This window comes from Stenella coeruleoalba (assembly GCF_951394435.1).
Source record: "Stenella coeruleoalba genome assembly, chromosome: 2".
NCBI lineage: Eukaryota > Metazoa > Chordata > Mammalia > Artiodactyla > Delphinidae > Stenella > Stenella coeruleoalba.
Window position 1 is genome coordinate 154709904 of NC_137147.1, and position 144179 is coordinate 154854082.

Genomic DNA, 144179 nt, shown 5'->3' on the forward strand with positions numbered 1-144179 from the left:
GGTGAAAGAGTATTTCATACCTATTTGCTAAAGCTATGCTTACGTATCTTAATGCTGTCTTCTTTTTATGAAGATGACACCACTGATCTTCAACCAGTAGGGCATGTGCATTTAGTGATTTTTCTGGAACTAAGGGAGAATTTGTGTTAAGTTGGTCACATTTTTTCACCCAGTGAAAGATTGGCAATACTAACTTCGTATGTGGTCAGCAGAACACTTCTGATGTATTTAGCCTAACTCAAAGCTATGCATGTAAACAGAGATAGGCCTCTATCTTAATCACAGTTACAAACACATTTATATACTAAGTTCCTTTCCTTTAAAAAAAAAAAGTTCATGTAAGAAAGCAAGACCACCCAATATGAAAGTCACTAAACCATTTTCAATTGTCACCCACTAAAATCTGCATAAGTCCATTGGTGCAAGTTGCCAGAGGTGCCCATGAGCAAATAAAACAATCATATATGTTTAAAAATCCAAGACAAATACGTAGTGCTAAAAAAGAATAACAATTAAATTATTAGTTGTGTGGTTAACGGAAATGAACAACCTTTGATAAAATGGTCCCAATGGAGAAGGAGAAGAGCTTTTGTTTTGAAATTGCCACCATGGTGAAATTGCCACTTCCTCTTGTTGTGGAAGTTTATCTTCGGTCTCCTTCAACTCGCTTTTTACGAACTAGGTGAGAAAGAAAGGTTTAAAAAGACAAAATGAAGGCATATTCCTTGAACTTCAGACAAACAACAATAATCACACAGAATAGCAATCTCACACATTTGAGAACACAGTTATCAAAAATTTCAACATTTAATTACCCGTGGCAATAAATGGAAATGACAGACTAGTCCAGGGCCTTTTGTAATTTACTTTCAAATAAAGCTAAGTCTGATAGTTGGGGACTTGAATGTTAGAGCTCTCCCATTTCTATGGAGTAGAAGGTCCAGAACAAACCCACGAAACAGTGAACTTCTAAATATTTTCATGTTTACTTATCCACAACACATCTTCTCAGCTTCTGTGTAACTCAGTCACCAACTGGCTATAACTAACTCCCCAGGATGACACATTCACAATTCTGACTTTGGATTGAAAACCAAGAGGAGCTGCAAACAGAAATTTAAAGTTTCTAAATCTGTTTTAAATGGAAACTTCGAAGTATCAACCTCCAAGGAAGGTAGGATTCAGATGGCTAGCAAACTCAAGAGATTAAGCGTCCTTTAATCTGGTACTTAGTATCAAAGAAGCTGCCCTGACTGCCTTCCCAGTTTCTGCAACCCTCTTCTTCCCCCTTTCACCTCCCCACCTGCAGGCTCTTCTGGTGGATAGGAAGAGGGCTGCTCCAATCTTCCTGGATTTGGCAAAAAAAAAAAAAGGTGCCCTGGCTATGGCCGTGCCTCAACTTCCCACTTTAAATAGCCCAGCCTGCTCCTGCTCGGCTGCAGAAAATTCAACAAAAGCTGTTGTCCACAGCTGCCGCTCCTGGCCTCAGGACTGCCTCTCCATTTCCTTCAGACCTCTTGTTTTGCCTTTTTTCTTTGCTCTCCGTGTTGTTCAGATGAGGACCCATGTGTTTTCCCAGGAATCTTCCAACTGCTGCTCTAATCATTCCCCAAAGCCCTGTTTGCTGGGCTGCCCCCTGAGCCTCACTCTTTGCACCTTGGAGGCAAGCATTGTCATATGCCTGGCCAGCCTCTGGGTGCCATACACTGCACCTTTGCTGGGCCTCAGGGTCTTGGGCAGCAAACTGGACACTAACATGTACCTGCCCCCTTCCGGTTCTAACCCTTAACTTCCATCTTGTCCACCATCTGAACCCTCTCCATGGCCAGCACTATACTTGGTGGGACACCTTGTCCAGTTTCCCTGTCCAAGGTCTGGCATTCTGTCCCTGAACCTCAAACTGGGGACTGAGCTCTGTTATTGGTAGACTGCTTGCCAACTGGACTATCTGCACCTGGATGGTCTTGCTCCACACTGCTTCAGGTGGCTGGGACGTCCCCAGAACAAGCCTTCCCAATCAGTCCCATTCTTCTTTGCTGTGGTCGACCAGGACATGCCCCACCTCATTCTAACAGAAGTCCTCAGCAAAGAGTGGGTAGCAGGAAAGATTCAACAGAGGCTAACTGAAAAAGCTACTTCTGAGCTTAACCTTTAAAAAACATAGCTCTGTTAGGTCATTTCACATGTAAATCACCAATAACCATATTTAAACCCAAGTACAAAAGCACAGTCAGGAGTCAAACATAAGTGAATTAGGAATTTCCATGTCACTGTGTCCATCTTGTGGTGTAGATAACAGAGGGTGATTACATGTAAGAAGTAAGTAAAGGAGAAGTAAATGCACAAAGGAAATCAAGCAAAAATCAAAGCCTGTCTGGAAAAAAAAAGAACAAACAGTTCCTCTTGAAAGAATGCTACAACAAAACTTAAACACTGTGAAGATGATGAGGATTCCTATGACCATGTAATAATGTGCTTCTGATGAAGGGCTGACACCAAAGGCCAGTGGAAAGGTATCTGTGAGATGTTATATCTGAAGTGGAGAAATGAATGGTCATCCTGCTCTTCTAATTGCTAACAGCACATATTGTGGCTGCATTACCCAGGTCATTATTCTTTGTGATGGCGGCTGCCACTCTTGTTCGTGGTCCTTGCTTGGTAAACTGATATCCAAACTTGAGGATCCTTGAATTCTCCTCGAGCATCTGGGCAATTTCCATCTCTACGGCTGTTCCCAACTGCTGTCTCTGATTGCACGTGTGGACACATACAGAGAATGGCCAAGAAGGAAGAGGAAACAGTTACTCGCATGGGAAAGATGCATGGCTATTTGTTGGACAAAAAGGCAAAAGTCTCAAATTGAAAGGGACAAAATCACTTGATTTTCTCTCATACAGTTATTTGAGACCTGTTCCTTGTGGAGAAGCAAAATCTAACAGACAGCTGAATCTGCTGGCATGTTAAACTGAAAAGACTAAGCAAATTATTTATGAAGGAAAAGGCAATTCCAGATGTAAAATTAAAGCAAAACTAATACTTGGTGTTTCCAATTACCCCAGTATCTGCTGTTTGAACAAAGGGTATTATTTTTTAATAGTGACACTGTCTTATAGCAATCAATTCAATTACAGAATTTTCTACTCTGGGGTCCATATCCAAAAATAACTGAAGATGGGCCATTCTCTCCCAACAGTCTCACTAGGAGATCCTCAAGAGGCTTTATTAAAGTGGTTTGAACTGTAGCTAGTTGAATTATCGAACACTGAAGGGGTTATTGGACTACAGGAAAATCCCCTAAGTTTTTTGAGTTGGTGGAAAGAGGTTTTTGTCTGTTTGCTTTTTAAGTTGAGACATAGAATAATAATTTAAAAAGTAGAGTTAAAAAATGGGGCATGTACATTTAGGATTTTACAGTTAAATTTAAGGAACATAGTATATTGTTTCATACTATATTCATTAATTTTTTTAGAAAGTATAAAGAAAAGACAAACAGAAAAAGTATATAAAATATAAAAGCTCCCTTTCCCCAGTATTCCCACTCCCCATACAGAAAGCCAGTTCGGCATGTAGTCTTTGAAACATTTTCTGTGCATTCATACGTCTACATGATCACATGTACATCTACGCTTTTTTTCACATAAATGGGTCACACTAGCATATTGTTCTGAAACATGTTTTTATTCTTCATTTAACATTAAGAACATCTTTTCATGTAGGTAAGTATGTTTCCCTCATCCTTGTAAACAATTGTGCAGCACTGTATTGTAGTAAGTGATCATAATTTATTTAGCTTTGCTCTACTGACTGCTACATTCCTTTCCATTCTTATTCCAAACTATGCTATGGTGAACTTCCCTTGCACACAAAGTATGTCCTGGGGCATTTCTGCCAGTGTGCCTGTAGGGCAAATTATAGCTGGGCCCAAGAGGAAGCATGTTTCAAATTTTGATAAATTACTGACTTACCCTCAAAGGTTGTGACAATTTTTACTCCTGCTGATAGTGTTGGAGAGCTAGTGTTCCCTACTTTAGCCAACATGGGATATTATGAATCTTTTTCACCTTTTTCAATCTAAGGGGTAAAAATTTATTTCACTTGTATTTATTTAATTAATTTGCATTTCTCAAATTATGACTAAGAACAATTAATTTTCTTTTGCATTTGTATTTCTTTGTTTGGAAACTACCAACCTCTATCATTTGTATATTTTTCTACCAGCTTGTGGTCCCTGTTTTTAAAATTTATATATTAGGAAATTAGCCCTTTGTCAAACATGCTAAAAAGACTTTGCTCAGTTTGTCTTTTGACTTTCTGATTAAGACCTTTTTTCATTTTCATACAGTCAAATTTATTAGTCTCTTAGATTTTATGTCCTGTTGAGGAAGCCTCTCTACTTCTCATTTCTTCCATTTGTTTTATGATTTCTTTTATTTTAGTATTTAAATCTTCATTTTACCTGGAATGAATTCTAGTAGAAGAATTAAGATACAGCCCCAACCTAATTTTGTTCCAAAATGCTAGTGAGTCACAACATTGTAAATCAACTATTCGCCAATAGAAATTTTAAAAAAAATGCTAGTGAGTAGACCCACCATCTTTTACTTCATTCTTTCCCCGCTGAGTTGAAATACTACCTTGCTGCAAAATTCTCAGGTGTACCTGGGTGTGTTTCTGGACCCTATAGCTTTGCCAAGTCTATGTCTGTGCCTGAATCATGCAATTTTGATTAAATATATTAAATATATATATACACACACCTTTTAAATATATTAAAATGTGTAATACATTAAAAGATATATTTAAATACATATATTTTAAATTTGGGAAATTTAAGTATTGGGCAGATGAAGAAGAAAAGTTAATGGAGGCATTTTTGTGTTCTAGGCAAGTTCTAAGGTTTAACTCTGTTCCTCTTCTTTCTTTTCATCCAGCAACCTGTCAAACGAGTCTCTCCCCAAGAAATGAACAAAATGTGACATTTCAAGTCAGAAAATAACAATTCTGGGTATCCAAAGTATAGAGGTTACTGTTCTCAGCAGTGTAGGGCCATGGGAGCGAGAGGCAGCAAAAAGGTAAGTGATACTGACCTCAAAGTTTCATGAGCAACTTTAGTTCATGACACACTTTCAAACAACAGGGCTGTATTAGAGATTGAGACTTGAGCTAAGGTCGGGGCTGCCATAGTTATGGCTTACGCCCCCGGGGTGGGCCAAAGGTGCTATCCAAGGGCAGAAGGAGCTCAAGATGGATGTAGCTGACTGAAGGGGATGACATAACACCCCTCTATTTCCCCTCACAAATCTTAGGCATTTGGAGTCTTAGATTTGCGTAATATACAGCTTGAGCATGCTGTGGTGATAAAAGGATATAAGAGCCAAAGAAAATTATATTGGGAGGAGGGCATATAAAAGAAGGGGAGAAAGTAATATAGCATGGAGCATCTTTCTTTCTTAGCCTGAGTCTTTTTTTTTTTTTGATTTGAGATCTTTTGTGTTGTATAAACCCAGGGCAACAAATGGGCACCAAAATTTCTTATAATTTGGATGTTTCTCTTTTTAATTTTAGGTCACTAAATACAAAGAAAAAGAAACAAAAGTTAAGCACATAGTCCTTCAGATCACCTTTTTTGTGACCTTTTTTCTCTACTCAAATTTATTTAGCAGTTACCCATTTCATTAATATGCATCACTGATTGCTCTTCTCACAGGGGCACCTGATTAAATCATCACTTGTTTACCTGGAGCTTAGTTATGGCAGCTCATGCCAGTGCTGGATTCTCAGCAGGCCTTCATTTTGGTGCAGCTGCCTGCTGCAATGATGCTAAATTGGTCTCAGCTGCTGGCCCTTCCGGAGGAAACTGTCTTAGAGATTATTTTATTTCAAACCCTTCACTGTACAGATAAGGAAACTGAGGTCTACTTCTAACAGTCTACGAGTCAATGAAGAAAATATGGATGGAAGAGAAGTTTTGAGTCTGAATTTCCTTTATTGGAATAAAGCAAATAATTTTTCCAGTTGCTTTAGAACTTAACACTCTTTCTTATCATAAGTAAAGAGAAGCCATTTCAGAGGCATATTGCGAGTTGAAAAATTACACAAATCCACCCCTAGATGACTGAGGACGGGAGATGAGGTTTGATCCTTCAGAGGGATTCAAGAGGGCAGATTTTATATTTCAGGGTCTTCTTCACATGCATTCTAAAAAGCTACTCTATTCTAAATTTTCAGGACTTCAGCTCATTTAATAGGTATAAGGTTGCTAGATTTAGTAAATAAAAATACAGGACACACAACTAAATTTGAATTTCAATAAATAACAAATAATTTTTTAGTATAAGTATGTCACAAATGTTTCATGGGACATACTTGTACTAAAAATAATTCACTGTTTATCTGAAATTCAAATTTAACTGTATTTTATCTGGCAACCCTAACTAGGTAGTATCTTACAAGGAACTGGTAACAAATTACCTGGAACATTATTTCAGATATGGGGTTTCACAATGGCCTGAACCAACACAGAAAGTTAAACATACTTTGGAATGAGGTATCCAATTCTGTCTTAGCACTCCCGGAAATATTTACGAAGAGTCCTCATAACTTCCTCCTGACACTAGCCTATTTGATATATATCCCTGAGCTATCACTTCTTTTCACTCACTTAATATTTCCCTCTCTTGTTTTCCTACTCTCCCACTCCCTAATTTACTAGCAGCTGGACACATTAGGATACACAGGAGCAAGCTTCCTAAGTGTGTACAGCCACATGTGCACATTCCCAGGGATTCACTCCACATCTCTGCAAGGGAAAGCTATTTTGATAATGCATCCCTTCTAGGGAGGGTGAGAGTGAGGGAGTACCTGTCTCCTGGTGGGATTCCCCTGCTCCCCCGGCAACAAGGCTCAGGAGGAGTCTAGGGACAGAGGACCTGCACTGAAACAGCCCACTTGTTCTGGTTAGAAAAAAAAAAGGAGAGTAGAGGGCTTCCCTGGTGGCGCAATGGTTGAGAGTCCGCCTGCCGATGCAGGGGACACGGGTTCGTGCCCCAGTCCGGGAAGATCCCACATGCCGCAGAGCGGCTGGGCTCGTGAGCCATGGCTGCTGAGCCTGCGCGTCCGGAGCCTGTGCTCCGCAATGGGAGAGGCCACAACAGTGAGAGGCCCGCGTACTGCAGGAAAAAAAAAAAAAAAAAAAAAAAAAGGAGAGTAGAACTATTCATGTGATCTTCTGGGGGTCTCCAGGCTTAGGCAATAGTCTTGGGTGGGACCCTGGGGCTTCATTACATCTTGGAGGGTCTAGACCAGGGATTTTCCTAGACATGCAGGGGTCACTCACTTCCCCTACTGCCCGTCCCGTCACCCCACAGGAGAATGCTCACAGCACAAGTCTCCTTGCTTTCTCCTCTTTCTGGTCCATTCCAAGGCCCTTTATTCCAACTATACAGTGTCTAGACCTCGCAGATTCACTGAATCCCACTGCAGACACGTCCCTGTAGCCAAAGGGGAAGGGCACAGCATCATGCTGAGAACTGAGAGTTGCTGTCTGAGAGCAGCAACCAGCTGAAACCAGTAGAGCGACTACAGCAACACTGTAGGCTGATGCTGGGAAAAAGAGGTCTTCGGGGTTACAGGAGGGGGTGGCTCCAGGGAAAAGCGGCTTGCTTTGGTTGTTGGTGGGACCTGGAGCAATGCTGCAGCAGAGCCGGGATTGTGATCACACTGTGCATGTGTCCTACTACTCTAAGCCAGGCCATCTACTAGAACCCCGAGTCCCTGAAACAAGGCTCTGTGTCCAGCACCAGACAGCAGGAGCTTGGCTCTGGCAGCCTCCAACCAAGGACAAGGAGTCTGTTTCTGGGTGTGGCCATTCTGCTTTTCTCATAGTCCCAGTGAGAGGCAAGAGCAAGGCTGGGGCAGGACTGCGCTGAAGTTTCTGCTAAGAGGCAAGGATGATGAAGGCTGAACAAAGCAGCTGTCAACACCTCTGCCCCCATCTCCTCTTTTTCCTCCTCTGGTTCCTGACTAGCGCAGGGCTGGGGAGAGCTTTCTGTCTCAGGCTTCCCCACTGTGCACCGTTTAATTATTAACATGCTCTCCCACACACCCTCCACACGCCGGAAGCTGTCAAAATTTACCAGAAAGCCAGAATATCAAGTTAAGTCACAGAACTTTGTCTTTTAACTCCCTCCATTGTGGTATTCCTCCCTTTCACATGTACCCTGTGCATTAACTCACCTGGTTGTCGATCTTGATCTCTGTCAAGGTGTCATTTTCTTTGAGTGCCTCTACAAGGGCCAGGATCCCAGTACCAGTGATAAAATTGGATTCTATGTTTAGACTTTTCAAGGTCTTATTTACTTTTAGCATATCTGCAAAAGCCTTATTATGTGAAAAAGAAAATAACCATTAGGGTTTCTGAAGATTTATTTACTAAGCTTCCCACTCCCACATTAAATACATATTTTTTACAGTACTTAAAGAAAACCTTAGTTAAATCATACTTTCACCTCCAAGTAACAAAGATAATAATTAAAAAATGCAATAAAGATAGTTCAGTTCAGCAGTCCAGGCTTATGAATTTCACATACATGCAATACTAAAAAAAAAAGGATACTGACATAGAATTAACAACTTTGTTTTATTAAGTAAGGACATTAAAAAAAAACTCACTACCATCTGTTATCACTGTCAATTTTTTTTTGAGAAAAGGCATTTTAACATTAGGAAAAGTGTAGAAAGGACATCATCTCAGAATTATTTCATTTTTTCCCTTTTACTATGAATGGATAAAAAATTTTTATCATTGACTAGCATTTGGGCACTACTTCAGGTGGTCACAAATCAGGATTTTTCAAAGATAACTTTTGGAACAAAATCAACACTCAGAGTGGTAGAACCGCTGAAGACTCGTCCCAGTTCAAGACAGCAGACTGCACACATGAACCTGTCTGCTCCCTTTATTCCCAAAGTTTCCCACTGTCATGAAGAAAAGATATAATTTTTAAGTGGCTGGAACTCTCACAGTGCAAGAAAACAAAAAAAGAGGGCCATTATCTTGAAGAATTGCTAAAACACAGAAAACAGAAAGATTGGTGGAGAAATTAGCATAAAATTGCCTGAGATGCCAGAGGTAAGAGCTGATTAGGGCGCCTCATTAAAGAGCTGCCTTAGGAACAGGTGGATCAGCTAGAGCAGGTGGTGAGCACACCATCCCTCCCTGTCGCTTCCCTGAAAAAGAGCAACTGCCTGCATAACCATCAGTGAGATATCTCCCAGGAAGAGGTTCTAGTGAAGGTGCTAGGTCCCAAGAGAGATGCAGTGCAGAAACTGAGGCACCTCCAGATCTTCCACCAGATACTGTGTCGGAGAAGGGAGAGGAGAGGCGGCCATTGCCCAGGAAGGAAATATACTGAAATGTATCCCTTGCACAGTGAAGCCCTACAACCTGGAGCACTTGCAGAGTACTACCTGGTCGCCTGCCAGCTTCTCATGCACACACTGCAGAGAAGTCCACCTATCAATTCACCTGCCTGCTTATAAAAGCACTCACTCATTCATTCATTCATTCAACCAGAAAAGACTATTTATCAGGCTTCTACTGTGTGCAAGCAGTAGAGAAAACAAAAATCCCTGTTCTAGGGAGCTTATAGCTGAGTAGGAGGGGCAGAGTCAGTAATTAATAAATAAAATATATGGCCTGTCAGTTGGTAACAAATAGAGAAACATAAAGGGGCTTCCCTTATAAAGGAGAGAGCTGTTGGTGAACCAGATTGACATAACAGGAGAGGAAATAGTCCTAGTTTACACAAATCCGTTTTGTTCTCTAACTGAAAATATGACCAGGCACCCAATGATTACTAGACATATTAGGAAAACCAACACCATGAAAGAGAAAAGCCAAGTTGACCAAAAAGGAGAACATGCCATACAGGGAACAGAGATTATTCAGAAAACATAAATATGTAAAACTTCTAATTGCTATAGTCTCTCTCCACCCTGCCCTACTTCAAAAAAAAAAGAAAAGAAAAAGGAGAAAAAAAAACATTGTAGCCATAAAATAAATAAATGGGGCTTCCCTGGTAGCGCAGTGGTTGAGAGTCCGTCTGCCGATGCAGGGGACACGGGTTCGTGCCCCGGTCCGGGAAGATCCCACATGCCGCGGAGCGGCTAGGCCCGTGAGCCATGGCCGCTGAGCCTGCGCGTCCGGAGCCTGCGCTCCGCAACAGGAGAGGCCAAAACAGTGAGAGGCCCGCATACCGCAAAATAAGTAAATAAAAATAAATAAATAAATACTGGCTATTACATATATTTTAAAACAGAGGACAACAAATAAGAAAAACTTTTGAAAATCTGTACTACATTGAAATGTTAAAAAGCAATGGGCATTTAGAATTATAAAACGATCATGGCTGAAGAGCAAGTTGGTGATCTAGAATACGGAACTGAGGATGTTTTAAAAAATGTAGAGTAAAAGACAAAGAGAAAATACAAGAGAAATGTTAGGAGGTGCGGAGGGACAGATCCAGAAGCTCAACATTCATCTTATTGGAGTTTCAGAAGGACCATTAAAAAAAAAAGACAACAGCAAGGAAGAAACTATAAAATAATAGGGAAAAATTTCCCAGAGTTGAAGAAAGCTTCAAGTTTTTATCTGAAAGAACCTGCTGGATGCTCAGCAGACTAAATAAAAGACTATGTGGGCACATACAGATGAAATTTCAGAACTCCAGGAGAAAAGAGAGTCCTAAAAATTTTTCGCAAGAAGAATTTACTCACAAAGGAACAAGAATCAGGCTGCCATTAGTCACCAGATTTTAAGACCCATGAGAACAGAGATTCATATATTTATACAGCCAGATAATTGTAAATGCTGGTGATGTTTTAATGTTTTTGGAGTCAATCTATATACATAACAGAATATAATGACATAAAATGTATAAAGCTCAAATGCGTAAAATGATAGAATAACTACAATTCAGAGGTAGAAAGGAAGGAGGAATAGAAGGTAGAGTGGGTACAGAACTGCCCTCATCTTTTCTAATGGAGAATCAAAAATTGTCTAAGATAATTGATCAAAAATATAAGTGCAGGGCTTCCCTGGTGGCACAGTGGTTGAGAGTCCGCCGGCCGATGCAGGGGACACCGGTTCGTGCCCCGGTCCGGGAAGATCCCACATGCTGCGGAGCGGCTGGGCCCGTGAGCCATGGCCGCTGGGCCTGCGCGTCCGGAGCCTGTGCTCCGCAATGGGAGAGGCCACAACAGTGAGAGGCCAGCGTACCAAAAAATAAAAAATAAATAAGTGCATGTATATTAGTGCTTTTCTACCCTGGTTGCATATTAGAATGACCTGGAAGCTTTAAAAAATGTAGCAGTGCTTGGGCCCCACCCCAGAAGAATTAAATCAGAATCTCAGGCTGTGGCCTGGACAGTTGCTTTTTTTGTTTGCTTTGTTTTTTGTTATGGAAGTGTAGTTGATTTATAACTGCATTTTTGAAAAGCTCTCCAGGTAACTAATGTTCAGCAAGGATTGAAAACCACTTTAATTAAAGTCATACAATGAGAAGAATGAAAAATAAACTGCTAACAGTGATTGCTCTGGGGAGTAGAACGAGGAACTTCTGAACTATTTTAACTGCTTTTATGGCAGAAAAGACAAGAAGAAGGAATCCAACTTGGGACAAGAACAGGGTTTCCAACCTCGGGTCTACTGACATGAAGCTGGATAATCCTTTGTTGTGGGAGGTTGTCCCGTGTATCGTAGGAGGTTTAGCAGTCTCTGAGACCCACGAAATGCCAACAGTACCCCTCCCAGTCATGACAACCCAAAATATCTCCAGACACTGCCAAATGTTCCTAGAGGGCACAATCACCCTGAGTTGACAATCACTGGACTAGAAGAACAATCCTGTGTATTAGTCAAGCAGCTGCTTGAACTACCAGGAAGCTCAAGGATTTGGACTGATGCTATTGTACACCATGTAAATTAAAGTGCATTTATTCAGTGCTAGGTCTTTAGTTAGAATTAAGTGTATGCATTTTAATTAGAGCCCCAGAAGGGAATGCATCAAGCCTTTCCTTATGGACGCTGCAAGCTTTGGGATTTACTTCTATTACTAGAATAACAAAATGTCAGAGCAATTAGGCCTTTGTAAAAAAGTTGCAGGACCTCCTGGCAAGTAGCCACGATCCTGCCAATTTCTTTTAAACTTGAGAAAACACTTTTCACATACTGAACAAAACAGGGAAGAGAGATCCAGCCAAACATAACCCCGGGCTGTACGCCCAGGTTCACCACAGTTCAGCAAATATTTGAGCATCTACTACATGTGCTGGGGATAATAACATTAGTAAAACGAAGACTAGATTTCTTAAAGGTTACATAAATAATTAGAGTAGAAATACATTTTTAAAGAGAAGGTTTTGCTTTCAGCACTTTATAGAATTGCCCGGAAAAGCAGTTTCATGCACTGTCCAAACCTGTACTATTCCAGTGGTAGCCACAGGACACAGGTGGCTATGAAGCCCTTAAATAGCACCTGTTCTGAATCAAGATGTGCTTGAATTTTAAATGTTTTTAAACGTAAAACATGCATTGGATTTCAAAGATGTAGTATGGAAAAAATACTGTAAAAGACCTCATTACATCTTCACATTTTGAAATGATGATATTTTGGATATGGTGGTTTGAATAAAATACATTATTAAGTTTAATTTCACCATTTTTTTTTAATGTGGTTACTGGAAAATTTAGTTACACATGTGGCTTACATTTGTGGTTCTCATTTTATTCCTATTGGACAGTGCTGTCCGAAACTTCTGATTTTTATGTGGCATACCTGTTAATAATATGTAATAGCATTTTTTTTACATATTTGGGCCTTTTCTCTACATTGGCATTCATTACTATGGCAAGTTTCATTAATACTCCCTGCTATAGGTGTGGTTATATGGAAGTGCTTGGAGCATGGCAAACTGAATTTGATTACAGGTCACTTAAGTTTGCTTCCTGGCTTGGCCACATGCTGTGTAATCTTAAATTACTCAAACTCTGAGCCTTAGTTGCCACATCTGTAAAATGGGGATAATGTCATCTCACATACACATAGCTGGCCTACATTCACAATAATCCCACAAGTACTTTGTTGAATCTGTTTCTGAACCTTACATAGAAAAGTCTTGAAGTTCTTGCTTTAATGCTGATTTGTAATTCTCAACAGCAAGTTGTTCAGCCATAATAACAGTCTGAATATCTCTGTTGCCTGTGGGGTAATCAACCAAATTACAACCTATAGAAAAGTTCTTTCCTGACTATAGCATAGCTGAAAGGGGAACCACCTGGGGTCAGCCAGGTGAGGGCTGGACCATGTGAAGCCATCCAGGCATAAGGCTGAAGGAGGCTTTTCTTTTCACACCCTCAAGGATAACAGTTTTTCCTTGAAGTTGTATGGTTTGCTTGTCACATGACATACATACAATACATAGTTGTTGGATTAAAAACAGTAACAAAGAGATTATTATATTTGAAATTTATTTAGTCCATTTAGCAAGTTATCTATTTGACTTAGAGTAGAAGTGAGACTGCTTACTAGTAGTGCTGACAATGAACTATACACTATTTGCATCCCTGCCATTTTACTGTAAATAATATATTAAACAGAAATGACAAATCATTTCTTTATTTATCCCTTTAGTTACTTACTTACAAAATGTATTGTGAATATTTTTGCTTTATTGAAAACAAACCTACTAAAGGGCAGAGATTATACACAAAATCATACACAGATAAGAACCCTTAAATTGCTAACTTCACCTTACCAATAATCTAGCTCTGCTTTTTCTATTTTAATGATAGGTTTCAAATTCAAAACTGCTTTCAACCTACAAATTTAGATATGTAAGAATTACTGGTGAAAACATCAGTTCTGTAGCTTAGCCCCTCTTTTACATGAGTGCTTAATTCAAATTTGCTGTAGTCATCATGGAAATATTGTCTAATGCTGAGAGGTTGGAGGGCAGGTTCATTCATTCATTTAACAAGTATTTTTCAAATATCTACTCTGTGCCAACACTGTGATGAGTAGTCATTACTTTCATGTTGTCCGTTTTTAATGCTATTTTTTTTTAACTTATTTTTGGCTGTGTTGGGTCTTCATTGCAGCACACGGGCTTTTCTCTAGTTGCGGCGAGCAGGGTCTACTCTTTGTTGCGGTGCGCAGGCTTCTCATTGCGGTGGCTTCTCTTGCTGCGAAGCATCAGCTCTAGGCGCGCAGCCTTCAGTAGATGTGGCACGCGGGCTCAGTAGTTGTGGCTCGCGGGCTCTAGAGCACAGGCTCAGTAGTTGTTGCACACAGGGTTAGTTGCTCCACAGCATATGGGATCTTCCCGGACCAGGGATCGAACCTGTGTCCCCTGCGTTGGCAGGCGGATTCTTAACCACTGCGCCACCAGGGAAGTCCCTAATGCTCTTTTAGATCTTCCAAAAGACATGTTACTTTAAATCGCATCATCAAGTCAAGAAAACTTTCTTTTTTCTGGCTTAATTCAAGTGCTGAGAATCAGATGCTGTAGAACCACTGATGTAGCCTGATGCTCAGGCTTCTGACAACTGCCATAGTTTAGCAAATGTACGACAGTGAGGCACAGTATGTAAATATAGCATAGCTTGGTGGTTAGGCATCCTGGTTGTGGAACAAGAAAGACCTGGTGGTGAATCCTGGCTCTGCCACTTGCTGGTTGTGTTACTTTGGAAAAGTTACTTAACCTTTCTGAGCCTCAAATTGCTCATCTGTTAGAGTGGGAACTAATAATAGTACACACCTCACTGTATTATAGTGAGGATTAGGTGAGATGACGTGAGTAAAGCACAGAGATCAGCAGTGGCATTTACTAATTGTTCAAGAAATGTGAGCTATTAATAGGAGGGTTAATGCTGATAATGGTAATGGCAGTAGTATTTCCTTGGGTTCAGGGGCTTCCTTATTTACCTGAATTAACTGAAGTGCACAGAAGGAATAGGGCTTTTGGTTGTTTTTTATTTTTTTCATATTCTGGTTAACAGTATCAAACAAAAATTGTTTCAAGATTCGGTTGTTTAAAATATTTTTGAGACACATTAATCCATTTCATTTTTTTAACATCTTATTGGAGTATAATTGCTTTACAATGGTGTGTTAGTTTCTGCTTTACAACAAAATGAATCAGTTATATATATATATACATATGTTCCCATATCTCTTCCCTCTTGCGTCTCCCTCCCTCCCACCTTCCCTATCCCACCCCTCCAGGCGGTCACAAAGCACCGAGCTGATCTCCCTGTGCTATGTGGCTGCTTCCCACTAGCTATCTATCTTACGTTTGGTAGTGTATATATGTCCATGCCTCTCTCTCGCTTTGTCACAGCTTACCCTTCCCCCTCCCCATATCCTCAAGTCCATTCTCTAGTAGGTCTGTGTCTTTATTCCTGTCTTACCCCTAGGTTCTTCATGACATTTTTTTCTTAAATTCCATATATATGTGTTAGCATATGGTATTTGTCTTTCTCTTTCTGAGTTACTTCACTCTGTATGACAGACTCTAGGTCTATCCACCTCATTACAAATAGTTCAATTTCATTTCTTTTTATGGCTGAGTAATATTCCATTGTATATATGTGCCACATCTTCTTTATCCATTCATCCGATGGTGGACACTTAGGTTGTTTCCATCTCCGGGCTATTGTAAATAGAGCTGCAATGAACATTTTGGTACATGACTCTTTTTGAATTTTGGTTTTCTCAGGGTATATGCCCAGTAGTGGGATTGCTGGGTCATATGGTAGTTCTATTTGTAGTTTTTTAAGGAACCTCCATACTGTTCTCCATAGTGGCTGAACCAATTCACATTCCCACCAGCAGTGCAAGAGTGTTCTCTTTTCTCCACACCCTCTCCAGCATTTATTGTTTCTAGATTTTTTGATGATGGCCATTCTGACTGGTTTGAGATGATATCTCATTGTAGTTTTGATTTGCATTTCTCTAATGATTAATGATGTTGAGCATTCTTTCATGTGTTTGTTGGCAATCTGTATATCTTCTTTGGAGAAATGTCTATTTAGGTCTTTGCCCATTTTTGGATTGGGTTGTTTTTTTGTTATTGAGCTGCATGAGCTGCTTGTAAATTTTGGAAATTAATCCTTTGTCAGTTGCTTCATTTGCAAATATTTTCTCCCATTCTGAGGGTTGTCTTTTAGTCTTGTTTATGGTTTCCTTTGCTGTGCAAAAGCTTTTAAGTTTCATTAGGTCCCATTTGTTTATTTTTGTTTTTATTTCCATTTCTCTAGGAGGTGGGTCAAAAAGGATCTTGCTGTGAATTATGATAAATAGAGTATTCTGCCTATGTTTTCCTCTAAGAGTTTGATAGTTTCTGGCCTTACATTTAGGTCTTTAATCCATTTTGAGCTTATTTTTGTGTATGGTGTTAGGGAGTGATCTAATCTCATACTTTTACATGTACCCGTCCAGTTTTGCCAGGACCACTTATTGAAGAGGCTGTCCTTTCTCCACTGTACATTCCTGCCTCCTTTATCATAGATAAGGTGACCACATGTGCGTGGGTTTATCTCTGGGCTTTCTATCCTGTTCCATTGATCTATCTTTCTGTTTTTGTGTAATCCATTTCAAAGATTAAAATGAAATATATGTTAACATTTTTTATATGGGCCGAGTTCCTGTAGGCTTTGGCCGGGGGGGTCTCATAATATCCATTTACTGGGACAGAATGTTACTGTAGATACAAACATTTCAGAAAATTTGTACTAAGCACAGAACAAAATCTAAATATTTACTTAGCTAAATACCAAATCTAATCTTGTCTCTTTCTCCAAAAAGTGTAGTGCTAACAAAATTCTAGTGAATTCAAAGTGCCTGACAGTTGGGTTCTTGTTTTACTGTCTCATTATAACTAATTTTGTTTATTAACTATACAGAAAATAAATTTACCTGATCTGAACATTGTTAATTGATAAAACAAATTTAAAATAGCTTCTAATGAATTAAATATTTTCACGTTATAGTTGTAAGAATTTTACTCACAATCGCCACAGGGTCATTGCTGCGGGTTGCGGCCAGGCTGAACTTTTTCACGTGAGTATTGGTCTCCAGAGCCTTTGCAAATTCCTTCAGGGTTGGAATTGGAATGTTCTAAGATGAGGAAGACACAGATCCTTGATGAATCATTCTGCAGCACCTTCACCCCAAGCTAACGACCAACAGCTTTTAAATACCTTGTATGTTTAGATGTTACCCTTTCTAAAAGACTTTCATCACCCATTCTCTAGCAACCAACCTATCCTAAGCCAAATAGCACCACTTAGTGTCCAATAAGGGAATCTAACACAATGTGACATTCTGGTATCACTTCTGTTTACCCTACTGTCCAAATTATGCATAGAGCACACTTTCCTCTTTCTTTCTTTCATTGTCTATATTTTAGCCAGACTGACCTGCTTGCCATTCTTTTACTATCCCATGGTCTTTCTTTCGTCCATACCTTTAGATATGCTTTTCCTTTTGCCTAGAAATTCCTTTATCCTTTGCTCTAATTCCTACTCAGCCTTCAAGACCCAGCAGAAATATCACCTCCTTGGTTTATTGGCTCTCCTAGGCAGGATCAAAATTTTCCTTACCCACAATTCCACATGTGGGGGCTGACCACATCATGTAATTATTCGCTTAGTGTTTTTCTCGTAATTTAAGTTCTTCAGAATGAATACCGCGTGACTCTTACTTCCTCTTCCACGGCACTTAGCCTAGTACTGGGCACTGGGGAGGCAGACAATATAGGGCACAGCTAGAGACTAATGTGAGTTTACAGAGTACTACAGGCCAGCTCTGTGACTGTGTGCAACTGAACCTCTTTAAGTCCCACTAAGGATTCAGTGAGATAATGAATTTCAAGTATTTAGCAAAGGATATGGCACATAGCGAGTACTTAATAAAAATTAGTTAATATTATTAAATGCTAGAAACTGGCCCAAAAAGAATGAACAAAAAAGATGTCAGGCAGTGCTCTCTCTCTCGCTCTCTCTCTCTCTCTCTCTCTCTCTCACACACACACACACACACACACACACACACACACACACACACACACACACACATCTTACCCTCCCTTTGAGAGTGACATGACTTATGGTCAAAGCAGAAGTGACAATGTGTGACTTCAGAGAATAGGTCATAAAAGGCACTGTGGCTTCCAGCTTAGTCTCTCTTTTTTTCTCTTGGATCACTTGCTCTGAGGGAAGCCAGTTGTCATGATGTGAGGACACTCAGGCATTCCTACTGAGAGATCCACGTTCTGAGAAACTGAGGCCTCCTGCCAACAGACACATGACTGCGCCATCTTGGAAATGGATTTCTGTGCCCTCGTCAAGCCTTCACACAAGTGCAGCTCTGGCTGACAGCTTTACTATAGCCTCATTTGAGACCCTGAGCCACAGCAACCCCGCCCAGTCACTCCCATATTCCTGACACTCAGAAATTATGTGAAATAATAACTGTTTGTTGTTTTGGAGTAATTTGTTACTCAGCAATAGCTAGCTAATACACTGTGTATAACACAAGTACTGTGATTCTTTTCAAAGAATTCTAGGAATCACTTTTTTTTAAAAACCCACTTCTTTCAAATAGGATATTGTGCCTCAAAATCCAGTGAGTACAAAGGATTTTAAACAGGCAATCAGTCATCTCCAGTAAGTTTTCTGACCTCAACGGATAACAATTGTAATGAAATACCTTAATGTTGTTGAGGTTGACCTCTTGCAGGCTGGGGTCATTGGCTTTCATCTGCTGCAGACTTACTTCCACATTTGTGGGATTGGGTGGTTCCTCAAATACTGGCTTGACCTTTTCACCTTTGACCACATCTAAGACACAAGTTTCAATTTTAAAAATAAAACGTAAGGGCTCTCCCATAAAAATCAGAGATGACGTCCCCCAAAATGACCTTCCTTTCATATGCTCTGATTCCAATAATACTCCGATATCAATGACAGTAAGCTTACTCTCAACTAAGCAAGCACAGGAATGGTATGATTCTGAGTTACCATCTGAGGCTAACTTTGAGTTAGCCTCAAAGGTGGGTGTTTTTCACCTGCAATGAGAAGTCTCAGCGGCTGATGCTCCATGGGGCCAAAAGTGCAGGAGGCCCTACAGCAAACTCCAACACCCAAAAGAATATCCGTGGGTAGTTACTGCTGCTCCACATGGACCTCTTTCAGACTATAATAACCAAACCAAAGAATCTAAGATGCAAAAATATGAGTCTCTTTTTTTTTTTTTTTGCGGTACGCGGGCCTCTCACTGCTGTGGCCTCTCCCGTTGCGGAGCACAGGCTCCGGACACGCAGGCTCAGCGGCCATGGCTCACGGGCCCAGCCGCTCCGTGGCATGTGGGATCTTCCCGGACTGGGGCACCATCCCGTGTCCCCTGCATCGGCAGGCGGACTCTCAACCACTGCGCCACCAGGGAAGCCCAAAAATGAGTCTCTTTATTTCCCAAACCTTAATCCTCCCCTGGCCCACCGTCCTCTGAGTTCCACTTTGGAGCTTTAATTTTGAGGATGGTATGGGAAGAGAAAGGAATAAAAAAGAAGAATGGAAGAATTCTCAAAAGCAGTTAACAGAAAATGTTTGCAATATGTGTAACATACAAAGGGTTCATATCCCAAGATACATAGAGCTCCTTCAAGTCAATAATACAACCCAATCGAAAATGAACAACTAATGATCAGAGGAATCGCTATCAGTCAACCAAAAAAGATAATAAGTAATTAAACTCTGAAATTTAAAAATGAGATACCATTTGATTAGCCAAGAAATGTAAAAAGGGAATATTCAGAGTTGGCAACAATGTGGAGGAAAAAGCATCCTCATACATTGTTGGTGGGAATGTAAACTGGTACAAATTTTCTGGAAAAATAATTTGGCATTATCTATTTTTTTTTAATTTATTTAATTTATTTTTATTTTTGGTTGCGTTGGGTCTCGTTGCGGTGCGCGGGCTTCTCATTGCAGTGGCTTCTCTTATTAAGAAGCACGGCGCGCGGGCTTCAGTAGTTGTGGCGCACAGGCTTAGCTGCTCCGTGGCATGTGGGATCTGCCTGGGCCAGGGCTCAAACCCGTGTCCCCTGCATAGGCAGGAGGATTCTTAACCACTGCACCACCAGGGAAGCCCGGCATTATCTATTAAAATATAAAATGTGGATACTTTACGACCCAGCAATTCTATATCTAAAAGTCTAATCTACAGAAAAAGTAGCATGAATATATGAAGATGTATATTTATGGATGTTCACTGATACGTTACTCATGACAGCAAAACATGATAAACAAAATGTCCATCAAGGGCTTCCCTGGTGGCGCAGTGGTTGAGAATCTGCCTGCCAATGCAGGGGACACGGGTTCGAGCCCTGGCCTGGGAAGATCCCACATGCCGCGGAGCAACTAGGCCCGTGAGCCACAACCACTGAGCCTGCACGTCTGGAGCCTGTGCTCCACAACAAGAGAGGCCGCGATAGTGAGAGGTCCGCGCACCGCGATGAAGAGTGGCCCCCGCTCGCAGCAAGTGGAGAAAGCCCTCACACAGAAACGAAGACCCAACACAGCCAAAAATACATAAAAAAATAAAATAAAATAAATTTTTTAAAAAGTCCATCAATGCAAAAATGGTAAACAAGTTATAGCATAATCACATAATACAAGGCTATCTATTCATTAGAAGAATGAGGTAAACCTACAGGTATTTATAAGAGAAGAGAATCACAACTTGAAAAAAATGTTAATGAAAAATGAAATACTTAGGTATAAATCTAACTACAAATATGTATATATATACATATATATGTGTGTGTATGTATGTATATATATATATATATATAAAATCTGCATGAAGAAAACTACAAACCTGTACTGAAAGAAATAAAAGAAGAACTAAATGGAGAGATATTCCATGGACAGATTCAATATTGTCAAGATGTCAGTTCTTCCCATATTGACCTATAGATTCAATGGAATCCCAATCAAAATTCCAGAATTTTGTAGATATCAAAAAACTGATTCTAAAGTTTATATAGAGACGCAAAATACTCAGAATAGCCAACACAATACTGAAAGAGAAGAACAAAATTAGAGAACTGACACTATCCAAATTCAAGACTTAAAGCTACAGAAAGCAAGACAGTGTGATATTGGTGAAAGTATACAAATAGATCAATGGAACAGAATAGAGAATCCATAAAGAGACCCACATAAATATAGTCAAGTGATCTTTGACAAATGAGCAAAGGTAATACAGTGGAGAAAAGAATAGTCTTTCAACAAATGGTGCTGGAACAACTGGACATCCACATGAAAAAAAAAAGTGAATCTAGGCACAGACCTTACACCCTTCACAAAAATTAACTCAAAATGGATCACAGACCTAAATATAAAATGCAAAACTATGAGATAGATAACATAGGATAAAATCTAGATGACCTTGGGTTTGGAGATGAATTTTTAGACACAGCCCCAAAGGCATAATCCATGAAAGGAAGAACTGATAACCTGGATTGCATTAAAATAAAAAATTTCCGCCCTGCGAAAAATACTCTCAAGAGAATGAGGAGATGAACCACAGACTGGGAGAAAATGTTTGCAAAAGACGTATCTGATAGGGCTTCCCTTGTGGCGCAGTGGTTGAGAGTCCACCTGCCGATGCAGGGGACACGGGTTCGTGCCCCGGTCTGGGAAGATCCCACATGCCGCGGAGCGGATGGGCCCGTGAGCCACGGCCGCTGAGCGTGCGCGTCCAGAGCCTGTGCTCCGCAACGGGAGAGGCCACAACAGTGAGAGGCCCGCGTACCGCAAAGAAAAAAAAAAAAAGACATATCTGATAGACTCACAAAACGACTAGCGAACAGACTAGTGGTTACAAGTAGGGAGAGGGAAGAGGGGAGGGGCAATATAGGGGTAGAGGGGAAAAAAAGGGTTATTATGGGATTATTTGAAATCGTGTGTACAAAACTTCTGAAATTTGTAAAGCACTATAGAATTTTTAAAAATCTTTCATTCATTAAAAAAAAATCAGAAAAAAAGACACATCTGATAAAGGACTTATCCAATATATACAAAGAACTCTTGAAACTCAACAATAAGAAAACAACCTGATTTTTAAAATGGGCCAAAGAACTTAACAGATATCTTACCAAAGAAGATATACAAATGACAAATATGCATATGAAAAGATGTTCCACATCATATTTGTCAGGGAAATGCAAATTAAAGTAATGAGATACCACTACACATCTATTAGAATGCCCAAAGTCTGGAACCCTGGCAAAACCAAATGCTGGTGAGGGTGTGGAGCAACAGGAACTCTCATTCTTTGCTAGTGGGAATCCAAAATGGTACAGCCATTTTGGAAGACAGTTTTGTGGTTTCTCACAAAACCAAACGCCTTGCCGTAAGATCCAGCAATCAGGGTCCTTGATATTTACCCAAAGGAGCTGAAAATTTATGTCTAAAACCTGAACACAGATATTTATAGCAGCTTTATTCATAATTTCCAAAATTTGGAAGCAACCAAGATGTCCTTCAGTAGGTGAACTGATAAATAAACTGTGGTATATCCAGATAACAGAATATTATTCAGCATTAAAAAGAAATGATCTATCTCTACCATATGACTCAGCAATTCCAATACTCGGTATATGTCTGAAAAAAACAAAAACACTAACTTAAAAAGATACATGCACCCCAATGTTCATAGCAGCATTATTTACAATTGCCCAGATATGGAAGCAACCTAAGTGTACATCAACAGATGAATGGATAATATATATGGAATACTACTCAGTCATAATAAAGAATGAAATTTTACCATTTACAACAACATGGATGAACTTGGAGGGTATTATGTTAAGTGAAATAAGTCAGACAGAGAAAGACAAATCCTGTATGATGTCACTTATGTGTGGAATCTAAAAAATAAAACAAATTAGTGAGTATAACAAAAAGACAGACTCACAGATACATAGAACAAACTAGTGGTTACCAGTGGGGAGAGGGAAGAGGGGAGGGGCAAGATGGGGGAGGGGATTAAGAAGTACAAATAAATAAACTACAGGGATATATTATACAACACAGGGAATATAGCCAATATTTTATAACTATAAATGGAGTATAACCTTTAAAAATTGTGAATCACTAAGTTGTATACCTGTAACATGTAATATTGTACATCAACTATATCTCAATAAAAAAAATAAATGATCTATGAAGCCATGAAAAGACATAGAGCAACCTTAAATGCATATTACTAAGTAAAAGAAGCCAGTCTGAATAGGCTACATACTGTATGATTCCAACTATATGACATTCTGGAAAAGGCAAAATGATGGAGACAAAAGATCAGGGGTTGCCAGAGGTTAGCAGGGAAGGAGAAGTAAATAGGCAGAGCACAGAGGAATTTTAGGGCAGTGAAACTACTCTGCCTGATACTGTAATGGGAAACATGCCATTGTTAATTTGTCCAAACCCAGAGAATGTACAACTCCAAGAGTGAGCCCTAATGTAAACTATGGACTCGGTGATAACGATGTGTCAACGTAAGTTCATCAACTGTAAAAACCATACCACTCTGTGCAGCATGTTGATAATGGGGGAGGCTGTGCATGTGGAGGGTCAGGGGGTATATGGGAAATCTCTGTGCCTTTCTCTCAATTTTGAACACAAAACTGCTCTAAAAAAATTAAGTCTTTTAAAAAGTTAATGATATGTGTGTGTATAAAAACCCAGAAGGTTATGCACCAGACTTTTAATAACAAACATGTTGTCAGAATGTTACCCTTTGATACTGAAATTAAAAGGATGAACACTTTGCATCTGTATGCATAAGAAAACAGAAGGTAAATAAAAGGAATATTGCTCATTGTCTGGGTAAATTACCCTGTATAAACAGCAACTGATAAATAGACTGCTGAGACTAGAAAGCATTGCCCAAATCACCGTCAAAGAGAATAAGATATAATTAATCTAAGAAAAGCTGTGATCTTCTGTGAGTTTTCATAGTACCTGGATCACACTGTACTGAAATTACCTCATTACTGATCCATCCCTCCCACGGATAGATAAGTTCCTTTGGGCAGGGACCACCTTTTTTACCTTTGTACCTAAGCCTAGAACATTCCTGCAACAGCAGGTATTTAGTAAATGACTGACGAATGAGTGAGAGAGTCTAATGAATTGTACGTTTCTCCAGAAAACGGTGACATAGAAGATAGCAGTCTGGTACATTCTGTGCCAGCAAGTCCATGCCAGTGTGTCTTTCATGCTCTCCGGGGGAAGCAGGTATTCAAATTCTAATGACAAACATCCGTTACTGAGACAAAAAGGCACTCGAATAGAGTAGGAAACTTATCTGATACCAGAGTTGATTAAAACATCGTTAAGAACATAAAACTCTGCATTCTGTGCTAAGCAACCTTTTTGTTTGTTTGTTTGTTTTTGTTTTTTTTGTGGTACGAGGGCCTCTCACTGCCGTGGCCTCTCCCGTTGCGGAGCACAGGCTCCGGACGCGCAGGCTCAGTGGCCATGGCTCACGGGCCCAGCCGCTCCGCGGCATGTGGGATCTTCCCGGACTGTGGCATGAACCCATGTCCCCTGCATCGGCAGGCGGACTCTCAACCACTGCGCCACCAGGGAAGCCCTAAGCAACCTTTTTTATCAGTAATTTTCTCTTTTGACTGAACAGACCTATCAAGACAGTGTGTTCTGGGCAAAACACTGATTGGTACTAGTTACGCTGCCAGACAGAGCTCCCAGTATTGGCTAGTCTATCCTGGTTTGACTGCTCAGAGCCTAGTGATCCTTGGTGAACTGGCAAAAACCACCTTCAAAGCCTAAAAGAATTCTGGACTCCCCAGGGGGCCCAGTCAACAGGCCTCTTTCCTACCAGCAACACCCGGAGGCTCCCAAGTTTCATAAAACCACAGATTTCACGTCAGCTTACTTCTCACATGCCCTTTGCCGCCTTTCGTGCTGGCCGTTTCTTCATCAAACTTGGGATTGTTGAGCAAATTGTGTACTCCAAGAACAGCTGAAAGCAAAGATAATCAGTGAATAAACCTTAAGTTTGAGAAAGCGTGTTAAGATGTCCACATTGTTAATTTGCCCCTCGAAGAACAATTCTTCATATCATAAAGATAAGTCTCCAGACCCTCTTGCCTTGCAAAGTGAATGACACGTGTATAGTATGAAATAAGCTTATTTAAAAAAAAAAAGAAACCCTCCTCCCAAGACCACTGGCAATCTTCACATGTCCTTCTACATCTATACGTGTAGAATCATGTAGGATCTGAGGGACAATGGTCTCGTCATAGCTCCACACTGAAAATCTGCATAGATGTCCTAGTTAAGTAGATTCATCCCTTATGTTTTCTCATCTGTAAAATGTGAACGCAGGACTGAGTCTAAGGATAGTTTAAGATCTAACATAATACATACTACGGCATGTAGTTTTTCCAGAGACAAAGAGCAGAAAGATCATGGGCCTTTTCCAATGTAGGCCTCCCTATCTCTCCCATCTGTCAGTACCAAAAAGAGTGGTTCTTTTCCCATCTAGAACATCCCAGGGTGGGAAATAAGAGATGTCAACAATAAAAAGTCAGATAAGCAGGCTGAGATTTTTGAGTCTCTTGTACTACATGGAACTTACACCAGGGGGCAGTACAGTATGCAGGGGACAGCACGGGGTGACAACACTGAGCATGCTCTAACTCCAACTGCCCAGCTTTCCCGTTGCTAAGGAAATTCCAGGTGAGAAATTACAGGTGGCCGCCTGGGGAAGGATCCCAGAAGAGTCTGCCAACAGGTGGCAGAGGCGCACCTGAGCTCCTCACGCACTGTAATCTATACCTTAGAAGGAGGGGGGCAGCCCGTACAGCTGAGAAAGGGCAAATGCTCAGAACCAGCGAGTCTAGGGGTTGAGAGTGACAGTCAGGAGCAGCAGCCAGAGCTTAAATCCAAGCACTGTCACGTACTATCTGTATGACTTGAGAAGTTGTTAAATGCCTCTGAGCCTTAGTTTCCCCATCTGTAAAATAGGGATAATAATTACACTTTACCTACCACAAAGGTTAAATGACTTCCTGTGTGTTAGATGCAGGTGCCTCAACTCCTGCAGTGACTTCTGAGAGGGTTTCAAATATGTGAGCTTAACACTGACCACTGATATCATCACAGAAGGAATGAAAATGTAGCTGAGATGGTTGGCACGCTATTAGAATAACGCATAACTGGTTCTCCTGGGAGGAAGGAGATTATGATTACTTACGTATTCCAATGGAATAACAATGTGAGAATTCTTGCCAAAGCTGTGGACTGTTTCTCAAAGCACCTCTATCCTGGGAGGACCTAATGAGCCTAATAATCCAAATTTCCACCCAATGAGTACACAACTATGCTGGTACATGCATGGAATCTTTTTCAAGGGAAATGTAAGAAACGGGAGGGGACTTAGGAACGAGGGTGAGAGACTTTTCATTACATATCCTTTTGTACTATTTGGGTTTTTTTTTCTGTCTGTACGTATAACCAATTCACATAATTATTATAATTACTGTGTTGTTGCTATTGTTAAGAAAACTAGAAAAAATCAGCAGAGTGGGCTGAATATGGATTTACTTTACTGGGGAAATGTAACAATAAATTGGTCCTGTTCCATGGTTAGGCTAACAGAATCAAAATTGAACAGTGACTGTGGGGAAGAACAAGAAATTTTGTGATGGAAACGGAAATTCTGTGATGATAAAATGCCAAATGGGGAGCTTCCCTGGTGGCACAGTGGTTGAGAGTCCGCCTGCCGACGCAGGGGACACGGGTTCGTGCCCCGGTCCGGGAAGATCCCACATGCCGCGGTGCAGATGAGCCCATGAGCCATGGCCGCTGAGCCTGCGCATTCGGAGCCTGTGCTCCGCAGCGGAAGAGGCCACAACAGTGAGAGGCCCACATACCGCAAAAAAAAAAAAAAAAGCCTAATGTGAAGCTCTTTAGAAAGCATAAGCACTGTAATTTTATTCAGTTCTGAATACTCCTTCATATTTATTCTCTTTGATTTCTCACAGTAACTCTCGGATTTTGTACGACCGGTACTATTGGGAGTATTTTACAGCTGAAATATGATTTTACATTTTATAGCTGAGATACAGCAAAATGTTTGCTCAGAGAGGTTTCAGTCACCTGCATCCAGCCTTATAGCTGTCTAATGGCTGAACTCAACCTGGTATCACAGTAACAATCAATAGTTACACAGGAGCTCAAAAGCTGCTGCCAGGCGGGTCAGTGCCCGTCTGGAGGTCACAGAGCCAGACAGGAAAGTTTCCCAGAGCTGAGGACTAACCTGCAAGATCGTAGAGTTCAGTGTCGGAGGCGCTGGCCAAAGCTTCTTCCAGTTCTGGGTCAAGGGTCACTTTTTCTTCTTTATGAGTTTCTATGGGCTTTTCTTTGGGGATAAAGACTCTCCCTTTAAATCAGAAGAAAAACAAAAACCATTGTGTGCTGCTGCCTTGTTGTAGGGTAAGTGAACTAACCAGAGAACGTGCAGCTCTGGCCATTAAGAGCTGAAGCATTAGACCATTGCACATCTAACTGGGACTCCTTAATTTCTGGGATGATGCCAATATCAATAATCCACTATTAGAGGAAGGAAGGTCAGAGGAGGAATCCTGCATTCCGCAACACAGAGATCTGAGGCGGCAGAGAGGGAAACAGGGGCTTCTACCTCCCTATCATGGGCAGCATTGCCCTTAGACCTGGGCAAGAGGGGCCCTGCCATGAGCCCTCTGCTCTAGAGGGGCCCAACTCTGGTCTCTTCTGGATGTACACCCGTCCTCACTGCCTGCATCCCACTGAGGGAGGAGTCACGGGGACAAAGGGACATTCCATCCAGAATACAGGCCACCTGCTAGACTATACCCCAGGCACCTGGGGCCCTGCAATTCCCTGCCAAAGAGCCCTGAACCTGCTTCCAGGGCCTGCATGAGTCCCTTCCCCATGTCCATCCTCCTGAAGGCAGGTCACACTGCGGGGGCATGTACCCACGGGCCAACAGGATGCCGTCTGTGAGTGAGTATGGATGAAGCTTGGATATGTAGGCTGGGGTGTCAGCCATGGTGCTTGAGGCCTTATCCCTATGTGGAACTCTTGGAAGTCCAAGAATATTGGCCTAGGTAGGAGGACAGCACATATTTTAACAGCTTATTAGCTTTTACATATTTATAAAAATGGCACATGGACTTCTATTTGTATTCTTGCCTTGGATCCTGCATATGGGGGGCAGATGCGTCCAAACAGCCCCAGGGGCTCCTGAGATTCCCCTCCTAGAGTTTTCCTCCTACCAACTGAGATTGTAGGCAACCAGCATGCTCTATCTAGGGTACCTGACTAGTGTTGTGACCTGGAGACACAGTCGCCTTTCTAGAGCACATCCAAGTCTGCCTGACTTAAAAGGAAAGATCAGGGTTGTCATATTTAGAGATGTGGAGTTCTGAGCAGCAACACACTGTGCTACCCAAATACGCATTCTCTGCCACCACCTCCCACTTCATCCTGTCAGTCTGATTCCATTTATTTTGCCCCCTACTCACTTCTGAATATGCTGAAATCTATAGCACCACCACCGCCCGCCCCCCGCCCCCCACCAGCCCAAACCTCTGGACTGATGATCGCAGTTCTGGGAGGATGGCACATGACCTTCTCCTAACTTCCAGCCAGGGCAACACAGCCACATCCGACGTGTGCAGTGGCTCCTCGAGGTAAACCCAGGCCACTACAGAGCCACCACAGGATACCCCAGACCTACTCACACTCTTTTCCAATTCCTCCCAGCTTTGACTCTTGGTTTCCCTCTTTGTTGGAGCCGCTCTTACCTCTTGGCATCATCTTTGAAATTGGCCTCTTCCATTTTGATTGCCGGAGGTCCCTGAAGACTCACCCCTCTATTGCTTTTCCTCTTTGTCACCTTAGAACAGACAGCTGGCTCCAGCTTCAGACAATCAGAACCCAAGCTCTTGCCAGGTCTCCTGGGCTAGCCTGGCCATCCCCACTCTCATGGGAAAGGAAAGGGTCATAACCCAAGCCAAGTACTCCCTCATGAAAACTCTCCAGGAGCCTCCCCTGGTTACAGGGCTACAGACTTCCTGCTGGTTTACCAGACCTTCAAATGGTTGGATACATCAACGGGGGCCAGGCAGAACTGGGCACCCCAAAGAGGCACCACGGCTGTGGTCAGTCTGGGGTATCCTGACCACAAGGTCTCTATCACTGACCATCACATAAGCTACCACATTTCCCAGAAAGAAGGGAAACAGACTGGGAAACAAAACAGGAAAACAGCCAGAGAACAGAAAAGGAAAAAAAATCAAATCAATCAATCAATAACATCTCAGACACCGAGCCTCCTCCCAGACTTTTGCATAGTGTCTGCAGCCCGAAGTATGTTCTTTCTGGTGCCAAGATCTTGGATCCAGAGTCGAAACAGGGTTTCTGAGTTCCTAACTCCTTGGTACCATTTAGGATTACTCTGAACGCTAGGTGCGCAGGTGGCCCAGCTACCAGTATTCAGGAGAACTGCTACTGCATATCCATTCCTGGGGTCTCACCGAACGAGAAGCTCTAAATGAATAATGTAGCCTAGCAACCTGAAGGCCCAGGGCACCTGGCATTCAGAACTGAGGCTGGGCAGTCCCTCTCCCAAAGCCCTCACCACAGCTCCTGCATCACCGCTGTCCTTCCAGGGGCCCTGCACATGCCTCACTCTGATCGTTCCGCTCTTTCTGGAAAACCTGCTCTCTGCTCATTGAGCTCAATCATGCTGCTTCTCAGCCTTCTCCTAAGCTCCCTGGTGCAGCTGTGCACCCCTTCTGTACCCCCATTTATTACTCTGACTGCTCCTGTACTCCTAACCCCCTAAGAACCATCTGTAGATTAACCCGGATCAGGAGGTAATTTACCATAGCTGTTCCTCAGACCACTGCTCTGAGAACAGAAGACAGCAGCTTCCCTCTTATTATTCTTTCACTACCCTAACACTGGATGTTAACTGGGATTTTATGGAAGATTGACATTATAATTTATTTTTTCCTTCACAATTAAATTAGTCTAACAATAACCGTGCTGCCACAGAAACAGCTCCGTATTTCTACAGCAATCCTCGGTTATTTGCCCAGTGTGTCAGTGCCCAACTTTACCTTCTTAATAAAATGACATTATGAGTGGTGCACAAGCCATTGGATGTGCATGATTCAGAGCGGCTGGGAGGCTGCATAGAGAAGGCAGCAGCCAAGCAGCCCGTGCTTCTGCTCCCCGTGGCCACGGCACAAAAGCTCAGAGATGGCATTTATTCCAATCCACGTTTATCTAGTGTCCCCTGTGTCAGTTTCTGTGCCGTGATGCAAGAGAGACACAGCCCCACTGCTAATCTCAATCTCCTATGGAAAACACACAAATCCTAAAGTAAGTAAACAAAAGGATGAACACTGTCACCGTGCTAAGAAAGCGATAAATGGGGTCTGTTTTAGACAGAGAGGTCAGGGTAAGCTAGAGGCCCTGACATTTAAGCCGGAGCTTTTAGGAGGTGAAAAACGGGGACGCAGGTCAGAGGGAAGAAGACCCTGAGATGGGAGAAGGACTTGACAATTTTGGGAAACGAAGTGAGGACAGTGGGGCCCAGGCTTAGTGAGGGCAGGAGAGATGCAGTCAGAGAGGTGGGCAAGGTGAGCTCTGCCAGGACTCTGAGGACCATGGCAATGATTTGGGACTTTAAGCAGGGAACTGACATGATCTGATTCGTGCTTTAAAAAGACCGTAGTTACTATGAAGTTATCAGTGATTCCAGTCATATCTTTGGGCCCAAGTCACTGCTTATAGCTGAGGAACCTGGACAGGTGACTGGTATTCACTTTTCCTCCAAAAAGGAGCTCAGGGTCAGGAGGTAGGGAGGAGGATTTTCCTTGTCTTAGTTCAGAGCTCACCCCCTGTGTGGAGAAACATCCCCTTACTCCTCAGGCCTTTCCAGATCTATCAGTGTTTCTTGCTGGACCACATGCTCCTTGAGGGCAGGGCAGGGTCTCATTCCCTGTGATCCCAGCACACGGCACAGGGCTCTGCACCCAGGAGGTGGTTGGTACATGCTGGATGAACAGATGATTGACTGCAATGGCCTCTAATGGTAGCAACTGGAATAGAGGCAGCGCCTCAACCTGGAGTAGACCCCTGAAGCTAGGAAAGCCCCAGGCTAAGAGGAACACGCCAATGCCGTGAGACCCTCTTTTAAGCCCGACGCTACTTTACACTTCCAAAACTGCTTCTTGGGGCTTAAGATTTTTTTACAAAACTAATGTGAGTACCATTACACTCTAAGTATTCAGTTAATTAGCCTACATATTCCTTTTTCATTCCCCCTTACTCAAGCAGATTATTTTTATAAATTATGGTTACCTGCATGTGTTTCAGAAGCAAGATTCGTACCTTTCTAAGGACAATTTTCTTCCTTTTGAACTGGTAGCTTTTTTATTGTTGTTGGCTATTCAGATCTTTAACTTCTCTGCACAACAGTCTGTGTTTTTTTTTAAATTTTATTGAAGTATAGTTGATTTACAATATTATATTAGTTTCAGGTGTACAACATAGTGATTCAATATTTTTATAGATTAATTCCATTTAAAGTTATTAAAAAGAATGTTTATATTTCCCTGTGCTGTAAAATAGATCTTGTTGCTTACTTATTTTATACATAGTAGTTTGTGTTTCTTAATCTCGTACCTCTGTCTCACCCTTCCTCTCCTCCCTCTCCCCTCTGGTAACCACTAGTTTGTTCTCTATACCTGCAGCCTTCATATTCTGCCACAGTTCTTTTTTTTTTTTTTTTAAATTAATAAACTTTATTTTTTGGAGCAGCTTTAGGTTAGCAGAGGAAAGTACAGAGAGTTCCTGTGTCCCCCCACCCTTCCCTACACTCACAGCCTCCTCTCTAATGACAGCCCGCAGCACAGTGTACATTTGTTACAACTGATAAACCCACACTGACATCATTATCACCCCAAATCTACAGTTTACATTAGGGCTCACTCTTGGTGGTATACAGTCTGTGGGTCTGGACAAGTGTACACAGACATGTATCCACCAGCCACGGTTCTTTTTCATACTGAATCCAATTCGTGGTCTTATTTCCCCCTTTCAGGCCAGTTCTGTTACTTGACCTTCCATGACAATACCTTAGGAGTACCTACATTCCCAGATGCTGCCTGTGGTCTTACCTTTCTTTTCTCCAGTGAAGGGCACAAAGTCTTCCCTGTCTTTCTGTTCTAAAGCCTCCTTCTCCAGGTACATGAGGAGGTGCTCGCGGTCAAACGGGCCGGTGGCTGCTTTCTGTGTCTGGTCTTTCTGTCGAAATCCAGCTGGCAGCAGTGCGCTCTGACAAGACAGAAGCGTGAGCAGGAAGCAGGGTGTATGCCTGACTGACACCTGTTACCTCCCCTACCCCTGCTGTGTATGGTGAGATGTGGGTGTGAGCTGAGGGCTAGGGCTCTGGCATATCTTTGAGGCCCCACCTGCTCTAACATTCTATGCTGAGACGGGGGCTCCTGGTGAGCTCAGGCAGAACACACATGGCTGGAGCGGCCTGTCTCCTGCAGCTGCCTTCTAGAATGTGGTAGCAAAGGCCAGCCACCCTTCACAACCTTTTTCTTCGTAGATCCCTCTTAGGTTTGGCCAGGTCTGTGCTCCCAGGCAGGCGTGTGGATGAGCCAATGCGACCACACTCTGTTATTTCTAACCTCTCCTGGGAAACATCCAAGCTGGTAAGTGAGTATTATGGTAGATGCTGATATCTCCTTGATTAAATATAGAGGTATCCTTCTCAAGTTTAAAAAAGTAAAAAAAGGATACTAGTATTTTTTTAAAGTAAAAACAATACCCAAATTATCTGGCATAACGGAATATCATATAAATATTTTAGTGACATTTTTATTTATAGTAAAATCACTATTTTAGATGCCTCCTATTCTATGTCTGAGATAATATTAGCAGGGCTGAAGAAAGTGCTTGCTAAACAATCACTATAACAAGGTAATTACCTTTTCAAGAGCTCATAAAAATATGAGAAGCTCCATTTAAATTTACCTGATATTATGGTTACATTTATTTATTTATTTATTTTTATTTTTTTAATACTTAAAAAAAATTTGGTTTTGGCCATACCATGTGGTATGTGGAATCTTAGTTCCCTGACCAGAGATCGAACCCGCACCCCCTGCACTGGGAGCGTGGCGTCTTAACCACTGGACCGTCAGGGAACTCTCTCATCACATTTACTCTAATCTATCCACTGTTGTGGGATCATCAAAGATTTCAAGTTGTTTATACATGTTAAAGAAACAAGATATAAAAAAGATCTGCTTCTGTGGTTAAAGATCTGGTTTAAATACCATCTCTGACATTTACCAGTGTAGGATCTTATGTAAATGACTTCTCCTGGTGTGTCTCCTCATTTATGAAATGGGGATAATACAATTTATCTTAAGCGCTTCTGGGCCCAGCAGAGTATATGAATCGTAGAGGAAACTCAGTCATATTTGTTTCCTCTCCCTCTTCCTTTCTTTTTCCGTAAGTCAGTCTAGTCCTTCTTCAGCCAATGGAAAATATTTTCCCCCATTTACATTAAACTGGTTTTTGAGAAATACAATTGCTGTATCATAGATGTGGCTACTGAGGTTCTCCATGGGTTTATAAAAGTAATGACCCACAGCCAATCAGGGAAGAACACATAATTTGCATTTAGAGATCAGGAATTTCTACACTATTGTTTAAGGACCACACCACACCGTTTATCCCATCCTATCACTAATCACCTGCTTCAGTTCCAGGTCACTAACCTCGGGATCTAGGTCATCAAGAACATTTTCCAACTGTTTCAGTTCGTCTTCTGAGAGTTTGCCAAGAAGCTCATCTTCATCAATGTTCTTGTATTTCTCCAGGTCTTTTTGAAAGGGGAGTGCCATGGTTTCCTATACGCCTTTCTCATGGGCCATGAACATTTAACCGCACCAGCTTCCTGAGACTTCAGAATACTGCTGAGAAGAAAGAAACACTGTTATCTCCTTTGGGTGAACAGGACTTATTAGCAGGAGACAGGGCTATGCTATGTGCCGATGGGGTCTCTCCCCTGACGAATAACTCAACAAAGTAAGTAATATCACCTTCATTCGCAGAGCAGCCCGACTGCTTATAAAGTATTTTCATATATGTTATCTCACTTATTTAGATCTTTACAATGACCTGGAAAGGAAGCCTGGACAGATATCGATATGAAGATTCTGAGGTCGAAGGGGCTGAGCGCCTTGCTGGAGGGGCTGGAGCTGGGATGTGCCAGGCCCTTGAGTCCCTGTGTAGTGAGTGCCTTCCCACCAGAGGACTCTGCCTCCTGCTTTCTACAGAGAACAATGAAGAACAATGCACTAATTGTCAGGCAGTGTAAGGAGCAGACTTGTGTCTTTTCAGAGGGAGAGTGATGTGAAGAATACAAAATGGGGTTCATTCAGGAAAGAGTTTGGACGTCCATGTGAGAAAGCATCGTCCAGAAACTCCCCGGCAATTAAGCTAAGTAAGAGTCTAAAATCCTGGTACTCTCTCCACTTTTCTCCCCTCTTTTCTTTTTTCTTCATCTCCCGTTCTCTTTCTAGTCCCATTTCCTTTTTGTTTCTTAAGTCACCCTCCCTAATTCTTTATACCCCTAGTCCATTCTTTTTTTCAACCTCCTCTTTTTATATCATCTGCCTCCTAAACTTCCACTCAAAACAAAATTTTTCCTCAATCCCTTCTTTCTGGCAGAGGATTTTACAGATCTTCCCTCAAAAGATAATATTGCATTCAGGAAATAGCAATGTACTTAACTGATTGTGTTTCTCCTTTGGCCGTATTAATATCAAGCAGATCTTTCAAGGCAATGAATACTTGCTGTCAACCTACTATTTGCCAGGTATGGTTCTAAAAAACAGGAATACACAGATAAAACAAGATATGACCCTTTCCCCAAGGAGAACACAACTAAGTGAGATATACATACATAGGGATAATACCACTGGATAAGTGTGTGGACTAAGAATGCCGCCTGCCATATCAGCAAAGGATGTAACCCTCAAACACTACAGCCACCCCCAATGGTGCACCCTCAGGGGACTCAGGATGGGAAAGAACAGAATACTGGCCCTAGACAGTTAAGGTGTATATCACAGGAATTACTTCAGTGAGCCCAGACTTTTGCATCTTCCCCTTGTTGACTTAAAAAAAAAATACATGCACAACGTGAGAGTTGCGAGTTAAATTTTATTTGGGGCAAAATGAGGACTGCAGACCGGGAGAGAGCGTTTCAGATAACTCTGAGAAACTGCTCCAAGGAGGAGAGGGGAGGAGCTAGGATATGTAGGAGTTTTGCAACAAAGAGCAGGTAATTGGGAACGTCAAAAGATTATTGTTAAATAAAGAAAACCAAACATCTCAAGTTAAGGAATTTAGTGCTTTTCTATGTATGGGAAGATGCAAGAGTCTGGGCTCACTGAAATCATACCCTTGATATGGACCTCAGCTATCTGGGGCCTGTATCCTGTGTTTTCACATCCTGAGTTTCCTCAGGGCTCACCGCAGGGAGTGGCTGCAGTCTGCTGGCTGCTAGATGGCAGGTATTCTTTTCAGCCCTGAGTTTCCTCAGGGCTCACCAGCTCACGTTGGAGGGCTGCAACCATTGGTGACTGTGACATCCTCTGTTTATTGATATGGCAGGAAATATTCCATTTATCATCCTACACAGAAAAGTGCTGAATTCATTAACTTGAGATGTTTGGTTTTAACTAATAGTAATCTTTTGATGTTCGGACTCCCTGGGTTTTCTAGCAAAAACCCCTATACATCCCGGCTCCTGTCATACACAGCTATCTGAGAAACTGCCTCCTGGGCTTGAGTCCTCAGAAAGTCCGCTGAAGAAAACATAATTCTCAACTTTTAGGTTGTGTGCTTTTTTTTTTTTTCAGTTGACAAGTGTTATAACAGAAGTCATGTCCACAGTAGGTTTAAAACACATGAGGAAATAATCCTTGGATGGGGATGGGGGTTTTGAGTTGACACTGAAAGAAGTTGTGTTTGAGCCTTGAAGGAAGAGGTCCTAAGGTGGATGTGGGCAGGGAAGGCTCCTTCCAGGAAAATGGAACAGCATAAACAAAGGCACAAAGATAAGAAAGTACATGATGCTTGGTGAATGGCTGGTGTGGCTAGAGGGGAGCAGGGGGAAGAGGAGAGGAAACAACTAAAGATGAAGAAGGGACAACTGTGAAGGGCCTTTCCTATACGTCTTGCCAAAGAACCTGGGCTTTATTCTGTTGGAGATGGGGAGTCACCACAAATGCTTAAAGTAGAGGAATTGATCTGAGAAGACCTGTTTTCAATAAGGTAATTCAAATGGTAAGAATGAAAAACAGGTTGTCATGGAAAGAGAATGGTTGTGGGTGGGGCCACTTAAGAGCTATTGGAATGTTGTTCCTCCGTCCTTACTTCAACTGCTCACCATTTTCCAGTTTGTGATTTTTTATTTTGGTGTCTTTTCCATATACAATGTAACTCTCTTTCCCTTCCATCAACCCACCTTCTTTTAAGCTTTAATTGTAATATTCCAGTAAAAAAAAAATAAAGCCAAACCAAAACAAACAAACAAAAATCCTCTCCCACTAAAGTCAAAGAAACCAGCTGGGTCATATACACTTTGTTCTGGTCCCAACTACCACTAATTTATTGTGTGAGTCTAAGAATGTCGCCTGCCATATCAGCAGAGGATGCCCTCAGCCACTTACAGCCATCCCCAGCAGTGCACCCTGAGGGGACTCAGGATGAGAAAGAACAGGATACTGGCTCTAGATAGTTAAGGTGTATATCTGCCAGGCTGTTAGCCTGAACTGACTGAATTACCCTAACCAATAGATTCTAAGATGCACAGTTTCCCACACTTAACACTCAGAAATTGTGTGTCCTGCAACTGATGGTCCTACAATTATTGCCGACCCAGGAGCAGTCAAGATGTCATACTTGTCATTGCCTGTGTATGCATAAATAACAAAAGCACCAGCTTCAAAGCTAGCAAAAGGTGTGTCAGTAGTTTGGAAAATATCTCAGGGACTTTTTAAAATAGTGGAATACTCTTTTAAAACCTAACATAATTTACAGAGTAGATTTAAGAGCCAACATCAAAGGCTTTTAGTTCTTTTACAGATTTTTTTTTTAATTACCACTCTTGATGGCACAGAGGAGACACTGTGTGGAAAAGACCAGACACTGATGAATATGAGTGATTCCAAAAGCTGGAGTCTGAACATGAAGGAGCTTTAAGAATATTAACCAGGGGCTTCCATGGTGGTGCAGTGGTTAAGAATCCGCCTGCCAATGCAGGGAACACGGGTTCGAGCCCTGGTCCGGGAAGATCCCACATGCTGCAGAGCAACTAAACCTGTGCGCCACAACTACTGAAGCCCGCGCGCCTACAGCCCGTGCTCCGCAACAAGAGAAGCCACCGCAATGAGAAGCCCACACACCGCAACGAAGAGTAGCCCCTTCTGGCCACAAGTAGAGAAAGCCTGTGCACAGCAACGAAGACCCAACGTAGCCAAAAATTAATTAATTAGTTTTTTTAAAAAAAGAATATTAACCCATTCATTTCCATTTTCCCTTTTTATGTATGTACAGAGGTGATATACTTTTTTTAAGGTATGTGTATTCATAGCAGCTTTATCTGTAATAGCCCAAACCGTAAATAACCTGAATGATCATTAGTAGGTGAGTGGATAAACAAATTGTGGTATATCCACATAATGGAATCTACTCAGAAATAAAAACTAATGAACTATTGATACACACAGTAACATGGATGAGCCTCAAAACAATTATACTGAACGAAAGAAGCCCGATCAAAAAGAATGTATACGGCATGATTCCATTTGTCTAAAATTCCAGAAAATGTAACCTGCTCTATATGACAGCAAGCAAATCAGCTGCTGCTTAGGGATGGGAGAGAGGTAGGGAGGGGAAGAGGCTCACGAAGGGGCCTGAGGAAATCTTGGGCGTTTGATTGTGATGGCTTCACAGGTGCATGCATATGTCAAAATTCATCAAATTGCATCGGTTTAAATATGTGCAATTTGTTGAATGGCAGTTCAAAAAATCTATGTGTAAGTCTAAAACAGCTCTTCAATAAAGTAAAAAAATTGTATTTTTAAGAAGGGTCACTTTTTTTTTTTTTTTTTTCTTTTTGGCCACATCGTGTGGCTTGCAGGATCTTAGTTCCCTGACCAGGGACTGAACCTGGGCCCTGGCAGTGAAAGTACCAAGTCCTAACCACTGGACCGACAGGGAATTCCCAAGAAGGGTCACATTTTAATTGGCAGCATTTTTCTTCTCGGTGGTATGTAAAATACTGGTGCATTTGACAACTGATGGTATCTTAGAGTTGATAAGATTCTATTTGCAGTTCTATTCCAGGATTCTACAACTATACCCCAACTTCTTATCTTCCCCTGAAACAGACTTGCTCTCCTGGTTTTCTGGATCATACTATTAATCTACCGGTCAGTCACTGCCAAAACTCAGACCACGTGAGTTTCTTTTCCTTCGTTCCCTGTGTCGTTGGTTAACACCTCCTGTGGATTCTTATTGCACAATACTTTTCACACCATCTCTTCCTGTCACTCTTGCTTTAGATCTTTGTTCTTTCAGACCTGGAGTACTCTCATTGCATCTTGAAAGGATTCTATTCTTCCCTCTAAGCCACCCAGAGCACCATGGTTAGATCATCTTTCTTCACACTGCTAACAAGCCACTTCCCTGATTAAGGACTTACAAAGGCTCCCTCTTGTCTACACAATGAAATTCAGACAGTCTAGCATCCCAAACTCCTACTATTTGGCTTTGATCTGCACTTTGTTTTCTGTCTTCATTACTTTCCTAGGGAGCCCTCCAACCCAGCCAAAATTGTTTATTCGCTCTCTGTGGTCGGCAGAATGATGGCCCCCTAAAGATGTCCATATGCTAATCCCCAGAACCCGGGAATATGTTACTTTACATGGCAAAAGGGACTGCGTGTGATTAAATCAAGGATCTTAAACTAGGAGACTATCCTGGATTATCTGGGTGGGTGCAATGTAATCACAGGGCTCTTAAAATATGGAAGAGGAAGGCAGAAGAGTCAGAGAATGAGATGTGATGACCAAAGCACAGGGACAGAGTGATGCGATTGCTGGCTTTGAAGATGAAGGAAGCGGCCGAGAGCCAAGAAATGTGTGCATCCTTTAGAAGCTGGAAAAGGCCTGGAAATGAATTCTCCCCAGAGCCTTCCGAAAAGAATGCAGCCCTGCTGACGCCCTCATTTTAGCCCAAAGAAACCTGCTTTGGACTTCCAACCTCCAAAATTGCGCGATAATAAATTTGTGTTGTTTTAGGCCCCTGCATTTGTGACAGCAGCAACAGGAAACTAATATACTCTCTTATTCATAGACTTCCATTTTCCGAGATAATTGTTCTGGATATCTCGTTTGCCCTCACAATTCACTTCCCACCCTGCTGTGTACCCTAGGAAGACGTTGTATTTACACGGCATCAAGGCTCCCTTGCTCTCTGGCTTCTGTTTGGCCAACAGGAGGCACTAGCAGGAAAACAGAGGGCAGGCAGAGAGGGAGGTTTGTCCAGAAGGGCCACATTGCCTACCAGGAAGCCCCCTCTACACAGCTGTCCCTACGCCCTTGCTGACTTCAGGCCTGGGGGTGGTGAAGGGTTCCTATGTGACTAGTGCCAGATTTCTGCCTTGTTGGATTCCTCAAACCCTCCCTACAACTTTGTAAATAGTCTCTTTATTAAAATTCCCTCAAATTATTCAGTTCGAGTGTGTCCTCTATTTCTTGTTGGGACCTTGGCTGATACGGTAATATTACTTGGAATGCCCTTCTCTATTCTCATGGTCAATCCATGTGCTCTGCTTTTGAGACCTGGCTCAGATCCCAGCTCTGCAGGACCACAGAACATCAGGGCTGAGTGAGGCCTTAACGATCATCCAGTCCAGCAACACAGATGGTTTTTCTGATGCCTCTCTGATCACTCCTTGGTCTCTTTTGGCAATTCTTCTTCCTCTACCTTAAATACTGGCATGTTACAAGATCCTGTCTTAGCATTTCTTTTCTTACACTGTAAACTTTCCCTGGGGAAACTCATCCCCTCCAAAGTTTTCATTATAATCCATAACCTGAAGACCCCCAAATCCATATCTTTGATCTAGACTTTGTTCCTTGAGGGTTACATCCATATATTTCCACTGCCGAACCAACATCTCTACTTCGCTGAATCAGCCATCTCAAATGTCAGAAGTATTCACATCATCTTTCCTTCCAAATAGCTTCTCCTCTGGAACTTCCAATTTTAGGAATTTGGCCAAGAAACCAGGGAGCCATCCTTGACATCTTCTCTTCCTTGTCTCCTCCCCGCCCACCAATAACCAAATCTGGTCCATACCTAAACATGTTGCGAATCCGCCTACGTCACTTGCCTGCACTGCCTCAGCCAGCCTTAGTCCATCTGCATCCATTCTCCATACAAATGGCCAAAGTGATCTTTTTAACCAACTCTGCCCTAGTTACTTAAAATCCTCCAGTGGCTTCCCTTTGCTTGGAGGGTAAGGTTCAAATTCACAGTCTGACCTCTGTCATTCCCATCAGCCTCATCTTGCACTGCACTCCCCATCTCCTCCTGGCTTCAGCCCCCTGGACCACTTCCAACTCCTGGATCATGCCTTATGTTGTTTCCTCTGCTCAGAGCACTCTTACCCCCTCTTTCTCTGGCTGACTGGTAGCCAACTCATCTTCCAGTCTCAATGTAAGCTTCAGTTCCTCAGAGAGGCCTTGTTCAGACCCCCAGGCAGGTCTGAGTCACTCCCCACCCCATGGCACACCCCTTATTCAGAGCTCTCCTTGACACTATTACAATTGCTTGTTTTATCTCTGTCGTCCTTGCTAAGCTCTGTGAGGGTAGAGACTGTATCAGTTTTAGTCATTGTTATAATCCTGGCTCCCAGCACAGGTCTTGACCCAGAGAAGACATCCAACAAGTATTGTGCAACAAATGTCAAAAGAAGGAAATGAGCTCAGAGAGGTGAAGTGACCCGTTGGTCCAGAGATCATTCCACCATATCCACAGCCTGCACTCTCTGTCACGGAACATTCTGAGGCCACCTAAACGCACAGAAGTTGCTCTGTTTCCTACATCTCGTTGCCTATGTCACCAGTTGAGTGTTCTTCCCTCTCTCATTATTTTTTATGTATGCTACATAAATGGTTCTCTCTCCAACTACACCACCAACTCGTAGAGGACAGGGATGATGTCATAATTCTTTATATTCCTGGGCTTCTTGTATATACAGTCAACAAGTATCTACTAAAAGTCCACCTTTTCCAATGCTGGGACAAAAGCAGTGAACAGAACAGATGATATCTTGTGCCCTAACTGAGCTTACAGTTTGGCAGTGAGAGAGACTTTAAGTAGTTACAATAACATGTTAATACTATGTAACAGTACCTGTTAAAACAAATTGCATATGTTGTGCCACTGCATGGGGGGGGGGGGTCTTAAAGCCAGAGGAGAAAAAAAGTGTATCCTCCGGGAGCACAACTCTGATTTAAAGATTTGGGGGAAAGCTGGTTTTATTTTTAATAACAAATATAGATATATGTGAAAACATTATTCACATAGCTTTTAAAGTCAAATCACAGATTTCTAGCTCATGGCTAGCCTGCTTTATCCCCTACCCAGGCCTCCCAGAGTTCATATTTGTCCTCTTCGGAAAGTTTCCAAAGAGTTGCCGCAGCCTCACCTCCGGCAGACTGTGTCCCATGGCAAGCTCTCAACATGCAACGAGAAACTAATATGCACACTGCAGTGAAGCAAGCGCCAAACAGAGCTTCCAGGAGTCCAGGTAGGCATGTACAGACACCAACCGGTTAGAAAATGGACAAGAGGAGCAAGGACTTGAGCTGAAGGGAGGATGATTTGGGCCCTCTGATAACTCTTCCTGTTACCAAAGATACAAGCCCGGAAAAGGAAAACAAGCAGTGTGGCTTCCTTCGCTTCTCTTTCTGCTACCTTATTTGTATAACTGTGGTATGAAAGAGGAAAATCAGATACAGCACGAAGTGCCCAGCCTTTGGCCCTCCCTCCCCACACGATTAGAACCAAAGCCAAAACAAGTAGCCTTATTTATTAAATCTGATCCAAACCAAAGACCAATTTTTACAAAAGAGTAAGAAAAAAATACTTGTAAAACCTAGTGAAAAGTTTTTTAAATGGGTAAAACAGTGCCATAAATTGTTCTGGAGTACATATATATCTGGGAAAGCTACAAAGGACTGCACATGGAAAAGACAGACACCACGTAGCAAGGGGAGGGGGAGTTAATTGGGGAAGGAGGACTTGGGCTTCCACCGCACTGATGATGATTTAGTCCCAAGAGGGGTAGTCAGTAAGTGAGAAGTTCTTATTCTGTATTATATATCTTCAATATTTTATAGTAATCTCTAAACAATCGGTGAACCAGTTTGCACAAGAGCCAAATCTACATTTTCTAAAACTAGTAAATTAGAAAAAAAATCAGCTTATCAATATATCCTCCAACAAAACAGGAATTGATCCTATATATTTAATTCCTTTCTAGCTGCAGGGAAATACAAAGATGTGTACAAAACACATAGCCTGTGTTTTGGAATCTAGCTATTTGAAGATGGCCCATTCAAGTCTGTTTGTTTTTTTTTTAAATAACCAAATGGCTCCTGCCATATCCTGGGAAATACCTGCAGGCGATGCAGGACAGAGACTGGGGTGTGATGAGGAGGAATTTCAGGCAAAAACTATGAGAAGGCAGTTGGAAGGGGCAAGCTGAATGGGGAATGAGGAACACATCTTACCAGAATGAAGAGTTTGTCTCTGAGATCATTTGTTCTTAACTTCCCAATCTTACAACGCAAAAGTTGCCATAGCTCCAACTGTGCTTGAAAACTGTCTCCTTTTAAAACAATGTGCCCACCAGTAACCACCCCCTCCAGGTTCAGAGAGCACAGAAGACAAAAAGCATGGGCCTTGGAGTCAGCCAGCCCTTGAACTGATGGTTACAGATCCACGTGTGAGTGACAACCTCTCCAAGTCTCTGTCCCTTCCGCCGTAAAACAGGCAAAGAGCAGTACTTATTTCAGAGGGTGGTTCCCTCTGTTAACCTTGTCAGGATCTGTTGAACGTGGAGAGGCAGCACCCTATAGGAGCCCTGGGTCAGCACTGCCAGGTGTAGCAAGCCGCCATGGGTAGGCTGGCCAAAGTATGAGATAGGTTTCCACCTGGGCAGGAAGTTGCCAAGAAGCTTCCTGGCGGGGGCAGAAGGGCTCTAGCATGGAAGTCTCACTGTCTGCCCAGACTGCCACCTGGTTTCTAATTATCTTGGCAGGTCCTATTCCCTGCTGCTGCCCTACCCCTTTGTCAGGCCCTATTCTCTGTTTTCTGAGGAGTTCTTGTTTCTTGACTTCTAACTCCTTGCCTTCCACATGGGTGTCTGGGTCTTTTTGGTTTTCAACTGCATATTGGTTCTAGCCATGTCCCCTCATCTTGGCTTCAGGAAGTTATGGGCTTCTCACTTCCTGACTGGCACTATGGGTTCTCTACTTTTTGTCTTTTCTGCCTGCTTATGCATCTTTGACCCACCTACCTTCTCTCCTTCTCTGGCATCTGTATCCCAGCTAGGTTTTGATCAAAGCTTTGTTATGACTTACAGGTGCTATGTGCACCTTGACTCATGACTGCTTATCAAGATGATATGCAAAATATTTAACTGGTATGAAATGGGCACTGTCCTATCAGAATGGTTGTCAGCTATAAACGACAGGGATGGCTGACCCTGTATATACTGGCTGAACAGTAGCCCAGCTCCCTAGCCTCAAGACCCCTCCCACTGCTCTGACAAAGAGGCCTCCTGGTTCTTTCACTGGGCTGGTGCCTCAGATTGGCTCCTTACTCCTCATGTCCTGGCTCGGCATGGCTGGCCTTGCACCTTGTTTCATGAGCTCCTATTACCCACAGTCCTAGAGCTGACCTTCTCATTCCTACTCTACTCAGCCGTCACCAGGGAAACCCAGGAATACTGGCGACACACAGGAAAGAAATGGGGTAGCCTTGATGCCAAAACAGGGGAGCAAAACATAAAAGCATATATATATATATAAATCTCAGGTATAGGAAAAACATCCTTGCAGCAAAAGGTTCTGTATAAAATTAAGTGCTGTATCTTAAGAATTGGTTCTGTTTTCTTGGTCTGGTAATAGGTAACAATTCTCTTCTCCATCTGCCTTCTATGAGCCTCTTTGAGCCACATGGGTGCAGATCTTGAACGGAGAGAGGAAAGGGATAGCACTTTCAGAATGGTTCTTGGGTAAGGCTAGAATTTCTAAGGTTTGGGAATTATTAATACTTTAAGGTTGGAGTTAGGGGATGAGATGTCTTAAGAATAAATGATTCATAGTAGTCAAGACAAACCAAAAAACAGAACTTCCCCTGACCCAGCTCACACCTCCAATAGGATTTAAATCTTGGGAACCTGAAGCCACAGACTCACTGTGAGTCCCCCGCGGATCCACTGCTTTTTTCTGTCACTAACCACGCTGTCCTCTACAATCCTTTCCTTTGTTTACTTATCTATTTTATTGATCACCTCAATCTTTATTTAAAAAGTTCAAATCTACAGAAAACGTAAAATAGTACAATAAACACCTGTACACCACGTTCTTTAATTCACCAGCTGTCACCACTTAGCTGCATTCCGGAGTGTCCTCCCCAACTCTTCAAATCCCCCTCCACCCTGAACCCACTGAAAGTTGCAGACGTCATGACACTGTGCCTCAAATACCCACATCTCAAAAGAGAAAGACAGTGTCCTACATGATCACAGTACCACCACTGCACCTAAGAAAATGAAAAGTAATCCCATAATATTACCTAATATGCAGTCCGTATTCAAATCTCTCCAGTTGTCCCCAACTCATCGTTTATAGCTATTTTTTATTTATCTTTTCTGATCTAGGATCCAAAGTTCATACATCCTGATTGGTTATTACTTGAATATTTTAATCTACAGTATCCCATTCCCACCGTCTTTTTGGCAGGAACACCACACACGTCAAGTTATGACCTTCTTATTGCATCCCAACAAGAGATGCATGATAGGTGTTGGGAAGCTTGATCATTCAGCTAAGGTGATGACTTCCTCATCTCTCCATTGTAAGGACACATTTTCCCTAGGTAATCTGTGCCGAGATACTTTGAAAAAATGCCGAGATACTTTGAAAAAATGTGAAAATCCTATTCCCCAACAACCTTTTGCTCAAAGGTTTTGTACCCCTGGATGAATCCTTGCCTGAATCAGTTACATTAGGGTTGCATAGCACTGGTTTTCTGGTTCTCTCATTCCTTCTATTGTGTATTTATTATTCAAACAATGACCCATCAATACCCATCCTCTCTATCCTCAGTGTCTGTACTCTCTGCTTACTTTTTGCTGCGGTTTCCTCCCCTCCTCCTTGCTGACCACATCTGACCACTCTGCCCAGCACGGGGGAGCCATTTGCTTCTCCCTTTACCTGCTGATCCCATCACTTCACCTTCAGCAAATTAAAAACAAACACGGAACATCCACAGCCTGTTGTTGTCTACCAATTTATAGTAATTTACAAAAAATAAAAGTTGTAATGCATATTTATTGGGTTAGACTGCAGAGAGTAGATAGAGGAAATTGGTTTTATTTTTTTAAAAATCAGGTTGCCTAAACCCTGAAAAATCTTTCCTCCTCACTAGGTAAAGCCGCTTGCTCTGTCACAATCAGGTTTTTGTAATGGTGTTGAACACCAGCACCCTCATCTCCTCAGTTCCCCGATAATGAGAGTCTTGGAAGAACAGACGTTTAGAAATCATGTGACCCGAATGCCCCGTTTTACCATGGAGAAAGAGGATAAGAGAGATGAAGGGACTTGTCCAGGGTCCCTCAGCTCCTTAATGGTAGAGCTGGAAATGGGTTTTATAAATACCTTCTCCGATGTTCTTTTCATTCCCTTCCCAAGGACCTGGTGATTCAGATGTTTAGTAGGCAAGAGGAAGCCCGTAGCATTCACAGCCTCCTTCATTGCTAATTTGCATTTTGCCCGCATCACCTTCCCACCTTTGAAAACGTTAAGTAAAAACTCCCTTTAGGAGCCATTATTATTATTATTATTAAAAAGCAATTTTCATTTCTGCAGGTCAACAGGGAAAATTTTGGAAGACTCAAGGGAGCACATGCTACCATTACTTTAACCAGAAAAAAAATGAGTCCTGAGAACCTGCATCAGGCCGCTCTCGGAACGCTGCTTTCTCGGAGGCTGAAACGCCCTGCGGGTGACAGCTCCAGCCGGAGTCTACCCTTCCCCGTCGCCTGCTCTAACGCTGCAGTGACAGGCATTAGGCTCCAGGACCTTGTCAAACGTTAACAAGAGAGGATAAAATGGGGAACAAAGCCCAGCGTAGAAAAACCCGGCCCCGCAGCTCAGGGAGGACAGAGACCGCGCCCTCACTGCGGCGGCCCGGGGGCTGCAGAGACTGCGGAGCCGCAGTGCGGGGCGTGGGACCCACACCCGCCGGGCGCCTCCGGCCCGCGCCGCCCTCTCCTCCGCGCCGCCCTGAGCCGCCCGTCGAGCCGAGGAGGCCAGAGGCGGCCCCGGCCTCGAGCGCCCGCCCGGCCGAGCGCCGACGCCGCCGAGCATCCTCCCGAGGGCAGGGAGGGCGCGGCCGCCCCACGCTGCGGGCCGGGGGCTGCGGACGGCGCCTCGCCCGGGCGGGCTCCCACCCACCCCTCGGCGCGCTCACCAGTCAGTGCGCCCATCCCGGAGCCGGCGGTGCTGGCAGTCAGTCCGTCTGCCCCGAGGTAGAGGGGCCGGCGAGCTGGGCGGCGCCGTGGCCCGGGCGAGCGAGGCAATCAACAGGCGGCTCCCGGCCGGGCGCGGCGCCGGGGCGCGCGGCTGCTGCGGAGCAGGCTGGGAAGCGTAGTTCGAGGCGGCGTGCGGCGGCCGCGCGGAGGCGGGACCCCGTGCCCACTGGCTGTCACCCCGGGCCTCCTCACCCCTCCCCTGAAGGTGTCCTCGCCCAGAATCTGCGTCCGGACCCCGTAACCGCTGTGCAGGCGAGGAGGACCTCAGCCTTGGGACCAAGCTGTGCGGGCTCTTTGGAGAAGCTCGGGGCTACGGATAGGGTGGGTGGCAAAGGCTCTCCAAGCTCGTGAGGAGCTGTTGGGTGAGTGAGCATCTTTAAGTGGAAGCCTCGTTAACACCGGCTCGGAGATAGAACAGGCCTGCCCTAGGTTTTATTGGCTTTACGCCGGCCTAGGGCGGGGCGTGGGGAGGAGTACCTGGGGTACATGCCTGGGGGTAGGGAGGTGGGGTGTAGCGAGGCCGATCTAAGGGTTGTGGGTGAGAATGTTCGAGAGCCCACGCACACGCAGTGGCGTCACTAGAGGAGAGGCTGGCTAATTTAGCATCTCTGTGCCTTAGCATCCTTATCTGTAAGGTAGGCTTAAAACTTGAAGACATGTTGTGAGGACTAAACGCATTTTAGTACAACAAACGCGCGGGTGCATATGTGAAAGCACCTGTGTCTGGCACTTAGCACATACTCAATAAATGTTCCTTCCTCGGGAGTTGCAGGGGAGACCCGGGCACACTCCCGGCCTCGAAAGCCCTACGTATAATGCTAAGCTAAAGATAGTCGGCCTCGTTGGTCTAGATAAATAAATGTTACAACCCGCCGGGTTTGCTATTGTCACACGTTTAGCAGGCTCACTTCATCCGGAATGTAAACTGTGATGTGTCCTCTATGCCAGGTTCTTGGGAACTACAAAGATAGAGAAAATACTGTCTGGTCTCTGAAGCATGAAGTGGGGTGGGGTAACATTGGACAAAGATTGAAATTATGAAAATATATGGCATAATAGGATTACCTTCCAGAAACGTTTTCTAATCAGATGTGATCTCTCTTTTTGAACCCTTGCTGCATATTTTCAGTGCAATATTTCACATTATGGTGGGATTTGCATCTTCCAGATGTGGTGGAAGGAAACTGAACCAAAGAGATGGATGCACCATTGCTGGCATAATCTCTGAAATAGGCAAAGGGTGAATGGAGGTGAAACAGTATCATAAACTGGCATGACCTGTGCAGTAATCATGTGACCAAAAAGAAAAAGGTGCCGCAGAGAATTCCGTGTTTGAAAATAGTAGCATCACTTTGCATTTGTGGAAGTACTTTCCTATCCATGTTCTAGCTTGATTTTTGCAACAACCCTGTAAGAGGCAGAGTGAGGATTTTTTTCTTCAGTTAAGAGTTCTAAGAGACACAGGTGATATGAGTTATTCGGACATCCAGCTGGTCATTAAGCCTATCTTCTCTCCTTCAGCCCTGACCTTCCCCAAAGAGGCACTCACAGCACTCGTTTTCCTTTGTACATTTCAAAATAGGGCCATACCTTCCCCAGCAAGAGGGCTGAATCAGAAAATAAAGTTAATTCTCAAAGGCTCTTGGAACTATAAAAATGAACAGTGGCATACAGTAGCTGCTGATTGAGATACCAGTGTTGTTTCCACTATCAACACTATAGTAATGAACTATAGTTTTGGCCTCCTCACCAGAATGACTAATCTGAGCGGGAAGGAGTGAACTTAAATGGAGGTGTGACCAAATCAATTTAAATCACATTCCCAAGTTTTCCTATATGTTTGTTATTCCAAATACCCTATGTAACAGACCAGATGTCTTTGACTTTTTTATGTTGTACATTTGTCACAAATTATAGCTTTCTGTTAAATAAGAATAGGACTGCTTACAGGTCAAGCTAGTAGCTTCCTCGGAGAAAGCTGATGGTAGGCATAAGCTGAAAATAATAAAGCAATTTTATTCAGATTTGAAGAAAGTGTAGCAAAGGTTTGATATAGCAAAGATACTTAGTGGTGTACTATCTTTCTCATTGGCTTCCTTGTGATTCCCTGAAAGGAAAAGTTCTGCATGTGATGAAATGAATGGAGCACTGCTTCAGATGAAGATTGTGAAATGAAGCAGGTGTAGAAATGATTTCTTAGGTTAAAGTCATAGGTGGCAGCCAAAGCAGAGTTACAAGAACTATCCAACGGTCCCAGTCCCATTTATATGAAAATGTAAAATTGAAACACAACTCCTAGAGCTGGAAGGGACCTTACAGATCATCTTGTCTTGCCTCTTCATGCAGTGAGGAGGCTGATACATCGACAGTAAATTCGCAATGGAATATGTAGCATACATCATTTGGAACACCTAGTAGATACTGTTGCTTGCCTACTCAACATCCATTCCCGCCTTTTCCTTCTTCTTTGCAGAAGCCTGTAAAGGTGTTCACTCATTAGGGAACCTGACCCTATTACCATCCCATACCAACCTGTCATGGGCAAGGGGAATACAATCCTCTTGACTGGCCACTGAGAGATTAGGGGTGGGCATGTGACCCAGTTCTGGCAAGTGAGGCCTGAGGAGGGGTCAGCTGAAGTCCTTCTAGGAAAGGTTTTCTTGCTCTTAAATAGAGGCATACAGGGAAACATGCCACCATCTCCATGGGATGTTGTTGCATCTGGCCGTGTTACCTCAAACTGGAATAGCCATCTTAGGGGATCCAGCCTTAAAACAAAGCCAACACACTGATGATGGCAGAGTAAAGAGATAGAATGAACTTGGGTCTGTGATGTTGTTTCTGAGACAGTAAACCAATCAGCCCTGGTGCTGCCCTACTTCTGGATTTATTATTATAGGAGATAATAAATATCCTTATTGTTGAGCCCATTTGAGATGGAGTTTTCTGTTACTTGAAAGTGAAAGAATCCTAAGTGTTGCAGATGAAATGTGAAAGTAAATTCTTTGGATGGACTGAAGGACTACTTCCCAGAGTTAATAAAAACAAACAACAACCACAACCCAGGCAAAGGATAGGGATATTATCCATTATAAATGGATAGAAGTATGCGTTTAAACTATGGTTAAATTGTGGTTTCCAATCCAGACAGACCTGGGTCGAACCCATATATTTACTGCTTGCTTGACTGTGGCCAAGTTTCTTTAACCTTTCTAAGCCTCATTTTCTTCATCTCTAGGCTGGGGATAATAATACTTACCACATGGGGTTGTTATGAAGATGAAATGAGATAATTTGTGTCAAGTATGCTACAAAGGATATGGTGTCTAGTAAGCACTAAAGGAGTGGTGACTATCTTGATGAACTATGAATTATCTTATTTATAGTACAATAAATAACATTATAACAGCCCTGGTGCTGCATCTAAAAGTGAATCACTATATAATAGTGATCATATTAAATGACACCACAATGATGTAAGCAACAAAGTCCAGAATGTGGGAAACTCTACATGACAACCCAGTTCTTCAATAAATTGCAAGAAAAATAAGGGAAGGAGAGTTTATAGATACACAGAAATAGAAGAGGCAAATAACCATATGTAGTGTGTTATCTTGATTTGAACAAAGCAGCCGTTAAAAAAAATCACATCTATGAGACAACTGGCGGGAATGTGAACACAGAATATTTGATTATCTTAGGGTATTATTTTAAAATTGTTTGGATGTGGTAATGGTATCATGTTATTTTTTAAAAAAGAGTCATCTTTTGGAAAGATACTACTGAATATTACTGAAAAAATACTGAATATTTGCAGAAGAAATAATATCTGGGATTTGCTTTTCAAATAATCCAGCATGAGAGTAGTGGTAGGGTGGCAGGGTGGAGGTATTGATGAAACAAGATAGGCCATGAGTTGATAATGGTTGAAGCTGAGTAATAGAGCTTTATTAAACCATTCTCTCTGCATTTTTTTTTTTTTTTGGTAACTTTTGACCCCCTTCCATGTGAAGAGAACTTTTTAATATCTATTCTCTTAACAACTTTCAAATATGCAATACAGTATTATTAACTATAGTCACATGCTGTACATTACATCCCCATGACTGATTTATTTTATAACTGTAAGTTTGTATCTTTTGACCCTCTACACCCATTTCACCCACTCCCCGCTCCTTGCCTCTGGCAACCACTGGTCTGTTCTCTGTATCTACAAACTTGGTTTTTGTTTTTGTTTTCGATTCCACATGTAAGTGAGATCACACAGTATTTGTCTTTCTCATCTGACTTATTTCACTAAGGATAATGCTCTCAAGGTCCATCCATGTTGTCGCAAATGGCAAGATTTCATTCTTTTTGGCGGCTGAATAATCTCTGTATTTTTATTTTTTAATTTATTATTATTTTTTTAATCTCTGTATTTTTAAAATACAGCTTCCCTGAGATATATTCCAAATACCATAAATTTACCCTCTTAAAGTGTACAATTTTGGGCTTCCCTGGAAGCGCAGTGGTTGAGAATCCGCCTGCCGAGGCAGGGGACACGGGTTCAAGCCCTGGTCCGGGAAGATCCCACATGCCGCAGAGCAACTAAGTCCGTGCGCCACAACTACTGAAGCCCGTGCACCTAGAGCCCATGCTCCGCAACAAGAGAAGCCACCGCAAAGAGAAGCCCGCGCACAGCAACAAAGATCCAATGCGGCCAAAAATAAATACATAAATAAATTAATTTTAAAAAATCTTTTGCCTGCTTTTTAAACTGGGCTATTTGCCTTTTTATTATTGATCTATAAATGTTTTTTATGTGTTCTGATTATAAATTCCTTATCAGACATATTATTTGCACATATTTTCTCCCATTCTGTGGGTTGTTCTTTTTTCTAATTTCTTGATGGTATCCTTTGGTAAACACCCTTTATCAGTTTGAAGAGGTCCCTGTCTATTCCTACTTTGTTCAATGATTTTATCATGAAAGGGTGTTAGATTGCACCAAAGACTTTTTCTGTGTCTGTTAAGATGATCATGTGGGTTTTTTCATTTATTCTATTAATATGGTGTATTACATTTATTTTCAGATCTTAAATTAACTATTCATTCCTGAGATAAATCCTACTTGGTCATGGTGTATAATCCTCTTTATGTATTGTTGGAATTGGTTTGCTAGTATTTTGTTGAAAACCTTTTGTGTCCATATTCATAGGAATATTGGTCAGTAGTTTTCTTATCTTTTGATGCTTTGACTAGTTTTGGTATCAGAGTAATACTAGCCTTATAGAATGAGTTAGGAAGTGTTGCTTCCTCTTCTAATTTTGGGAAGCATTTATGAAGGACTGGTATTAATTTTTTTAATTCTTTAAATGTTTGGTAGAATTTACCAATGAAACCATCTGGGCCTTGGCTTTTTTTGTTGGAAATTTAAAAATTACTAATTCAGTCTTTGTGGTTGAATTCAGATTACGTATTTCTTCTTGAGTCAGTTTTGTTAGTTTGTGTCTTTCTAGGAATTTATCCATTTCATCTAAGTTACCTTGTTTGTTGGCAAACAGTTGTTCATGATATTTCTTTATTATCCTTTTTCTTTCTGTAATAGCAGTAGTGATATGTAGATCTAGGAGATGTTCCCTCCTTCATTCCTAATTTTAGTATATGCATCTCTTTCTTTTTTTCTTGGTCAGTCTAGCTAAAGGTTTGTCAATTTTGTTGATCTTTTCGAAGAACCAACTTTTGGTTTCGTTGATTTTCTCTCTTGTTTTTCTAGTCTCCATTTCATTTATTTTTGCTATAATCCTTATTAACTTTACTATGGCTGAGATGGTTTCACTCGTGAATTCTACCAAGAATTTAAGGAAGAAATGATACCAATTCTCTATAATCTCTTTCAGAAAATAGAAGCAGAGGAACACTTCCTAACTCATTCTATGAGGCCAGTATTACCCTAATACCAATACCAGACAAAGATATTACAAGGAAGAAAAATTACAGGTCAGTATCGCTCATGAAAATAGATGCAAAAGTCTTCAACAAAATATTAATAAATTGAGTTCAGGAATGCATAAAAAGAATCTTACTAGCAAGTGGAGTTTATTCCAGGTATGCAAGGCTGGTTCACCATTTAAAGAATCAATTAATCCATCACATCAGCAGGCTAAAGAAGAAAAAACTTATATGATCATATCAATAGATATAGAAAAGGCATTTGACAAAATCCAACATTCATTCATGATAGAAAGCACGCAGAAAACTAGGAATAGAGGGGATCGTCCTCAATATGATAAAGAAGATATATAAAAACTACAGCTGACATACTTAATGGTGAGAAACTAGATGCTTTCCCCCTAAGATCAGAAACGAGGCAAGGATATCTCCTCTTATTATTCCTATTCAACATCATACTGAAAATCCTAGTTAGTGCAGGGTGACTAGAAGGGGAGGGAAGGTATATACAGATTAGGAAGGAAGAAATGAAAGTCTTTGTTCATAGATGACATGATTGTCTATGTAGAAAATCCCAAAGAATTATTTTAAAAACCTTTCGGAACTAATAAGTGATTATAGCAAGGTTGTTAAGTTACAAGGTCAATAGACAAAGGCGATTGCTTTCCTGTAATTGTAAATTAAAAACACAACATCATTTATTTTAGTACCAAAAAGAAAGAAAGAAAGAAAAAAATACTTAGGTATATGTATCTATATGAGGGAAACGACAAGCTCTGATGAAAGGAGTTAAAGAAAATTTAAATGGTGAGATATTTCATATTTATAGAGAGAAAAACTCAGTGTTGTTAGGATGCCATTTCTTCCCAACTTGACTTATAGATTCAGGGCAATCCCAATCAAAATCTGAACAAGTTATTTTGTAGGTTATCAACCAACTAATTCCAAAGTTTATATGGAAAGGTAATAGACCCAGACTAGTCATACAATACTGAAGAGGAAGAACAAAGTCAAAGGACTTACGCTACCAAATTTCAAGACTTACTATAAAGCTACAGTAATCATAACAGTGTGGTATTAGTGAAAAAATAGACAAATAGATCAATGAAACAGAATAGAGAGCCCAGAAATAGACTCACACAAATACAGTTAACTTATCTTTGACAGAGAAGCAAAGACAATTTAATAGAGAAAGGATAGTCTTTTCAACCAGTGGTGCTTAGCAACTGGACATCCACACGCAAAAGTATAAATCTAAACACAGAATTCTCACCATTTATAAATATTAACTGAAGATGGATCATAGACCTAAATTCAAATCACAAAACTATAAGACTTACAGGAAATAACATAGGACAAAATCCAGGTGACTTTGGATTTGATGATGACTTTTTAGATGCAACACCAGAAGCAGATTCGGGAAAGAAAAAATTGATAAGTTGGGCTTTATGAAAGTTGAAAACTTCGGCTCTGAGAAAGACACTGTTAAAAGAATGAAAAGGCAAGCCACAGACTGGGGAAAATATTTGTTGGCAAAGATGTGGAGAAATTGGAACCTGCATACATTGCTGCAAGTGGGAATGTGAAACGGTGCAGCTGCTGTGGAAAACAGTTTGGTGGTTCCTCAAAAAGCTAAACATGTGTGACCCAGCAATTTCAGTCCTAGGTATCTTTCTAAAGAAATCTAAAGTAAGGACTTGAACAGATACTTATATGCCAGTGTTTACTGCAGTATTATTTACAGTTGCCAAAATGTGGAAACAACCCAACAAGTATCCATCAGCCGATGAATGGACAAACAAAATGTGATATATCCACACAATGAAGTATTATTCAACCATAAAAAGGAATGAAGTTCTGACACGTGCTACAACATGGATGAACCTTGAGGACATTATGTTAAGTGAAACAAACCATCCACAAAGGACAAATATTCTAAGTTTCTATTTGTAAGAAATGTCTATAATAGGCAAATTCATAAAGATAGAAAGTAGATTAGAGGTTACCAGGGGCTGTGGGAAGTAGAAATCGGAAGTCACTGCTTAGTGTTTATAGTTTCTGTTTGGAGTGATGAAAACGTTTTGGAGATAGTGTTGTGATGGTGGTACCACATTGAGAATTGTATTTTGTGCCACTAAGTTGTATACTTAAAAATGGTTCAAGTGGTTAATTTTATATTGTATTATACATATATATTTTACCACAAATTAAAAAACTAATAATGTAATGTGAAACTTTTTTTTTTTATGCGGTACGTGGGCCTCTTACTGCTGTGGCCTCTCCCGTTGCGGAGCACAGGCTCCGGACGCGCAGGCTCAGCAGCCGTGGCTCACGGGCCCAGCCGCTCCACGGCATGTGGGATCTTCCCGGACCGGGGCACAAACCCGTGTCCCCTGCTTTGGTAGGCGGACTCTCAACCACTGCGCCACGAGGGAAGCCGGAAACATCTTATATGGGTTAATTGTATGGTATGTGAACTATTTCTCAATAAGCCTGTTAAAATATGCAATTATATAATTATAGCACAATTTACTTATCTGTTCTGCTGCTGAATAATTGATCATTTCCAGTTTTTGTTGTTCTGAATGATGCTGCTATGGACGTTTTCACAACATGTCTCCTGGTGTATAGGTACGAGATTTTCAACAGGGGATATACAGTGTCTAGTATTGGAATTTCTGGTTTGTAGGGAATGTGCATGTACAGTTTTGCAAGATAGTGGCAGAGTGTTTTTCAAAGTGGCTGTACCCAATTGTACTCCTCCCAGCATTGCATAGAATTCTTATCTTCAGTGGTAACTGGTCTTACCAAACTTAGATTTTGCCCATCTGGTGAGTGTAAAAGGGTTACTCTTTGTGGTCTTAATGTGAATTTTTCTGATTTTAATGAGATTGAGTATTTTTTCATATGTTTATTCACAGTTACGATATTTTCTTCTATAAAATTCTAGTTATCCCATTGGATTATGTCTTTTATTGTTATGTAGGAATTAGCTCTTTAAATATTCTAGATATTAATCTTTGGTTGATTGCATATGTTACAAATAGACATTCCTTGCTACCAGAATTTATGAAGTTTCTGAATTCAGATAACCAGAGTTCAAATAATGAAGAATACCTAGTTTTCAGAATCTATTTCATTCTTTATTTTCATATAAAAGTTAGCTAGAATTTGGATAATGAGATAATTCAACATTTTATTCAAATATTTTTGGTTCCTAGGACACCTGTTTCTTCTCTTAGTTTCTAATTTGTCTTTTTATTTTCTTTAAGATATCTTTTTTGTTAGAAGTTCTTAATTTTAACGTTGTCATGCTTATCAATCTTTTATGAATAGAGCTTTTTTTCATCCTACTAAAGAAATCTTTTCTTGTCCTGAGATCATAAAGATATTTTTCTCTATATTCTTCTAAAAGTTTTATCTTTCACATTTTTTTTTTTTTTTTTTTTTTTTTGTGGTACGCGGGCCTCTCACTGTTGCGGCCTCTCCCGTTGCGGGGCACAGGCTCCGGACGCGCAGGCTCAGCGGCCATGGCTCACGGGCCTAGCCGCTCCGCGGCATGTGGGATCTTCCCAGACCGGGGCACGAACCCGTGTCCCCTGCATCGGCAGGCGGTCTCTCAACTACTGCGCCACCAGGGAAGCCCTTATCTTTCACATTTAAGTCTGTAATTCAACTGAACTTAAATTTTGTGTGTGGTAGGAAGTAGAGATTCTACCATGTGGATAACTAATTGTCCTGACATCATGTGTTTTATAGACCATTTCCCAGTGACCTACAATGCTACCTTTGTCATAGATGAAGTTCTTATACATTTGTGATTGTGATTGTGTTTCTGGGTGCACTATTATCCATTGGTTTTCCAGCATCAATGTCACCCTGGCTTAACTATTATAGCTTCATAATAATTCTTGATATCTAGTAGGGCAGTTTCCCTTTCCTTATTCTTCAAAAATATCTTGGCTGTCTGTGGGTCTTTGCTTTTCCATATCAACTTTAGAATTAGCTTGTCATGTTTTTTGCAAACCCATTGCTGTTTCATAGAATATACGATCAATTTGTAGAGTACTGACATTTTGTATGATATTGAGTCTTCCTGTCCATGAACATGGTGTAGTTTTTCCATTTATTTAAGTCTTCTTTAATGTATTTTCAAATATTAAAATTTTTTTCTCTGTAAAGGTCTTGCCCATCCTTTATTAGATTCATTCCTTTGTTCTATCTATTCTGTCATTTAATCTACTAATGTCTTAATATTAAGGCACCTTGAATTTCTAGGATAAAGTCATCTTGTTTATGCTGGATTATCATTTTTATGCACTGCTAGATTTGGCTTAATAATATTTTAAGATTCTTATATCCATCTTTATGAGCGTGATACCTTCCTCAACTGGTTTTGGTCATGGTTATACCATGATGGATGTGGGATTGGGTGTATGGTTATATTATGAACTAAGTTGAAGATTGTTCCTGCTACTTCTTTTCTCTGAAAGAGTTCACATAAAATTGGATTGATCTGTTCTTTGAAAGGTTGATAGAATCTTCCAATAAGATCTTCCGATGCTGACTTTTTTTTTTTTGGTAACAAGATTTTTAACTCTAGTACTGATTCAGTTTCTTTAATGGTTATAGAACCATTCAGACTTTCTATTTTGTCACGTATTAGTTTAGGCAAGTTGTTTATGGTTGTAGCTTACAAATCCCTCTTGTTTTGATACAAAAGCCTGTCCCTTTTTTATTGCCAACTCAATTATGTATTTCATTAAAAAATTAAATTATAAATACTTATATTAGGAGGACTTCAAGTTAGTTTAGACTTCCAGCTTGCTAGAACCAGAACCAGATATGAATTTCTTCAACTTTACTAGATATTGTCCTACAGCTCTTCAAAGTGGTTGCGCCTATTTATACTGCCACCAACGCTGTTTGAGAATTTCTGTTGTTCCACAGGAATCTTACCAATACTTAGAATTGTCCAGTTCTTTAATTTTTGCTAGTCTCATGCCTATGAAATTGTAGTTTTAAATGGAATTTCTCTGCTTTTTGGTAAGGTTGTGCATCTTTCTATTGGCCATTTGCATTTTATCTTCTGTAAATTGTCTGTTCATATCTTTTGACCATTTTTCTAGTGGGTGTTTTTCTTCTAATAACTTGTAGGCATTTTAACATACTCTGGATAGTAATACTTTGTCAGTTATAGGTATTCAAATATATTTTCCCATTTTACACCTTGCCTATTGAAATTTTTCAGGTGCCTTTTCAGGACAGAGGTTTTTATGTTTATATATAGAATTTGCCAGTTGTTTTCTTTGTAGTTTGTATTTTTGGTATCTTGCTTAAGAAATTCTTTGCTATCCTAAGGTTATAAAGATATTCTAAAAGTGTTAAAGTTTGCTTTTCCCAATTATATATTTAATCAGTCTATAATTGATTTTGGCATATGGTATAAGGTAGAGATCTACAATTTTTTTTCCACGTGGATGGCTAATTGTGGCAGCAGCATTTATTGTCATAGATTCATTTCTCTGATATGTGTGGGTCTGCTTCTGGGCTTTCTTTGTTGTCCCCTTCTTACATTTATTTGTCTTTCCCAGCATCACTACTGTAATAGTTTAGTTCTCATCACATTTTTTGTAAATCTTGATGATTGTAAAGTTAAGTCTCCCTTTCTCATTCTTCTTCAGGAATGTCTTGGCTCTTCTTAGCCTTTATCTTCCATATGAATTTTTTTTTTTTTTTTTTTTTTTGCGGTACGCGGGCCTCTCACTGCTGTGGCCTCTCCCGCTGTGGAGCACAGGCTCCGGATGCGCAGGCTCAGCGGCCATGGCTCACGGGCCCAGCCACTCCACGGCATGTGGGATCTTCCCAGACTGGGACACGAACCCGTATCCCCTGCATTGGCAGGCGGACTCTCAACCACTGCACCACCAGGGAAGCCCTTCCATATGAATTTTAAGGTAAGCCTGTCATGTCCTTTGAAGAATCCTATAGGGATTTTGGTTGGAATTTCAATGAATTTATATATGAGTTTGGGAAGGAAATGAAAATTTTGCGTGTCCCCATTTATAAACATGGTATATCTCTATTTTTGTTTAAATCTTCTTTTATGTCCTTTAATAGAATGTAATAATTTTTCCATATAAAGCATGCTTCTCTTTTGCTAAGTTTATTCCTAGATTTTTTTTTTTTTTGGTATCTAAAAGGTTGTCTTTTCCACAAAATATTTCCTGATTGATTGATGCAATTGATATTTGCATAATGTGTCTTATAGTCTTATGTCTTATAGTTTGAACAGTTCCAATGTAGACATTATCTGTAAACATTTTAGTATTGTTTATTATTGGTAAATAACAGTTTATTTCTTTTCAATCTTCATTTCCGTTTCTCCTTCTTTTTCTTATTGCATTGGCTGGGACGTCCAGAACAAAATTAAACAGGAGTAGTAACAGAAGCCTTCCTGTTCTTATTCTTGATCTCAGAGGGAGTGCTTCTAATGGTCACTACTAATGATGAGGTTTGTTCTATGTTGTAGGTAGATATACATAAAACTAATTTTGAAGTTCTGGTTGAAGAAGGAAAAATAAATGTACAAAAAATTCAATCTGAGCCACAAATTGTAGATATTAACTTTGGATTAGGGAGAGATCGATATAAAATTCACAGGGGCTTCCCTGGTGGCGCAGTGGTTGAGTCCTCCGGCCAGGGCTTCCTTGGTGGTGCAGTGATTGAGAATCTGCCTGCCCATGCAGGGGCCACAGGTTCAAGCCCTGGTCTGGGAAGATCCCACATGCCACGGAGCAACTGGGCCCGTGAGCCACAACTACTGAGCCTGCGCATCTGGAGCCTGTGCTCCGCCAACAAGAGAGGCCGCGATAGTGAGAGGCCCGCGCACCGCGATAAAGAGTGGCCCCCGCTTGCCGCAACTAGAGAAAGCCCTCGCACAGAAACGAAGACCCAACATAGCCAAAAATAAATAAATAAATAAAAGAATCCTCTGGCCAATGCAGAGGACATGGGTTCGAGCCCTGGTCCAGGGAGATCCCACAGGCCGCGGAGCAACTAAGCCTCTATACCACAACTACTGAGCCTGTGCTCTAGAGCCCGCGAGCCACTACTGAGCCTGTGTGCCACAGCTACGGAAGCCTACGCACCTAGAGCCTGTGCTCTGCAACAAAGAGAAGCCACCTTAATGAGAAGCCAAACGAAGAGTAACCCCTGCTCGTAGCAACTACAGAAAGCCTGCGCGCAGCAATGAAGACCCAACACAGCCAAAAATAAAAATAAATAAATTTATTTTAAAAAATTCGCAGGAACATTAGATATTTGACAACAGCTCAAATCTATCTAGGAATAAATAACTCACAAAGAACCCTAACCATGCAACATCAAATAAGTACTTATTTAAGCCGATTAATTTCTGAGAGCTAGAGGAAACGCTAGTGAAGATCACAAAAAGGAATCAGTGGAGAAAATTCTGAGAACTGTGTTGAATTTATTTCAGAGCATTTTAGAACTGTTCTAGACGTGTTTTCTGACCCAGGATTTCTTATGGCTGGAGAAATTGAAAATAACTAGGGACAGCTTAGAAATTAGCTCTGATAAGAGAGAAGTGGGATGGCTTTCGAATCTCCATACATTTCTTGTGATAACTTTTCCCTTGCACTTTTACAGAGGACTTGGTCTTTTTGTAAAGGAATTAAGTGATCATCACCTAGCCTTTTTCCTTCCTGGCTCATTTTCTACCTCCTTATGTATACTGTTCTGCCTTTGGGGAATCTCTGACTCCCAGAGCGATCTTCCTGGTTCCTTATTTAGGCCTGTCTTTCCCCACTTTAATTCAGCATTTCCCAAATTGTAAAATTTCTGAGAAAAAAAAGGGGTTCCATGGTCAAATGAGTTTGGGAAATATGGTGTCAAGCAAAATCCAATACCTTATTTTACTACAGGACTTCTAGAGCCTTCAGTATCCTAATGTGCACTGTGAATCTCCAAAAGGGAAGCATATATCGCAGTGTTTCTCCAATTAATTGATCATGGAACCCTTTTCAAGCAACACCTAATAATACCTCATAGAACCCAGTTCATTAATTTTCAGATAAAAACTTCCATTTCTTCTGTAAACTTTTCTTTAGTGGAAGACATGTTATATGCTATCTCTCTACTAGACTGTCGACTCTGAGGGCAATTTCTCCTGTTTTCTTGAAGTATTACCTGATCTCATTTATATATTGAAACTCTGGGGTTCTGCCTCTTTCTTAGGTCCTGGGATAGCCACACTGGACACCACCCAAGAGTTCCTCTATGGCAGACTCTTGCTAAATTACCTAATTTAGCTTTCAGGATCTTTTTACTACACCTCAATTCAACCACTTTTGACGCTTTATTCAGGGCACTGAGCTAGGTAGGCACTGCTGGAGATAAAAAGGATGAGTAAGATCTAGTTATACCTTCCAGGAGTATGTATAGAGGAGATAAGACAAGTACATGACACAAAACGCGAGTTAAATGCTAAACAAGAGGTACAAACCACCTTGATATTCAATGGAGAAACAATAACAATTGGGCAGTTGGGGGAGGGGGACAGGTGGGAAGAATCAGGAAAGATCTCATTTTGGGATGTATCATTTGGGATGGACCTTAATATTTTCTTAAATGTAGACAGAGAGTATTGGAAGAGTGGGGTTACAGGTGGAGGGTATAGCATATGCAAGGCATGAGGGTAAGAAGTTCAAGTGGCAGGAGTATATGGAGTTTGCAGGATGAGTTGTAGATGGGGTACGGCCAGAGCATGAATAATAAAAATGGAAATAAGAGTTGAATGCCAATGTGAGTTAATACTGCTGTCCACAGGGAGCCACTGAAGAATTTTTGAGCGGGAGGGTGATTCGGGGTCCACGTGTTCCTCCCCCACTCTCGTCCTGTCTCCTATACTCTAGTTCCTTTGCCTCTGTCCAGCACAGCGACATATCAGAACTTCAGCCAATGAATCAAACCTCCAGTCTCCTAACCTGCCTGTAGGGTACTTCCTCCTGGAGAGCTGTCCAGAGTACAACAGAATCCTGAGCGCTAGATTCTAGTAAACGCGCACCCACTCTGTGTAGAATAGGATCGGAAGCCAGAAAGTTGAGGAGAGGGTGTTCAGATAAAGACTACAGATAAGAGGTCACTGATGGCGTTAATGACAAAACTTTGGGGAGTCATGATTTCAGGGTATCAAAGAGGAAACTGATAAGAAACAATTGGGTGCAGATAGTAAATTCTAAGCAGTGAGCCAGGAGAATGAACTGTAGCTAGGCAGACTTTCAAGGCAGCACAGGACTAAAATTGGCACTGGTGTGCAATGGAGAGTGAAAGCAAAGCAACTGGAGGGTTAGTTTGAGGTCAGCCACCCGGCCTTAGAAGCACTATCCCCCCCTGGAGTGTTGAGCACACCGGACCCTCCAGGCTGTTGAGATGGGCCTGGAGAAACTGTGTGTGTTTAATGGTCTTAATGTTTTCTGTGAGGTCCTGGGGTAATGGGGTGGGAGCGGGAAGTACCCCTTGGCTGCGGGAGCTTGAAGGTCTGAGAAAGCTGGCGCCTGCTGGGGAATCAATAAAGGAGTCAGAGCAAAGCTTTGGTGTTTTGCTGTTTACAGGGTAGGGCTTTAACCAGGCTGCGTCGGCCCGGCGCGGGGTTGCCTCCGGGGCCGAGGGCGCCTAGGGATGGGGCCCAGTAGCTCCACGGCGAGGGGCCTTAGAGCGCCCCGCTCCTCGCACCGCAGGGCCAGCCGGGTCTCGGCGCGCAGGGTGGAGCCGGGGCGTCGGCGGGGCAGCAGCTGGAGCTCGTTTCGCTCTCCTCCCTGCAGGTGCGCTGGGGAAGGCGGAACGCGTAGGAGCAGGTGCCCACCATGGCCGATCCGCAGCTTTCCGCCGCGGCCTCCAGCCCGCCGTCCCCGCGGAACGGCCTTCCGCAGCCCCTGTGAGGAGGAAGAGGAGGCGGCGGCGGACGAGGCGCCGCCCTCTTGGCGAGCTTCCCGACCTGGCGGCCTCCGCAGGACCCATGGCTGATTCCTCGCCCGAGCGGTCCCTGCGGGCAGCCGGACCCCGCACGCCCCGGCCCTCGGCCCCCTCGCCGCCGCCACCGTCGCGCTCGCTCTCCGAGGCCGAGGAGGCCGAGCTGTCGCTGAGCCTGGCGCGCACCAAGACCCGCTCGTACGGCAGCACGGCCAGCGTGCGGGCGCCGCTGGGCGCCGGCGTCATCGAGCGCCATGTGGAGCATCGGGTGCGCCCCGGCGACACGCTGCAGGGCATCGCGCTCAAGTACGGAGTCTCGGTGAGCAGTGCTGGTGGCTGCGGGCGGGGGCGCAGCGAGTATCGGGGCGTAGGGGAGGTAGCCAGACGTCTCCTGGCGGCTCGGCCCCGAGCGCTTGCCCAGCGCGCGCTGCCGGGACAGCTACGGTCGCCAGAGCCTGTCCTGCAGCCAGAGGGGCGGGCCGCCAAGGCTCCCTCCCCGGGTGGGTGCATCCAGTTCTCGATGCCCTGCCTGTACTCAGACCGGATCTGCCGCGTGAGGAAGGAAGGTCAAAGAGGACCAGGGCGTTGGCACCCTGGGAGCCAAATTCGCCCGATTTTGAGTCCCGGTCGTACTGCTATATATTTCCTGAAAGCCGAACTGAGGTGCGGACTTGGGCAGAGAATTTTGTTTTCTGGGAAAACAATCGCTGTGATGAGTCAGGAAGGGTACAGTTGTTCCCGCAGGATGGTTGTTTCTATTGATTATGCTTCTTTATTTAGAAGTGAAATTACACCCCTGGGCTCACTGGCAACTGTGAATGTGACTCCTGTCGCTAAGCAGCGGCCAAGAATGTGGTCTAGGTGAGCTGCAGAGCTGTGTTTATTATAAATTTATAAGTGTGTGTGTCTTGGGCCTATTGCATTACACCTCTGGGAAGAACATGGAAAGCTGAGGGAACATATTGTTTCATTAAAATTACTTATAATTAACTCTGAACTATGTGATGGTCTTTTTACATTTGAGCTCTATATCAGTTTTCAATGTTCCTTCCTGAAGCACCCTAGACAGCAATGGGAAGAAAGGTGATCTTATCTTTATCGTTCTCTTTAAGTGAAACTCCTTCTGGCCCTTCACCAGTGACAGAGACTGAGTCATCTCCTTTGCACACCCATGCTGGTATGTGTTTACCTGGCAGGTCCTTCTATCCTTTCAACATTTTGAGAGCAGGGATCTTGCTGTGCAGGCATGTACTGGAGACTTCATGCCATGGTTAGTCCTATTCCGCCCTCTTGGGAGTTTCTAAAAGTGAACATAGAACTTCAATTCTTGTATTTGCATTCATGGGGCCTGGTTTGATTTAGAGCCAGAGGAAAGCAGCGTTGGGAAGTATCAGCAGCTACTCTTTCTGCTGAATGCCTGTTGTGTGCCAGGCATTGCATTTGTCTTGTTTCATCTTGTTCTTATTCAGTTTGATTTTCCTAGTAAGTCTTGGAGATAGGTGTAATTAATCTCCTTTTTACAGATGTGAAGGTGGATGAGAGGTAAGGATATTTTCCAAGTATGCTTATTCATTGAGACCAGCTTGAATCATCACAGTGACAAAGCATTTGCTTGGCCCTAGGTATTACTTCTGATTTCCATCCTTATTTATTTATTTATTTATTTTGCGGTACATGGGCCTCTCACTGTTGTGGCCTCTCCCGTTGCGGAGCACACGCTCTGGACGCGCAGGCTCAGCGGCCGTGGCTCACGGGCCTAGCTGCTCCGCGGCATGTGGGTCTTCCCGGACTGGGGCACGAACCCGTGTCTCCTGCATCGGCAGGCGGACTCTCAACCACTGCGCCACCAGGGAAGCCCTCCATCCTTACTTTTATCCTAGTCTTATCAAGAGCTCTCTTAGCATCTTGATTACTGAAGAAGGGAGGTCTTTTCTGTCTGGTTTCTGTGCATCTTATCTACTAGGCTAGGCTGACTGCACCTAGGAATCCATGATACCCAGAGAAGTGTTGTTTCCCTGGTCCCTACCCACAGCAATCTCTCTGCATCCCACTACCCTCCATGACTTCATTTGGGTTGCTCAGAGCTCCTGAACATCTGCTCACTGCGGTTCTCCACCTTTGATCAAATGCTTTCTTTCTTTTTTTAAAAGATAAATTTATTTATTTAATTTATTTTTGGCTGCGTTGTTTCTTCATTGCTGAGTGCGGGCTTTCTCTAGTTGTGGCGAGTGGGAGCTATGCTTCGTTGCAGTGCTCGGGTTTCTCACTGTGGTGGCTTCTCTTGTTGCGGAGCACAGGCTCTAGGCGTGCAGGCTTCAGTAGTTGTGGCTCACAGACTCAGTAGTTGTGGCTCGAAGGCTCTAGAGTGCAGGCTCAGTAGCTCTAGAGCACAGGCTTAGTAGTTGTGGCACAGGGGCTTAGTTGCTCTGTGGCATGTGGGATCTTCCCAGACCAGGGCTCAAATCTGTGTCGCCTGCATTGGCAGGCGGATTCTTAACCACTGCGCCATCAGGTAAGTCCTGATCAAATGCTTTCTAATTCCTGTTTTCACTGATGTAGATCCTGTTACTTATAAATTTATCCCTTTTCATTAAAGCATAAATCAGGTTTTTCATTACCTTTATAAAGACTTGATTTTAAGATGTTAAGCTCAAGTGTAATGAATTGGGAACTATAATCTGTAGCCGCAGACAGTCTGTTTCAGGGTTTCTCAACTGCAGCCCTATTGATACTATGGACTGGATAATCCTTTGTCTTGGGGGGCTGTTCTGTGCATTGTAGGATGTTTAGCAGCATCTCTGGCCTCTGCCCACTAGATAGCAGTAGCACTGCCCCCCTCCCCCCCATCCAGAAATAGCCAGATATTCCCTGAGAAGCACTCACTGTTGGTTGAGAATCACTGGTTCTCATTTACTTTGGACCCTGAACTCTAGTTGATGAAATTGTTAGAGACTCTTTCCACTGGTTCTATAGAACTAGTGAAAGTGAAGATAATCACCATAACAGTGAACTGATATTCTTGCAGATATTAACTACAGACATTAATCGGATTTACTCATTGAAATTGATATTTCAGGTGGAAGTTAAAAAGGCAGAAAGGTTTTTTTCATTCCCCGACTGAACAGAGAGAAGTTGAGTGAGTTAAGTTTCTAATATTGACTGCCAAGATCACCCACATCGTATTTAGACTGTTTTTGGTTTTTTTTTTTTTTTTGGCTGCGCGGCATGGGGATACTAGTCCCCCCTCCCAGCCCCAGGGATCCAACCCACACCACCTGCTGTGGAAGCTCAGAGTCCCAACCACTAGACCACCAGGGCAGTCCAACCCACATTGTATTTAAATTAGTGTTTAAAGGAGTAGGTGATGAGATGTTGGAAATTTAGAGCCTACCTTGAACCTGCTGGATCAGAATATCCAGTAAAGGAGCCCAGGAATGTTCCTGTTTTACAAGCAGGGTCTCTTTGCTCTTTCCCAATGCTGTCCCTTCTTGGGGTCTTTGCCCTTGCTGTTCCATCCATCTGTTGGGAACACTTTCCCTGACAGCTGCATGCAGGGCCACAGGTACGTGCAGATGTGGGACCTGTGTAGTCACATAGGCCCCATGTCGAGAAGAGCCCTGCACTTAATGCTCTGCTGTTACTGTTGACATTTTTAATAATTTGTGAACAAATGCCCCACATTTTCACTTTTCTCTGGGACCTACAAATCACGTAGCTGATATTGGCTGTGTGACTTGCTCCCTCACTGCCTTCAAGTCTGCATAAATGTCTCCTCCCTGAGGCCTTCCTGACCACTCCATGTCATACTGCAACCCTCCCTCATCCCAGTGCCCCTCCCCCCTTTCCTGTTTTGTTTTCTCAACAGTGTTTATCATTCATCTGATTTTTCTTTCCTCTTTTTTCCCAGCTTCTACCTTTCTGGTGATACCTTAGTGAATAAATAAAAATCCATGCCCTCATGGAGCTTATATTTTAGTCAGTGGAGACAGTTAGTAAGTAAACAAAATATGTTATATATCAGGTGTTGATAAGCAAAATGAAAAAAAAATTAATCAGGGAAAGGAGACAGGGCTGCTGGAGGTAGCTGCAATTTCAAATGGTATGGCGGTGGAAGACCTCACAGAGAGAAACTGAAACTGCTGGGGATCAATTGAGAAACTATTCAGTGTAATTCAAATCTCAGACACAGACTTGCTTGGGCTGGAATTTCCTGGGCTTTGCTCATCTCCACTGAGACATTAAGTCTCCTCCCCCAACCCAGTCTTTTGTGGTGATCCCAGCTCCTTTCAGTTGGAGGCAAGCCTCTGGAGGGAACTGACCAGCTCCAGGCAGCTGCTGTGAACTTTTTGTTAGGAAGCCCTGTATATAAACTGAAAGTGGGTGAGAGGCAGTGAGGGAAACTGTTATTTTCACAAACTTTTTCTTCATCTTTTTGTTACCCCCTGGAAACTTCCCTGTCCTCTACCCTCTCCAGACCATTGCCCCCCATATCCTGAGTCATTTCCTATCCAATTTTATTCCCGGGGTCTTCTCTTTCTCCTCCAATGAGCTGCTAAGCCCACTTGCTTCTTCACACTTCTCCTATCAGATGTCACCTTGCTGAGAAAAGGTGAAATGATTATCATTTTAGGGGGAACAAGTGCGGTGAGTTAGAAATATAAGTGTATATAAAACTTTTGTGTTTATAACTTTAGCTCCTGCTCTTGCTGGAAATTGTTGACCTTTGCTGGTCAAAGGGAAGAGAACCATAACTAAATAGTGCCACCTGTTGTAAGAGGTATGGTAAAGTAGCCCTTAGTAGTTTTAGGTTTTAATAGATTCTCATGCATTCTTTGTTTAAAAACAGCTTTATTGATACATAATTTACATATTACAAAATTCACCCATCTTAAGTGTACAATTCAAGGACTTTTAGTAAATTTACAGAGTTGTGCAACCCTCACCACAATCCAGTTTTAGAACAGTTCCATCACCCCGAAAAGATCCCTTACTCCCCATTCTCTTCTGTTGTCCCAGATAACCATGAATCAGCTTTCTAATCTATAGATTTGCCTTTTCTGGACATTTGATAAATGGGATCTCATATATTCTTCTGAGATAGCATGGAGAAGAAAAAATCCTTTCCCTTATTATTAGCACCTGGCAATGGAGGAGGCTGATAGCCACCAACACCTAGCACTTAATAGGAGACAGCGGAGTGAGGAGGTTGAATCCAGCACTTACTAGAACATGATCTTGAGAGAATGCTTTAATGTTTAAGTCTTTTCCTCTATAATGATGATAATAATCAACTGAGAGTTGTGTGTATATGGAAATATTCCATAAGCAACACAGTGCTGTGTAAATGTTAATTATCATGGGTCCTGAAATGTTTTCAGAACAGTTTGTCTTTTAAGGAATGGAGAGGAAGAAAAAGAAGCTTTGAATGTTGCATTCCCAGTTAGGCAGGTGGCCTAATGAAGCTGATCGAAAGTAGCCTTTGGGGAGAGTTCTTGATCATGCCCAGCGGCAGCTGTTGAGATAACTTGGGGGTGGGGATGTTTTGTGAGTTCCCTCCCCAGTGAATTCACCTTTACAAATGTATTTACAGGGGAATCATTTTAAACAAGTTGTTGATGGTATTTGTTCTACCGGATTTCACCAGGGTAGACCTTGTGGCCATCCTGTCAGCTCTTAACTTGATTATTCCATAAATTGTTTCTTAGTAAGCAGATGGTAAATTTCACTGAATCATGCTACTCCATCCTGATTAGGAGACAGTTTTAAAATGAAAGCATTTGGTTGCTGTATCTCCTCCACTAGTCATTTGCTCTCAAGAAACTGAGGGTAGTTCTGCATCACTTTGAAAAGGTCACACTTTCTATTCTCAGCATTCACTGGGTAGTAGGAGATATTGAACAGAGGGCAGGTGGTAAAGCTGTAGAGTTTTTCAGCTCTTCCTTGTATTGGATCATGACTTTTCTTAGTTTAATGTGAGGTGAAATTCCCAGAACATTAGACCCATCCAAGTTCAGATAAAAGCATAAAACATTCCAAAGCAAATTAAAATATCATTTCACTGTTTGGGATTATTTATATTTCTTATCTGTGCTATTGCAGTTTCTTCCATAACTGAGCTTCCTGTTTCCACTAATGCCTCTTTCTTACCAATCCATTTTCCATAAAGCTGCTGGAGTGATATTCAAATCATGTCACTCCCTTCCTTTACCCTCCAATGGTTTCCCATCACATTTAAAGTAAAATCCAAATTTTATTTATTATATGAGTGGCCTGCAGCTTGCTCATTACTCCCTATTTCAGCCACACCACTTTTTCCTGCTCTGGGGCCTTGTAACTACTCTTTCTGGAAGGACTCCTTTTTTTTTTTTCCCCCTGGCTTTTTGTGTAGCTGGTTTCATTCCTTAACTTCACTACTGGTAATAGAGTTTGGAGCCTATGGTTGTAAAGGAGAACAAGTTAAGATCAAATTAAATACCTTATGAAAAAAAAACGCTCAGACCTCAGGGCAGTGACAGTATATTATGTTATTCATCTGGGCTTATTTATATGAAATTTTCTTACATGTTTTTACTTTGTGGGAGAATTTTTTTTTTTTTTTTTTGCGGTACGCGGGCCTCTCACTGTTGTGGCCTCTCCTGCTGCGGAGCACAGGCTCTGGACGCGCAGGCCCAGTGGCCATGGCTCACGGGCCCAGCTGCTCCGTGGCATGTGGGATCCTCCCGGACCGGGGCTCGAACCCGTGTCGTCCCCTGCATCGGCAGGCGGACTCTCAACCACTGCGCCACCAGGGAAGCCCAGAAATATTTTTTATGGAGAGAAAATTCCTACCTACTTCCTCCTTATTTGCTGAATACATGTTAGGATCTGCCCTTACTTGTTTTCTCACTTTTAACCAAGTTTAATGATAGTTGCTAACATTTTTGTGTGCCATGCATTGTTCTAAGTGTTTTACATGAATTAACTCATTTAATTCTCATAATAATCATATTGTGTGGAAAGTACTATTTTCCTTACTTTACAGAAAAGAAAATAGACATAGGGGATGATTAGAAAGTGGTAAAGCCAGGATTTGAACCTGGAAAGTATGGCCCCAGAGCCCTTGTTTCTAAGTACTACCTTATATTAACCTCTTTTATCTGTTTTCACCTTCAGTTTCAAATCTGCCCATCCTTAGATTGGTTCCCACCTTGATGCTAACTATGTCTGGACATCCCTGATGTCCTTGATGCTGGCAACCATGTGTCATCTTAGAGTCTAGACCATAATGGTCAACATACACCTTAAATGCTTGCTGGCAATGCTGAGATGGAGAAGAAGCAGTTCCTGACATTGGGAAGCTCATAGACTTGTTAAAAGAGGCAGTTCTATTGGTGAATCAATGGTAGAATGGCATGCATGAGAGCTAGGAGAGCCCTGCCCTTCACTCCCTGTGGACTCCCTGACTACACGCAGCCTTTTACTCAGTCCATTTGTCTTGTGCTTCCTGTCTTCGGCCCCTTGCCTGGCTATGATGGCCTGTCTTGCTCTGAGTGATGGATGTATCAGTGTCCCCACAGAATACATTTAGCGCACTCCAAGGGTGTGGCCAGAGAGGGTTTAATGCAGGGACATTTATAGAAGTGTGAATAGGATTAGGAGAACCAGGAAGGGATGATGCAGCACCCGAGAGCAGCAACAGCAGGGAGACATTACCACTAGGCCTGAGGGCCAGGGGAAGGAGTGGGGTACCCGACACCAAGGAGAACGGGAGGAGTGGACAAGGGGCTGCCTGGTAGGAGCTCTGCTGTAGAGGGATGCTGTAGAGGCACCAGAGTCATGGTGTGGTTGTTCTGCTGGTGACTTCCTTGGGAACACTGACTGGAATTCCAAGAACAAGGGGGTTTGGGGAGTGCAGTTCTGAAGAGGTCAGCCTCCTGCAGTTAGAACAAGTTCAAGAAGACTGGGGGATGGATTGGGAGGTGAGGGTGGGTTTAAAGGGAGAATAACCAACAAAACAGATAACTTACCACCCCTTCCTGGTTACTTCTCTGGGTTCATCTTTTATGCCTGTTTCTCTGACCTGTATTAATTATTAATTAATTAATTAATCCATCCATCCTAAGCACTTAGTGTGCATAAGATCTTTGTTAAACCTGGGAGGCTCTAGAAATAACCGGTCTTGACCTGAGGGAATTCACAGTTAACGGCTGATGTTCCCAGCCCAGCTTCAGCAATCAGATCCCGGTGTTCCTGGCTGTTTCTGTCTTCCATCATTATTCCCAGGAAACAGTGTCTGTTAGCAGTTGTAGGCCCCTGTCAATAAGTATTTCAAGGGTACTGTATCAGTGCGGGTTCTTTCATTTACAAGTGACAGAAAACTCAAGTTGGCCTAAGCAATAAAAACAAAACAGAGTGGCATTTACTGGCTCATTACTGGAACTGAAGGGTGCGAGGGTATTCTGGCTTCAGGCTTTGATTCAGAGGGCTGATCGCTCTCCTTCAAGGTGGCATTGTTGTTAGGTTCCTTGTGGTGGAAGGATGGCTGCCAGCAGCTCCAGGCCCGTCTCTTTCTCACAGAAAAAATAGAGGTCCCTCACCTCCCAGACTCAGCAGAAGTCTCCTTGCATCTCTGAATTGTTCCGAGACGGGACTGTGACCTTTCAGGAGCCGGGGCACTGTGATACTTCAAAGGGCAGGAATGAGTCATGTGCTCATCCTGGAGCCAGGGGAGGACTCAGTGCCCCTGGAAGCCCTTATACTAAGGGAGATGGAGGGCGTGGATGCTAGGTGGTGAAAACAAGAGGTACTAAAGGCAGATTAGGATATACCTGAACCTGCTATGGGTAAGTTTTCAAGTTCTTTAATTTGCTCACATCTAAGCCTAAACTAGACCAGAGACACTTAGGATTTTTAGATGTTAATTCTGTCTCTAAAAGTGTACCTGCCTATTCATGTTCTTTCTCACCCTTGCCTTCTCTCTTTTAACTAGAAACTAGAACATAAAAGACCACCCTACACAAAAGATACTTTAAAGTAGTATCTTTAAATGAAAAAAGAAAGCATTGAATGTACTATTTGTGTGGATTCACCTTAGAGCTAGAAAGCAGGAGGAGCAGGGCCCATCTTATTCAACCATTATTTTTTCAGGCTCTTTGAAGTGGAAATCTAATTTTTTCACTCAGTCAATTTGGCATTAAAGGATCCCAGAATTGGGTTCCATTAGTCATGCACTTTAATCTTGGTGTTGTACATATGGACTTTAGAGTCAGACGGAAATTCTGGCTCATCCAGTTGCGGAGCCATATGCACTTGGTCAAATCAGTCATCTCTTGTGTGCCTTAATTTCTTCATGGGAAAATGGACAGTAAGTACCATTTACTGCTAAACTGTCTCTCCCTTTCACACCTATATCTTTACACCTACATCCATATCCTCTATGCATATACATGTATAAACTCTCATTTAATCCTTCCAACAACCCTGTGAGGGGTAGATGATACCTGTCTTACACATGAGGAAATAGGCTCAATGAGAGAAGTAACACGCTTATGTTCAGACAGTTCGTGTTGGTGGAGCTGGGATTTGAAATTAGCTCTGTCACATTCCCAAGCCTGTGTGCTTCGCTGTTGTACCAAGCTGTCTTGGTGACAATACCTCACAAGAAAATTAGATGGTACAGTGCATGTAAAGAACCTAGCATGGTGCGAGTTCCCAGGCTAGTTGGGTGGAGAAGTCTGCAGATGCATGATAGTCAGGTGTGATGAACATGAGGGTAGGTATTTCTCCGACAGCTCTGCAAGAGTCCTGTCTGCACTCACCCACATTTGTGGACTTAGGCATGCCACTTAACTCCCTTGAGTCTCCCTTTCTTCATCTGTAAAAAGGAGGTGATAATATCTAGCTTGCAGTTCTGTTAGCAAAGTTAAATGAGGTAACATATGTAAATTCCATTCCCCCTTTCACCCCTACCTGCTATCCCCATTTCTTTGGTTTGGAGGAATTCACAGGGTATGAAAGAGTTTGAAGTTTTGAAACCTGTATTAAATTCTGTCTTCTTCATCTGCTACTTGTATGATGATTCTATGGTACATAACCTCCATGAGTTTTGTTTCTTTTATTTGAAAAGTGGATCTTCAGATACCTAATCTGTAAGGTAGAAAAAATAAGATACTCTATGTAAAATGCTCCCTACCTGTTTTCCTTACCTGTCCCACTTCTACCCATTCTTCAAGGTCCGTCTAAAGTCAAAAGAATCAAAATCAGAACCCCACCTTCTCCGTGAGGGCTTTCTTAATGACTGCAGCCCCAGCCTACACCATTCTTCCTAATTCTCGTTGTACTTTTTTCTTTACCACCTCCTGTATCCATTAAATTTACCAAACGCAATTCTAGAGATGGGAAGCACTCCATAAGGAAAATCACAGCACTAAGAATTTTGTTTTTTTAAATTAGATAATAGAAATGTTAAAATAGGATTGAAGTGTATTAAATAAGTGCTAAATAGTCTACATTTTTTAACTTCAGGGATTTAAGGCTGCTTGGTAAAAGCTGCCTTGTAGGGGAAATAATATAGCAGGGGAAAAACTAGTCTTTCTTCTTATAAAATTGTGAAAGAGAATTTTCTGGCACCTCTTGAAATAACTGGGGGTATCTGGAGAGGTGACTAACCCCGAATTAAGAATTTCAGATCCAGAGATAGCATTGCACACATTTTGCTTATGAATATTTTATTTTGTGTTGTATAATAAACCCTACTCTTGGATTTATTTATATGTAACTCTGTTGCTTTTTTAAAATATTTTAGATGGAGCAGATTAAAAGGGCAAATAAACTGTTTACCAATGATTGTATATTTCTGAAGAAAACTTTGAACATCCCAGTTATATCAGAGAAGCCTTTGCTGTTTAATGGACTTAACTCAACAGATTCTCCAGAAAATGAAACAGTTGATAGTTTTTCTCATGAAGAAGACCTGGTAGCGGCTGGGGAAGACCTTTCCTCTCCCAGTCCTCAAGAATCTGATGCTCAGCCCATGCAGCCCGAGGAAGTGTCAGCCAGAGATTTCCTGCAAAGGCTGGACTTGCAGATTAAGTTATCAACACAGGCAGCCAAGAAACTGAAGGAAGAGAGCAGGTAAAAATATGCTGGAAAAATGTCAGAGGCTGAACAAACTACTCTTAAGATGTCCTTGCTTGGTCAAATTCTCTTTTCTTTTTTTGCTTTAAAAGGTAGATTTTCATTCTAGACGGGCTTTTTTTTTTTTTTTTTTTTTTTTTGCGGTACGCGGGCCTCTCACTGCCGCGGCCTCTCCCGTTGCGGAACACAGGCTCCGGACGCGCAGGCTCAGCGGCCATGGCTCACGGGCCCAGCCGCTCTGCGGCATGTGGGATCTTCCCGGACCGGGGCACAAACCCGTGTCCCCTGCATCGGCAGGCGGACTCTCAACCACTGCGCCACCAGGGAAGCCCTAGACAGGCATTTTTAATGTATAAAGTCTAAACAGAGCTACTGCATTCTGCATAAAGCTTTATCTGTTGCAATGCTTTTGTTTTTGTTACTTCGTATAAAAAGTTTACTTCTTTGCTTTAATAGCATAACTGTCCCGCTAGTAGTTCTGGAGAGCATCCAAGTAGACATCTAGTTGACACCGTCAGAGGAAGCAGTGCCCTATAGATTACTTGTAAAATACTGTTCTTTATAAAACTTGCCAGACAGTTATTACTTGTTACCAGGTGTTTCCTATATAAGATCTCATGTGAACTTTTTTTCTTTGTTCTTTAATTTGGTACTAGGGCAAAACTTTCTCTCTCCTATAGAATTGGTTTCCTTCTTCCTTTATCATTCCAAGAATGGCACAACCTATTGTGTTTTCTTTTTTGCCCTGGCTACCAGGAAGCTCGCAGCCAAAACTGGTCCTCAGTTCAACTACTACAATATTGCTGATGGTTAATATATTTGTATCCTTCTCCTTCCCTTAGTCGTGATTTTTAATTTCTATTTTATTCATAGTATATGTATGCCTTTTGTTGTAGGTACCTCAAATCCTTTTGAGAAAGAGGTAGAATATTAAAAATATAGACAAATATAAATATGAATATAATTAATTTATAATTTAATATAAACTTATATAATATAAACAAATACAAATATATAACAAGTACCATTCTTTATTCCAATAACTGAGACACCAGTAAAATGGGGACAATGAAATATTCCTTAGTGAGTGTTTGCATTTTGTACAACTTTCAAGGCATGCATGATATTATAAGTTGATATAACTCCTGCCCTTCTTTGGCAAGTGGATATTAAGTTGTATAATGAATATGTGTGTTCGTTTTCTGAGTACAGTTTTTAAACACTGATTTATGCTGTGTTTCTTTTTTTCAGAGATGAAGAAAGTCTCTTTGCAGCTTCCCTCTATCACAGTTAGATGATCAGGGGGCATAATCTAACCTGGGTTAAGAGATGGTTAGATCATAAAGAAACCAACAACTGATGATTCAAAAGCATCCCTTTTGGATTCTCATAGCATACATCTTTAAATCACAATTAAGTAGTTCCACCTACAGCAATTGCACTGAAGTGACTAGCTCCCTCTGGCTTTCCATGATTTTCAGTCTTTATTATGGCATGACAGCAAAATTGTATCTTAAAGCTCATCACTTTTGCAAGCGGTGGTAGTTTTTAGACTAGCTTTTGTAAATACTAGTTGACATAAAGCCACAAAGACTGTTTACATATTCAAGGTAAAAATGTTTATTTCCTGAGAAATCCTAATTATGTGAAAAACATGGTTGCTGTTTAAGTGATGCTGATTTTGCTATGTGTTTATAACTTAAGTGCTATATATATATATATTTCGATATGTATTACATATTCTGTATTACTATAAAGAAACAAATTTTGTCTGCTATTTTGTAAAAATAAACTCCAGAAGTCTGAATGAGAAAATAAACTATGTTTTCATATTTTAGTCTTCAGTTTTTTTCAACAAATGGGAATATTAAATTGATTTTTAAATTATAGTTTTAAATGGTGACAGCTTCTCCTCTACTTTAATGGTCTTTATTATTATTACTGTAGTTTTGAAAAAGGTTTCAATAATCTAAAAGCAAATACATTGCAATTACTAGTAACCTTTGCATTTAAATAATATCTGACTTGGTGTGTTTCAGATATAGTGAAAATATGGAGTATATCAAAAGAAGAAGTAAACAACACCATGACTGGACGCACTGGTGAATTTTAGCTTAGATTTCATTGATAAGTCACTTTATAGAATGTTTTACAGCATTTTACAGTCAAATGCTCATTTGAATTGAAGGGTTAGGTTTTTATTCACATAATTTGTCTTAGTTTTTTATATGTACAGGTTACAGCAGTAAAGTTTAAGAAATGTATTATTTGCAATTAAATTTTTTTGATCTCCATTTCTATTCAAGTATCAGGTTAAATAAATCTTTAAGCTTCCACAAAAATTCCTTGTATTTATCCCTCACCAACATCCCAAAAGGAGTCTGCGTTCTGTGGGGCAAGAAGGACCTTGTTTCCCTTCTCTTCTCCCTTTTCTTTTTCCTCATTATCTTCTCCCTGCCTTGCTCCTCCAAGTCTTCCATTAAGCAGGAAACAAGTGCCCTTAGATGTTGGTGCAGCAGAACTTGTTGAACCAGAACTGCATATATCCACCCCTTGAGACTAACAGGGACATGAATGGGAAAACAGTAGCTGTTTGCCCATGTCTTGAATTTCTTGTTTGTTCATAACGTCCACAATCCCTTGTATTTTGGGGTTTTTTCCTCATTATTTTTTCTCATGATAACCTCTGTTTTTATTTCTCATGTTTCTTTTTCCTAACGTTATTATCATCTTTGCTATAGGGTGATCTCCTCGTCATGCTTTGCTATTTTCTTGTATCCATCGCTACCTGAACTATGGGGAGGTCGTTGGAAAAGCAGAAAGCTAAAAGAAAAAAATAAAGGAAGGGAAACAGTTGTGTATGTAAGAAAAGGTCAAGGCCTCTAAAAAATAGTCCAGGGATTTTTTTTTTTAATGTTAATAGTTTTTATGCTATTTAACATAAAATAATCTGAAATTTTAGAGTAATGCAAAAGACACAAATCCAAAAACACTATCCAAAAGACATAAGTTCAAATTTGAAATGAAGACCACAATCTCAAAAACATTTTTCTGAGTCTTTTATTTTTGCCTAAGGTCTCTCTTAGCAATTCCTAGCCAAAACATCTCTTCCCTCATCTTCAAGTTACTAAAAACTGATTTCACTGAGACCACAGTTGAAACGTCCTGGACTAGAGTTCTTTAGTCGCTGCCTTGCACACGGAAGTGCTGTGGAGGAGGGAACTAAGACAAGAACCTGGGTTCTAATCCTGGCTTTACCACTTCTTGGCCATCAGAGTTTGAGCATGTCCAGTGCTCTCTTTTTTTTTTTTTTTTTTTTTTTTTTTGTGGTACGCGGGCCTCTCACTGTTGTGGCCTCTCCTGTTGTGGAGCACCGGCTCCGGGCGCGCAGGCTCAGCGGCCATGGCTCACGGGCCCAGCCGCTCCGCGGCACGTGGGATCCTCCCAGACCGGGGCACGAACCCGCGTCCCCTGCATCGGCAGGCAGACTCTCAACCACTGCGCCACCAAGGAAGCCCCCAGTGCTCTTTTTGTGAACCTCATGTATGAAACAAGACTGAAGAGCTCCCTCTGTCCTGCTTATTAGTAGGAGCTAAGGAATGTCAATGTGCTCTGAAAGCTACAATGAACTCCCTTAGTAAATGTCTTATTTTTAAAAATACTGCATAGATATTTAGATAAACTATAGAAAAGTGAATGGATAAAATGCTTGAGTCATAATCATCTAATTCTGTCTAATGCAGAAGCAGCGTGTTTGGACTACAGGCCATGATGAAGTCGAGTCAGCCATGTTATCAAAGATGACTCATGCAAACAGTCTGACTCATTGTGCTTTGGCAAGTATAGTTCCGGCAAAGACGTTTTTAGTTCCCTCTCACCATTCACCAACGTGTATGGGCTTCTCTAGAACATACTGAGTTTTGTTTCTGTGTGTGTCAGGCTGTGGTTTTTGTTTTTGCAATTCTAGAGAGAGTAGGGAAGAGCAGCAGTGGTCTCCTCCCTGTGAAAACAGCCTCTTGTAGCTTTCCTGTATGTTCCCCGGTCCTCACCAAAAACTGAATATGAGGTAGAGACGTTCAAGACAGGTGTCAGAAGCCATCTGAAGTAGTGCCAGCTGATATACATAATATTAAGTTATTTTTATGATTTTCAACTGAAATGTGTAGAAAAATATTTATGTACTTAATTTATACTGAATAATACATTTTCAAAGCATTAACATTTCCGGAGGACCTTGGGTCACTGTGTGTTGTTTCCAGGACTGTGTTGGTGGTGGTGGCTGAGGAAGAGGGGTTGCAGGGATCTGACATTCTTTAACCTTGTCCTCTAGGGGAACTCGTCTACCAGCTTTGGTTCACAGGGGAGGGAATGATTTTTATCTCTATATCTACCCTACTTCCTGGCCCTCTTGCTCTCTGTTGAGAAACCTTGGCTTGGATCAAATTCCGTTTAGATAACTCAGACCTGGCATCAATTTTTATCTTGCTTTATGTAGCGTTTATGACCTCACTTGTCTTGGAAAGTACATAGGTAGCATCCCTCTTAAGAGAAAAACTCAATGTTTGAAAACTCACTAATAGAAAATGTTGAGAGTGGGGGGGAATTGTTAATAAATCCAGCAAATCCTATGCCCATTTTTCAGGTTCCTTTCTGTGCCATTGGGCCTGATAAAGAGCCAGCAGGAGCAGGCAAAAAAGCAGATGGCTGTACTTTAAGCTATAGAGGCTATGAGGAAATGTGAATTTATTTAAACTCCCAAAAGGAAAGAGGTATGGAAATGACATCTTATAACAGAGATATCCTACGAGGTGCTTTGGTACCCAGCATGCCTTGAAAACAGAACCCCCTAATTCTTCAGGGGGTGCTTATATGTGTGACACAGTGGGATGAGCGTTCAGTTTTAAGTTCAGTCCATTACAGGCTTTTCCAAAGCAACATAGATCTGCTTATAAAATGTATATCTATAAGGAAATAAGGATTCTATATACAAAATCTCAGCTTACATACAACTTTACTTTTTGGATAGTTTTATGGCAAGAAAGCTATGTTTTAACCACTTCTAACAGATTAACTACTGTAAATTCAGCACTTTCTAATAATCCTTGGGTCAAAATAACTTTAATCACAGAATTAGAAGTGTTTTAAGCTACACTATGTTTCCTGAAACAGTTAAAAGACTCTTGGGTCATTTGCCATTTTTACAGGGTGCTGTAAATACGCTTAATGGCGTCGGCTTCTTCTTTATCAAGGATGCCTTTCTCCACATAAGCATCAGCTTGTTGGTTGATGAAGTCCTTCATCTTTGAAAGGTCATAATCTGGAAAATATCATTAGAGTATCATGAGCAAAGATAAGGAAAGCACAGCCCATTACAGTGATTACCATTAACGAAGAAGCATTTTGTAGAACATCATTACCATGCCCTGTCTTTCACGTTGGAAGGCATTTTAGTTCTTGGCATTTGTGCTGTAGTTTGCAGCTTCAAATCATGTTTACACGCATTATGTTATCCCACCTGCTCTTCATCACAACTTTTCGAGGTGTTCAGATGGGGAGAACAGCTCTCATTTGACCAGAGAGGGAACAGGCTCATAAACCAGGCCTTGGCAGACTTTAATATTTATACCAATCACCTGGGGCTTTTGGAAAGTTGCAAATGTGTATTCAGTAGGCCTGAGGTGGTGCCCCAGATTCTGCATTTTAAACAAGGTCCAGGAGATGTTGATGCTGCTGGCTCAGGAAACACACTTGGGGTTACAAGACCCTAAAGCTAAAGTGCCTTATTCAAGGTCACGCCGCTAGTAAAAGTTATATATATATAAAAGTTATAATCAGAACCAGGTGTTCTGACTTGAACTTGTTACACTGGTTAAGCCCATGTTGCCATGACAACCCACTTTTTTTTCCGCATTAAGAATTACCTTGATTTTCATGTTGTTTGAATTACATGCATGGAGTGAAAAACGAAACCATAACCTCTTTGTGGTTCCTCTGTCCGACTTAAACAAAAAAGTTAGGTAAACCATTGAACCGTCCACAAAAAACCAAGAGATCCTCAACCAAGTAAGGAGGGGGCTGGTGGCATCTTTCTGAAGGCTTGAAAAAAAAACCCACATCTTCCCTTGATTCTTTAAGTGTTATATGCTTATTGTTTTAAAATATGGAAAATACAGAAACATGAAAATAAAATTGAAATCACCTGAATTCTATTAATCATTGATAACCAGAGTGGATATTTTGTTCTGTTTCCTTTTAGCTTTTGGATGTATCTTTCTCAACACAGTTATGATCACAGCGTACATTCAACCTTATACCTAATTCCTTTCACTCAGTTTACACAGTGAGCATTGATATTCCCCAGAAACACCATTTTTAGTGGCTGCATACAATACATCCTATGGAGGAGAAAGGAGAGAGGGGGATACAAAAGCTCAGAGCATTCTATGGCCACCTTTAGCTACCCTGAGTAGAAGCTGAACCTGGGTCACTCGGGCATCTTTAAGCCCCTGCATGAAAGGAAAACCAGACTTGAAGGACCTCTGTACAAGCACCAGGTGTTTATCATACCGTGGTGAGCTGAGGCTCAGAGAGAGATTGTTTTCTCTCCACCCAGGAGGGCATTTGCTCCTTTCAGTTTGGGCTCGGCCATGAGGATCGAAGTGAGAACTCCCAGCCCTGGACACTTTACAGCCATCATCTTATTTGCTCCCCACAAAACCCCATGAGGAAAGCATTACTGTCCCCGTTTCAGAGATGAAGAAACAGGACAGAGGAGGTAAGTCACTTGCTCGGGTCATAATAGAGTCAGGTTCTGAATTCAGGTCTGTCTGTAGTCACTGCCTTGACCACTCTACGGCCTTGAGGTAGTGAATATGAAGCATCTAACACGTGCAGAACATTCAATAAGTGTTTGAAGGCTCAGTTTTGTTTTGGTTGTTGACTTTCCCTTTCTCTCAGGCGCGAGTTAGAGAATCAAGCTGAGTGTACATTCTGTGTGCACCTCCCGAGCTGATTCCTGACTGACTCGTAGGGCACAAAGAGGCACTTTTTTTTTTTTTTTGCGGTACGCGGGCCTCTCACTGTTGTGGCCTCTCCCATTGCGGAGCACAGGCTCCGGATGCGCAGGCTCAGCGGCCATGGCTCACGGGCCCAGCCGCTCCGCGGCATGTGGGATCTTCCCGGACCGGGGCACGAACCCATGTCCCCTGCATCGGCAGGCGGACTCTCAACCACTGCGCCACCAGGGAAGCCCAAGAGACACCTTTTAATCATCACTGGTTCTTCAGAATCGGTTCTGGGTCAATATCTTTAGTGGGACAAAAGGCAGACTCCCCCAAACAGCTGTGAAGTGGTCCAGGTGATTTGAATGGACAAACGGGAAAATATTGGGCTTTCTTTTGAAATGGAAAAATGGTCTCTTGATGGCATGGCTGTCACTGTGTGCCATGGGAAAACTGGCACGGTGCAGAGGAAAGGCCATTGGAGTCCATCCCAGCTCTGCCCTAGCTGGCTGTTAGAGTACACTAGGAGTAGCTAACTTGCTACTTAAAGGAGGTTTGAAGGCTGTAAGGCTCAAAAGAGATAAGGGCTGTAATTCACTTTTCTAAAAGTACAAACTTTCTTTTTAAGGCTCCATAAGATTTCATCATCTTCCTCACTGTCACATCACATGGACTTCCCTTTCCTGGATTTGGGAAGGAGATTCAGGTCACCCAGGCCCCTGTCAAGCAAAGGGCATCTGCAGAGGTTAAGGAAGGTCAGAACCAATAGTAAGACTTCCTGCTCCCACAGCTGCAGAAGCTGTATGGTTCTAGGACTGGGTCCCCACAGGCTTTGAGAGATTGCCCAAGTCAGGCAGAGCACATACGAAGGCAGTGGAAGAAGAGCTCTCTGTTTCTGCCTTCAGAAGGGTGAACTGCATGTCACCCTCACTTCCTGGAGGCAGAAGGGAGCCTCATACCCACCACTGTCATTCGGAAGCTTGCTCACAGAGCCTTCAATATGCATGCACTAGGGTTCCATGATTTACTAGGTTGGTCGTTTCTGGAAATGGAAGACTGAATTGCAGGATGTTGCAGATTAGGACCAGGAGTCAGATTCATGTGTTAGTAAGTGAAAGAAATAACATAAATACTCTAAATGGTTGGTCCCTACAATTTACATTGGTTTCAGAATGTATTTTGGTACATACTGTATTACACTGATTCTAAGATAAACTTTAAAAAATGTTTAAAGCCTTTGCCATAATTGATGGCATGTTCTAATTTTTCTTCTGTAGTGGTACATGAAACAATGGTGCATTTTTCAGTCAGTGACAGATTTGATGAAATATGGTTCATGTGAACTTTAATGGAGCTGATAGCGCAGAAATTCGTATCATTTTGAACCAAATAAAGTGTGTGTGAAGACCTGATAATTGTTTCCATCTCACTCAACTTGTATGATCACAGGCTAAAGGGGTGCTGAAAATACATACCTCTTGCTCCCACTGTGTTCTATCTCATTGGTTTTCAAACTTGGTTGCACAGTGCAATCATGAAAGTTTAAAAAATACTGATGCCTGGGTCCTGCCCCTCAAGTTTGATTTAGTGGTCTTGTGGGCATTAGGATATTTGGAAGCTCCAAAGGTGATTTGAATGAATTTTCAAGTTTGAAAAGCAATGCTAATCTCATTTTAAAAGCATCACTTCGCAACTGCTCTGGCCAGACACCTGGGAATCATACTAGAATCCTCTCTCCACATAGCTCTTGAGCCTCTCCCTTCTTCTTTATTTCTTCTGCTTTGCCTTGGTTTAAGCCGCATTACATCTGCTCCAGATCCTTACTTCCTATCTCTCACCTGGCTTCTGGGGTTTTATTTTTTTTTATTCTTATTTTTATTTTTTTGCTGTACGCGGGCCTCTCACTGCTGTGGCCTCTCCCGTTGCAGAGCACAGGCTCCGGACGTGTAGGCTCAGCGGCCGTGGCTTACAGGCCCAGCCGCTCTGCGGCGTGTGGGATCTTCCCGGACCAGGGCATGAACCTGTGTCCCCTGCATCAGCAGGCGGACTCTCAACCACTGCGGCACCAGAGAAGCCCTGGGGTTTTATTTTTTCAATCTGTAACCATACTGCTGCCAGAGAGATTTCTCAGTCCTTAACCTAATTAAGCCCTAATTTTAAGCCCTTGGGCTAAAATTAACCTCCTTTGCAGGGTGCACAAGCCTCCTCCTGACTTGGCCGCTGCCCACCTCCCCAGCCCTGTCTGCAGACCTCAGTGCTCCTGAAAAACTGGCTGCAGTTCCTGTAATGCATCACTCTGTTTTGTCCCTTCATGTCTTTGCACGAGTGTTCCCTCTGCCTCTATCTCTCCTCACTCGTACGTAAATTCTTCCTTGCCTTTCCAGCAAAGGCTTTCCTGCAGCTCTTTCTCCCAATGTAAGGAGATGTGCCCCCTCCTCTCACCTCCTTTGCACCACCATGTTATCTGTGTTAGCCCTGAGCAGTGCCCACCGGAGGTTTATTGATGGTGTGAGCAACCTGGCAGGGGGTGAGGGGCTGCATCTTATGGTCCTTCACATCTCTTACACTCAGAACGGAGTCTGGTTCTGTGTTTTATTTTAACTAAGTGAGCGACTACCTTCGTGACTGCAGGGTGCACCTAATACGTGCTCAGGAAACGTCTTTGTTTAAGATACTCCAAGAGAAGGGGGGCAGGTGGGTACACAAAACAAGATTGGCAAAATGTTGATAATTATTGAAGGTGGGTGATGGATGCATGGTAATTCATTATACTGTTCTCTGCTCCTGTTCGACATTTTTTATAATAAAATGGAAAAGAAAAGAAAATGCCTTTGCCTGAAAGGCTGATTTGAAAAATAAGAGAAATGGAGGTCTATTCCCTTCCGCATCTGAGAAGCACCTAGAGTCTTTTGGGCCCCGAGAGGGGACGTTAGCCTAATTTGATTGTGGGAATCTTTTTTTTTTTTTTTTTTTTTTTTGTGGTACGCGGGCCTCTCACTGTTGTGGCCTCTCCCATTGCGGAGCACAGGCTCCGGACGCGCAGGCTCAGCGGCCATGACTCACGGGCCCAGCCGCTCCGCAGCATGTGGGATCTTCCCGGACCGCGGCACGAACCCGTGTACCCTGCATCGGCAGGCGGACTCTCAACCACTGTGCCACCACGGAAGCCCAATTGTGGGAATCTTTAATAAGAGCTCTTGGGAATTCCCTGGCAGTCTAGTGGTTAGGACTCCATGCTTTCACTGCTGTGGGCTGGGGTTCAATCCCTGGTCGGGGAACTAAGATCCCACAAGCTGCTCAGCCAAAATAAAATAAAATAAAAAAATAAAAAATAAGAGCTCCTGACAAATTGGAGAACTTTGCAATTTATAACAACACTAATTCCTTACCTTCTTTATTTTCTTTTTTGTTGTGTTTCTTCAACCATTCAATATTTTTTCTAATGGCTTCCAAATAGGCTTCTGTTTTCCCTGGAAAAGGCAAGAGAAACCATATTAAACACTCATAAAAATATCACTGCATCCCTTTTTAAAGACCACACTTATGTTTGAGACCATGAACAAATATTGGACTTATCAAGCACTTGGAGGGGACCATCCCTAAGGAGGTGGTGTGCATATTTCTGTGGGTGGGTGGGATAAGAGTCCAGGAGGCAGGTCCAGGCTGGCAATGTCAAGAGGCCATTATCCCCCAACACAAATAAATACAGTTTGATGTCCTGGCAGAGAAGAGTTTTGATTCAGTTCACTGGATGGGTGGGTCCCTACCAGTCTCAGATTGGGTCATTTCCAGTTAGGGATGGTTCTTTCAAACTGAAGAGTATTATCAAGTCAAGAACTGAATCAGAGTGGCAGATACTTAAGACTCCATCACCAAATAAATGAGAAGTCAGTCCAAGTTTGTGGCTTTGTGTAAGCTGCTATACAGGTCTTCTGCCCAATCTGTTAGGGAGTATGTAAAAACTCAGATGAAGAAGAGACCTGGACCTCATTTCAAGGCCGGATAGTGAAACTTAGAACCCGGTCTAGTAAAATTCCCCTGGATGTAAACGTTCTCTGATGGGCTTTAAGTGTGTCAGGAGAATACCAGGCATCACTGAAGCAACCGCCCTGTGACACCCTTTAGATGCCTTGTTGTCTGCAAGTGGGTATGATCATTAACTCAGAGATGAGGAAACTAAGGCTCAGAGAAGCTAAGTGATTTGGCTGAGGCCATACAGGAAGTAACAGAGGTGAAATTTGGACTCTAGTCTGGCCAAGTTTCTGTTACCTGCACTGTCTGAAAGATAAGACTTGTATTCAGACATGAGCACTGATGTAGCTTTGTTCTGTCTCAAAGAAATCAACCATCCCCTTAATCAGGTGGGTCCCTAATGCTCAGAGTGTCTGCGCCAAGAGATCAGTTGATCTGGAGAGTACTGGATGGCCTAAGAAAAGAGGCTTTTAAAGTCCAGGGCCTTTGCAGAAGCAATGGCTGTCAGAGCTCAGTGCGGTGACCACCTGTTCTGAACCCCCTTTGAACCCTGTTACCCCTAGTCTACTGCCCAGACCTCTTGGTTGAGCTACCTGTACTGTGTGCTTACTGTGTGCCAGGGGCTGTGTTTTGTGCTCCAAAATACATTCTCTCTTTTATTCTTCACAACAACCTTTTGATGCAGTCCTATTTAATCCCCATTTTAGAGGTGAAGAAACTGAGGCTTAGAGAGAGGAAGTAAGGCTACTACTTATTAGCCTTGATCACAAGGCTAGTAAGTAGTAGAGCCAGGCTTGAACCTGGGTACATCTGACTATAGTCCATGAACAGTAATATTGCCTTAAGATTTGCTGACGTTCCAATTTCCACCACAACATTTACTTAAGTGACTTCCTGAGCATCTTTCTTCCTGATCTTGTGAGCTCACTCTTACGTCACCACTGGGGTTCCATGTTACCTGGTCCCCAATGAAGCACAAAGAAACTCCTTTGCAAAAAGGGGTAAGTGGACAAAAGAAGAGAGCCACAATTTCCAGCCCCTATTCAGTTCAATTGCCTGTGTAAATGATTTTAATTCTTTGCTTTTAATGTTAGAGCACGTGAAAGACCAATGTCCTCCTGACTGATGTTATAACATTGCAGCACAATGAATGTAAAGATTTTCATTGTCTGTTGCCCATTTGCTACGAAGGTCATCAGATTTGGTAACAACAACAAAACAAACAAAAAGCAAAACCAAAAAACACAGCAGTATTTCAAATTAATTCAGTTTGAAGAAGGAAAGAAATCTTAGACTATTTCTAAAGAATGCAACTTCATTATTTTTAAAGAATTTAAATCACATTAGTGGTTCTCATAGGGCTTGCTTTAATGAATAGATAATAATGATTTGTCATTAGCACATCAGGTAATTAGGGCTTCTGAAACTTTTGAGGATGTGTGAAAATAGTCTTGCTCTAAAGACGCAGATGGCAGATGCAGACGTAGAGAATGGACTTGAGGACACGGGGGGCGGGAAGGGTAAGCTGGGACAAAGTGAGAGAGTGGCATGGACATATATACACTACCAAATGTAAAATAGATAGCTAGTGGGAAGCAGCCGCATAGCACAGGGATATCAGCTCGGCGCTTTGTGACCACCTAGAGTGGTGGGATAGGGAGGGTGGGAGGGAGACGCAAGAGGGAGGAGATATGGGGATATATGTATATGTACAGCTGATTCACTCTGTTATAAAGCAGAAACTAACCGTTGTAAAGCAATTATACTCCAATAAAGATGTTTAAAAAAAAGTAAGTCTTGCTCTTTGAATAACTTTAAGCATTCTTCCCACAATCTTACCTATGATATTATATCCTAATATGGAGAGCTTATTTCTTAAAATAAATTTATTTATTTTTATTTTTGGCTGCATTGGGTCTTCTGCTCCTGCGCGCAGGCTTTCTCTAGTTGCTGCGATCAGGGGCTACACTTCGTTGCAGTGCGTGGGCTTCTCATTGCTGTGCCTTCTCTTGTTGTGGAGCACGGGCTCTAGGTGCACGGACTTCAGTAGTTGTGGCACGTGATCTCAGTAGTTGTGGCTCGCGGGCTGTAGAGTGCAGGCTCAGTAGCTGTGGAGCACGGGCTTAGCTGCTCCACGGCATGTGGGATCTTCCTGGACCAGGGCTCAAACCCCTGTCCCCTGCATTGGCAGGCAGATTCTTAACCCCTGCGCCACCAGGGAAGTCCCCTTATTTTTTTTTAAGTTTTAAAATTTATTTTATTGAAGTATAGTTGATTTACAATGTTGTGTTAATTTGTGCTGTACAGCAGTGATTCAGTTATATATACACACACATATATATACATTCTTTTTCATATTCTTTTCCATTATGGTTTATCACAGGATATTCAATATAGTTCCCTGAGCTGTATAGTAGGACCTTGTTGTTTATCCATCCTATATATAATAGTCTGCATCTGCTAATCCCAAACTCCCGATCCATCCCCTCCCCTGCCACCGGCAACCACAAGTCTGTTTTCTATGTCTATAAGTCTGTTTCTGTTTCATAGATAAGTTCATTTGTGTCATAGTTTAGATTTCACATATAAGTGATATTTGTCTTTCTCTGTCTGACTTACTCCACTTAGTATGATAATCTCTAGGTCCATCCATGTTGCAGCAAATGGCATTCTTTCATTTTTTTAATGGCTGAGTAGTATTCCGTTTACATACCATATCTTTTTTTTTTAATTTAATTAATTAATTAATTAATTAATTTATGGCTGTGTTGGGTCTTTGTTTCTGTGCGAGGGCTTTCTCTAGTTGCGGCAAGCGGAGGCCACTCCTCATCGCGGTGCGCGGGCCTCTCACTATCGCGGCCTCTCTTGTTGCGGAGCACAGGCTCCAGACGCGCAGGCTCAGTAATTGTGGCTTACGGGGCTAGTTGCTCCGCGGCATGTGGGATCTTCCCAGGCCAGGGCTCGAACCCGTGTCCCCTGAATTGGCAGGCAGATTCTGAACCACTGCGCCACCAGGGAGGCCCCCATATCTTTTTTTTTTAAACACCTTTATTGGAGTATAATTGCTTTATATGTTGTGTTGTGTTAGTTTCTGCTTTACAACAAAGTGAATCAGCTTTATGCATACATATATCCCCATATCCCCTCCCTCTTGAGCCTCCCTCCCACCCTCCCTATCCCACCCCTCTAAGTCGTCACTAAGCATCAAGCTGATATCCCTGTGCTATGCGGCTGCTTCCCACTAGCTAGCTATTTTACACTTGGTAGTGTACATATGTCAATGCTACTCTCTCACTTTGTCCCAGCTTCCCCTTCCCCCACTGTGTCCTCAAGTCCATTCTCTACATCTGCGTCATTATTCCTGCCCTGACACTAGGTTCATCAGTACCGTTTTTTAAATTACATATGTATGTTAGCACACGGTATTTGTTTTTCTTTTTCTGACTTACTTCACTCTGTATGACAGACTCTAGTTCCATCCACCTCATTACAAATAACTCAATTTCGTTCCTTTTTATGGCTGAGTGATGTACCACATCTTCTTTATCCATTTATCTGTCGATGGACATTTAGGTTGTTTCCATGTCTTGGCTATTGAAAATAGTGCTGCAGTGAACATTGGGGTGCATGTATCTTTTCGAATTACGGTTTTTTCCAGATGTATGCCCAGTAGTGGGATTGGTGGTCGTATGGTAGTTCTATTTTTAGTTTTTTTTTTTTTTTTTTTTTTCCGGTACGCGGGCCTCTCAACTGTTGTGGCCTCTCCCGTTGCAGAGCACAGGCTCCGGACGCGCAGGCTCAGCAGTCATGGCTCACGGGCCCAGCCGCTCCGCGGCATGTGGGATCCTCCCGGACCGGGGCACGAACCTGCGTCCCCTGCATCAGCAGGCGGACTCTCAACCACTGTGCCACCAGGGAAGCCCTATTTTTAGTTTTTTAAGGAATCTCCATAGTGTTCTCCATAGTGGCTGCACCTATTTACACTCCCACCAACAACGTAGGAGGGTTCCCTTTTCTCCACACCCTGTGGAGAGCTTATTTGGGAAAAGGAATATCCCAGCTTAGACTCTGTTTAGACACTATGTTAAAAATTCTGAATTAGGAGAGTAAAATATAAATATGAGGTTTTGGCCATAGTGTAGCAGACACTGTTGATTCCCCACCCTCATGCTTCCCGTATTCTAGATATGCTAACAGAGGAGCCCGCAGCCAGTGATGGACAGGATTGGCAGATATACACCCCAGCTTCCTCACTCCTCGGGCTCGGTCCACATGGTCCCCAGAGGTCCTCACGGGACTGAGCCCCACACCCACAGCTGAAGTCTGCTCATTAACACACCACAGTGGCTTCTTTCCCTTCCCTGTCTCATGGACCTGTCCCGCAGTAGAGCTTCCTGGGGTCACCTGCCAATTAAAAACGCCACCTCAAATCCTCCTCTCAGTCTGCTTTGGAGGGAACCCAACCTAAGACAATTGGAAGTAGGGGACTCAGCGTCATCTTGTCAGGTTGCCTTTTGCTCAGTGACCAATTACCTATAAAAATGGTGTTGAATTTTTAAAAGTATGAAATGCATGAAAAATAATTTCACCATATTAACATTATCATCCCACAAAAAAGACTTAGTTTACTGCAGCTTAAAGAAAGCTAGACTGTAATCCATTAAAAGACTACTATCTTGTGGATCATAACATACATGATTAGGGCTGTTTCTCTAACTTAAAATATAGAATCACCCCGCCCCCATCACCCTCATTCCCATTTTCTGCTTTATTTTTATCCATAGTATGTATCACTCTCTACCGTATCACATAGTTTATTTATTAACCTTATTATTTGTCTTCCTCCCTTAGAAATATTTCTTGTTTGCTGATGTACTCCCACGCCTAGAATAAAGCCTAATACAAAATAGGCACTCAGTAAATATTTGTTGAGTGAGTAAATGGATGAAGGCTTCTTATATAGAAGCTAATCATAATCAGGAGATTGTTTGGTGAGCATGGCATCCAAACTAGGGAAACTACAATTTTTAAAAAGAAATGGTATAAGTCTTCCTTCCTTCCTTCCTTCCTTCCTTCCTTCCTTCCTTCCTTCCACCCTCCCTCCTTCCCTCCCGCCTCAAAAAATGAATTGTTTATTTACAAGACTTGAAATTCAATGGATTCTGAATTTAAATGATAATTACATCAGAAACAATTTAAAACACCTATGAGGGCTTCCCTGGTGGCGCATTGGCAGGCGGATTCTGCATTGGCAGAATCCGCCTGCCAATGCAGGGGACACGGGTTTGAGCCCTGGTCCAGGAAAATCCCACGTGCCGCAGAGCAGGTAAGCCCGTGAGCCACAGCTGCTGAGCCCACATGCCACAACTACTGAAGCCCAAGCACCCAGAGCCCATGCTCCACAGCAAGAAGCCACCACAATGGGAAGCCTGTGCACGGCAACGAAGAGTAGCCACTGCTAGCCGCTACTAGAGAAAGCCCGCGGGCAGCAACGAAGACCCAATGAAGGCAAAAATAAATAAATAAATAAATAAACAAATAAATAAAACATCTACCAAAGTGCTAAACATACTATATCCATGTGTCACTTAATCTTCACAGAGCTCTATGAAATAAGCATTATTGTTCCCATTTTACTCATGAGGAAACTCAGGCTCAGAGAGGCTAAGTGATGGGCCCAAGCAGACAGCTGAGTAAGGGTCAGAGCCTGATCTTGAACCAGAATGAATCTGGAACCTCTAATGAGTGGAACTGGGTAAAATTCACCTTTTCGACTAGAGATTTAGTGACTGTTGTTGTCATTACCAAACTGTCCAACAGGCAGTGGTTCTCAAACTTGGCTGCACATTGGAATCACTTGGGGGAGCTTTTAAAAATCCTGATGCCTGGGTAACTCCTCATACCAAATAGATCAGAATATCTGGAGGAGGGACTAAGTATCAGGATTTTTTTAAAGCAATCCTGAGATGATTCGAATGTGGGGCAAAATCTGGGAACCACTGCCACCAGCATTGGGACCTCCGCACATTTGCTGGGGCCCTGGAAACAACGGGAATAAAAGCAGGTGTTCATCTGCTCTTAGAGACAAGCAGCTGGTTCCTGTTTACATTTTCTCTTCTCGGGAGCTGTAAAGCAAATCTTTTATTTACACAGTGTGCATTAAAAGCCCATGAGAGTCCACTTTGGAAAACTGGCCTATTTTTTTCAAATTAATTTCAACTTCCTTTGGAAAAAAATAGCTCATGGCTGAGGTAATATGGCACAAGCCTTAAAACGTATGCTGAAGCAGATGGGAAGAGGGCCAGAGTCAAGATGCAGCCCTGTTTTTCTGGCTGTTCTGGTTCTCAGCCCTGCAAGAGAAATATCCTTTATTATACATGAATTTGTCCTGATCCTGATATGCTCCCCTGATCTGCAAACATCCCCTCAAAAAAACCAAAGCAAACCAAGACAAAACAAACAACTCTGTAGAAATCAATAGCTTTAACCTACTGAATATTGGCTATACTGAAGATATTAAATGTTTGAAAAGAGTGCTTATGAAAATTGTTTGATATAATGCTTAAAATTCCATATAGTAAAGATTATATGATTATAGGTTTGAACAAAGCAACTGATACTGGTATCATGGATGTCAAGGTGGGCCCCAGAGCCATTCAATTAAAGAATTTTTGTGGGAATTCCCTGGTGGTCCAGTGGTTAAGACTTGGCGCTTTCATTGCCGAGGGCCTGGGTTCAATCCCTGGTCAGGGAAATAAGATCTCACAAGCTGGGCTTCCCTGGTGGCACAGTGGTTAAGAATACGCCTGCTAATGCAGGGGACACGGGTTCGAGCCCTGGTCCAGGAAGATCCCACATGCCGCAGAGCAACTAAACCCGTGCGCCACAACTACTGAGCCTGTGCTCTAGAGCCTGAGAGCCACAACTACTGAGCCCGCGTGCCACAACTGCTGAAGCCCGCAAGCCTAGAGCCCATGCTCTGCAACAAGAGAAGCCACAGTAATGAGAAGCTCGTGCACTGCAACAATGAGTAGCTCCCGCTCGCACAACTAGAGAAAGCCCACGCGCAGCAACAAAAACCCAACGCAGCCCCCCACCCCAAAATAATAATAACGATCCCACAAGCTGAATGGCACTGCCCAAAAGAAAAAGAACTTGTGCAAAGTGATGCCATTTGACATGCCTGCAAGATGCAGCATGGGATGCTGGGATGACCACTGGTGGGAGTCAAGGGACAGAAGTTCAAGCCCCAGCTCTGCCACTCTTTGCCTATGAGCTCTTGGGCGAGACTGTTCATCTTCTAAGGCTTGGTTTACTTATTTGTAAATTAAAGAGTGAATTCTGAAAAGAAGATCTGTGGTTTCTGTATATGGGGAGAAATTCTCCTTTGCTGTCCTGGAAAATCCTGTGTTGGTGGTAGGTCTCTGGCCTGCCTTAGCTCCTGGCACACTTGCTGACTCATAGGGAAGAAGACAGCCTCACTATTTTTGGACATTTCCAACAGAATGCCTTGGGGCTTGAATAAAGACACGAATTTTCCCCTGCTGTGTTGCTTTAAAAATAAAAGCATCCCCGTGAGTTAGTCAGCTTATTATCAATTTATTAATTAAATAAGCTGCTTTCTCTTTTCTGGCTTCTGTAAAGAAGATACGGGGGGACTTCCCTGGCGGTGCAGTGGTTAAGAATCCACCTGTCAGTGCAGGGGACACGGGTTTAAGCCCTGGTCTCGGAAGATCCCACATGCCCAAGAGCAACTAAGTCTGTGCGCCACAACTACTGAGCCTATGCTCTAGAGTCCGCGAGCCACAACTAGTGAGTCTGCGTGCCTGGAGCCCGTGCTCCACAAGAGAAGCCACTGCTATGAGAAGCCACACATTGCAATGAAGAGTAGCCCCTGCTTGCTGCAACTAGAGAAAGCCCACATGCAGCAACAAAGACCCAACACAGTCCAAAATAAATAAATAAATATTTTAAAAGATTAAAAAAAAAACATAGGGGGATGATAGGATATTTAGGGGAAAGTTATCTTAGAGATGACCTTTTCATCTTAATTCCATTATCTAGTCATAAACTTGACAAATGATAGCATTGGAATGAGTTTATGGGTATTGTAATGCTTATTTCACCCCTTGGATGAGTGTTTTAAAAGATTTTCAGTGACTCATAGAGCAGAAGTGAATGTGTAAACATCAAACTGGCAAAAAGAGCCCCACTTAGCTCATGGAATAAAACTTTAAAGTTCTTCGGTCTCCAGAGAGCAATTTATTTGAAAAGTTAAGCACCATTATAGATATGGTTGAAATTGGAGTAAATTTGACTTCATTGGCATATCCCTATATTTAGGAATAATTATCAAATCATTCAAATAACTGTACCAACTAGAAATCGATATCTTAAAATATTATTCTTAGTGTGAGTCCCTGTAGAAAGCAAGGGTTTAAATAGTCTAAAATATTTTCAAAGGTGAACGTGTCATTTTTCATCACTGGTAATTAAATTGGAATTTTTACATTTAGCCTGAAGTGAGATGCATGTAAACTTGCTTTGTAAGTTGAGGAGTGACATAAATGTAGTCTGTTGTTGTTATTCCTGTTGTTGTTATTCCTCCCAGGCCTCAGCATATGCTTGGCATGGTTAATCAATATTTGCTTTTGTTGGATGGGGCCATCACTTCACATCACAAGACCAAAACAGACTCCCTACAGATATTCCTGCCAATGTGTCCTGCTTCTAATTATTTCCTTAAGTGGTTTTAGCTATTACCTCATCTCTTGCTCTGCTCTGTAATGTCCTCCAGCTTCCTCTCTGAAGGGAGCCTGTTCTACATGCTGCTGACTCATCAGTAAGGGAGAGACATATGTGGCTTGTGTTGTATTTGCCTACATATGACTTAAGGCCTATTCTTAGGTCATTTCAGAGCTTGCCTGAGTCCTCAAAGGCAGGCATTGGTCCTTAAATTCCTTCTGTAGCTTTCTGAGCACAGTGCCAGACATGCCATTGGAATAAATGTTTATTTATTGCTGAATAAATGTCTCAAGAAACCCAGCCAACCCTGCCTTCACCCATGTAGATTCTTTTATTTTTCTGCCTAGAGACAACAGGTGTTTTCTCCCTGGGTTTTATAACAAAGAAGCAAAATAGCCTTTGAGAAAAGTGCAAATAAAGCAACTGTGAATACAAAGATATATGTCATAATATGTCCTTTTGGGCATTAATTACATGTTTTCCAAGAAATGTTGGCCCTTGGCTTAAGCTCAGTTTGGTGTTTTCTAAACCATACTAGAATCAGTTTTTCTTATCCCAGAGTAAATAGGATCGGGGTAGCATGAGTAAATTAAGTCTCTAAATAATGGGGGGGGGGACTAATTTTAGCCCCAAATCCCTACCCTTTTCCTAATGTTTCAGGAGAGCCATTACAAAGATTAACACTGGGCTTCCCTGGTGGTGCAGTGGTTGAGAGTCTGCCTGCTGATGCAAGGGACACGGGTTCGTGGCCCGGTCCGGGAAGATCCCACATGCCGCGGAGCGGCTGGGCCCGTGAGCCATGGCTGCTGAGCCTGCGCATCCGGAGCCTGTGCCCCGCAACAGTGAGAGGCCCGCATACCGGTAAAAAAAAAAAAAAAGATTAACACTAACTGGATGGAGTTTTACTCTTCTCTCTCCCCATTATTACCTGATGGAAATCCTAATGAGAAATCTAACCTCATCATTAGTCTCCACACACTCACACCCTAAACAGGAAGTAGTGGGCTACCAAGAATCAACTCCTTCGTATTCCTTTTTTACATAATGCTTTCCTAAAACAAGTACGAGACCGGCTAGCACCCATTCCTAGGGATATTTGCACGGCGATATAAGGTGTTGTCCTAAGCAATGAGCATACTGCCTCAGAGAGTCAGCTGACCTAGATAGATATGGCTTGCTCTGTTCTAGGGAAGGATGGTCATCACATGTGGATTGCTCCCAGAGGAGATGATCCAGGCACGCTGAGCTGTAGTCCTTTGTGCTGCCCAATTCCTAGCTCTCTATCTCAGGCCACAGGACCACTCTTTTCCTGCTTAGCTGTCTTTCAAAAGTTTACCACTCATCCTCCATCTCACATCCATTAGGATGGCCACCATAAAAACAAAACAAAACAAAACAAAACAAAACAAAACAAAACAAAAATAAAAAACAAAACAAAACAAAAAAACACCAGAAAATAAAAGTGTTGGTGAGGATATGGAGAAACTGGAACTTCTGCACACTGTTGGTGGGAATGTAAAAGGGTGAAACCACTATGGAAAACACTGGTTTCTCAAAAAATTAAAAATAGAATTATCGTATGATCTAGAAATTCCACTTCTAGGAATATTCCCCCTGCCCAAATTGAATATTTTTTAGTCTTGAGATGTTTGTTCAGAGCAGCATTATTTACAATAGCCAAGATGTGGAAGCAACACAAGTGTCCATAGGCAAACAGATGGATAAACAAAATGTGGTATATACATTCAATGGGCTATTAGCCTGAAAAAGGAAGGAAATTCTGACGCTCGTTACAGCATAGATGAAGCTTGAGGACGTTATGTTAAGTGAAATAAGCTGGTAGCAAAAGAACAAATGCTGCATGATTCCACTTATCTGAAGTACCTAGAGTAGTCAAACTTCTAGAGACAGAAAGTAGAATGGTGGTTGCCAGGGGCTGAAGACGGAGGGGGAATGGGGAGTTACTATTTAATGAGTTTAGAGTTTCAATTTTGCAAGATGAAAAGAGTTCTGGAAATGGATGGTGGTGATGGTAGCACAATGATATGAATGTACTTAATGCCACTGAACTGTACACTTAAAAATGCTACAATGGGGGCTTCCCTGGTGGCGCAGTGGTTGGGAGTCCGCCTGCTGATGCAGAGGACACGGGTTCGTGCCCCGGTCCGGGAAGACCCCACATGCCGTGGAGCGGCTGGGCCCGTGAGCCATGGCCGCTGAGCCTGCGCATCCGGAGCCTATGCTCCGCAACGGGAGAGGCCACAACAGTGAGAGGCCCGCGTACAGGAAAAAAAAAAAAAAAATGCTACAATGGTAAATTTTATGTTATGTATATTTTACTATAATTTTAAAAAGATATTAAAAAAAAGTTTACCACTCATCCAAAGTGGGCCTAGGGTTGACTGGAAACATCAAGGCAGCATGACTGGCCAGCAAAAGTGACACATATATCACCAATTCCCCGTTTCCATGCCCATGACAAACATTATTAATTAATCATCGCAACATTCTTTCCTCCTGAGTCCAGATGCAACCTTATAACCTTTCCCAACATAGGCTACCACCAAACAATTAGAGTTCATATGTCAGTAATGTCAATATAGGAGAAAATTGTGGTGGTCTATGAAATCCATCCTAGAGAGAAGAGGGGTGTAATAATCTAAAACTTCATGAGATAGGAAAAATCGACATGAACTTGATATATTAAGAAAAAATTTCTTTTTCGGCCCTGTGTCAAAAAGTCCCAATAACTGGAATACAAGCATTACCTTTGGCCAACATCACCACTCATTTGAACCCATGTAACTCAGGTTGGATTTTCTATATTTTCTACATAAAGGAACCAGAACTCTTTGAAGGAAAATTGATTTCAAGTTTTTTTTTTGGGGGGGGGGGGAACAGGAAAATTCAGAGTAGGTCTAGAATAGCCTGTTTAGGAGTTTGGGATTAACAGATGCACACTGCTATATATAAATAAACAACATGGACCTACTGTATAGCACAGGGAACTATATTCAATATCTTGTAATAACCTATAATGGAAAAGTATCTGAAAAAAATATATATATATTTCTGTATACCTAAAACTAATATAACATTTTTCTATAGTTCAATTAAAAAAAAATAGTCTGTTGTTGCCAGAGAGCATAGATGCTTTAAAAACCACTGGGTACAGGGCAAAAAGGACAAAGGAGAAACTTGGTGCCCAAGCTACACCAATTTAAACAGAAAAATCATCATCGTTGTCATTATCATCATTAACTGGAACAACTTACATAAATGGAGAAATTTAATATAAAGTGTTAACAAAGAGAGTAGTAATATAAGAGAGAAACAGTTTGTACTTGTTATTAAGTTACAAGGTATTAAATACATAGCTAGCTTCTTTCTTTTCTACTTAATACATAGACACTGTTAAGCATGGGTCTATTATCAAGTATGAATGTGAACCTGTTTCTATCTGTATGAGCAAGAGAGATTGAGAACTTGTATGAGGGCCAAGCAGTCTCTTCAAAATTAAGAGCTATACCATAAACATGATCAGCTTTTGTGGTCTCCTATCATATTACAGCAAGGAATAAGGGAAGTCCCTCAGTTCATTGCCACTAATGATTATATGTAATAAACAATGAAAAGGGAGCCCAAAGGTGTATTTCCAGATGATAAATTAGCTGAATGTCACACTTGCTACCCCCTCTCCCAAGAGAGCAGTGACCCATTCCCTCAGCTTCCAGGGAAGGAAACCTCAAGATGACCCTACTAATGAGATACAGAAAAAGATATAAATAGGGTTCCAGTTATACCAAAGAGTTCAATATATCATGACAAAAAATAAAGTAGGTTTAAGCCATCTGTTCACAGCTTCTGGTAAAGACACTGAGTTTCAGAAAAAGAATATCTATCTGAGATACAGACATAAATTTTCTATGATGTAACCAGCACACTTTGTAATTAAAGGGGCTTGAAACATTGGACTGTGCAACCAGACCCCGCATCCTGACCTGAAATCAGAGGGTTAATGACTTTGAACTTGCAACTTCATAGGGTCTTTTTCTTTGGGTACAGTTAAGTTTCTCAAACCTTGGAAGATGTGAATTTATATCATATAGACTTACTAGAGCTGAGTAAAAATTTGACCCCAGGAATGTGTAAGAATAAGGATAAAAACAAGTTTTATAATTACTGGGCTAGTTTAGTGTTTGCTTTTTTAAGGTATTTAGGTTATTTAAGGAAATGTAATATATTTGATTTATGATTTTTAATCAAGTCTTTGAAAGTGTCAGATTGCAATCAGTATAAATGATTAAGAAAATTTGCTTTGTTAAATCCATAAATTTTGATGACTTTGTTAAATAAGTAGTATGTGACTATTAAGAGGAGTGTCAATTACGTTTAAATGAATATTGCTTAATAAATTCATAAGATCATAAATTGGACATTGAACAATGCACAAATGGTCATGAGTGTTCCTCCCAAAGTGCAAAAGCCCATTGGACGGTAAAGTCCATCAAAAGATGAAACCAGTTTGCCATTCCAGAAGACTCAAGACCATTAAAAAAAATTGCTATTCAAATAAAGGTACCACGTGCTGAATCTTCTGTATACAGATGATGTTAATTTCTCCGATTTGGTGGGGCTTGACTTGTGGATGACCCTTCAAGTGAAAGTTTTTGCTTCCCCAATTTCATTGTCAACGTAGAGCTGTCAATTCCATACCTTTTGGCTCATCTGTCTTTCCTCTTGGGTTGGAGTCCTCATCTTTTGTGGAATCCTTCAAGGTTCCGTATTCCTTTTCCATCTTAGCAGCTTCTTCCTTGGTACTGTCTGTTTCTTCATGACTCTTCTCTGATGGCACTGTAATCAGATTGTGCACTATTATAACCCTATTTCCTATCTATTAATTAATTCCTAGTGTAGAAATAAATTTTATTAAAAAGGTGTAGTTTGAGGTCAGATCATTTTTTGAGCTGAAAGAGATCTTAGTGATTATCTAGTGTGACTCCTCCCTCCCCACCATTTCACAGAAGAGGAAACTGAGGCCCAAAGCGGGGAGAGATGTGCCCAAGGCCACCCGTTGAGTTAGCAGAAGAGCTGGGCCAACACCCCCCACCCCCAGCTTTCTGGATTCTGGTTGCGTTTTTTCTGTTCTGCCACACTGTGTTATTAGACTGTAGATTATTCTCCTTATTTTAATCAGTGTTGGCATTCAAGTGGGATAGGTCAGTTTCCAAAGTAAATTTGAGTCTTGATTCCAAATGAAAATAACTCTGTAGTTGCCCCATCTCTCCTTGATGTTGTTTTTGAAGAACAGTCTGTTACTCAGAGTAGCACCTAAGGGTTTGGGGCTATGGCTGGACTTCTCTCCTGCCTCTTTCTTCATACTCCCTTATCCCTGGTCACCCTAATGCAAAGAAGAGTATTGAACCCTTGCTGTCAATAATAACGCTTGCTCACTTCTCACTTAAAAATAACTATACTTCCTTCTAGAAATCCTATATTGAATTAAAGAATCATAAAACTTGAAGTAGGTAACCCCTTGAAAACAATGGTAATGCATCCCTGTAGTCAGTAAAATAGGGAATGTCAAGCAGTCTAATGATAAGCTTTTTTCTTTTTTCAGTAAAAGGTTTATTACTACAGAAAAATAGGAAAAAAGAAAAATCAGTTATTGTCTCCTTAAACATCCACTACTAGTGTTGTAGTATATATATATACTTTTTTGATGCATTTTTTTCATACTTGTGGCACAATTTTGTTCCTTGCTTTTGTCATTAGCATCATTATGGAAGAATGTTTCCATGTTATTAAAAACTGCTTGAAAACATCATTTTAAAGGGCTGTATATTCTATCAAACATAGGTACATAATTTCTGTGATAGGGACACAAAATTAAAGTATAAGAGTTTGTGATCTTGGGCTTCCCTGGTGACGCAGTGGTTGAGAGTCCGCCTGCCGATGCAGGGGACACGGGCTCGTGCCCCGGTCCGTGAAGATCCCACATGCCGTGGAGCGGCTGGGCCTGTGAGCCATGGCCGCTGAGCCTGCGCATCCGGAGCCTGTGCTCCGCAACGGGAGAGGCCACAGCAGTGAGAGGCCCGCGTACCAAAAAAAAAAAAAAAAAAAGAGTTGGTGATCTTTTCTCTTTTTGCGCCTTCCTCATCCCTGAAATTCTCCTTTGTACGGCTCTGCTCCGTGGTGTTCGCCATGCTAAGCAGGGTGATGAGTAGAGATGCAGAAGTGAGGAAACCAAGAGAAGGGCATAAATCATACCACACGGGGGCACAGACTGTCCCAGAGGAGAAAGAAGAGCTGGGAGGGGAGAGTATGGGAGGGAGCAGCAGGAGGGGACGGAGGGTAAGGGACAGTGGTGATCTGGGGAGAGAAAAAGATACCTAAAGGAGAATTTTAGGAAGGATTGCTCAACTTGGGATATAGCTCTCACCTTTGCCCACCAGCCACCGCTTCAGTAAAGTCCTCATTTCTTTTCAATGCTTCTTGGGATTAAATTTCTGTGCTGACTGGCCAAGGTTATCGCTACTTAATCCCATGGTTGGATTTCAGGTTTTCAAACTTTTTGAAATCTGTAATTCTTTATCAATGTTTATTGAAGTTCATGGTTTACCACTCAAAAGGGTTATTTTGCTAAAAGTCGGGGGAAAAATACTAAAATAAATCATACCTGGGAAAAGCTTGCTCTTATTGTCAGTAACATTTTTTTCTAGTTTGTTCTTGGTCTGAAGAGCAATTGTTTCATCCAAGTTTTCTGGAGGGGGGAGGAGAAGAAATAAAATTTTATGTCCTAAAAGACCATTTCAAAGTTTTCCTAAAAATGTTTAAATCTCACCAGAAATAGCCAAACAGCAATTCCACAATATTAGCACTGCTAGTAAGGGGCTTTGATATGGATTATATTTCATTGACTCTCAAGATGGAAAGGCATACAATTTGAGATCCTCAAGTTCAGCTTCCTACTCAGTTAACTGCAGAAGTCCCTTCCACATTTCTGTGACCACTGTGATTGAGGCCTATAATGGACAACTGTGGTTTGGGCCTACTCAACGCCTTCTGGTAACTACACCTTGATCTTCCTTTGGAGAACCCAGACCTCTCCCACTCTCAGCAAATTTGCTCCACTGGTGGCTGAATAACCCAGGCCTGGCTGCTCCAGCCCTCAGGCTATGGTGATTGGTTCAAGGAGGAGCACATGACTCAAGCCAGGCCAGTGAGATTCAATGCTAAGAGAAAGAGGCTCTCTTTCCACCAGGATTGCTCTACTGTGCGGATGTGAGATTGGAGCTGTACCAGCCATCTTGTTTCCAGAATGGAGCAGTTTATCTGGAATCAATCAACATACAAAAAGTCAGTGAGATGGGGAGGGATAGATTCCTCACACTGTGGTGGGCTTCATAAACCTGAAGCCAGACTACCCCCACCCCTGGACTTTTCAGTTACATGAGGAAATAAATTCCCTTGTCGCTTAAGCCAAACAGTTGGATTTCTGTCATTCAGGGCTCTCACTAATTCACGAGGCAGCCAGTTCTATTGTTAGTCTTAAAAAATATTTTTTTCACTAAGATAGAACATTGTGTAAGTTTAAGGTATAGTACAACATACTGATTTGATACACTTATATTCTGCAAAATGATTACCACGGTTAGCTAACACCTCCTTCATGTTAGATGTCTTAAGGGCGAGAATTTCTCTATCCATATTAAGCTGAAATCTGTATTCTTGTCTTTGTCCTAATTCTGCTCTTTGGAGTAACATCTTGTAGGTGTTACCAGATAGGAATCTAGACTGTGACCACCTCAAGGCAGTCAATGAATTAGAATCCACAACCCTGGTATTCAGTTATTTAACCAGTCACATATCCATCTTACTAATAGGACAGGGTTATTTGCAAACAAGCAGTTCTTTGCAATTTGTCTATAAAGAGTCCATTATTACTTTGTATTATTTCTCCCCAAGAAAATTCTTCCTTCTACCCTACCCCACCCCTTTTTGAGAAGAAAATCAGTATATCCTATTATGTGACACATTCTGCTTTCTTCTTTGAGATAGCGACCACAGCTGGCAAACTTCGTAGTCACCATACATTGTTGGGACCAGAACAGAAGGGTAGATCACTGATCATTGTTTGTCACATGCTGAGATGGAGGAGAGAGGAGATTAGTTAATCCTCTCTCTTCTACCCATGCTGCCCCTGAGCCCTTCAGGGTCTGAGGGTATACCTTCATGGCAGCGACAGTCAAAAGCCAACATGCTTGTACAGAAAAATTCTCTACATACAACTCATTTTTTGATTGTAAAAGTTATATACGAAAATGAACAGAAAATTGTAAGGAAAAAATAACACTTACTATGCCCAGATAATGTTTTGGTATATTTCTTTCTAACTTTTTTTTTCCCCAACTTTCTTTCTTTATGCATATCCATTTTTTAACACCAAAATTAAGGTCATATTCTAAATGGCTTTAAGCATTCAATAATATATCATGGACATTTCCCCCATCATTAGTCTTTATAAACAATATTTATTTATTTATTGTTTATAAACACTATGATTATTAAAAGTAGTTTATAACATATTGTTTGTAAACAATATTTAAAACACAATTTATAAACATACAATTATTAAAAACGCAAACATTAAAAAATAAAATTTAGTCTAAATAAGAATTAATAATTTATATAGTCTCCTCTTGTGGGGTAGCAAGTTTATTTCTATTGTTTTGTTTCTATAAGCCAGTGCTGTCCAATAGAACTTTCTGCAACGATGGAAATACTCATTTCTGTGCTGTTCAATATGGTAGCCACAAGCTACCTGTGGCAAGTGAGCACTTGAAATATGCCTAGAGCAACTGAGAAAACAGATTTTTTATTTTGCTTAATTTTAATTACTGTTAATGTAAATAGCAACATGTGACTATCACACTGGACAGCACAGCTATAAATAATAGTGGAAATACCTGGTTTGCACACAAGCCTTTGCGGCATCTCTAATTTATTTCCATAGAATAAATGACTTAAATGCGAAATATGAGTCACAGGGTATTGATATGAAACAATGATTGATTTGAAACAATGTTTTAGATCTATTAAGTGGGTAAAGTAGGCCACAAAGCATGGTGTGTAACTAGAGCCCATTTTTTGTTAAATAAGATAAAAGAAAAAAAATGACATAGGTATGTATGTGTATGTGTGCATACATTATTATGTATTATATACATAATATATATATTATGAGTGATTTTTTCACTGTCTTTTTAATATCTTTTTGCATTGACTGATTTTTTTAAATAAATATGTTCTTTTATAATCAGAAAAAAAACAGTAAAACTAGTTTTCATGTAGGAAAAAATGGCATTTATACAGAACAACTCTGGATTACTCTATCCTATGAGATTTTCTCTTCCATTTAATTCTCCCTCCCGCATCAGTGATCAGAGTAAGGGGCCATGAGTTCATCTTGCCCAAAGGACTTCTGAGATGAATGGTATTTGGTGATTAACTAAACCAAGCAGGAAAACAAAAGGCTTTTCTTCTTTTAACAACTTGCATGCAGAATCAAAGATTAAGCTTATCTATAAAGTTCAAGGAATCAAAGGTTGCCAACTTTTTCTATAAAGGGCCAGTTAGTAAGTATTTTTGGCTTTGACAGCCATATGCAGCTACTCAGTGTTGTCATGGTAGCATGTAAGTAGCCACGGACAACACTAAAACAAAGAAGCACAGCTGTGTTCCAATAAGACTTGATTATGGATGCAGAAATCTGAATTTTATGTAGTTTTCTCATGTCACAAAACACTATTATTTTTATTTTTTTTCAACCATTTAAAAATGGAAAAGCTGTTTTTAGCTTGTGTGCTATACAAAGATAGGTGATGGGACAGACTGGCCCATGGCCAGTAGTTTACCAGCCCCGGTTAGAGGTAACAGAGTCCTTTATTTCACAGATACAGAAACTGAGGTCCAGAAAGGTGAGTGCCTTCCCCAGCATGACAGACCTGGTCTGAGGCAGAGCTGGGACCAGGAAGCAGAACTTCTGATGCCTAGTCCAGTGCTCCTTCCTCCTCACCACACACAGGCCGCACTGGTTAAAATCAAGACTCTTTTTGTCCCAAACCATGCAAACACAATTGGGAAAAAAAAAAGTCAAATTTTAATAATATTATCTCTGGCGAGATTATTAGAAAATGTTAATAAGACAAAATATAACAAAGGTGAAATGTCTGTATTTGAACTGGATCTGTAAATATAAAGAGCTGAAAACGTCTAGTTAATTTTCTTTGTATGCGTTGTCAAGCTGGGCAATTCTGATTACCCGGATGATTCAGGCTACTTTGGCATAAATTATCCAATTAGTAAAATAATTGTTGCCAAATCCCTCATTCATTTTGGACAATGAAAACTAACCACTGTGAAAACAAAAGAGGTAGGACTCTCACCAAGGTAGGAAACACCTTCTTCTGGAGATATGGTGCCATATTTTACCATCATCTTCACAAAGTCAATCAACGTTTTCATGATAGTAATCAAGGTTTCTTTCTCTTTTGCCTCTTTTTCTATATAAAAGGACAAAATAATTTTTTAAGGACTAGTGGAGTATAGCTTCATCTTTCAATGTTCATTTATGAAATACAGCATCTTATTGAAATAGTTCTCCCTACATATATAGCTAAACCATTTATAGCTAAAATATATTTAATTTCTGAAAAGCCCAAGACTTGATTGGTAATACAGAACAATGTACAGGTATACTGAACTTTTTCAGAAATGGGTAATTATAACTTCTCCAAAACGGTTTACCTTAATCTAAAATATTTTATTGATAGAGTAGATGATAGAGACAGTTTGCAACCTGAGATAATATAAACTCAAAAGGAAAGTTAGAAGACTTGTAACCCAACAACCTTTCTCTACTCTGGTTGTATGTTTTGGAGGGAAGGAATGACCTGTTTTCATTAATCAAGCTTAATATTTGAAATAGGGACACACATGTTTCTTTATTTTTTAAATGCAATGTTGACTTTTTAACAGTAGTATATATTGCTTTCTAACATTTATTTCATTTGAAGGAATAAACGCATATAGTGAAAATATTCCAGTGGTACAGAAGTAAACAGTGAAAGCAATATTCTCTTCCTCTCCCTCCCCACAACTCCTACTTCCTATAAGCAACCACTACTAACAGTTTCTTGGAAACTTCATATGTGACATACTGTTCTGTATCCTGATAGAACAAGATGGCCAATGACTCCATAATAGTTCGGTGGCTATATTAATTCTAAAATCAGAAAAAAAAAAGCTATTTCCATTTTTGAAGGAAAGAAAAACTAAGTTGCTAGAGAACTGTTTCCCTATTCTTTCAGCTGCCAGGAAGGATTTTCTCTACATACTTCTAGCCTTTCCCCCCATTTTTTCATCCTCCTCACAGATGAGGTTGGTAGCCAACAGCCATTAGTCTACTTTTCTTGAAGGATGGGGATTTGGAATCTTTCTTCTTTCCGTTCCCCTGGAACAGTGGAAGGCAGGGAACTGAAAAATGTGCCTGCTGTGCAGACTCAAACTCTTCCAGGATTGGCTGTTCCAAGAGCTAGACTGGGGGTAGGGAGTAGACAAGCCCACTGCTGGCTCTCACACCAAGCTACATTCTACAACCCAGTCTGTATCAGTAGCAAAGATACTTCGGTTTTCTCAATTGGTTCAGACCCTGGGTAAAAAAGATGGGTACTATCAAAGACCTCAGTGTAAGTATTTAAATTAAAAGTCTATAAAAACAAAGGCAATAAGGAATGGGGTCAAGGAAACTGAAAGATAAAAACACACAAAATAAAGAATATTCCATACAGTGGAATCTTAAAAATACCACAAAAGTCACAAAGTTGGGAGAGAGGAAGGTGGGAGAAGAGGTGCGGGAGAGAAATCCTGGAAAAGGGCAGGTAAATAATAACTTCAGCAATCACATTATTTGCTCAAGGTCACATCCATATAAATATTTGGTATTATGCTGATACACTTCACTGACAAGAAGTGATTCACCAGGATGACAGAGGTTCTGAGCTGGGTATCTGCCAACCAGTGGGGCAAGAATAGACCCTCAAGATGTACAAGCCCTGCAGACACCAGCAGGGGGGCTGGTGCCATCTGGCCAATGTCTGGGATTGAAGGACAAAAGGATGTTCCCCAGAAATGAAGTCTACTCTAAGGTCACTTCTTGGGGAAAGATGTTACAATTACAGAAGTCTTTATTACAAATGTTCAAACTGGCGATGAATCTTTAAACAGGAAGAAGAAAAGCTATAAGGCAGTGCAGGGCAGCTATATGGACAATAACAACAGAAAATTGGCACATTATTATCCTCCTTGCAGATTAACCAAAAATAAACATGAACTGAAATCTTCAGTCAACTTATTTTGGTGCACATAAAAAAGAAAAGAGAGCAACACATTAAGGACTTTTTTTTAAAAAAAAAGCAGAACATTTCCCAAGCGTGTTTTGGGCTCCTGACCTTCATTAGTCCAATGTTTAGTTCAATTCATTTGAAGACAAGTTGAAAATATCTAAAAAGCAAAATTCTGAATCATTTAAAAATAATAAATTATGTTCCATACACTGTTCTTACTAAGAGAGGAAAATAAAGCCTTTTTGAAAAGAGACTTGCAATAAAAGTTGAGGCTGAACTGGGTCAGGCCAGGAACACTCTGATTCATCCCTATATCGGTACAAGGTTCACTACAATCCCAGGAACACAGCATGTGTTCAATACCTGTTTATTGAACAAATAAATGAACCCTCTGTTAACATGAAGATTAAATTATCCAGAAATTCCACCTTTCCTGATTACCCTTTCCTAAATATTTCCATGGCTAGTACACTTCTTTTGAAAAAATCAATGTGAACTATTTTCCCTGAGGCCATAATATACGTCATTGATGGTTGAATTTAGAAATTGAAAACAGGAAGAAAAAAACCCCACCCACACATTTCCTGGAATTACTGTTTCTGTTCCACATGGTCAGAAAACAATGTTTACCTGAATCAATACTTTTCAGTAGTGCATAGAAGTTTGGGAAATACTGGAGTTCCTCAAAGTTGTCTTCACTGTAGGTTTTAGTTCTCCTTTCCAAGCCATTTGTCAAGGTTAAGGTGTTAGACACTGTTTCATCATTTTCTCCATTAGTAAAACCATCCTGAATTGCTGCCATTGGAGTCTACAGTGGGGGAAAAATCAATACAAAATAAACATTTTTGTTAGAACTGATGACAATCCAGGATGATTCTTTCCTCTGTGACGCGCTTGAATTGAAGTGCAAGAATATCTCTTCCTTTGTAAGCTCCTGCAGGATCAAACTCTTTTGCAGGCGTGTGGGCATCTAGTTACATGGGAAGATCATTGGGATTTAGAGACAGGTGCTTTACCTGAAGACCCTGGCTCCTGCTCAGGGGAGAATAGACAGGTTCCTGCCCTGGCCAAGTTTCCCTCCACTAGTTCTCATGAGTGTTTCTTCATAAAACTGCCTTTCACCAAGGAGGGGAGCTTTGAGTTTATAGAATCTACCAAGAGGGATGGTGCCAAGATACAGGAAAGCCTGTCACAATGTCTAATGCTAGCAGAGCAATCATACCTTAGTGATTCCTGGGTGACATTTTAAGCGCTGGCTGGGAGGGTACACAAGACTCTTTTTCCCAAACCTGATGTGTGTCCAGTGTTCCCTATCTTAATGATCCATTCTCCACTGAGTGAACTAGACAGAAATGTAAGAGCCTTTCTTGCCTCTTCATTTCCCTGCATTCGATCCATCAGTAGCCTTATTGGCCATACTGTCTAAATTTATCCCAAATTTGTACATTTCTCACTTTCTCCACTACCCCACTCTAGTCCAAGCTACCTTCACTTCTTACTTTTTAACTGGTACACCACCCACCTTCCAATCTATTCCCAACCCTGCATTTTCCACGTTGTAGCCAGTTATCTTTTTAAAAATATGATCATGTAAGTCCTTTGCTTAAAATCCTTCAGTGTTTTCCCATTGCTCTTATGATAAAGATCAGAATCTGTACATGGCTGATAAGACCCTGCTGATCTGGCCTGGGTCCACCTCCCCAGTCTCATCTCTCATTGCTCTCTCTGTGTGGCAGCCACACTGTCCTTGTTTCAGTTACTTGGGTACTCCACACATCCTTCTCTACATATTGCCTATCATATTCACAAGTTAACTCCTATTCAGCCTTCAGTTTTTGGCTCAAGTCACCTCCTCTGGGAAGCCTTCCCCAAGCCTAAGTCCAAGACAGGTTCCTTTTTTATGAGGTCTAGCAGAACCATGTTTCTTTTCTCAGAGTACTTAATGCAGTCACAATTAAAATACATGACTGGGCTTCCCTGGTGGCGCAGTAGTTAAGAATCTGCCTGCCAATGCAGGGGATACGAGTTTGAGCCCTGGTCCGGGAAGATCCCACATGCCGCAGAGCAACTAGGCCTGTGTGCTACAACTACTGAGCCTGAGCTCTAGAGCCTGCGAGCCACAACTACTGAGCCCACGTACCACAACTACTGAAGCCCGTGCACCTAGAGCCCATGCTCTGCAACAAGAGACGCCACCGCAATGAGAAGCCCCCGCACCGCAATGAAGAGGAGCCTCCACTCGCTACAACTAGAGAAAACCTGCGTGCAGCAACGAAGACCCAACACAGCCAAAAATAAATAAATAAATTTATTAAAAAAATAAAATAAAATAAAATACGTGACTATTTCAAGACCATCTACCTCTTCCCTTAGACCTTAAGCATAATGAGAGCAGGGATTGTATCTTTTTAAATGAGCATTTTATCCCCAGTGTTTGGTACATAGGTGGTACCTCAATAAACATTTACTGAAAGAATATTTTGTTTGCATTTATGCATTTAGATAATGCAGGTCAAGTATATGGACATTTTAGAGATGGGAAGTAAGGAGTATATAATGGGAGTGAAGGATCATGAAAATTGCTATGTCAGTTTTGGTTCAGATTGGTAAGTTTGAGTAAAAGCCATGAGTTCTGTGATAAATCTAGATAGTTTTTTTTAGGGTGGGTGGATCTTGAAAAGCTGTTTTTCAAAATGGCAGATGGTGGGGATTGGAAGTAGGGAGAACAAAGGAGAATTTTTGGCTAGCAGTAAAAAACAAAACAAAAACAATCCATACCAGTTTCTGTTTTCTAGCCTCTTCCCTAAAATAGGACCATAGGTCTATATACCCTTTTTCCTTGTATTTGGGATAGGATGTTAGAGAGCCATGCATGGGGTATGGGAGCTCTGGTGGAGAAAATGAAAGGAGAGGTGAGGAGTTTGATATCCTCCTATATCCTCCTATAGTTAGCTCCATCTAGAAATTTAAAAAGGAATTCAAGGAGGAGAGAATGATTTTAGTAGTTTGGCTGAGGCCAAAGAAAAGATGAAGAGGCAAGGAGTCCAGCAAGGACAAGGACAAGTGAATGGCAAGTCTAAGTAAAGGATGACAGACAGACCTCTGAGCCAATGGAAAGAGGAAGGAGCAGGTGGGAGGACACAGGGTAGACAGAGAGGCAGCATGAGGCAACTAGCTCTGAGGAATATAAAAGCTGGTGTGGAAAAGGATCAAATCAGCCCAAGTTTCTTTTTTGGGGTTTTGGGAGCAGATGATGACATCCACTGTGAACAGAAGTTGGATACCAACTTCTGTTGTGAAATACTTGGATCCAGTGCACTGTGATTATATGAATTGTTATGTGAAATAACCGTTTCACATAATATTATGTGTTATTTTACTCTGGGGTATAAGGCATAATCTTTACTATGTAATATAACATGCATCTTTATACTATTTTCAAAGTGGAGTTCATTTATATCTTTTAACTCATTGGTATTTCATTAATGTATATATTTTAAGTGGGCTAAAAATGTCACATACCCCAATTCTTATTTGGCACAAACTGAAGTACTAATTATACACAGACTGTATTAATTATATACAAATACAAGTATACACACACATCCATGCACATGCATATACACATACATAATAGATGCATATACATTTGCATATACATACCACTTTCTCTGGTATTTTTCCAGCCTGACTCTCAGTCCTGTTCATTGGCTTATTGAGTTCCTCTTCATAACTGTTGGCTTCCTTAGAGATCAGTTTTTGTAAAACCTCTGCAACTTCATCTTCCAGTGTGTGTGCCTGGCTTTCTGTGATCTGTTATAAAGAGTCAAAACATATAACTGTTATTCCCATTTTTGTGATTTAAAAAAAATTCTAGACTGAACTCTTTAGTTGAACACATAGTTTTAGAAGACTAGAGAATGTTCTGGTCCCTCTTCTGAACATCCCTTGATTATGCCTCTACTACATGCTGGCCTTCACAGTAACTGCTCAGCACTCCTGGGAAGAAGTGTCTTTGGGCCCATTGTGCAAGCATCAGTCCTATCTGTTGGAACCCACAGAATACTTAATTTGAGAAACAACTTGAGGGTTGTTTCTCAGTCCTCAGCTGCAGGTCATAGTAGGTAACCTTTGAAACCTGCAAATTTAGTGCTCTCCTAAAGCCTGCCAGGCCTGTGTTAGTATCTGGGAGCCAAGCTGGGGCAGGGTCAGTTTGAATTGCTTAGGGCTTCCCAATCATTGTGTGGCTTTGCACATCTTATTTCCTTCTCATCGAACACATTTTTTTTTAAACTTCTGCTGGTTAAATCCCAACCATCCTTCTAAGCTCACTTCAAACACCTCCTCCTCTGAAGCTTTTCCTTATTGCATAACTGGATATAATCCACCCTCTGGCACACTGAACCACTCAGATGGTTCTTATGCACCTTGCATCATGAGCACTTGCGTACTTGTCTAGTGCCTCTGATAAACCATAAATTCCTAGAGGGAAAGAGTGGTGTCTTACTTGTCCTCGAGACCCATGGTGACTGGTATAAAGTAGATGCGTTATAAACATTTGGCTCTTTGAATGAAGTGGCTTGGCTTCTTAGCATATTCCAACCTAAGGTTTGGTTTATTCTCATGCATATGACTTACTAGGCCAAGATTCAGCAGTTTAGAAACGATCTTGTCAAATACTCCTCTGTCATTTTCCTCATAAATCCTGGTAGCAATTTTCTGGACAATGTCTTCAGCAGTTAAAGAAGTTCCATCTAGTTGATGAAGGCCATCTGGATCATCTAGACAGAGCAATCACAACTTCACGTTGTGGTGGTCACAGACCTATTTCTTGGATTACATTAGATTTATAATCTATATCTTGTACACTCAAATATGTTTGGAATATGTTAAAGGTGGTGCTTAGTCCATGTAAACTCTTGGTTTAAAATAAAATTTGACTTCAAGTTAAGAACCTGGGATGATAATGGAAGTTCTGAAAGCTTCTTATGTGATTATAGGAGGAAGATCTGAAAATAACACAAAAGGCCTCTCCGTTTTTAGCACTAATAGTACAAAAAGTAAAATACTGTTAGATAGTATGCAGTATTGTTCAAAGCACCCTTCTATATATTATATAATTTGATATTCCATTTCCCCACAAGAGTAGATTGGTATTACCTGCACATGTACTCCCTTTGCAGGCAAATTCCTGGGCTGGGGGTGGGGAAACCTGCCTTACACCCAGAATCAGAGAGTATGTACTGAAGATTTTATGACTTACCTGGAATAACTGTTTACTTCTGAGTATGTGTCAGGGCACCTTTATGTAAGGCAGCTTAATGTGACAAGCCTCTTTCTCCAGAGAATGGGGAACTTATTTTATGTGCCTGGAATTTAGGCTTTTGAAATGTGATCACAGGTTTGCACAAAGCAATATGTAAATCTATGTAAATCTCAGCAGAGAAGCTCGCAGATATGTATCCTTGGCTTTCCTGGGAATACATTTGGCAGCACTACTCCAGACTAAAGCAAGGGCCCTTCCTGAGGGAAAGGAAGGATACAGTAGGGTTGGTGGCAAGGACGCTTTGCACTATGTCCACAGAGCACTCCCAGGAATTAACTGGTCTTTTCCAATCTATACCACATGGAACAGTATATTCATATATGCAAGTTTACAAGGCACTTAACCTGTCACTTCTAGGCAGCTTGGAAAGATCAGAAATTTAGCTCCAGTGATCCCTCTTGTTATCTATATATCCTTGGACCACTGTAAAGGAAGTTAGTAAGAGTATCTATTTCATGGGATTGTGAGGATCAAATGGAATAAGATGTAAAAGCACCTTTTAAATTGCAAAGTATCGTATGAAAGTTAACGTAGTTTTATGAACCGTAGATTTGTACCTGAAATAAGGGAACTACAATTATCTTCTAGAGAAAATAGACATTGCATCCCTAGCCAAATCCTACCCTAATAATTCTGATATTCACTCAAAGAAAGAAGAACCTAGTACATATTTCTATTCTGATTCTCTCCTTTTCTTCCATAGCTCCTGGGGATTCATAGACTTCTTCTAGACTCTATGAAGCTGGAAGTATGCGCAGCCTCAGGCAGAATATCCTCTTCTTGCTGTTTGGAAAGAAGCTTAGGAAAATGAGCAGGGTGAGTACACACAGAGGGCTGGAAGTTCTCTGACAGTATATGATTGCTGAGTTGTTGGCCAACCCATGAGCTGTGAGCCCTTTGAGTCCTGTGTACCAGCGTGACGAATGAGCAGAAAAGTCCCTTAGAAAACCCTGTAAAATCAGTTCCCCTCCTGGCTGACTGAAAATTGGGCTCATCACCCATGTTTTTCAGGAGCAGAGACTCACTATCACTTAGGTCTGATTTTTCCATTTGTGGGTTGCAAGACAGACTCTCGGGAATATGTGGAGCAGACACTTCCCTGGGTCTAGGCAGAGGTGGAAGCATTTATTTCCCTTCCCACTTATCCCTCGGGATCTGAAAAAGGAAGAAGAGTGGTTGCCTGCTGAAGCTGGAAAATAAATGAGATGACTGTTTTTCAGTTCATTTACTTCACAACAGGAAGAACATTAGCAACACTCTGAAGAAATAGCTTCCTCCTCTGCAATGCTGTATTCTCTTGAGCCAGGAACTTCAGGCTCCCCTAGCAGAGCTTCGCTAGATGGGGTTGATAGTTGAGCAGGTGGGCAATGCTCCTTGCCTTCCAGTGATTTCCCCTGCTCCTCTACAATGGACAGAATTACTCAGAATGGCTTCTCTACTGCTCGTGAAGGGGTGTTTCACCCTCCTATACAGACCTCAGAGGGAAACCAGACATGAGTTCAATATTTATAAGTTTTTAAAGCATTTACAACTCTAAGTGGATGCGAAAGGGCCTTGTTCAAAGTTGTCATCTGCTCAGTTACATTTGAATCTCCAGGCATCTAATATGGCACTTGGCCTTCATGTATTCAATATATTTGTATTAAAGTCTTAATATGGGCCAGGACTGGAAAGAGAGTGATAAGGAGTTTAGATGTGGTCCCTAACTGCACAGAGCTTACTGTCTAGCTCATAGACTGATACATAGTAATTGCTCAATGAATATTTGTTTGGTGAGTGCACACAGGAGCCACAAAGCACTATTTCCTAAAAGAAACTTACAAAAATCCTGAATCATACATACTGTAGAAAACACTGAGACGGAGAATTGGTGGGTCCTATAGCACAAGCCCATTTAGAGGTTTCCTAAAGGTATAAAAGCACCCTGCAGCAGTTAGGCCCCTTGCCCTCCCTTCTGGGATGTAAGTCTGCATACCTCTGAGGTTCTAGTCACCTGAGTGGTCCCAAACCTTCTGGTTCCAGCATTACCAGGGTATGAGAGAAAATCAGCAATTCACTCATATCATTCTCTCCAAGAATCTTTTTTGTATACTCAAGTGGACTTAAAATGACCCCTAGGGTAAACCTGGAACCATCAAAACTAGCACTTGGTAGTTCTGAACCTATTTGCATGTTAATAAAATGTTGAACAATTTAAACATAAGTTGCTCAAGTTAGTGATCAGATCACAAACAGATCTGCCTCTGTTTGCATGTACAGCCCATCTGACCAAAAAATGCAGTCAAACAAACTTTAGACTATTTTTTTATTTTATTAAATCAAATGGTCGATTCAATCAAAGTGGTTAAATCTATTTTTCATGGGGCTATGCCCAGTGCCTATTTATTTATAGCCCAAATGTCTTAGTTTAAAAAGTAGAATTCAAAAAAAAAATGTCCCTGGGAATTCCCTTGTGGTCCAGTGGTTAGGACTCATTGCTTCCACTCCCGTGGGTCCACGTTCAATCCCTGGTCAGGGAACTAATATCCCGCAAGCCATGCACAGCACAGCCAAAACAAAACAACAACAACAAAAACAAAAACAAAACCCTCACACAAAAAAACCCCCAAAACATTTCCCTGAATAGTATACAATATGAAATGTGTCAAAATATAGACCATCTCCCCCACGCCATCTATATAAAACACACTTCTGAATTCTCCTCAGGCTACAATAGCCTATAAAAGTCAAATTTAATTGGCAGTTGTTTTCTGACAGAGATAATCAGTATAATTCTCTTGTGGTCCGTGGAAAAGAATTAAGACACATGAGAAAATCTGTAGTCACTCCTAAGCACCAGTACTCAGAATGGAAGACACACTGAGGAAGACCTCAATGCCTCGGTACAATAGTTAATTTACTCCCTCATGTATTCTTTTATTTGTGCATTTGTTCATTTATCAATCCATGCAACAAATTCACGAGCTCCAGACACTTGGACTACACCGTCTCTGTTCTCATGGAGTTTTCAGTTGAGTTTAGGAGAAAAAGATAAATCAGAAGTAGTCACACTCAAGGATGTAAAATTACAAACTGCAGTAAGTGCCATGAAGGAAGGAAATAAGGTTTCTGTCAGATCATGTGCGCTGGATGAACCTAGAGAAGTAGACAGCCCATGTAGGACTGTAGAAGCCACGTTAAGGATTTGGGGTTTTATCCTAAGAGAAATGGGAATCTATTAACAGGTTTTATGCAAAACAGAGACATGCTCATGTTTGTGTGTTGAAAAGATCACTCTGGCTGCTACATGAAGGATAAGATGGAGAGGGTCAGAGCGAATGCTAGAAGATCCATTGGAAGATTTTGCTCTAGTTCAAATGAGACATGATTGGAGCTTGGAAAAAGATGGAGGTGATTGGGGATAGAGAAGAAGATTTTGAGAGATACATAGGAGATAAAATTGCTAAGACTGGTGGATTAGAATTTGAGAGGTAAAGAAAAAAAGAAATAGTTTGACTCATAGATTTGTCTTGAAAAGCTGGATGTATAGTAGTGCCTTTCCTAGAGGAAAGAGGGCTAAGTTGTAAGGTGTACAGACATTATGAATTTAATCTTAGACATGTTAAGTTTGAGGTGCATCTGAGACTTCCAAGGGAAGATAAGTCGGTAGTTAGCTAGATATAGGTCTATAGTTCAGACCATTCTGGGCTAGTGATATGAAACATCAGGATATAGATGGTAACTGAAGCCGTGGAAAGGTTAGAATGACCTAGGGAGAAAGGATATAGCTAGGAAGAGAACACTGAAAAGGGAGTGACGAATATTCCACTTGGGGAGGGGGGGTATTTTGTTGATTTAATTGTTTGAGAATTATGATATTTTGCTTGTACTAATAGTTAAATTGGAATGTTAAAATGAATTCAATAACATAAAATATAGACAGTAGATTTAAATTTTTTTCAAAGCATCAGTAAAGGAACCTTTAAAGAGAAAATAAAATCTGGGCTTCTGTGGAGCTGGAGCTTTGCACATTATCAGTAAGTTTGGGCTTTATCTCAATTTTGGACATGACTAATAAAGGATTGTAAGTGTGTAAGAGATATTTTTAAAATACAGGACTTTCTCTTTACCCATAATGGGAAACTCCAAATTAGAGAAAATAGGTAGCAAAACTTCTTTTTCTTCATTTACCTTGAAATTTATGATCCAGTCCACTCTTAGTAGAATCATAATCATCAATCAGTCTTCGATTCTTGGTTGAATCAACATCTTCCAGGTTTAATTTATTATCATTTGGAGAACTTTTTACGGACTGTCTTTCCTTGTCATTCTTTTCCTTTTCTGTTATAGCCTTTAGCAGGTTCAAGTTATCAACAAAGGAATAATTGCTCTCACCTGGCTTGTTTTCTGGAAGAAAAGCCCCCAAACCAGGCACATCCGTTTTAGTTAAGCTTCTCATAGCCTACATTATTTAAATTAACATCAGTGTAATTTCTTATTACCTGAAGGGTATGTTTTTTTAATCTTGTCTGCTTCTGCTTCAGCAATCTGTGAAAGAAACAGGAGATAGACCTGGTTTTAAATCATTACTCCACCACTTACCAAATATGACAGCTCAATAATTCAATCTCCATGGGATTTAGCTTTCTTGTTTGTAAGATGTAGTTAATAATTTCTATCTCAAAGTATGTCATAAGGATTAAATGAGATAAAATAAAGGGCAGATGGTCTATAAATATTAATTCCCTCTCTGATAATATTGGTAAAAGATAAATCTCTGATAAAGAAATCTTACAATAGAACAGATGTGATGTTGCGCTTACTGGCTTATTATGCAGGCAGCTCTTTGCATTACACTGAACTCTCTATATTTAACTGTTGGGACATAAAAATTACCAAAATTATATTTCCCATCATAATTTCAGTGTTTATTATTAAGCTCCTGAGGTTTGTGAATTCAAAATGGCTAAAAATTCGCGTTACAGTTACATTAAATAATGATAACTAAAATAAAACGGAATAGCATTTATAATTTTACTTCCGACCTACCTGCTCATTCAAAGGTCTTTCTGCACTTAATTCTCTATTATGTAGGGGTTTGTCTAGAATAAACACACACAAATACAAATTTAATTGTTCATTGGAAAGACAATATGTCTCATTAAATAAAATTTTCAAAATAAAAGGAGAAATATTTTTGGATGACTGTGAAACAAATATATATATTAACAGAGATTATCAAGATTATCCAATAACGATGATTATCAGTGTTGCCTTGCTTATTATCTTGGTGTATTTCCTGAGTTAATAGAATTACACTTTTTCTTTTTTTTTTTTGACCAGAAATCTAACATATTGTTGTAACACTTGGTTTACCAGCTGTTTTCAACTAGACAGAGCATAGTCTGGATTGGTATTATTGGCACATTAAAAGCTTTCTTCATACACTGCACGTTTTATGAATAGAATATCTGAGAATGGTTGTAAGATGACTAGGAAAAAAACAAACAAAAAAACCAAGCCATATATTAGGCGGGAAAGCCACCCCCTCCCAATTTCAAAATAAGATCTTTCAAAACAACTTATATTATTGTTCTATCATGTAAAAAGTGAGGGAGGAAAATCTGTCTTCTGGCTCTAAATTCGAACTGATTTCTCTGTCAATATGCACGGATATGACGTGATCAGAAAATGAGGCAAGGTGATTTACAGCTCGCGGATTACACCAAGCTTTACCTTTTCATGGCGAAATAAAAGGGAGGTGGGCAGAAAAGTGTCCACGTACCTTGGCTGCCTGCCGGTTTGGGGAAAGCTTGAATTGGGCTGCTGTGGAGCACCAACACCACAATCCAAGTGCCGGTCCAAAGGAACCCCATTCTTCCACGCTTGGCTTCAGAAACAGCCTGGCGCCGGGCTCCCGGAGCTATAGCTTTTGTTATGAATGAAAAGGAGGAGTAAAAACAGGAAGAGCTAGGAGGGCGGGCGCAGGGAGGGCGAGTGGCGGGGGCTCGGAGCTGGTGGAGCTCTCTGCGGCTCCGGAGTAAAGGGATGAGAAAGACTCTGGGCGCTCGGGACTCAGGTCTTCAGGTGGAGGAAAGCGCTGTCCGCCCCGTGGGTGCTGAAGTTCCTGTGACGCGGAGCGGTCAGTGGGTCGGCTAGGGCGTCTCCTTATTCTCGCTCCCTCCTTGAGAGGAAGTGAGGATGGAAGCGCATGCTCCCTGCGAGCCAGAGGCGGAAAGGGGTGGTGTCAGCGCCTCGGAAGCTGCTCCAATCCCCACAGCGAGTGGAAGCGGGGAGGACGATAGACTAGCTAGCATATTTTCGGTGCCGCAGTCCTAGGGGTGCTCCTGCGCTCACGGTCACCTGGATTGCTGTAAACGTGCACATCGTTGTCGTAACCTCCCAAGTAAACGTTACCTCAGGGACCAAATGCTTTCTCTGCCCGTGCACCCGTCAAGGAAAGCTGGATAACCTTGTGCAAGGGGTTCTGCTTAGAGATTATTCTGGGATACCGTCTCCAAAAAGCCCTTCTTTCCATTCCACCTTCTGTACCTAAAAGGTAGATATAATTCTTATATTCTTAGAAAAGCCGTGCCTTTTGTGATTTGGGTTGACGTACCAGGGCTCCCTTGGTGCTGTTATTTGGGTCTCAGCTCTATGGAGTCCTTTGAATTGGGATATTTAAGGAACATGCTTTCAAATAGATTGCTGCAGCACACTCTCACTCTCCTAGATGAGGAAACAGAACAACAACAACAAAAATCATCGTTGGTTCCCCTAAGGGTGAATATCCTCATCAGTCCAGGGTAGGTGAGCAATAGGGGCCAGTTTCAATAAAAAATTTCCCCTTCCTCACCGTGGGAAACCCCTCTTCAAAGCAAGAAAGGAGAAAAAGAAAAAGAAAAACAAAAGCAGCACTTTTGTAAAATTCTTCCCTAGGATTCAATTATGCCTAAGGACTTGGTTGTTCCAGCATTCCTTGAAGAGAGTGGGTAGTCATGAAAAGCATTTTTCATCATAACTAGGTCAGGGAGGTTCTTCCTATATTTTGAGAATATTCCCAGAAGCCTAAGATTATTGCATAAAAGGAGCTATCAAAAGACTTTAAAATGATGAATACAAGCAACACTAATGTGAGCAGGGTGCTGAGTAAGCTGTTTAGTCTCTGATTTTTAAACAGAGCTTGGACCCTTTCCTTTGGACTGTGGCATGCTGGGAACTAGTCTGAATAATGACCAAAGAGAAGAATTCAGCACAATCAGGCCTTTGATTTCTGCACCCCGGCTTTTCAAGGAGCAAGTTAGTTGTTCAAGTACCTAAAAATAAACAGATGCATCTCCCTCATTTTGGAGGTCTTTGAATTTGGATATCACTCAAATACTTTCTTTAAGAATCTAAAGAGTACTTTTGCTCTTACACCTACTTCGAAACAAATAGTTGTTTCTTGGCAGTGATGACATAGCATTAATATCCCAGTAGGCTGCATGAAAAATATTGTCTCCCAATTTAAAATCCCAGCCAAGTGAAGGGCAAATTTCCTCTTCCTTAAAACAGAGGTGGCAGGCTCTGTTTACCTTACAGTGTAATTGTGGAGAACAATTGAGTACATGTCTGGATCAAATCATTTTGATGCCAGGAATATTTTGACACAGCCTAAAAAATAAGTTATGAAGTGTTTTCAGCTTTTCATAAACATTACCAAATATTAGGTGAAATAGTCAGTCACTGAGATTTACTCTGTCGCCTCAGCCTCACTGCGTCCTTTGTCCTGTCCTTAACTTACCTCTCCCCACAATGTATGTTTGCAGCTGGGAGGGACTCAGGATGGAATTAAGGGAAGGGATGGCTATTGAGCACGATGCATTGCTTGCCAAAAATGAAAAAGGTATTTGACTTTTCTCCGCCATTTGTACTCAAAGTGACTGTGTTAAATCTAAGAACATGTTCTGTTGCTGACCAAATGAGCTGTGGAGCACTGAGTAAACTGTAAGGCATGGAGTCATTTACATTCCTCAGTCTTACGGATGTTTCTGCCAGACGTAGTATCGGTCTATGAGTGGAGTAATCCTAAGTTTCATTTATTCATTCATTTAAGAGATAAAGTTTCATTTATTCATTCATTCATTTAAGAGATATTTATTGAGTACTCAAAATGTACCAGGTATTGAGATAATTGCTGGGTATACAAAGATAAGTAAGGTATGGTCACTGCTGGTCTTATAACCTGAAAGAAAGGACTGTGATTATAACAAGCACCACCACAACTATTTACTGAATAGGTTTCATGTGTTACACATTGATCTCACTTAAATGTAAGTGAACAAATAAACATGAGAGTGTGTTATGGGTTCCCTGTTGTATGTGCAGAGTTCGGGTGGGGTGCAAATAATGGAGTGAATGATCAGGAAAGGTTTCAAAGAGAAGATCTCTTTCCTTAATAATAAAAAATTAAAATATTTGATTATTGTGTGTAAGCACACTATAAACATTGAATAATATAAAAATATATGTTGAAGTTGCAAGAGACGTGTCATTGACACAGATCAGGTGATCATGAAATAGACAACATACAATGCACAGTGACTTTGTCAGTGCTGTTTGTATATGTGTGAACACACACATGGTTTGATTGTTGTATGCTCATTCACTGGTATAGAAGATGCCTTTTGTGCTGAGTCTTGAAGATAGAGATATTTGAACTTGTTTATATTTATTAGAGGAAAAATTTTGTATTAATTATTATTGCATATTATATTACAGAAAATTTCAGACAAACACAAAAGGAGTAAAAATACTGAAACAAACTCCTTGAATTCATTACCTAACTTCAATAATCATTAACTCATGACCACTGTTTTTTTTTGTTGTTTTTTTTTTTTTGCGGTACGCGGGCCTCTCACTGTTGTGGCCTCTCGTGTTGTGGAGCACAGGCCCCGGGCGCGCAGGCCCAGCGGTCATGGCTCACAGGCCCAGCCGCTCCGCGGCATGTGGGATCCTCCCAGACCGGGGCACGAACCCGTTTCCCCTGCATCCGCAGGCGGACTCTCAACCACTGTGCCACCAGGGAAGCCCATGACCACTGTTTTTATTTTATATTCCCAACCAATGGATGATTTATGTGTAAAAATCCCAAACTTCGTATCATTTCATCCACAAGTATGTCAGTATGTTTACCTAAAGGATTAGGTTCTTTTTTGTCCTAGCATTACTGTAATACCTTTATCATATCTCATAATAATAATATTCCTTTTGTATCATCACATATCTAGTTAGAGTTCAAATTTCCCCACTTGCCTTATAAATATTTTTACAGATGGTTTGCTTACACCAGAATCCAAATAAGGCCATATGTTGCATTTGGTTGGCATGTGAGAGACCCATATTAGTATAAGATATTGCAAGGTTTTCTTTCCCTTCCCCAGACAAGTTAGTTGCTTCCTTAGAATACTGTGCACACTTCCAGTGTAGCATGTATCCCATTGTGCTGCTTTTTGTACATGATTTTTTTCTCTTCATTTCAAAAATAATAAATATACACTGAAGGAAAAATTCTGAAAAGACAGGAAGTAAAAAGGAGAAAAATTATCTGATAGAGACAACCACTGCTAACTTTGGGCATATTTCCTTTTGGTGCATGTTTGTCTAAGAAAATATACACATATTTATAAAATCGTATCTCTCACTGTAATTATCTCCTTACATATTTAGCTGTCTATCCCACTAAATTGTGAACTCTTTAAGGGAAAGGATCTTATCTTGCTTACCCTTCACTTCTCAGCCCTTCTTACAGCATCTGGAAATCCATTTGCTTAAGTAAATGAATGAAGTGATGAAGGGTTGCCTGTTTACCTTTGGTCTTCAAATGCTGAGACCATGATGGCTGTCCCACATTGGAGGATCATGACAGTCTTGCAGGGCCAGGAGCTGCCAGTTCCTTCAAGAGCTGTTAGGCACTCTGTCAGCATGATCATCCACTCAGCATTTTCTTTACCAAAGAGTAGACTTGCAGAAGAGTATTCATGAAAGGCCTAAAAATAGAGATCCAGAGCTGGCAAAGGCTCACACAGATACAGAGCTATAGGAATGGATCCATTGCTGTTGAAAAGACTGACACAGAATGCCAACACTAGAGATGGCTACTGGTGTAGCTCAAAAGAGAAATGTGGAATCTGGAAATTCACCATCAGAGGAAAGTTGAAGTAACCAAGGATGATGGAAATGAGCAAATAGAAAGACGAAAACAAGGAAAGTAAAAACATGGAAATGCAAAGAGTATATGAATAGAGAAAATGGGCCCAAATGACAAGATGTGATAGGCCACCTACAGAGTGCAAAGTGCCAACACTGAATCTGAGAGTGGGAAGGAGGAGAAGGCAGCTGGGTGGCAAAGATTTTTGTTGTTCACTTACCTCATTTGTACCATGATTGAACCAGATTGTGTCAATCTCTTGCTCCAGAGGTCATGGGAGGAATGTGTGAGTCATACAAGGGCTCTCTCCAGAGATACAAGTGTAGAGCAGTTTCCCAGAAGGAATCGGGGTGAGGGTGTAAGGCAAACAAAAACAACAGATGCTCACTACACTGTAGAATGTAGTATTGATATTCAAGATAGATTAAACATTATTGAGTAAAAAAATCAAGTGGCCTATTAGCGGTATGATTCCTATTATAAAAATTGTGTGTGTGTGCCTGTGTGTGATCGTAAATAGTGATTTGAAAATTTTATTTCCCATAATGTTTACAGTGGTTGCCAGGTTAGGACTTTTTTTCTTTGTTAATTAGGCAGTTCAGAATTCCTTGAATTTTCAACATGCATATGTACTTGTTTTATAATCAGAAAAAAAAAAACTCAATAAAGCAATATAATCTATATTTAATTCAATAATTCAATTTTATATACTAAAAACATATTCTATTATGTTTCAGACAATTGTAATGAATTATCTCCTTCTGGGATATGAGAATAGATTGTGATAAGGTCAGCAGAGGGGAAATTAAAATCTAGTACAAGGGTGGTTTTGTTTTTTATGACATTCTGCTACTATTTGAATGCCATTCGAAACAATTTTTACAGTGCCTGGTCATTGTTTTTATTTCCTTTTTATTGTGACCTCCTTGAGGGGAAGGGCTGGTCAGGATTCATGTTTTTATCTTGGTGCCTAGTATATTATAAGGAAGTCAGTAAATTTTTGTCGAATGGAATTTTATCACCTTATGAATCTATCCATAGCAGTTCTCTTACATGAGGTTTGACACCTTTTCCCAAGGCGCAGGTGTACCTCAAGTAGCCAAACTATGCCGGACACCATCCCTGTCTATCATCCCTACCCATACCCTCCCTTTCCAGGGGCAAAGCTGCTAGATGGTCTGGGGCATGCTTGAGGTGGGCTAAGGCTTCCCAAGGACCCATCCTACACCCTCCCAGGCTCTACAGCTGGCCTCTGTGGCACTGGGAATTAGGAATAGGGGATTATTCCAGGTTTTTTTCCCCTGTTCTGTAGTACAGGTTTCGGGGTTGTGGGGAAGGAAGATAAAGCATACAACCTGGGATTCCTTTCAGTAGGGTGTGTTCTAGGAGGATTTGCTAAATTACTGAGGGCATGTGTTTCCTTGTGGATCTTCACAAGGTACTAGTTGCAAGATGTGCTCAGCTTGCATGAAGTCCAGGTCATTCTTGACTTCCTCAAACACAGCAGGCCTACTTCTGCCTCAGGGCCTTTGCACTTGCTGTTTTCTCTTCTTGGAATGTTCTTCCAGATAGTCCCAGGGCTTAATCCCTTACACAGATCATATTTTTGCTAAGAAGTCACAGTCTTAGGAAAGCCTACTGTCTCAGGTCGAGTTCCCTGGGAAACAGACTCTGAAATGGAGATGAGCAGGCAGGAAGTTTTTAGGGTATTCTCTTGAATCAATACCTATGGAAGGGAAAAGATGGGAAGGATTTACCAGCAGGAGAAATTGAGCCACAATACAGTATCAGTGGAGGCTTTAGCCAACCCTACAAGGAAGTCTAAAGATGAGACGATCCTGGGTTTCCCTGGTGGCGCAGTGGTCGAGAGTCCGCCTGCCGATGCAGGGGACACGGGTTCATGCCCCGGTCCGGGAAGATCCCACATGCCGCGGAGCGGCTGGGCCCGTGAGCCATGGCCGCTGAGCCTGCGCGTCCGGAGCCTGTGCTCTGCAACGGGAGAAGCCACAACAGTGAGAGGCCCGCGTACCGCAAAAAAAAAAAAAAAAAAAAAAAAAAAAGAGATGATCCTTCAGAGCTGTCTTGAGTTGGAGCAAAAAAGTAGGCCTTTATACTTTTGCATAGATCAGTCATTGGGTGTAAGCCTTCCCAGGAAGAAGTCAGAACCTTGGATGAGGTGGTTTTTTTTTTTTTGCGGTATGCGGGCCTCTCACTGCTGTGACCTCTCCTGCTGCGGAGCGCAGGCTCCGGACGCGCAGGCTCAGCGGCCATGGCTCACGGGCCCAGCCACTCCGCGGCATGTGGGATCTTCCCAGACCGGGCCACGAACCCGTGTCCCCTGCATCGGCAGGCGAACTCTCAACCACTGCGCCACCGGTTCTTTTGTAGCTAGGGGAATAAGATTTTCAGACCTGAAGTGACTGGCATATGAGCAGTGCATCCCAACCTTTACCACACATACCCTGACCCCCTTATTTAAAGTTGTACCCCCTGTCCTTACATGCTCCCTCCCCCTTCTCTGCCTTATATTTCCCCATTGCACTAACCATCTAACATACCATATAATTCACTTGTTGATTTTATTTCTCTTTCTCCCGCAACTAGACTGTGAGATTCTTGTGGATAGGGATTTTGTGTATATACTTTTTCTTTCACTGCTGAATTTCAAGCATCTAGAATAGTGTCTGACATATAGTAAGTGCACAATACATATTGATGCCTGGAATATGCTTTAAAACCCCAAGACTATGCTTTAAATTTCGAGGAATGGGAATTCCCTGGTGGTCCAGTCGTTAGGACTCTGTGCTTTCACTGCTGAGGGCCTGGGTTCAATCCCTGGTTGGGGACCTAAGATCCGGCAAGCCACTTGGGGCACCACCCCCAACCAAAAAAACCAAAAACCGAAAACCAAAAAAAAAAAAAAAAAAAAAAAACCAGGAAAAAAAATATAGCTAGCTAGATAAATAGAAAAAATAAGATTGGCCATTAGTTGATCATCATTGAAAATCTGGGTAATGAGTACATGTACACAGATTCAGTATACTATCCTCTGTAATTTTGTATAAGCTTGAAAATCTTCGTAATAAAAAGCTTTAAAAGAAAAGGTTTATTTTAAATTTACTGCTCACCAGTAGAGACAGCAGTAAGAGAGACTGTTTTTCTTTCTTCTTTCTCCCTAAGGTGTATCCGAAAATACAATTAAACAACTTTCTCAGTGGAACAGAAAATCAATAGTTTTGCTCTGGTGCTCCAAAACCCGTCGTCCAGTCATCCCTGTAGGCATGCTGCTGCCATGGGGACCCCAGATGACTTAGCTGCCAATGCCCCTGCAGGACTAGTGGTACAATTTCAGTTTTCTCCTCCTAGGATGTCAACATTTTACAGACATCAGAGAATGAAGCCAGCATTTCTTGCTAGACACTGCGTAGATACAATTAGATGCATTCTGAGAAACTAAGAATGATTGCTGGATTTCCCCTCCCATCTGTCACAGAACAGTGGACAGGAGGAGGCTGTGTGAGAGTGCTCACCTCTCCACAAAGTGGAGGGTAGGTTGACCCACAAAGAAAAGGAGTACCCTCTTCTCTGCCCCCTCTACCCCAAACAAATACCTAAGAAAGGCCCTGCATGGTATGACTCCTGTAGCCTCTCTGACCTCATTCCCTTCCACTCACCCCCAGGCCTCTGAGCTCCAGCTACCCCAGACTCTGCTTTTCCAGGCATGGTCAGACTAGCCCTCGCATTGGTTGTTTTACAGTGACTTCCTCCTCTGCCTGGAACAGTCTCCACATGGCTCATTTCTTCACCTCATCCATATCTTGGCTTGTGTCACCTTCTCCATGATGGATTAATTGTATCACTTCTGCCACCCCGTACTCCCTACCCTTCTACCTTGCTCTACTTCTTCATTATTCTTTGCCAATTTTCTCTTTCAACATACTATGTAAATTTTAATCTATCTGTCCCAAGTGCCGATAATAGTGCCCAGAACATAGTTATTGAAGACACTGAATGAACGAATGGAGCTCAGAGTCCTGTGTTTCTCAGCCAGTGACCATACATTCAAGATTTTCAAGTCAGTCCTGGTTTTAACTCTGTTCCTGTCAATATCTCTCTGCTTCCCTTCCTCTTGCCCTATTATCTCCATCCCCCCAGTTCATACTTTAAAGCAACCAGAGTGATCTTTAAAAAGTGGAAGTCTGATCAAGGGTAAGGATGGAGCTTGAGCAAAGCAACATAGAGAGGTGCAGTACCCTGTGCCTGGTCACAGGTGGGAGACATTACCACCCAAGGCCTGAGCCTGGTATGAGCTGTGTAAGAGGGCCAGCTTTCAGGACTGTGGCCTTCAGTAGAGGATGCAGCCAACAGGAGACAATCTAACAAGGAGGGAGCCAAGGAAATAAATCTCCTGCTACCACTCTCCTCTCTTCCAGTCATCTCCTAGAAGTGGACCCCAGTGGCTGAACTCAACTAGAAACCAGAAGGCAAGGGAGTCACTGAGACAGTCCTTAGAAGTTAGCCTTCTTGGACACAGGGCAGGGTGAACAGTGAATCTGGGGTAGGGGCAGGGGAGGGGAGAAGATCGAAAATACCCACTTTTTCTCTTCTTTCATGCTGCTCCACTCGCATGGCCCTTTATATCATTCCCAGAATATGACAAGATTTCCCTCAACACAGGACTTTTGCACTTGCTTCTGCCTGGAGTGCTCCTTCACAGACCCAGCTCCTTCTCATTCTGGTAGATGTCCCTTCCTCACTCAGTTATCTTCTGCTGCATCATTCTATTTCTTTCTTTCTTAGCATTTATTACAACCTTTAATAAATTTGTTTCATTGTCCATCTCCTCCTCCAGGCTATGAAAGCTCTCTAAAGGCAGGAACTTTGTCTTCTTTTAAATTCCAACACCTGGAACAGAGTCTGGCATCTAGTAGGTGCTCAATAAATATTTTTTAAATGAATGAACAGATAAATAACTAAGAAATTCTAAAAGAAAACAAAGGGAAATTTCTTACAGATATTAAATTATAAAGCTACAGTAATGAGAACATTTTGACCCTGACACAGCAATGGAATACCATAGTCCAGAGATAGAATCACTGCAATAGCTTCCTGACTGTTTTCCCTGCAATATGGTGATTCATTGTATGATAAAAGTGGCACTTAAAAATCAGTGGGGAAAATATAATTCATAAATGATTTTGGGATAACTGACTAGCAGTTTTTTAAATGATAGATGTTTTCCTTACACCTTAATTGAAATAAGTTGTGTATAGATCAAAGATTTAAATATGAAAACATGAAAAATTGTGTGAATACTTTTATGATCTTGAGAAGAGAAATGCTATTCTAAATATTATAGACAAAACAGAAAACATAAAGGAAAAGAATGATACATTAACTACGTAAAATTTATTTTTTATAAAATATGTTATAACAAGTTTGGAAAATACTTGCAAAAATAAATTTACATAATATATAAAAAGTTCTTAATAGTCAATAATAAAATAGAGTAGTCCAAAAGAAAAATGGGCAAAGGACATAAACAGGAGCCAGCTTGAAGAAATCCCCAATTACAAACTCAGAACAATTTTATCATCAAAATAATGACACAGGATAACTGAAAGTAACACACAGGAAAAATAATCCATGGGTCCATAATGGATACTTAGAAAGGGGTGGGGGTAGTTGAAGTCCTTCTTCTTTACAGAAGAATGCAAACTAACACCTTAGAAAAGAATACTAGAACTAGAAAACCACCACTTTGCAACCTCATATTGCAAGAATTATCAATGAATTCACCTAAAACCATGAGGTGAAAAATTTGCCAAGTTTCTAAAATATTACCCGACAAATTACTTGCTAATGCAAAGAAGACATGTACCTTTAAGATGGAGTTATTTGGTAGTCACCAGTTTAATTTGGTGATGAAACTTAGCATCACTCATTATGGGACTTGACATTATGTGCCTCTTGAAGGGATGTAAAATTAAGTACACAAGCATCACTATCAAGTGTTCATACTGTTTCCAAAGATGCTGATTTATCTGGCCTGGAGTAGAACCTGAACATTGGCATTGCAAGTGTTTAAAAGTTCCCTAGGTAATTCTAGTGTGCAATTAAGTTAGGGAGCAAATCACTAATTTAAATATTTGACAGGTAACTATCGATACCTCTATGAATTATTTTGGAATTACATGTGAGAGTCCTAATGAAATGATCTGAAGAAGAACACAAGTGCAATGAAAAATCATCTTCCTGATTTTGTCAGTCTCCCAGCCAATTTATCTTTTCCAAAGGTCGTCTCTCTCCTGTTTCACACTATCATAAATTTTTAAATGAATATGTATCTTTAAATCATGTCATAATGAGAAATTGCCAGTTTGATGGAACAGGAAATTCTACAGATCAAAGATAAATGTTACTTAAGGATTTTTGACATAATATTTTAATTTTAAAAATGTGTGTATCTGTCCTCTCACTGCCTAATATGAACACTACTAGAAAAGGAGATTTCACTATTTAAGTAACTTTTGACCTGACAGATTACTTGCTAGTCATGAGGAAAGGAAGGATGCAATTGTACAATGCAAGAATCAGGATGTCACCACATACTGTGTGACTCTATTTACATGAAACGTCTAGAATAGACAAATTTATAGAGACAAAGTAGATTAGTGTTTGCCTAGGGCTGGGGGCTGGTGGTGGTTGGGAATTGGGGGGGTGACTACCATTAAGTATGGGTTATCTTCTGGGGGTAATAAAATTTTTCTAAAAGTGATTATGGTAATGGTTCCACAACTCTGAATATACTAAAAACCACTGAATTATACACTTTAAGTAGATAAACCGTATGGTATGTGAATTATATTTCAATAAAGCTATTATATTAAAAAAAAAGAATCAGGCTGTCATTATCCAAATCTAGGAATCAATCTTAGCATTACAAACAGTGGAGCAACCAGGCATATGAATATCCTCTTACGATGCAATTTGAAGCACCTCTGAAGTAGTCTCAATTAAAAAATGTTTATTTGAATCTAATTAAGGTTTTAGACCTAAATTCTAGGAATAACTTCTATGTTTCCATGAAGAAGCAATGAGACAAATCCAGAAGGTGAAAAGCTCTAGCAGACTCTTCTAGCCTCCTCAGCAAGTCATTGTAATGGAAGGAAAAGTGTGGATGGAAACAGTTCCAGATTTCACAAGACTTAAGAGATGTAACAAATGCAACGTGCGGGCCTTCGCTGGATGCTATTTTGAGCAAACCAACTAGAAAGGACATTTTTGATACAATTGGAAAATTTAGAAATAGAATGGGTATTTTATGATATAAAAGAATATTGTTAAATTTATTAGGGATTATGGTTATATATACTTAATTTTTACAGATGTCCATTGTAATATTTAGGGAGTGAAATGTCATGATGTCTGTAATTTACTTTTTTAAAAAATCAGAAAAGGGACTTCCCTGTTGGCGCAGTGGTTAGGAATCCACCTGCCAATGCAGGGGACACGTGTTCAAGCCCTGGTCCGGGAAGATCCCACATGCCGCGGAGCAAATAAGCCCGTGCGCCACAGCTACTGAGCCTGCGCTCTAGAGCCTGCGAGCCACAACTACTGAGGCCACGTGCCACAGCTACTGAAGCCCACGCGCCAAGAGCCAGTGCTGCACAACAAGAGAAGCCACTGCAATGAGAAGCCTGCACACCGCAACGAAGAGTAGCCCCCGCTCACCGCAACTAGAGAAAGCCCGCGCGCAGCAACGAAGACCCAAGGCAGCCAAAAATAAATAAATTTATATAAAAAAAAGAAAGAAATATGCAAGTGTGTATCATTAATGCAACGGAATTGTGATACTTCTAACAAAGTTAATCTAAGAGGATAAAATTAGGAAATATGTCTTCAATCTAAACATCTTTAAACAGCTAAGTGAAGTCACATCAATGGTGGAAACAGTGAAGACCTTCTTTGTTTAAAAATGCCTTTTGAATAATAATGTTGAAAAATGAATTATTAGTAGACCAAAAGGAGAGCTCCAAAGTAGCTTTTCAACTATGTATCTAATAAAAATAAGGCCACATGGTGGCACTATACCACCATCTTTCAAAACAGCAAAGACTTAAAATTACATAAATGAACAAATGTAAGAATTTTGAAAGGCATTCTGGATTTATGACACAGTGTGCAGTTGGTTGTAGTTCAGAAACTTGTCTAATCTGAATGGAAAAGATGACCTCATCACACAGTTTCACATAATATATGCTCAAAATCGACAGACAAGAGAGACAGGCAAAGAAAATAATGCTTATTACTATTTGATAGGTTGTGTAGTGCAGTAAGTAAATGATGTTTATGTAGTTTTGGGGACAGCTATTAAATGGCAAAAAGGGAAAAAAAAGATTTTTCCAAGAGATGTTTGAATAAATGAAGAAGTATAAATAATTTTTAGCAATTCTGAGTTCTATGTTAAAGTACAGGTGCTGTACCAACTTCTGCAGTAGACATGTGCATGACAAAATAACAACACAAATATTATTGAATTTTGTATTGTATTTCATAAAATGCTGTTCTTTTTTAAGTAAAGGGAATTTAAAATATATATAATTATTTAATTTTTATACCTACGTAAAACTTTCATGCACATAAATTCACAAACCAGGAAAAGTCTTTATCATATTTTGATCCCTACATTGGGATCAAAAAAACAGCAATTTTAACCATATGTTAAAAGTTAGAAACATTGTATTCTTAAAATTCCAATAGAAGTAAACAGACAACAGTAAGAAAAAAGAAACTTGTTAATTTCCTGATATGCTGATCTAGCATTCCATAGTCCAGTTGCCTCCCCTGTGCTGTCCACCCAAAGATTTCTGTCTCATTTCTGGTATTTCTCTTTTTTTTAATTTACTTTTTAGTTTTGGCCACGTTGCACAGTGGCTTGTGGGATCTTAGTTCCCTCACCAGGGATTGAACCCGAATCCTGGCAGTGAAAGCACCGAGTCCTAACTACTGCACCGCTTAGGAATTCCCCATTTTTGCTATTTCTTATCGTTCAGGTGATCTGGGGAAGAAGAGGTACATAGATTCTCTCAATAGGGTCAATGGCAAATCAAAAACGAATAGCTATTTTATCCTACTTCTAGTCAAGCCATTGTTAGCTACACTCAAGGACAGATTCACTGTGAAGCTAATGAAGCATGCTTAAGCTTGTACAAGCCCCTTCCAAGTCCCAGGGAAAAGCCCTAGCTTTTGTTCATATAGCTATATATTTTTGTAAAATTTAAATAAGTTTTAAAACACAATTGGTTTAGACCTTTGTACTCCAACTTCCCACCAAACTTCCCCTCAGGTGGGATGTTGGGTCAATGGTCATGGGTATTTCTGGAAGTCGGATTAATGTTCAGTAAGAAATAATATCGATAATTCCTTAATGTCATCCAATACAATGCTGCACAAAACGTGATGCATGGATCGTTATGCTGGCCCATAAACTGCTACCTGTCTGTGAAGAAATACGTAAAGACCTTTTTTGTTGGTACATCTTTCTTTCACTTCATTTTTCAAATAATTAAATTATTTTATTTTACAAATGTAATGGTCTGCAATAAATTGGGCAAAAAAACCTTTTTCCCCTGAAGAAACACTGATTAATACCCAGCCTATATTTAAATTTTCCCAGTATGTTTTGTTTTTGTTTTTTTGCGGTACGCGGGCCTCTCACTGTTACGGCCTCTCCCTTTGCGGAGCACAGGCTCCGGACGCGCAGGCTCAGCGGCCGTGGCTCACGGGCCCAGCAGCTCCGCGGCATGTGGTATCTACCCGGACCGGTAACGAACCCGTGTCCCCTAGCATCGGGAGGCGGACCCTCAACCACTGGGCCACCAGGGAAGCCCTGGCCTTACTTCTTAAAGTGGACATGGATAAACAAGAACTCATGTAAGGATAGTGAAGAACTTAAATGGAAATTTTAGATTGGAGAATTTTTTTTTAACTTAAGACTTACTCTTTAATAACTAAATTTAAATATTGGAAGCGTTGCCACATAGACTTACTTTGTCTAGATTCTAGAAGACAAAATGACCCAAGTCATACAGAGACATAATTTGAGACCATATAACTGCAGGCATTTTAATGATTAGAGCTGTTGAATGATAAGAGCTCTTGTGAGAGAGAGAACTCCCTGTCCTTGGAGGTGTTCAAACAGCGGATGGTTGTCTTGCTATGAGGAATATTGTAGCGAAATGGAAAATTACAGGAGATGACCACTAGGATGGCTTCAACTTTGAGATGCTCAGCTTCAGAGTAATTTTGCAGCTCCAACTCCATGCTGTGAGAGGCACAGGGCTATTTCAGGCTTCGTGTGACTGTTTTATTCTAGGTGCAGAGATGACCTGGCTACAACATCTCTCAGCTGCTTTTAATCATCAGGGTGATGAATTCTGTAAAATGAAGGAGTCAGAGCAGGTGTCCTCCGAGGTTACTTTCAGCTGTAGCTTCCATTGGTAACATTAATATTCACTTCTAAACAATGAATATTACTGCTAAACAGTGACTATTACTCAGAGAGCAAGAGTAGATTACCGGTTTGTCATGAAAGGATATAACTCAGGAACAGCCAGATGGAAGAGATGCAGAGGGCAAGGTATGGGGGAAGAGTGTGAAGCTTTCGTGCTCTGTGAGTGCACCACTGTCCCCAAATCTCCATGTGTTCACCAAACCAGAAACTCCTATAACCTCATTTTTAATGTCTACTAATTGAGTAGACATATGGTGGGTATATCATTTTTTAAAGGATTAGTTTCCTTGGTAGATTTCTAGGAGGGAATTTACTGAATCAAAGAATATGAATATTTTTATGGCTCCTGTTTATATTGCCAAATTTCTTTCCAAAGAGTTTGCATCAGACAACCTGTACACTGTCTTGACAGAAAATGCAAATTAATTTAGGCTAACATTTCTGACTTAAAAGGAAAGCAAATAATACCATATTTTTCATAAATAACATGATTGTTTATATAGAAAAACCAAAGGATTCTACTTTTTAAAAGTGGAACAAGTGAACTTAGCAAGGTTGTAGAATACAAGGTCAATAGTTAAGATAGTTAAAACTCTATTGTATTTCTACATACTTGCAACAACTAGAAAATGATTTTTTTTGGCCATTCTCATACTTGTGCATACCCTTTATTCAAGTCACTTAAGTCATCCAAATATTATTCTTAGCTTTGGAGACGGTCTTTTAAACACTGAGACATCTTTTACACCAAAAGATCATTTTAGAGAAAGAGGAGCCTGTTGTGCTTGAAGCTGGTACAGTGGGTTCAGCTGCACATGGACTTCTGTGATATAGAGGTGGACCTTTCAAGCACCAAAGCCTGTGTCTTTCATCCTTTCTCACAGCATGAAGTGACAGGGTACATTTACTCAAGTCAGCACTGAATGTGTGTGTGTTCCTTGCCAGATACTGCTGCAATTTTGGTTACAATAATTCCGCAAAAGGTGGTTATTCTGCAAAAGACTTTCTTCAGAGGAACTAGAAATGAGCAATTAAAGGTCTTTTGTTGTTGTAGTAAATGACCTAGACCATTCTAAACAGTAAAATCCATATCCGGTTGTTGGCTCAAAGTAGAGCTGTAACCTCCCAGCAGGATTTGTTTGGTTTTATTTATTTATGATATAATTGACATGTAACATTATATTAGTTTCAGGTGTACAATATAATGATTCAATATTTGTATACATGGCAAAATGATTACCACAATAAGACTAGTTAATATTCATCACCATACATAATTACAGAACTTTTTTTTTCTTGTAATGAGAACTTTTAAGATTCACTATCTTAACAACTTTCAAATATGCAGTACAGTATTATTAATTATAGTCACCATGTTGTACATTACATCCTCATGAGCTATTTATTTTGTAACTGGAAGTTTGTACCTTTTGACTCCCTTCACCCATTTTACCCACCCCACCCCCTGCCTCTGGCAACTACCATTCTGTTCTCTGTATCTATGAGCTTGGTTGAGGTTGTTGTTGTTTTTAGATTCCACATATAAGTGAGATCACACCATATTTGTCTTTCTCTGTCTAACTTACTTCCCTTAGCATAATGCCCTCAAGGTCCATCCATGTTATCACAAATGGCAAGATTTAATTCTTCTTTTATGGCTGAATAATATTCCAATGTATATATATACTACATCTTCTTTATCCATTCATCTGTGGATGGACACTTAGGTGGTTTTCATTGTCTTGGCTGTTGTAAGCAGTGCTGCAAGGAATACATCTTTTCAAGTTAGTGTTTCTGTTTTCTTCAGAGAAATACTCAGAAGTAGAATGCTGGATCATATGGTAGTTCTATTTTTAATTTTTTAAGGAACCTCCATACTGTTTTCCATAGTGGCTGCACCAGTTTGCATTCCCACCAACAGTGCACAAGGGTTCCCTTGGCTCCACATCCTCACCAATACTTGCTTTTTAATAATAGCCATTCTAGGGCTTCCCTGGTGGCCCAGTAGTTGAGAGTCTGCCTGCCGATGCAGGGGACACGGGTTCGTGCCCCAGTCCGGGAAGAATCCACATGCCGCGAAGCGGCTGGGCCCGTGAGCCATGGCCACTGGGCCTGCGCGTCCGGAGCCTGTGCTCCGCAACGGGAGAGGCCACAACAGTGAGAGGCCCGCGTACCGCAAAAAAATAAAAGAAAAGAAAAGAATAGCCATTCTAACAAGTGTAAGGTGATATCTCATTTCTGTTTTGACTTGAATTTCCCTCATGATTGGTAATGTTGATCATTTTTCATATGCCTGTTGGCCATTTGTTTGTCTTCTTTGGAAAAATGTCTTCAGATTCTCTGCCCACTTTTTAATCAGATTATTTGTTTCTTTGCTATTGAGTTGTGTGAGTTCTTCACATATTTTGAATATTAACCGCTTATCAGACATATGATTTGCAAATATTTTCTTCTATTCAGTAGGTTGCTTTTTAATTTTATTGATGGTTCCTTTTGCTGTGCAGAGCTTTTTAGTTTTTAAATTTTTAAATTTAAAATTAAAAAATTTTTACTTTTGTTGCCTTTGCTTTTGGTGTCAAATCCAAAAGATCATCGCCAAGACTGCTGTCAAGGAGCTTACTGCCTATCTTTTCTTCTAGGAGTTTTATGGTTTCAGGTCATACATTCAAGTGTTTAATCCATTTTGAGTTAATTTTTGTATGTGGCATAATATTGTGGCTCTGTTTCATTCTTTTGCATGTTGCTCTCCAGTTTTCCCAGCACCATTTATTGAAGAGAATATTCTTTCTCCATTGTATATTAATTATTGGCTCAGTTGTCAAAATTAATTGACCATATATGTGTACCTTTTTTTCTAGGCTCTCTATTCTGTTCCACTGATCTATTGATATGTGTCTGTTTTTATGCCAATCCCATACTGTTTTCGTTGCTATAGTTTGAAATCAGGGAATATCGTGCCTCTAGCTTTATTCTTCTTAAAGTTAAAAAAAAATTAAATACAATTTATAACAGCATCCAAAAAAATATCAAATGTCTAGGAATATATCTAGTGAAATGTACAAGATCCCTCTGCTGGAACTTCAATACATTGCAGAGAGAAATTTTAAATGACCTAAATAAATGAGAAAGGCCATGTTCATGTTTTAGTATTAGTACTGTTGAAGTATCCATTCTCCCCAAATTGACCAATAGATTCAATGCAGTCCTAATCAGAACCCCAGCAGGCTCTTTTGAAGAAATCAGTAAGCTTAGTTTAAAATTTATTTGGAAATGCAAACGAATTGAATCATCAAAACCATCTTGAAGAAAAAGCAAAGTTGGAGTTCTTACACTACCTGAGTTTGAGACTTACCATAAAGTTATATAATCAAGACAGTGTGATAGTGACTTAAAAATAGACACATATCAATGGAACAGAATAGAGAATCCAGCAAAAGACCCAAGGTGCCAAGTCAATTCAATAGAAAAATGAAAGTCTTTTTTAAAAAGTGACACTGGAACAACTGGATATGAGTATCAAAAAAATTAGATCTTAACTCTTATCTCACTTCATACATAAAAAGTTAATTCAAAATGAATAATAGACCGCATGGTAATAACTGGAACTATAAAGCTTTTAGAGCTGCACTGTTCAATACAGCAGCCACTAGCTACATGTGACTATTGAGTACTCAAAATGTGGTTAGTCCAAAATAAGATGTGCTGTAAATGTAAAATACATACTAGATTTCAATGACTCTATATGAAAAATAAGTAAAAATCACAATCAAATTTTGTATTGATTACATAGGTTGTGTAAGAAATATTATTAAAACCAACTTCACCTCTTTTGTTTTACCTTAAAAAAAAAAAAGGAGACTCTTAGGACATTTAAAATTACATATATGGAGTCTAGAAGCAAAGACACCCTGGTAGCAATGAGCACACCTAATGCTCAAATCTTGGTTTCTAATACCACTCTTTAATAAAAGGATCCAGGGCACCCTAGAGAAGTAGGGATTCTAAAACTGGGGCAGGAAATACACAAGACAAGCTTGGACCATCTCATAGCACTAGGAAGTAAGAAAATGCTCAGAACAAATAAATAAAAACCCTACATTGATGGGATACACCAAAAGGACATGGGAGTCAACTGAAAGAGCTCCCAATGGCCAAAACTGAAACAATTTGAGGAAAAAAAGGTAGTATTGGGTTATAATCCAAAGTATAAAATAACTATCCAAGAGTTCATACTGATATGAATAAATGATTGATTGAATAACTAAATAAACGTGAGAGAAGAGACAAGTTCTCCCTTGGAGAAGAATTCAATATAATTTATGCAGATACTCCACCCTCAAGGAGAGGGAGCATCACTCCTTATGCCTTAGATATGCGCTGCACATAGTAACTTACAAAGAGTACATTATTCAGTCATAAGAAGGAGTGAAGTACTGACATAAAACATGGATGAACCTTGAAAATGTTATGCTAAGTGAAAGAAGTCAGACCCAAAAGACCACATATTGTACACTTCCATTGATATGAATTGTCCAGAATAGGTAAATGCATAGAGAAAGAAGGTAGATTAGTGGTTTCCAGGGACTTGGAAGAGGGGGATATTTGGAGTGATTGCTAATAGATACAGGTTTCCTTTGTGGTGATGAAAATGTTCTGGAGTTAGATAGTGCTGATGGTGGTACAATTTTGTGAACATACTAAAACACTGAGTTGTACATTTTAAAAGAATGAATCTTATGGTATATGAATTATATATCAATTTTCTAAAAGTAAAAAGAAACCTGATGCCCGGGCCCCCATTTTAGCCAACTGAAAATAATCTTTGGGTGTGGACCCCAGGCATCTGTCTTATTTAAAAGCTCTTTAAGTGACTCTAATGTGTGGTTAAAGATGAGAACTAACAGTTTAGACCAATAATATTCACAATTAGAGCTCCTGGGGTGAAAACAATTGGATTTGCCAGCAAAGAGGTTGGTAGAAGAATGGCTGCCAGAAGGCAAGCAACAGTGTCTGCCACAGTATAATAGCTTGGATTGTGTTTCAGATAGAACTTCTCTCCTCATTGGATACCTGAATATTTATTGAATACCTACTATGTGCTGGTGTTGAGTTTATGGTGGTGAAGAAAATATGGTTTCTGCCCTGATGGAGCTTAGCGTCATGGGGGGACTAGCTGTTCTAGTGGAGAGAAGAGTAGCTAAGGTAAGGAGGCAGGAAAAATTCAAGAAATAAGGGAGTTGGGGGTGGGTATGTCCAAGGCATGAAAAAGGGATGGTTTGGGCTTTCATGAGGTTTTAGGACCTTCAGAACACCAGGTCAGGTACATAAGGTAGTCCTGAGGCAGTAATATAACTCTGATTACAAAATTAAGATCTAACCTTGAAGAGTACTCCTGGACATTATCTTTAATTCCATAGGGAAAAGATTAATTAAAGGAGTTTTATAGTCTGTGGTTGGTATGCAGAACTCTATATGTTGTGTGTTCTTGTGGGGTCTGCCTGGAATTGGCTTTACAGTTTCTGAGGCTATTCTTTATACTTCAAAACTTTATATCATCATTAAAGAAGACAAAGTAACAAAGATAGGCTTACATTTGGTGAATTCTTGGAAAGTTTTTAATGACAGCTACATACAAAGATAAGATTAGCCATCCTGAGAAATCTCACAGGAGAAAGTCATTTCCTTTGCCATATATTTATTAAGATTCTACAATGGAAACATGGGTAAATATGTAACATACTCTTTATTGATATTATAATACATGGTATAATCTTATTTATATTTCTAGACTTTAAGACCATCTTCTGTCTCTCCATCCCTGACCAATCCCCTGACCTCATTTCTGGATGCCTACTTGCACCTGAATGACCTATAAGTATCTTGGGTACCAGGTGGAACTACTCATTCCCCTTCCACCCTCATTCCTCCTGTATCTCAGAGGATGTTAGCCAACTGTCCACTGAGACACTGAGGGTCATATCTGACACCATCTTAACCCCCCACAGCTCACCAATCATTTTCATTCTGTTTGTCCAATCCATCTCCCTCCTCTCCATCTCCCACACTGCCCTAATTCAGGCCACCATCATTCATACATAGATTAATTCAATATTTTTGAGCATACACCATTCATGTGCCATTCATGTTCTAGGCTTTGAAACAGTCTTAGTAAACAAAAGAGTCAGTGAACATCAGTGAACAAAACTGACAAAGATCCTGCCTTCCTGGAGCTTACATTCAAGTGGAAAGAGAAAATAAATAAAACAGATAAGCAAAATATATATTGTTAGAAAGTAACAGGTGCTTAGGAGAAAAAATAAAGCAGGTAGAGGGATATGATGTTTGGGGTGGGATTGAAAGGCCCCAATGAGAAGACGACTTTAAAAATTTTTTATATATTTATTTACTTATTTATTATTTGGTTGCACCAGGTCTTAGTTGCAGCAGGCAGTCTCCTTAGTTGCAGCATGTGGGCTCCTTAGTTGTGGTGGGCAGGCTCCTTAGTTGTGGCATGCAGGCTCCTTAGTTGTGGCATGCAGCCTCTTTAGTTGTGGCATGAAAACTCTTAGTTGCGGCACGCATGTGGGATCTAGTTCCCTGACCAGGGATCGAATCCGGGCCCCCTGCATTGGGAGCATGGAGTCTTATCCACTGCGCCACCAGGGAAGTCCTGGCAAGGTGACTTTTGAGTAAACATTTGAGAAGGAAATGAGGAAGCTAGCCCTAGGGATACAGGGGGCACCTCCAGAGGAAAAAGTACATGAAAAGGGTCTGGAATGGGATGGTGCCCAGCCTGCTCCAGGACGGCAAAGAGGCCAGCGTGGCCACAGTAGAGTGAGGAAGTGAGAGAGGAGTAGAAGGGAATGGAATGAAGTTAGAGAGTTAGTAAAGACAAGATCCTGCAGGTCATAGTAAGGAGTTGGGGTTTTGTTGCAAATGATAGGGGAACCATCACAAAGTTTTGAGCAGAGAAATGACAGAATCTGACTCACTATTTTAAAATAAAAGGATCACTTCGGGTGCCATTTTGAGAACAGACTGAAGTGAGGAAAGCATAGAAAGAGGAAGAGAAGTGAGGCTGTTGTAGAACCTAGTCGAGAGCCTGTGGTGGCCTGGACCAGGGTGGTAGCAGTGGAAGTTATGAAAAATGATCACATTCTGGATGTATTTTGAAGGGAGAGCCAACAGAATTTGGTGACTAACACAATGTGAGGTGTGAGAGAGAAGTCAAAGATTACTTAAGCAACTGGAAGGATGGAATTGTCAGTTGAGATGGGAAAACTGCAAGAGAAACATGTGTGTGTCTGTGTGTGTGTGTGTGTGTATGTGTGTGTTTGGTGGTGGTGGTGAGTGACTCTCAGAAACTCAGTTTTAGACACGATAAGCTTGAGATGGGGACTTTCCTGGTGGTCCAGTGGTTAAGAATCCGTCTTCCAATGAAGGGGACGCAGGTTTGAGTCCTGGTAGGGGAACTAAGATCCCACATGCTGCGGGGCAACTAACCCTGCGTGCTCTAGAGCCTGCATGCCACAACTAGAGAGCCTGCGTGCCACAACTACTGAGCCCGTGCACTCTGGAGCCCACACACCACAACTAGAGAGAAGCCCACCACAACGAAAGGCCCCACATACCGCCACGAAGAGCCCACATGCTGCAACTAAGACCCGATGCAGCCAAATAAATAAATATTAAAAAAAAAAAAAAAACTTGAGATGCCTTGCTAGGTATCCAAATGGAGGTGTCCAGCAAGCTTCTGGACATACGGGTTGAGTTCAGAGGAGAAATCTAGGCTGGGGATGTAAATTGGGAAGCTGATTGCATATGGATGGTATTTAAAGCCATGAAGCAGAATGAAATCGTCATCTCAGTGAGTGTAGATTGAAGTGTGACAAGACCTAACTAAGCTCCGAGGCTCTTAAACACTTAAAAGTGAGATAAAGAAGAACCAGAAAAAGAGATTCAGTAGGAGCAGCCAAAATGATAGGAAGAAAGCCAAGCAAGTGGACACCAAGTGCAGAAAGTATTCCAAGGAAGAGAGAGTGATCCACTTAATAAATGTTGCTAGGTCAGATAAGATGAGAAATTAACCTAGGAATTAGTAACACGGAGGGGTCTGGTGACCTTGAGAACAGTCTCAGTTTGAACACTGGAGTCAAACCTGACTAGACAGGTTCAAGGTGGAATGCGGGGAGAGAAATAGGAAACAATGAGTAGAGACATATCTTCCACTGAGTTTTCTTGTAAAGGAAAGAGGGAAAGGAGTAGGAGCTGAAGAGGGAACTGGGGTCCAGAGTGGCTTTTTTAAAGATGAGGGAAATACAGCATATTTATTTGTAGGTTGATGGGAACAATCTGGTAGAAAGCAAAAAAAAAAAAAAAATTGACATAGGACAGAGAGGTAAAAATTGCTGGAGCTGTGCTCTTGAATAGGTGAGAGGGTTCAGATCTAGCTAGGGCACAAGCAGACAGGCTGGCCATAGCATGATCTCTTCATCCTCCATAGTAACAGGAGGAAGGCCCAGTGTTTGAGTATAGGTGCTAGGAGATGGGAGATAGTAGGGGGCTTGTGGAAGTCATCTTGTGATTGCTTAAGTTTTCACAGTGGATAGGAAGCAAGGTCATCAACTGAGAGTTGAAATAATGTTGCTATAAACAATTTAGTATGTGCCTTTGGAAACACATTTCTTTGCCTGTCTGTTGTGGATACATCTAGGGGTAGAAATGGTGGATTATATAGGATGCAAATGGAACCAAAGAGAATTTTTTAGGATTAAATTTGTTCTGATTTTAAACGTAGAAAATACAAAAGTTTTAAAGCAGTAAATAACAATCACCTCTCCTAGAAATAAATAGTATTAATATTTTAATATATTAATTTTCAGTATGATTAATCCTAGGAGGAAAGTAGGAGTAAATTTTATGTATAGTTTGATTCCAACTGTAAAAATATACTTAGAGAAAAATGGACCAGAAAGGAATATAGTATGCTAACAGGTTATGTTAATAAAAATATATGTGATTTTTTCTCTATTAAAAAATTTTGCAATCTGATATTTTTAATGAGAAAAATTAACATTATTAGCTTTTAAAAAGAAGCTATTTGTTGAAGCAATCCTCAAAATAAACTTCTAGAAATACCATACCAATGTGCTGACCTAGTAAGCATTTGCTGAAACAATCCTACCTCTTTCCATTCACGTGACACTGGACATCACTTTATAGGATTGGGTTTACATGGAAAGTACTCTTGAAATAACAGAAGGTATTTATTTCCTCCCAGATATTCTACCCAACATTTAGGAAATACTGCCACCCAGTGGATGGTAGGAACTTAGTTTTGGTTCCTGTTGCTTTAATTCTGTATAAAAAGTCAATAGACCAGGCAATGGGTGTGTGTTTCTGGGGAAACTTTGGGGGCTTGGGTTGAACCAGGAGGGTTAACTCAGACAGTTGCTCATGTATTTGTGAGCCAAGGAGGAAAGATGAAATCCCAACTAGGAGGGAGACTGAAGTGGAAATCTTCAAGGGACTGAATTGTACATCTACTATGCTGAGTAATGCATCCTGATTCCAATGTTAGAATCTATCCTAAGGAAATAATCGTGGATGTGCAAAGATTTTGTGTGTGTGTGTGTGTGTGTGTGTGTGGTTTTGTGTGTGTGTGTGTGTGTCATTTTTGTTTTCTTTTTTTTGGCTGCGTTGGGTCTTTGCTGCTGCATGCCGGCTTTCTCTAGTTGCAGAGAGCGGTGGCTACTCTTCGTTGCGGTGCGCGAGCTTCTAACTGCGGTGGCTTCTCTTGCTGTGGAGCACGGACTCTAGGCGGGCGGGCTTCAGTAGTTGTGGCTCGTGGGCTCTAGAGAACAGGCTCAGTAGTCGTGGCCCACCGGCTTAGTTGCTCCGCGGCACGTGGGATCTTCCAGGACCAGGGTTTGAACCCGTGTCCCCTGCATTGGCAGGCAGATTCTAAACCACTGTCCCACCAGGGAAGTCCCGATGTGCAAAGATTTAACGTTGATGTTTATCGTGTTTTTTTAATAACAAGCAAGACAAGAATGTATATGTCCCATAATTGAGGATTAATTGAATAAATAATAATACACCTCTGCAATTAACTATGCTTTGACCATTAAAGTGATATTAAAAATGTGTAGTGACAGGAAGATGTTTAAGATCTATTTTTTAGTGAAAAATGCAGATCAAAAGCAGCATATATCACACACAGCTAAAAGACCACAAATGCATCAACATTTTAATAATGACAATAATAATTAACATATATTCAGTGCTTACTAGGTGACAGGTAGATTAAAATAGCTACGTTGGACCACCTAGTCTTTCCTTCTCTAACTTAATCCTTCTAATGCTTCCCTCTGATTCCATTCCTAACCTTTCTTGGGCCCTAGACCTCTTTGGCAGCCTGATCAAGCATATGGACTCCAAAAGAATGTTTTTAAATGCATAAAATAAAACACATTGCATTAAACAGGAAACAAGTTACTTTGAAATACAATTATTAAAGTATCTAAAGAACAAATTTGTGATATACTGACATGTATATATAATATATATATTATATATTAAATAATATATCTATATTATATATATTTATCAGTACACTAAATAAGATATAGTAGAAGGTATAGTAATAATTTCTAAGTGGAAATATTAACGTGATATTTCAAGATAATTAAAACAACTGTGATTTGATATGAAAATATTTGTGATTTCTGTTGGTGACAAAGTCATTGTGTTTTGTTGGCTATATTCATAACTGAAGGATATGTTAAATCGCAACTAAAACCTAGTGACAATAAAGACAGTTTCTTTTTCCTATCCATGCGATGTAGGTTAAGAACTCTGGGCCCTCCAGTCTATTATCCAGCCAGCTGTCAGAACATGTCAGTTCGTTTTCAAACCCCCTAAGTGGCTTCCCATCTCACTTAAAATCTTTACCCTAAGAATAAGTGGCCCACAGTTTCCTTTCTGCTATTATTTCCTGCCATTTCCTACCAGCCCCTTCTCCTTCCCTGCCTTCCAGCCACACTGTCATCTGTGCAATTCTTTGAATACAAGCCAAGCATAGTCCTAGCCTTTGCTTTTGCTGTTCTCTCTGGCAAAACATTCTTCCTTTACATATTGGCAGGACCTGCTCCCTTAGATGAGGGGTCGACATTTTCCATAAAGGGCCAGAGAGTCAATATTTTTAGGCTTTGTGGTCCATATCATCTCTGTTGCAACTACTCAACGCTGCTGTGACAGTACAAAAGCAATCATAGATAATACATAAATGCATGGGTGTGGATGTGTTCCAATAAATCTTTATTTTTGGACACAAATTTGAATTGCATATGATTTCATATATGTAATGTTTTTCTTTCGAGAAATTTAAAATCATTTACAAATATAAAAAGCATTCTTAGGTCTTGAGCTGTACAAAAACAGGCAGCTAGCTAGTCAAATCTGGCCACGGTCCACAGTTTGCCGACTGCTGCCTTACTTATATCTGCCAGGTCTCTGTTCATATGTCGCTTCTTTGGAGAGGTTTTCTCTGGCCACTTAATCCCAAACAGCCTTCCCCTTCTCTCTCTATTCCTTTACTTTGCTTTATTTTTATTCATTGAACTTCTCCAGAACCAACATATATTTTTATTTGCTTATTTCCTATCTTCCTTCTAGAATATAAGGACCATAAGACAGGACCTTGGCCTTTTTTTTCAGTGCTGTAACCCTGTCAGTATGGCAGAAACTGGCACAAAATAAAATACTCAAATACTTCTTGAATGAATAATTTATTGCTGGTGTGATATTGTGATTTATAATAAGAAATAAATATTTAGTCTTTATTTCCTGTTTCTGGCACACAGCTCCTAAAACCTTTGGAATTTCTTAAGTAATGAGAGTGACAAAAGTCTCTCTCTCTTTTT

At 41.1% G+C, this 144179-nt stretch overlaps 3 protein-coding genes across 4 annotated transcripts; 1 reads left to right on the forward strand and 2 right to left on the reverse strand.

The window, feature by feature from the left end:
- Nucleotides 1-513: 513 nt before the first annotated feature.
- On the reverse strand, nt 514-47121 carry TMOD2 (tropomodulin 2). Its single transcript, XM_079913751.1, has 10 exons — nt 47018-47121; nt 33946-34140; nt 32329-32485; nt 27414-27536; nt 25026-25112; nt 18771-18901; nt 17070-17177; nt 8236-8379; nt 2603-2747; nt 514-678 (listed from the first exon to the last, which is right to left on the reverse strand). Exons 2-10 carry the CDS (start codon nt 34069-34071, stop codon nt 644-646), a joined length of 1056 nt encoding a protein of 351 aa, XP_079769877.1. The 5' UTR covers nt 34072-34140; nt 47018-47121; the 3' UTR covers nt 514-643.
- Nucleotides 47122-47234: 113 nt separating this feature from the next.
- On the forward strand, nt 47235-75962 carry LYSMD2 (LysM domain containing 2). 2 transcript variants are annotated; one of them, XM_079913755.1, is made up of 4 exons: nt 47235-47440; nt 62858-63324; nt 73789-74117; nt 75372-75962. In XM_079913755.1, exons 2-4 carry the CDS (start codon nt 63052-63054, stop codon nt 75412-75414), a joined length of 645 nt encoding a protein of 214 aa, XP_079769881.1. In that variant the 5' UTR covers nt 47235-47440; nt 62858-63051; the 3' UTR covers nt 75415-75962. The 2 variants fall into 2 exon arrangements, with proteins under 2 accessions (XP_079769881.1, XP_079769880.1); XM_079913754.1 differs by lacking the exon at nt 47235-47440 and having other exon boundaries at nt 62763-63324.
- Nucleotides 75963-78283: 2321 nt separating this feature from the next.
- SCG3 (secretogranin III) lies at nt 78284-117756 on the reverse strand. The gene is made up of 12 exons (XM_079912089.1): nt 117336-117756; nt 116600-116652; nt 116053-116098; nt 115742-115957; nt 110884-111026; nt 109909-110058; nt 106876-107053; nt 104287-104403; nt 100518-100601; nt 98555-98692; nt 84511-84591; nt 78284-79437 (listed from the first exon to the last, which is right to left on the reverse strand). Exons 1-12 carry the CDS (start codon nt 117424-117426, stop codon nt 79319-79321), a joined length of 1416 nt encoding a protein of 471 aa, XP_079768215.1. The 5' UTR covers nt 117427-117756; the 3' UTR covers nt 78284-79318.
- Nucleotides 117757-144179: the final 26423 nt, after the last annotated feature.

What these genes read in the sequence shown, in the direction of transcription:
- SCG3 (XM_079912089.1), bottom strand. Translation starts at nt 117,426, where the DNA reads ATGGGGTTCCTTTGGACCGGCACTTGGATTGTGGTGTTGGTGCTCCAC. An exon ending in AAAGACCTTTGAATGAGCAG is followed by an intron (nt 116,099 to 116,599) that starts GTAGGTCGGAAG and finishes TTTCTTTCACAG; the next exon opens with ATTGCTGAAGCAGAAGCAGA. An exon ending in AAAGACAGATGAGCCAAAAG is followed by an intron (nt 84,592 to 98,554) that starts GTATGGAATTGA and finishes TGCCTTTTCCAG; the next exon opens with GGAAAACAGAAGCCTATTTG.
- LYSMD2 (XM_079913755.1), top strand. Translation starts at nt 63,052, where the DNA reads ATGGCTGATTCCTCGCCCGAGCGGTCCCTGCGGGCAGCCGGACCCCGC. An exon ending in CGCTCAAGTACGGAGTCTCG is followed by an intron (nt 63,325 to 73,788) that starts GTGAGCAGTGCT and finishes AAAATATTTTAG; the next exon opens with ATGGAGCAGATTAAAAGGGC. An exon ending in AAACTGAAGGAAGAGAGCAG is followed by an intron (nt 74,118 to 75,371) that starts GTAAAAATATGC and finishes TCTTTTTTTCAG; the next exon opens with AGATGAAGAAAGTCTCTTTG.
- TMOD2 (XM_079913751.1), bottom strand. Translation starts at nt 34,071, where the DNA reads ATGGCACTCCCCTTTCAAAAAGACCTGGAGAAATACAAGAACATTGAT. An exon ending in TTGATGACCTAGATCCCGAG is followed by an intron (nt 32,486 to 33,945) that starts GTTAGTGACCTG and finishes CTGTCTTGTCAG; the next exon opens with AGCGCACTGCTGCCAGCTGG. An exon ending in CACAAAGAATAATGACCTGG is followed by an intron (nt 679 to 2,602) that starts GTAATGCAGCCA and finishes TTTCTCACCTAG; the next exon opens with TTCGTAAAAAGCGAGTTGAA.